The sequence below is a fragment of the Rattus norvegicus genome, chromosome 3 (genome assembly GCF_036323735.1).
Source record: "Rattus norvegicus strain BN/NHsdMcwi chromosome 3, GRCr8, whole genome shotgun sequence".
In the NCBI taxonomy this organism is placed as follows: domain Eukaryota; kingdom Metazoa; phylum Chordata; class Mammalia; order Rodentia; family Muridae; genus Rattus; species Rattus norvegicus.
The window spans coordinates 140,511,452-140,617,552 of NC_086021.1; the positions used below are offsets into that span (position 1 = coordinate 140,511,452).

At 43.7% G+C, this 106,101-nt stretch overlaps 4 protein-coding genes across 15 annotated transcripts; 2 read left to right on the forward strand and 2 right to left on the reverse strand.

Moving 5' to 3' along the window:
- Positions 1 to 16,333: 16,333 nt before the first annotated feature.
- On the reverse strand, positions 16,334 to 28,069 carry Trmt6 (tRNA methyltransferase 6 non-catalytic subunit). 4 transcript variants are annotated; one of them, XM_039105013.2, is made up of 12 exons: positions 27,807 to 28,068; positions 24,236 to 24,363; positions 23,163 to 23,272; positions 22,600 to 22,691; positions 22,389 to 22,472; positions 22,013 to 22,137; positions 21,013 to 21,362; positions 20,554 to 20,639; positions 19,272 to 19,374; positions 19,086 to 19,172; positions 17,601 to 17,834; positions 16,334 to 17,495 (listed from the first exon to the last, which is right to left on the reverse strand). In XM_039105013.2, the coding sequence occupies exons 1-11, from the start codon at positions 27,935 to 27,937 to the stop codon at positions 17,643 to 17,645; spliced, it is 1,488 nt and encodes a 495-aa protein (XP_038960941.1). In that variant the 5' UTR covers positions 27,938 to 28,068; the 3' UTR covers positions 16,334 to 17,495; positions 17,601 to 17,642. The 4 variants fall into 4 exon arrangements, 3 of the variants coding, with proteins under 3 accessions (XP_038960941.1, XP_063139854.1, NP_001101249.1); NM_001107779.1 differs by having other exon boundaries at positions 16,337 to 17,834; positions 27,807 to 28,058; XR_005501885.2 differs by lacking the exons at positions 16,334 to 17,495; positions 20,554 to 20,639 and having other exon boundaries at positions 17,783 to 17,834; positions 27,807 to 28,069.
- Positions 28,070 to 28,138: 69 nt separating this feature from the next.
- Positions 28,139 to 58,440, forward strand: Mcm8 (minichromosome maintenance 8 homologous recombination repair factor). 4 transcript variants are annotated; one of them, XM_039104589.2, is made up of 19 exons: positions 28,139 to 28,360; positions 29,024 to 29,186; positions 29,666 to 29,749; positions 31,417 to 31,499; positions 31,990 to 32,139; positions 33,360 to 33,463; positions 35,302 to 35,500; positions 36,826 to 36,911; positions 38,849 to 39,000; positions 39,270 to 39,417; positions 41,710 to 41,740; positions 42,687 to 42,827; positions 48,405 to 48,546; positions 51,476 to 51,671; positions 52,076 to 52,295; positions 52,817 to 53,026; positions 54,193 to 54,269; positions 57,039 to 57,228; positions 57,905 to 58,319. In XM_039104589.2, exons 2-19 carry the CDS (start codon positions 29,048 to 29,050, stop codon positions 57,995 to 57,997), a joined length of 2,445 nt encoding a protein of 814 aa, XP_038960517.1. In that variant the 5' UTR covers positions 28,139 to 28,360; positions 29,024 to 29,047; the 3' UTR covers positions 57,998 to 58,319. The 4 variants fall into 4 exon arrangements, with proteins under 4 accessions (XP_038960517.1, XP_006235136.1, NP_001099984.1 ...); XM_006235074.5 differs by having other exon boundaries at positions 28,141 to 28,360; positions 39,222 to 39,417; NM_001106514.1 differs by having other exon boundaries at positions 28,196 to 28,461; positions 39,222 to 39,417; positions 57,905 to 58,440.
- Positions 58,441 to 61,228: 2,788 nt separating this feature from the next.
- Crls1 (cardiolipin synthase 1) lies at positions 61,229 to 80,092 on the forward strand. Of its 6 annotated transcripts, none has more exons than NM_001014258.1 (7): positions 61,284 to 61,721; positions 64,466 to 64,603; positions 69,186 to 69,315; positions 74,594 to 74,679; positions 75,528 to 75,596; positions 77,320 to 77,411; positions 79,171 to 80,092. In NM_001014258.1, exons 1-7 carry the CDS (start codon positions 61,416 to 61,418, stop codon positions 79,256 to 79,258), a joined length of 909 nt encoding a protein of 302 aa, NP_001014280.1. In that variant the 5' UTR covers positions 61,284 to 61,415; the 3' UTR covers positions 79,259 to 80,092. The 6 variants fall into 6 exon arrangements, with proteins under 6 accessions (XP_063140355.1, NP_001014280.1, XP_006235142.1 ...); XM_006235080.5 differs by lacking the exon at positions 61,284 to 61,721 and adding an exon at positions 61,745 to 61,857; XM_006235078.5 differs by lacking the exon at positions 61,284 to 61,721 and adding an exon at positions 61,969 to 62,495.
- A 759-nt stretch (positions 80,093 to 80,851) lies between these two features.
- Lrrn4 (leucine rich repeat neuronal 4) lies at positions 80,852 to 92,535 on the reverse strand. Its single transcript, XM_230550.11, has 5 exons — positions 92,096 to 92,535; positions 90,425 to 91,105; positions 89,095 to 89,299; positions 83,929 to 84,066; positions 80,852 to 82,829 (listed from the first exon to the last, which is right to left on the reverse strand). The coding sequence occupies exons 2-5, from the start codon at positions 91,083 to 91,085 to the stop codon at positions 81,626 to 81,628; spliced, it is 2,208 nt and encodes a 735-aa protein (XP_230550.4). The 5' UTR covers positions 91,086 to 91,105; positions 92,096 to 92,535; the 3' UTR covers positions 80,852 to 81,625.
- Between the last annotated feature and the right edge of the window lie 13,566 nt (positions 92,536 to 106,101).

A 106,101-nucleotide genomic window follows, 5' to 3' on the forward strand; every position in this document is an offset into this window, starting at 1 on the left:
CTTCTCTGCAGACAGAGATCTGCCTCTGCTGAGTGTGAGCAGCTGTGCAGCTTGTGGCGAGTTCTAGTTCTCGGGTTCCATAAAAATAAAGGTATCCTTCTCACAAGGTTATTTCTAACAAGTTTGTGTGAAACAGTACTGTGCCACTTGGAAATCGATGATGTAGGTAATGTCACCTGCTGCTATTACCACCTTGCCAGCTTCTTGTTCCAAGACAATCAGACAAACCCTTTCTTCCTCAATTACCAATCATCTCGTTTCTGACCAGTAGCAGCTTCCAATGGGTTATTTTTACTGCTTTCTGTTCAGGTAAAAATCTGTTTTCTGGAAGGTGGTAAAAATGTCTGAGGGTCATAGGTGATCTTTACTAACACAGGAAGGCCAGAGGATCTCCTGCTTTGCTAAGTTGAGAAATGATGTACTAATTTATCCAGATTCTTTCCAAATTAACACTGAGCGAACCGAAATTTTATTGTATAGGGACCAAGTCAGCTGGTGCTGTGCAAATGGTTCTAAACACAGGCTCACGTTTCTAGAGGGCCTCTTGCTGTCTCTTTTCTGGGGTCTTGCTTCCTGGATGTGGGATCAGGACTAGCTGCATGAAAGGGCTAATGGAACCTGCACACTCCTCATGAGTACTGAAGGCCACCTTTCTTTCCCCTGCTGTCCTGCTAAGTCATGAGTCCTAAATCACAGTGTTGGCAGGGTCAGGCTTCTGCAGAGTGTCTGCAGAGTAGGCTCCTTCTTGCCTTTTTAGCTCTGGTGGCCTCTGACATTTCTTGGTTGTGGTATAGGTAACAGTGGGTAATGACAGGATCACACCAAACTGCTGCTCTTCCTCCACAAGTCACCCTTTCCTTGCAACTTTCCATCTCCCAACATAGCACTATTGACGTGAAGGACAGCAGTCATCATGTACTGAAGGTCTCTCTGACTCCAGTATGACCTCATCTTAACCAATTGCATCCACAATAACCCTCTGCCCAAATAACATCCCACTTGGAGGTCCTGGGGGGTTCAGACATCAGTGTATCTTTTTCCATGCAAACAATTCAAAGCAAAATAAGACAGGTCAGCTCTCACCTCCTCTGAGTATGTCATTCTGTGGCACATGCTATACTGCCTTCCGGAATGTCCCAGCATTCAGTGCTCGATAATGCACCCGTTGTTGGCTGCCTTTCCCACTTTAGTAAGTGCTTTACTGGTAAGTGTGGACGTAGTCCCATATAACTATATATCCTCACACTCTAATGCTAGAATCTGCTTCTAGTGGCTCATGACCTAAGAAACGATCCACGGTCAAGGCTCATGTTATTAAAAGTAATTTGTTATAGATCACACATGCCTTATACATCCCAGTGTAAGTCCCTGGGAGATGCTGAACACACAGGCTGAGCTGCTTGGTCCTTGTTGTCTACTGACTGGTTTTGATATGACTGGGTGAAGGTTTCATTGCTGTGAAAAGACACCATGGTCAAGGCAACTCTTTGGGGCTGGCTTATAGGTTCAGAGGTTCAGTCCATTATCATCAAGGGGGGAGCATGGCAGCATCCAGGCAGGCAGGGTGCTAAAGGAGCTGAGAGTTCTACATCTTCGTCCATAGGAACCAGGAGCAGACTACTATCTTCGAGGTAGTAGGAAGGTCTCTAGGCCCAACCCCACACTGACGCACTTCTTCCAAAAGGCCACACCTCCTAACGGTGCCACTCCCTGGACCAAGCATATTCAAACCACCACACTAGGAGTTTCTGGCATATCTCTGGGCAATCTGTTAATGTTTTCAGAGGACTAGCTGAGAGGGAAAAATAAACCTATCCTTAATTTAAGTGGCATGGTCCCTGACAGGCTGGGGATAGGGACTCACATGAGATAAATTGTGACCAAAGAAAAAAGCTGGCTCAGGGACAGCATTCCTTTCTTTGGCCGACTATGGTGTGACCATATTCTGTCTGGCTGTCTGTCTGTCTGTCTGTCTGTCTTTATCTTTCCTTTAAAGGAACACTTATTTTTCATTATGTATATCTGTGTTTGTCTTTGAGCATGTTTGTATATATAAGCATATATAAATGCAGGTGCCTCAGGAGGCCGGAAGAGGTCAGTTCTGCTGGAGCTGGTGTTACAGGTGGTCATGAGCAGCACTAAATGGATGCTGGAGTTGAACTTGGATCCTCTGGAAGAACAGTGTGTGTTTTTAACTGCTGAGCCTATCTGACTCTTTTTGAAATGGTCTTACTGTGTAGCCCAGACTGGTTTTTTTTTTTTTTTTTTTTTTTTTTTTTTTTTTTTTTTTTTTTTTTTTATTAACTTGAGTATTTCTTATATACATTTCGAGTGTTATTCCCTTTCCCGGTTTCCGGGCAAACATCCCCCTCCCCCCTCCCCTTCCTTATGGGTGTTCCCTTCCCAACCCTCCCCCCATTGCCGCCCTCCCCCCATAGACTAGTTCACTGGGGGTTCAGTCTTAGCAGGACCCAGGGCTTCCCCTTCCACTGGTGCTCTTACTAGGATATTCATTGCTACCTATGGGGTCAGAGTCCAGGGTCAGTCCATGTATAGTCTTTAGGTAGTGGCTTAGTCCCTGGAAGCTCTGGTTGCTTGGCATTGTTGTACTTTTGGGGTCTCGAGCCCCTTCAAGCTCTTCCAGTTCTTTCTCTGATTCCTTCAATAGGGGACCTATTCTCAGTTCAGTGGTTTGCTGCTGGCATTCGCCTCTGTATTTGCTGTATTCTGGCTGTGTCTCTCAGCAGAGATCTACATCCGGCTCCTGTTGGTCTGCACTTCTTTGCTTCATCCATCTTGTCTAATTGGGTGGCTGCATATGTATGGGCCACATGTGGGGCAGGCTCTGAATGGGTGTTCCTTCAGTCTCCGATTTAATCTTTGCCTCTCCCTTCCCTGCCAAGGGTATTCTTTTTCCTCATTTAAAGAAGGAGTGAAGCATTCACATTTTGATCATCCGTCTTGAGTTTCGTTTGTTCTAGGGATCTAGGGTAATTCAAGCATTTGGGCTAATAGCCACTTATCAATGAGTGCATACCATGTATGTCTTTCTGTGATTGGGTTAGCTCACTCAGGATGATATTTTCCAGTTCCAACCATTTGCCTACGAATTTCATAAACTCGTTGTTTTTGATAGCTGAGTAATATTCCATTGTGTAGATGTACCACCTTTTCTGTATCCATTCTTCTGTTGAAGGGCATCTGGGTTCTTTCCATTTTCTGGCTATTATAAATAAGGCTGCAATGAACATAGTGGAGCACGTGTCTCTTTTATATGTTGAGGCATCTTTTGGGTATATGCCCAAGAGAGGTATAGCTGGATCCTCAGGCAGTTCAATGTCCAATTTTCTGAGGAACCTCCAGACTGATTTCCAGAATGGTTTTACCAGTCTGCAATCCCACCAACAATGGAGGAGTGTTCCTCTTTCTCCACATCCTCGCCAGCATCTGCTGTCACCTGAGTTTTTGATCTTAGCCAATCGCACTGGTGTGAGGTGAAATCTCAGGGTTGTTTTGATTTGCATTTCCCTTATGACTAAAGATGTTGAACATTTCTTTAGGTGTTTCTCAGCCATTCGGCATTCCTCAGCTGTGAATTCTTTGTTTAGCTCTGAACCCCATTTTTTAATAGGGTTATTTGTTTCCCTGCGGTCTAACTTCTTGAGTTCTTTGTATATTTTGGATATAAGGCCTCTATCTGTTGTAGGATTGGTAAAGATCTTTTCCCAATCTGTTGGTTGCCGTTTTGTCCTAACCACAGTGTCCTTTGCCTTACAGAAGCTTTGCAGTTTTATGAGATCCCATTTGTCGATTCTTGATCTTAGAGCATAAGCCATTGCTGTTTTGTTCAGGAAATTTTTTCCAGTGCCCATGTGTTCCAGATGCTTCCCTAGTTTTTCTTCTATTAGTTTGAGTGTGTCTGGTTTGATGTGGAGGTCCTTGATCCACTTGGACTTAAGCTTTGTACAGGGTGATAGGCATGGATCGATCTGCATTCTTCTACATGTTGCCCTCCAGTTGAACCAGCACCATTTGCTGAAAATGCTATCTTTTTTCCATTGGATGGTTTTGGCTCCTTTGTCAAAAATCAAGTGACCATAGGTGTGTGGGTTCATTTCTGGGTCTTCAATTCTATTCCATTGGTCTATCTGTCTGTCTCTGTACCAATACCATGCAGTTTTTATCACTATTGCTCTGTAATACTGCTTGAGTTCAGGGATAGTGATTCCCCCTGAAGTCCTTTTATTGTTGAGGATAGCTTTAGCTATCCTGGGTTTTTTGTTATTCCAGATGAATTTGCAAATTGTTCTGTCTAACTCTTTGAAGAATTGGATTGGTATTTTGATGGGGATTGCATTGAATCTGTAGATTGCTTTTGGTAAAATGGCCATTTTTACTATATTAATCCTGCCAATCCATGAGCATGGGAGATCTTTCCATCTTCTGAGGTCTTCTTCAATTTCTTTCCTCAGTGTCTTGAAGTTCTTATTGTACAGATCTTTTACTTGCTTGGTTAAAGTCACACCGAGGTACTTTATATTATTTGGGTCTATTATGAAGGGTGTCGTTTCCCTAATTTCTTTCTCGGCTTGTTTCTCTTTTGTATAGAGGAAGGCAACTGATTTATTTGAGTTAATTTTATACCCAGCCACTTTGCTGAAGTTGTTTATCAGCTTTAGTAGTTCTCTGGTGGAACTTTTAGGATCACTTAAATATACTATCATGTCATCTGCAAATAGTGATATTTTGACCTCTTCTTTTCCAATCTGTATCCCTTTGATCTCCTTTTGTTGTCTGATTGCTCTGGCTAGAACTTCAAGAACTATATTGAATAAGTAGGGAGAGAGTGGGCAGCCTTGTCTAGTCCCTGATTTTAGTGGGATTGCTTCAAGTTTCTCTCCATTTAGTTTAATGTTAGCAACTGGTTTGCTGTATATGGCTTTTACTATGTTTAGGTATGGGCCTTGAATACCTATTCTTTCCAGGACTTTTATCATGAAGGGGTGTTGAATTTTGTCAAATGCTTTCTCAGCATCTAATGAAATGATCATGTGGTTCTGTTCTTTCAGTTTGTTTATATAATGGATCACGTTGATGGTTTTCCGTATATTAAACCATCCCTGCATGCCTGGGATGAAGCCTACTTGATCATGGTGGATGATTGTTTTGATGTGCTCTTGAATTCGGTTTGCCAGAATTTTATTGAGTATTTTTGCGTCGATATTCATAAGGGAAATTGGTCTGAAGTTCTCTTTCTTTGTTGTGTCTTTGTGTGGTTTAGGTATAAGAGTAATTGTGGCTTCGTAGAAGGAATTCGGTAGGGCTCCATCTGTTTCAATTTTGTGGAATAGTTTGGATAATATTGGTATGAGGTCTTCTATGAAGGTTTGATAGAATTCTGCACTAAACCCGTCTGGACCTGGGCTCTTTTTGGTTGGGAGACCTTTAATGACTGCTTCTATTTCCTTAGGAGTTATGGGGTTGTTTAACTGGTTTATCTGTTCCTGATTTAACTTCGATACCTGGTATCTGTCTAGGAAATTGTCCATTTCCTGAAGATTTTCAAATTTTGTTGAATATAGGTTTTTATAGTAAGATCTGATGATTTTTTGAATTTCCTCCGAATCTGTAGTTATGTCTCCCTTTTCATTTCTGATTTTGTTAATTTGGACACACTCTCTGTGTCCTCTCGTTAGTCTGGCTAAGGGTTTATCTATCTTGTTGATTTTCTCAAAGAACCAACTTTTGGTTCTGTTGATTCTTTCTATGGCCCTTTTTGTTTCTACTTGGTTGATTTCAGCTCTGAGTTTGATTATTTCCTGCCTTCTACTCCTCCTGGGTGTATTTGCTTCTTTTTGTTCTAGAGCTTTTAGGTGTGCTGTCAAGCTGCTGACATATGCTCTTTCCTGTTTCTTTCTGCAGGCACTCAGCGCTATGAGTTTTCCTCTTAGCACAGCTTTCATTGTGTCCCATAAGTTTGAGTATGTTGTATCTTCATTTTCATTAAATTCTAAAAAGTTTTTAATTTCTTTCTTTATTTCTTCCTTGACCAGGTTATCATTGAGTAGAGCATTGTTCAATTTCCACGTATATGTGGGCATTCTTCCCTTATTGTTATTGAAGACCAGTTTTAGGCCGTGGTGGTCCGATAGCACGCATGGGATTATTTCTATCTTTCTGTACCTGTTGAGGCCCGTTTTTTGACCAATTATATGGTCAATTTTGGAGAAAGTACCATGAGGAGCTGAGAAGAAGGTATATCCTTTTGCTTTAGGATAGAATGTTCTATAAATATCCGTTAAGTCCATTTGGCTCATGACTTCTCTTAGTCTGTCTACATCACTGTTTAATTTCTGTTTCCATGATCTGTCCATTGATGAGAGTGGGGTGTTGAAATCTCCCACTATTATTGTGTGAGGTGCAATGTGTGTTTTGAGCTTTAGTAAGGTTTCTTTTACGTATGTAGGTGCCCTTGTATTTGGGGCATAGATATTTAGGATTGAGAGTTCATCTTGGTTGATTTTTCCTTTGATGAATATGAAGTGTCCTTCCTTATCTTTTTTGATGACTTTTAGTTGGAAATTGATTTTATTTGATATTAGAATGGCTACTCCAGCTTGCTTCTTCTGACCATTTGCCTGGAAAGTTGTTTTCCAGCCTTTCACTCTGAGGTAGTGTCTGTCTTTGTCTCTGAGGTGTGTTTCCTGTAGGCAGCAGAAAGCAGGGTCCTCGTTGCGTATCCAGTTTGTTAATCTATGTCTTTTTATTGGGGAGTTGAGGCCATTGATATTGAGAGATATTAAGGAATAGTGATTATTGCTTCCCGTTATATTCATATTTGGATGTGAGGTTATGTTTGTGTGCTTTCATTCTCTTTGTTTTGTTGCCAAGACGATTAGTTTCTTGCTTCTTCTAGGGTATAGCTTGCCTCCTTATGTTGGGCTTTACCATTTATTATCCTTTGTAGTGCTGGATTTGTAGAAAGATATTGTGTAAATTTGGTTTTGTCATGGAATATCTTGGTTTCTCCATCAATGTTAATTGAGAGTTTTGCTGGATACAGTAACCTGGGCTGGTATTTGTGTTCTCTTAGGGTCTGTATAACATCAGTCCAGGATCTTCTGGCCTTCATAGTTTCTGGCGAGAAGTCTGGTGTGATTCTGATAGGTCTGCCTTTATATGTTACTTGACCTTTTTCCCTTACTGCTTTTAATATTCTTTCTTTATTTTGTGCATTTGGTGTTTTGACAATTATGTGACGGGAGGTATTTCTTTTCTGGTCCAATCTATTTGGAGTTCTGTAGGCTTCTTGTATGCCTATGGGTATCTCTTTTTTTAGGTTAGGGAAGTTTTCTTCTATGATTTTGTTGAAGATATTTACTGGTCCTTTGAGCTGGGAGTCTTCACTCTCTTCTATACCTATTATCCTTAGGTTTGATCTTCTCATTGAGTCCTGGATTTCCTGTATGTTTTGGACCAGTAGCTTTTTCTGCTTTACATTATCTTTGACAGTTGAGTCAATGATTTCTATGGAATCTTCTGCTCCTGAGATTCTCTCTTCCATCTCTTGTATTCTGTTGGTGAAGCTGGTATCTACAGCTCCTTGTCTCTTCTTTTGGTTTTCTATATCCAGGGTTGTTTCCATGTGTTCTTTCTTGATTACTTCTATTTCCATTTTTAATTCCTTCAACTGTTTGATTGTGTTTTCCTGGAATTCTTTCAGGGATTTTTGCGATTCCTCTCTGTAGGCTTTTACTTGTTTATTAATGTTTTCCTGTGCTTCCCTAAGTGTGTTCATGTCTTTCTTGAAGTCCTCCAGCATCATGATCAAATATGATTTTGAAACTAGATCTTGCTTTTCTGGTGTGTTTGGATATTCCATGTTTGTTTTGGTGGGAGAATTGGGCTCCGATGATGGCATGTAGTCTTGGTTTCTGTTGCTTGGGTTCCTGCGCTTGCCTCTCACCATCAGATTATCTCTAGTGTTACTTTGTTCTGCTATTTCTGACAGTGGCTAGACTGTCCTATAAGCCTGTGTGTCAGGAGTGCTGTAGACCTGTTTTCCTCTCTTTCAGTCAGTTATGGGGACAGAGTGTTCTGCTTTCGGGTGTGTAGTTTTTCCTCTCTACAGGTCTTCAGCTGTTCCTGTGGGCCTGTGTCTTGAGTTCACCAGGCAGCTTTCTTGCAGCAGAAAATTTGGTCTTACCTGTGGTCCCGAGGCTCAGGTTTGCTCGTGGGGTGCTGCCCAGGGGCTCTCTGCAGTGGCAGCAACCAGGAAGACCTGTGCCGCCCCTTCCGGGAGCTTCAGTGCACCAGGGTTCCAGATGGTCTTTGGCTTTTTCCTCTGGCGTCCGAGATGTGTGTGCAGGGAGCAGTCTCTTCTGGTTTCTCAGGCTTGTCTGCCTCTCTGAAGGTTTAGCTCTCCCTCCCGCGGGATTTGGGTGCAGAGAACTGTTTATCCGGTCTGTTTCTTTCAGGTTCCGGCGGTGTCTCTGGCAGGGGTCCTGCCGCTCCTGGGCCCTCCCCCACGGGAGCCCAGAGGCCTTATACAGTTTCCTCTTGGGCCAGGGATGTGGGCAGGGGTGAGCAGTGTTGGTGGTCTCTTCTGCTCTGCAGCCTCAGGAGTGCCCACCTGACCAGGCGGTTGGGTCTCTCTCTCACCGGGTCTGGGAGCAGAGAGCTGCTGCGGGCCGGGATCCGCGGGTGTGGGACTTCCGGTAAACACAGAACGTGCCCGGTCCTAGAGAAATTCTGCTTCCGTGTGTCCCAAGCTCACCAGGCAGCTTTCTTGCAGCAGAAAATTTGGTCTTACCTGTGGTCCCGAGGCTCAGGTTCACTCGTGGGGTGCTGCCCAGGGGCTCTCTGCAGCGGCAGCAACCAGGAAGACCTGTGCCGCCCCTTCCGGGAGCTTCAGTGCACCAGGGTTCCAGATGGTCTTTGGCTTTTTCCTCTGGCGTCCGAGATGTGTGTGCAGGGAGCAGTCTCTTCTGGTTTCCCAGGCTTGTCTGCCTCTCTGAAGGTTTAGCTCTCCCTCCCACGGGATTTGGGTGCAGAGAACTGTTTATCCGGTCTGTTTCCTTCAGGGTCTGGCGGTGTCTCTGGCAGGGGTCCTGCCACTCCTGGGCCCTCCCCCACGGGAGCCCAGAGGCCTTATACAGTTTCCTCTTGGGCCAGGGATGTGGGCAGGGGTGAGCAGTGTTGGTGGTCTCTTCTGCTCTGCAGCCTCAGGAGTGCCCACCTGACCAGGCAGTTGGGTCTCTCTCCCCAGACTGTTTTTTTTTCCCCAAGATTTATTTATTTTTATTTATATGAGTACACTGCAGCTGCCTTCAGACACACCAGAAGGATGCATGGGATCCTGTTACAGATGGTTGTGAGCCACCATGTGGTTGCTGGGAATTGAACTCAAGACCTCTGGAAGAGCAGTTAGTGCTCTTAATCGCCGAGCCATCTCTCCAGCCCCCCAGCCCCCAGACTGGTTTTAAATTCACTATCCTCCTGCCATAGCTTCCAGAATACCTGAATTACAGATATGTCCCACAAGGCTTAAAAGAAGAGGTGTTACATGGTGGTGTCTTGGGTGATAGCCTTACTAGCCAATACCTGTATCCAACTGTGGGTGTGAGTTTGCCCTAAGGACCTCACCTAAACTTAACTGCATTTTCCAGTTAGGTCCCATTCACAGGCTCTTTCAAGATTATTTGTTTCTACCATGAACATATACAGCTCTTAGGTGCTTAACAATATTGTTATCAACACAGACCATGTATATGACAGTGGTTCTATAGGTTACAATAGAGCTTAAAAAAATACTGTCACCAATGACATTATTGCTACTTTTGTTTGTCATGGGTTCTTTTTTGGGGGTAAGTAGATGTGTGTGTGTGTGTGTGTGTGTGTGTGTGTGTGTGTGTGTGTGTGTGTGTTTTACCTTCTCCTTCTAACCATTTATAAACATAAGAGCCATTTTTAGCCTGCAGGCTGCATTAGTTACTTTTTTATTGCTATGAAAAAACACCATGGTCAAGGTAACTTATAGAAGGTGTACTGGCTAGTTTTGTGTCTCAACTTGACACAAGCTATAGTTATTAGAGAGGAAGAAGCCTCAGTTGAGGAAATGCCTCCATAAGATCTGACTGTAAGGCATTTTCTCATTAGTGATCAATGGGGAGAGCCCAGTGCATTGCGGTGGTACCATCTCTGGGCTAGTGGCCTTGGGTTCTATAAGAAATCAGGCTGAGCAAGCCTGGTGAGCAAGCCAGTAGGCAGCATCCCTCCATGGTCTCCTGCCTCCAGGATCGTGCCCTGATTTGAGTTCCTGTCCTGACTTCCTTCAGGGATGTACAGCAATGTGGAAGTCCATGGTGTTTTGTCACAGCAATGATAACACTAACTAGGACAGAAGGTAAGGTTATTTGGATTTGTGGTTTGGTACAAAAGCCTATCACCATCACAGTGGGGGAGCCGAAACCACAAACAGCAAACAGTGAGGGCAAGCTGGGAATGTCTGAAGGCTTTTAAACCTCAAAGCCACCCCTAGTGACACACTTCCTCCAGCAAGGCTACACCTCCAGACCCTTCCTGAATAGTATCACTAACTGAGGACCAGGTATGCTAATGTGCATCACATCACCATATGAAAAGCAAGGAGTGGTCCACATTAGACTTGTGGGCTTTCATATTATATATAAGCATGTCTTACATTGTGTCACTCACCGGGGATAGAAAAGGACTCAAACCACTTTACTCTCTACCTTAGTTAGGGTTTCTATTATGATAAAACACCATGACCAAAAGCAACGTGGGGAGGGAAGGGTTTATTTCAGTTTACAGCTTTTAGTTTACCATCCAGGGACTCTCCAACATCTCCTGTTAATATCAACATTGCAATATAAAACATTCCAACATTGGAAAGACCCAGAGCATTTAAAATTCAAACGCCTTAAAAGTTCAGTCACTTAAAACATCCAAAGGCTCTCTAAAACTCTGAAGTCTCTCTAGAACTCTAAAGTCTCTCTTTAACCGTGGACTCCTGTATAACAAAAACGTTAAATATTTAAGGGAGGACAGTTAGGGCATTTCCCTATTTTAAGAGAGGACAGTCAGGGCAGTCACAACCAAATCTAAGCAAATCAAAACTCCAATAGTGTAAAGAGCGCAGTATTGGACACCTGGAATTCACTAACAATCTTCTTGGTTCCATTTCTCCAGTTCTGCCGTTGTTAGCACACACAGCTTGTCTCTTAGGTCCAGGCTGTGGTCCTTAGTGGTTGTCCCATGGTGCTGGCATCTCCAAAATGTTGGGGTCTTTGCAACTGGCTGCACCTTTACCAATACCCTCTTCTGGGTTCTCTTCAAGGACTCTGGCTACATCACAGGGTGCCAAGCTGCAACTTCTCTCATGACCACTTCAGTCCTAGGACTCTGACTGTACTTTCACCAGTGGCCTGTCCTGACACTTGTGCCATGCCATACAGTGCCAAGCTTTTGTCTCCATGACCCCTGCAAGCCCTCAAAACCAGCACCACCTGGCTGGCTTCTACACCTTACCAAGTTTGACTGTCAGCATAAGGTGCAGACTTGACCCTTGATGGACCACAGCTTCCATGTGCTGACCTAAGAAAACATTCCCAGAAGATGCTGGCCTCTTCTTAATCAGTGCAAATTTCTCAGTGGAGCTGAATGAAGCATTCTAGTGGGAGAATGGGATTCAAGACTATGGCAAGAAACATGGAAAGTGGAGGTTTAGCTTATGGGATTTCAGAGGGGAACAAGGAAACCAGGAATTGGGCTAGAGGCCATCTGTGTAATATTCTGGCACAGGACCTGGTTGTATCCTGAGAATTTGCATAAGACTGAATTAAGGGGCTGGGGATTTAGCTCAGTGGTAGAGCGCTTACCTAGGAAGCACAAGGCCCTGGGTTCGGTCCCCAGCTCCGAAAAAAAGAACCAAAAAAAAAAAAAAAAAAAAAAAGACTGAATTAAAACAAAATGAGTTGACTTCTTTGATGGAAGATGTTCCAAGACAGGTTATTCTTGTTGTGACGTTGTTATTAGTTACTACTATTTTCTGGCTCTACAGTGAAAAAGAACAAGGGGTGGAGCAGAAAGATACAAAATATGCCCAATCTGTCAAGGAAAACAGCTGGAACAAGTTCACAGCTGCACCCAAGGCAAGTACTTAAAAAAGTGGACCTACCTGGTAAAGAGGAATCTCTTTAATACTGGGGCAATTGGATGCTGCCATGAGGGCAAGACCCCACCCACTGGAAGCTCCATATCTTGAAAATGTAAATTTATATGAAAGGAGAGAGCCTGAACCTAGGATGCTGAGGATGTTCTCTGCTCCAGAACAGCGACTTCCTGGAAGAGCATCTTCCCAGGGTTAGCATACTCAGGTTGCTGTGCCTGTTACCATGCAGCCAGGCTCCATCCCATGTTGACAGCAGAATGGGCAACATTACCCATGGGACTGGTTTTGCAGGAACAAAGATGTGAGACTGAAGAGATCACGATGTCTTTCTCCTGTTTTAGAGAGCTGTTGAGGCCAGGTAATGTATGGCAGTTAGAGTATCAGGAAAGAGAGAAGAGGGCGCTGTGTGAAACTGTGAAGATCAAACCCAAGATTTAGTGGAGTCTCTAGGATGATAAAAATGCCAGAACCATGGGACATTATGTGACATTTGGGGAGCAAAGCTGTATACATGGAGTAGAGTTGGCTCGAGAGACTGTGAGTGCTCCAGGCAGAGTGTGTGTGTGTGTGTGTGTGTGTGTGTGTGTGTGTGTGTGTACCTAAGTCCTTTGTAGCCTAGAATTGGTGGATTTGGTGTTTGCTCAGTGTGGTCTCTTTTGTAATAGGGATATTTTACTCTGTGTCCTTGTATTAAAATTATGGATCTTGTTTTAGAGATTTTATTCTTTAAAAAAAAGATTTACTTTGTTTATATGAGTATATTGTAGTGTCTTCAGACACCAGAAGAGGGCATCGGATCCCATTACAGATGGTTGTGAGCCACCATGTGGTTGCTGGGAATTGAACTGAGGACCTCTGGAAGAGCAGTCAGTGCTCTTAACCGCTGAGCCACTTCTCCAAATTGCTTTTCTTTCTTTTCTTCCTTCCTTCTTTTCTTCCTTCCTTCCTTCCTCCCTCCCTCCCTCCCTTTCTTTTTTTGGAGACAGGCTAACCTAGACCTGAAACTCACAATATAGACCAGAACTCAGATTTACCTGCCTTTGACTCGGAGTGCTGGGGTTGAAGGCATATGCACTAGTTTCATAGGAGCTCATAGTTTAGTCTCAGTTGAGATGTAGACTTTGAAACAGTGTTGGAGAGCTAGAAAGAAGGTTCAGTAGGTAAAGGTTCTTGCTCTCAAGCCTGATGACCTGAGTTCAATTCTCACAATTTGCATGGTGGAAGGAGAGAACCGACTCCTGCAAACTGTCCTCTACATTCACATGGACAGCAACACTGACGCCTGTACAGAAACATGCACACACACATGCAATAAATAATGTAAAATTAAAGTTCTGGAAATGTGAAAGACTTCTGAAGTTGAACCGAATGTAGTTTTATATTATGAGATGGCCAAGAGCCCATGGGGACAAGGTTGTAGCTTAAAAGTGACAAGTTGGAGGCCCAGTGAGATGGCTCAGCAAACAGAGATGATAATCTGAGTTTGATCCCAAGAGCCCAGTAGGTAGGAGAGAACCAACTTCCTAGAACTATCCTCTGATTATATGTGCTTCAGTGTACATACACAACACACACACACACACACACACACACACACACACACACACACACACACACACACACACACACATTGTAGAAAGCACTCTGTTTGCTGAGCATAGTAGTGCTCCCCTTTAATTCAGGACTTGGAAGTCAGAGGCAGGTAGATCTCTATGAGTTCAAGGCCAGCCTGGTCTACATAGTGAGTTCCAGGCCAACTGGAGCAACATAGTGAGATCTGTATCAAAAAACAAACAACCCCCCATGAAAGCAAACAATCAAGCAAGCAAGCAAACAATGGCAAAGCATTCACAACAGAAAATTCCTACCAAACAAAAAGTGCTAAAATTCAGATGCAGCAGGTAGACTTGGTATGGACACTGTCAACAACAGGGGATCTACAATAACTAGAGACAAGCCTCTGGGTGAGTCTGCTGTGAGAGGTTATCTAGAGGTAGGAAGACCCACCCTAAATATGGGTGGTAACATCCCCAGGGCTGGATCCTTTTGGTAAAAAGAAAGCGACAGCATTTGCTGCTGCCTTCTTTAGTAGCGGCTGAACCAGTAACCTCACGCTTGTGTCTACTGTCTTCCTGCCATATTTGCCTGTCCTTTAAACTACAAGCCAAAACAAACTCTTAAGGGTTAAGGTATTTTGTCTCAGCAGTATTAGTAATCAATACACCAAAGAAACAAATTACACCACCGCCAACAGATAGCCTTTCCAGAGTCGAAGGATCAGGAGATATATTGGAGACCTAGACAATGTGACTGCAGGCAAAAATGGCATGGTCTATTAATTCTGAGTTTGTTCAAAGATGACCATTCAATGACTGGCTGCACCACAGTAATCTACGATAAACCAGGTGACTTAGGACGAGTACACAGGTGAATGCATACAAGCCTGTAGGGCACTTTCTTAATTAGCGATTGGTAGGGGAAGAGCCCAGTCCATTATGGGTAGTGGTCCTGGGTTCTATAAGCAAGCCGACCAAGCCATGAGACACAAAGCAGTAAGCAGTACCCGTCTATGGCCTCTCCATCAGCTCCTGCCTCCAGGTTTTTGTGTTCATGAACTCCTGTCCTGACTTACTTCAATGATTAGCACTGTGGAAGCTAAGCCGAAGAAACCCCTTCCTCCACAGCTTGCTTTGGGGGTGGTATTTTATCACAGCAATGTAACGGTGATTTTCAAAAGTCGTTACTGTGTGTATGATGTGAATGTGAATGTGAGTGTGCGTGTGCTATGGCCAACATGTACATGGCAGTGAGAGGGCCACTTCAGATGCTGCGCCTTCACTTTTGAGACAGGATCTCTATGTTGTTTGCCACTGTGTACTCTAGGATAGTTGAGCTTCTGAAGGATTCCTGTCTCTGACTCCCACTTTACTACTGGAACACTGGGATTACTGTGTTTGGCGTTACACTAGTTCTGGAACTTCAAGTGTCATCCATTGGTGGCAATCATTTTATCCACTAAGCCATCACCCTAGTACTTACTGTGATTACTTGCTGCATAAGACCTGCTCCACACAGAGGAAGAACTCTCTTGGGAGCTGTCCTTTAACCTTTACACGTACGCCAGGACATGTATATGCCATCACCGACTCACTAGATACACACACAATATAATGTTTGGAAACTGCTTGAAATACATAGATGAGAACATTGAGCTGTGAACTCTGGAGCTGGTGTAGCTCTATAAAACCCCAACTTGAAAACCTCAGATTTGGTTAAAATATTTATTCCAATGAAACACGGACAAAGGCTCAAAAAGCTGTGGGTTCCTTATAAATGCTAACAGGACAGCTAAGTTTGTTCCTTGTTAAGTAGTTGTCCAGGCTTACAATCTGACCTGTGCTCATAGTTGAGTCCAAGTAAAATTTGTAATTTAAGAAAAACTAACTTGTGTATGATGTGTGGGTGTGAGCACACAGGGGCCACAATGTGTGCTCAAAGGATGGCTTTGTGGAGTGGTTTTGTCCTTTCACTCAATCTGGGTTCTGGAGAACTCAAATCACAGGCTTAGGCAGCAAGCACCTTCACCCACTAAGCCATTCGGCTGGCCCATGCAATCTTTTATTTCCTTTAAGTAAAAATGAATATTATCCAGATGTTAGGTCCACTCTCCTTCCTGGCACTGCACACCATGCATCCCAGTGAAGGACCCGAACGCTGCAGATCTTAGATGTTTAGGATGGCGCCTCTAGCATTTGCGTTGTTGCAGTTCGCACAACCAATACTTTCAATAACACGCAAACTCTCTCCTATTTTCATGCGTTCACCCTATGACTCAACCCCAGCTCACTCCCTCCAATCCCCCTCCTCTCTCTTTTCTTTTTTGAGTGATTTGCTAGTGTTCTGCCAGTAGCTCAGACCTTAGACCCCAACCTTGGAGGGCAGACTAAGTGATTCAGAGAATGGAAGGAGTCCTGGACACCAGTGGAGATCATTTTTAACAGTGGCCAGCCCTACTGGACAGTCTCATCTGTCCAATCTTACATTCTTCTTCAGTGTGACTGGCATGTGCACTCCAGTGTGCTCTCTACCAGAGATGTGTCCCCATCCGCTCATGTAATAAATACAGCATCATATCATTAATGACTTATGGCTCAGAGGAGGAAAATTTTATTCTTTAAAAGCAATTGTTTAGAGAAAAAGGAATTAAAAACCAAAGTTTTTACTGCAGCCTTATCCAAACAGCACAAGCTATTAGGAGAGCAATTTTTTTTCCTTTCAAGATGCTTCACGCTGGCCAGGATTCTATGGTGACAGAAACACTGTGCATGTCCTAGTGAACAAGACTTGAGACTCTCAAGGAGACAAGTCTTCATAACTCTACACATTTCCTATTTCTTACAATGGAGATGGTAAAGGCATCCGACCATACTTCCCTCAGAGGAGATAAAGGACACCTACCTTATGCCAGCAGACCTTTACAGAGCAGGGCGTGAAATCCCCGGACACCCACCTCATCCCCAGACACCCACCTCATCCCCAGACACCCACCTCACACCAGCAGATGTTTACAGACCAGGGCGAGAAACCCCAGAAGGCACTTGAAACACACTTGACAAGGAATGACAGCAACACACCGATATCTGCTCTGTCCTGCACAAGTCTTTACCACAGCTCGAATAAAGGTGTATGCATTCTCCCTGTCCACCACAGACAGCACATTCCAGCCATGCTGACACATAGATACATCTGTGTATATGTATATATACCAATACTGACACACGTTTCTGTGTCTGTGTCTGGAGAGGGACAATCAATTGTTTAATAGAGCACAGACATTTTAATCACTTCCTCCAGAACAAAGGAGAAGCTTTCACAGCAAAGGAGCATCCACCAAACCTTTCTGTGCACCGAAAAGGGGAGAGGCAGGAAAAGAAATACCTGGATCTTCCTCAGGCCTCAACTATTAAAATAACAAAATCTAGTGTCTATAAAAGCTTATTCCATTGCAGGGCACAGGGTAGACATTTTTGGTACTGTAAATCTCATAGGCTCACACATCCATACTGGTCAGGTGGAAGAAAAGGGATGAGAGGAAATTCCCTTTCGTTGTTCACCATGTTTTAGCTAGTCCACAGTATTCATCTTTGCTTACAATATAAACAAAGACTTACACATCCACATTTTCAAGGTGTTGACATTTCCAAGGTATTTGCAGATACTTTAAGTACTGAGTCTTCTGTGATACACAACTGCTGTATCAATCCATTACTGCCCATCAGAGTTGCAGCCCTGACTAATCCTCCTGCATCAGAGGCAAACAAAAGGCTTACGTCTTCCCAGGAACAGGTGCACACATACTCTTAGGACAGGGAAAAAATTTTAGTGGTGACACTTAAAGTTTAATTACCAGCAGCAGAAGGCCTTGGAACAAACATTGATCTCCTAAGAGTTAAGAGGCAGATTCCATGCATTTCTGTTTCTTGGCTGCTGGCTCCTCAGTCTTGGGTGAGTCTAAAGCACTCGCACAGGACTTGAGACTGGGGTCTACTCGATGGCTGTCCGAGACAACAGTGAAGCCTGACAGAAGGTACCCTCCACCTCCACTCATCAACAATTTGGGATGACTCCGATCTGGCAGAACCTAACCAAGACAGAAAAAACAGACAATGTATTTCTGCATTCTAGCAAACTATGTCAACAACCTAAGAAAAAAATCAGAGTTTAAACGACAAGTCTCTTTCATGACTTAAAATGACTAAGTTTTGAGAAGACCACTTCTTCATTGGGTAATACAGAAGGAACATGGGGATTTATTCATTTTAAATAAAACATATGAAGCTCCGTTTTACTGAATGCTAGTTTGTGCGAGAGGGGAGCATGAATGGTTTCTGTAGCACTCTGGCCTATGCACTGATGTCTTCCTTCTGATTTCAGGAAGCTTAAATGGCCAACAATGGGTTGGGGTATACAGAGAAGCCACACTAGATAGCTACTTCCTTGCTCTGTTAATCTCAGCAAGGGCTCTTCTCTCTTGTCACCTTTGCCACATAAAAAGGTCGTGCTATGTTGGACTACTGTGGTAGGAAGAGACTTTGAGCATCAGGGTGGGGCATGAGGTAACCCAGAAGCGACCCCTCCGATCTCAAAGGAAGGCTGTGAAGCACTCAGGCAGCAAAGCCTCTCCAGCTGCTGTGACGTCGGGAACTGCTGCAGGGATCACATGGAGGGCAATCAAACTGAGCAGGAGCTAACAGTGGAGCGGTCTGCACTCACGAGAATTTCTCCAAGTACTGCTGTAGGCCGTTCTCTTTTGCCAGCACGCACCTAGCTAATACCGTTTCCTCTCTATTTTAAAGGCCCCTTTGCTCCAATGAACTGGCACAGATTTGAGGAGGTGGCTCAGTGGCAGAGTACTTGCCCAGCATACCTGGGATCTGGGCTCTGATATCTAACCCTGCCAGAGGGAGGGGAGGTGAGGAGAGAATGAGTGTGAATGCACCTGTCTGTGTGTTCTGGATTAGCACACACCCCACCAGTAAATCCCGAAACTGGCTAGGAAGATGTGGCAGCAGAGGACAGGGTCACTTCCTTTTCAGTGGCCACCTGTACAGATGGCAAGGTCTTGAGGCTAGTACAACTAGTTATTTGCATTTTAAATACCTCAGGACTAGATTTACAGAACGTGCACTCTGATATGAAAAGTGGGCCAGGAGGCCAGATAGCTAGGCTATTTTTTTCTGAGTGACAGCTGGACACTTCCACCACTGCCATAGTAAACAGTGGCTCTATTAACAACACACGGTAAAACAGTGGCTCTATTAACAACGCACGGCACTGCTGCAAGAAGCCAGCAGCCCCAGACCAACTCCAGGGTCTGGCAGAGAATGCTTACCTGGTAATTTCTGAGCCAGGTTTCAGACAGTCTCAAGTTAATGACTCCTCCTCTCTCCCGCAGTTTTGTGTAGCATTCCAACAAAGGCTAAGGGCAGACACAGAGTCCTGTTAGATAGACCCTAAGCTACAGTACGAAGACCAAAATCTACATGGAGGAGCTCTGTCCACTTCACCTCAGCATTACCTCTTTATACTGACAATAGACCACAAACGGCCTTGATGGGGCTACAAAGTCCAGCAAAGACAGCAGCAGGGGTGTGGGGTGGAAACGACTGGCCACAATCAAACTGCAAGGAAAACAGCGAAATCATTCTATACCCTCTGAGAGGAGCATGGGTTTTAAATGTATATAAAATGATCACATTTTAAGTCATGTGATTTAGGCATTGTTGTACATAGCTAAAACCCTAATACTCATGCTTAGACAGGAGGATTGCCTTGAGTTCCAGGTCAGCCGAAACCACACAGTGAATAGTAGGCCAGTGTGATTACAGGGCACTACACAACATTCTAGAAATTCAAAGCAGAATGAAATCATGAGCTATTTATTTCTAAAAAAAAACAGGGTTATAACTGTTTGTGCTGCCTGACAACTCTATGTAGGATATTCTTGTATTTTTTTTTTTAGGTCATTTGGAAGCATCATCATCATCATCATCATCATCATCATCATCATCATCATCATCATCATCACCACCACCATCACCATCAATGCATGTGTGTGTGTGTGTCTGTCTGTCTGTCTGTCTGTGAGGTCCCCTGAAACTAGAGTCATAGACAGTTGTGAGCTGTGATCTGGGTAAACAGCAGTTCTCTGTAAAAGCACCAAGCAATTTTAACCACTCAGTTACCTCTCTAGCCTCTGACAGAGGTTTTCATTAGCTCTTTGTTGGCCAGTGTTGCAGCCATTTTAATGGCCCTCCCAACCCCTGCACCTAGCAGGACGATACAGTCCTATCTGACAGTCATTACTGAAGGCTGAGATTTCTTCGACTCCTCTCTCTGCCAGGCCTGGACTTTCTTTAAAACCAACCAAATGCTTACTTTTACTAGGCTTAAAATAAAAGCATTGATGAATTAACTATCTTTTACAGTTATGAATGTGTATGCCTGCATGTAGGTATGTGTAGGAAGAGTGTGCAGGTTTCTAAGGAGGCCACAAGTGTTGGCTCTCCCCAAAACTGGAATTTCAGGTGGTTATGAGTCACTGGGCAGGGTGCTGGGAGCATATGCTGATCCTTTGCAAGAGCAGTGTGTGCTCTAAAACGCTAAACCATCTTTCTCGCCAAGATTCAACCTTTCTTAAAACAGAACAACCCCTCCCCCACTCCCTTCCCCAAAATGGGTTGAACAGCTCCGGGTGTTCTCATCCCACAAGGTTCAGGGCAGACAGTGGGAAGTGCTGCTGCATTCAGAGCAGACCGCAGCTGCACCAACAATCGCCCTGCAGCCTTTTAGCAACATACCCATCTGCATTTCTTTCTCCCAGCAGAGCAGCAGCCTCCATATGTCTTTTCCTCTGCTCTTCTTGTCTCCTCTGTTTTTCCTGAATCTTTAACAACAGCAAGAAACCAATGTACTGATGGCACTGAACCAGATTTACAAAAATGCCCTGATCTATCAGAGCAGAGCAGTGGTGTTCAGCAGACAACAGGAGGGGCTGGTCTATATGGAAGGTGAGGATACACGAGGAAGCTTGTTCTCAAATGGCAACCCTCATGCTACTGGAACACTGCTGAAGCAGCCACTAGAGTCACCCAGAGCTCTAAGTCGCACGGCCATGTACAAACACACCCATTTCCCCAAGTGTTTCTGAAAGTTAGCATCTGGGAACCTAAGGTTTCAAAGTCAACCCGGATCTCACAACTTAAAACTCTCGGAGGCTCTGAAGCTATTATAAGAATAATGACTCTTGACATGCTTACATAATCTCTTTTGCTTCCTTTTTCTTTAGGCTCCTTACTCTCTGGGTCCCCAGGAACAATGTCCACTGGATTCTGTTCTGCGTTGCTCTCTGGGCCGTCTGCAATGCTGTCCTTATCCGCTTGCTCAGCAATCTCTTTCTCAAGCTCACCATTACTTTCTTTAACTGGAGTGCTGTCTTTAGGCTCTGAGGATAGCATTTCAGCAGAAAATGTTCCATTGAGGAGACTTTTTACTTTGTTGAGGGGAAATTCATGAAGACCACTGAGGAAAGATTTGGGAAATCCAAAACAAGCTGTTGCTGCCCGAACAGGTCCATCTCCAGGGTACAGCTGAATAATGGAGCCAAAGCCTGAACAGACAAAACAAACAAACATCTGTACCGTGGAGGGAATCTAGACTTCGAAGCTTAAGTCTTCACATGATTCTTCTCCCATGTCTAAAGGGTGGAGAACACTAAAGCCCATGGTGGGAGGGTGGTCACTGAGGTCGAATGATATCCCATTCCCTACAGAGAGAATATATTTCCAGAGCAGAGTCTTAAAGAAGCTTATCTCCTCTGGACACTATGGAAGACCCAGTGATCTTGTTCAGAGGTCACATGATTTGGGTCTATGTGCTTTTTCCTTGTTCATCCCCAGATAGGGTGGATGGGAGCTCTTATCAGCTTGTGAATTCCAAGAGAGAATTCCTCTTGAGAAGTCTCCCCACTCATCCCCTTAGTTCCTGACAACACAGTGGTTAACTAAAATCATTAGCCAACTGTAGTACCAGAATCCTCCCCAGAGATACCTAACCAGAAAAAGGCCAACATCACGGAACACCAACACAGCCTCAGTGTGGAGAAACAGACCACACAGAAAGTTCTGGGACAGGAGCCATAGAGGTTATCTATTGAGGTCACTTCCTTATTCTTAAAGAAACTTAATCTGGTTCTCTAACTTCCAATTCTTGGACTTCTAACATCGAGGTAGCTTACTGCATTTGAAAATGTCGTCTTACCTCCCATTCGTTCCATCATGGCACCTAGCACCAAGCCTGAACACGTTTCCATGACAATCATTTTATTGCCAGCACGGATATTTCCCAAGGTCAACATCTGGGCTAGTGTATCATATCTCATGTGGCTGAGAAAAAAAGGAAGATTTGCTCACTTTTAGCTAAGAGAAGCCTAACATTAATAATAGCTTTTCAAGTTGTTTTGTAAGAATTATGTTGATAAGATTATGTTTGCCTGAGGCGACAGTAAAAGGACTTACAATTTATGAGGAAGGAGGACACTTTATGCAGGTGAGCAAGCTTTTCATTTTACTTAAAATCATGACTCTCTTAAAGATATATTTCCCCCAATTATATTTTGAAAGGAAACAAAGCGTACTTAATTTTTCCAGGTTCTCTTGCATAATACATAATTGAAAGAATACGGGTAGATGGCTTCAAAATAGTAATGATGGCTTCATATCTAGGGGAATTAAGAGCAGAATAGCAATATGAAACAAAGAGCTTTAAAACATCTCATTTTTAGTAATATTTACTTAGTAAATAGAAAATAAGTACAATTTTCAACTGTTTCAAGCAATGTGACTTACTTTTTCTTCTTCTTTTTAATATATTTATCTTGAGCAAATTCTGTCTTGTCTCGAAATGTTGTACTATTTTCAATTAGCTGCTGAACTATTTCCTGGAAGAAAAGGGGCAAGCAGATTTCCTGGAGCTTACTTCTTACCCCAGCACTCAGCCAAAGGTCTGATCTCAGTCCCTCTTCCACAGGAGTCCGAGTGATCAACTCTGAATTTCTACTCTCTACTTAGGATTTAGAACAAAGACATTACACCTCCATTCAGACTGCCCCCTGGTGTTGTGCATGAAACCCAGGGCCTTGCTCACGAACTTTCTTTAAACCAAGCTCAGGGAAGAGACTGCCAAGAAAGGGAAACTGCATATGAAGATCAGAAAATCAAACAATCAGGAGCTGTTTGGTTCTCTTCCACTAGTACTTAGTGTGGCCACTCAGTCTATTATTCTTGTTCCAAGAAACAAAATTCAATGTGTTCGACTGCACACACATTTGAACTGACATTTTATTTTACCTCAACATCGACATTATAGACGAATTTGTTACACACAAACGAAGGGAAAGAATCCGATTTACCTCTCCTTTAATGCCCTTGTCTTTCAGAGCCTTTATATCATCTTGAGTAAGTTTCTGGGACTTTCCATCATCAACTATATTTCGATTATCAGTGCCTGCTTCTTTGGTCTCTAAGGAAAGAAATTGCTCTATGATAATTTTTGGTATAAAATTATTATTAAAGATTACATTTTAAATGCATTTGTGTATGTTTAAGGGCTCGTACATGGCTTGGTGCACGTAAGGTCAGAGGACATGGTTCTTCTCTTCCACCATGTTTCAGGAATCAAAATGAACTCAGGTTGTCAGACTTGGTAACAGGTCCCTTTACTCACTGAACCATCTTGCTTGCCTTGATTTGAAATTACTTTGCAATGCTTCCTTGAAAAAAAATTTTTTTTAAAGAGCTAGACACAGTAGCAGAGATCTTTAATCTCAACAGTAGGATCTCTGTGAGTTAGAGGCCAGCTTGGTATACACTGGGAGTTCAGGGCTATGTAGAGATCCTTTCTTGAAAAGAAAAAAAGTGGAATATTTACTTTCATTTGTTTGAGTGTTTTGCCTGTATGCATGTATGTGTACCAGATGCATGCCTGGTGCCTGACCTCAGAAAAGGCATCAGATCCCTGGAACCAAAGTTATAGATGGTTGTGAGCCACCATGTGGGTGTTCAGAACTGAACCTGGATCTTCTAAAAGAACAACAGTACTTATGGCTGTTGGGCTACCTCTCTAGCATCATGAAAGATTCTTTTTGAAATAAGGTCTCACATAGTACAGGCTGGTCTCAAAGTCGATACATAATTAACCTGAATTCTGAGTCCCCTGCATTGTCTCTCGAGTACTTCAGGGACTTGTCCAGTTTTTGGAGTGCTGCAGATGAACTGGCGCCTCATGTACTTACACGCTTCTACTTACATGCCTGCACTGTAATCTTCTTTCCCTGGGTTCCTACCCAGCCCATCAGCCCCTCAGGTTAGGCCTTAGCTTCTTAGGACCACCCCTTATTTTAGCTAAGTTTCCTGGAGAGTATCCAAATTAAACGGAAGTCTGCCAAGCTAACTAGAGAGCATGACATCCATTCCAGTGGTATACCTGATGTGGGCTCTTCCAGCTTCTTCCTGAGCTGAAGGCTTCCTCCACTGCTCACTTCAAACGTTGACCCGTAACTATGGCCAATGGCGTTATCCAGGTAGAACCACTGTTTTTCAAAAGTTACTTTTCTGAGGAAGAAAAGGCAACCAATCAATTGATTTCTTTTGTATTCCTGCTATAAAAAGTGTTCTAATTTTAGTTTATTTCAAAAGCTCTCATGATAAACAGTTAACAGCATTACTTCTGTAAGTACAAACTGACAAATGAACCAGAGAAGCAGGTTGGGGACAGATATAAATTCCAATAAAGAAGCTAGGAAAGCACTGACTTTTAGAAGAAAAAAGGCATGCCTTTTGTGGGACACAGGTCTGACTGCATTTTACATTGTTACTCAGGATGCTTAAATTCACAGATTCTCAGATCCCAACACAGGTATGATTGACAAGATGCTCAGGCCATAAGTATGTATCATGATGCCCATGCAACTCCCACTACAAAATCCCGAACAAAATAATCACTGAGATGACAACAATTTTTAAAACTCCCTGGTCTCTGTCTAATTGGCTATTTTATCAGGAAAGAACAAATCCAAACAGCCTGTGTTAGAGTAAACATTACTGGCAATCTACACATTGGAAACAGACATAGCACTAAGGAAGTGCTGGCAAGGGCTGGGCATTAGGCTTCCTATCTGAGATCTGTCCCTTATAGCCATTCGAAGAAGCACAGGAAAGAAACCCTTTCCTTTCACAGAAAGCAAGCTAGCACCGGCAGTCTAACAACGGATGTCAGCAATGTGCACCCTTTCATTCTCACAGCAAACCTCAGGCGCCCAGGACAGAGCTCTGAGGCCCAGGGAAACATACTGGTCAAGAGTCAGTTACCTGGTGCGGGGTTCACACTACTCCCAACATGCAGGAGGCAGAGGTGGAAAGATGCCAAACTGCAGGCCAGATTGGCCTTAGGTACAGGTTTGTAGGATGCTACTCTGAATTACAACATTCCCTTCAAATTGAAATATTTCCTCTAGCAAGGAAGAAGTCACTCACCAGCCTCAGGGGACAAGCAAAGGGTCATAGAGAACAAAAACCTAGAAGATTCTTGAGGGTCCCCTATTTAACGAAAATAAAAATGTATAAACAGTTGCTGGGTGCTGTGTGTGTGTGTGTGTGTGTGTGTGTGTGTGTGTGTGTGTGTGTGTAGAAATGACAGTGATCAGTCAGGCTGCTGAGAGAAGTTCAGCTCAGGAGCTACTAGACAGTTTTGGGGTTGTAGATTTCTGGGAGGAGTTACCCATGTTGAATGGGCTTTCTAGTGATGCAGCTACCTATAAATAGCCCCGTGCCCATACTTCTGTTAGTAACTCCAACGAAAACCTCATTGGTTCACCAAACTGCACAGTGCTGCAGTCATTACTTTGGTCTGCTGTAGGTTCCATTTTTGAGGTGAACGTATGTGTGTGTGTAGCGACTCTGGAGAAAAAGTATGTCACGTAACACACAATGACAGCTGTATACATGTTTCTGTGAGGAGCTAAGCTACAGGATTCATACAGGTCTGCAGGTATTTTCTATACCACACAGCACAGTGACACAAAGCTTTGTACCTAGGGAAGTTTCAGAACCCAGCCTACATGTACAGAATTCTAGGACCTGTCCTGTCCTGTCCTGTCCTGTCCTGTCCTGTCCTGTCCTGTCCTGTCCTGGTGAGTTCTCTGTGCCCCGCCTCACTCTTCTCTTCTTCTCATCTTTCCCTTTTAGTTCTATATCCCACCATATCTTTGTATATCATATCCCTTAAAAAAATCATAACTACTTTTACCCTGTGTGTGTGTGATGGACGTGTACGTGTATTTGGGTTCCTCAGTGTGCATATGGAAGTAGGATGAAGTCAGGTACTGGCTCTTGACCTCCATCTTTCTTTGAGACGAGGTCTCGGTTGTTCGCTGCTGCATGTCAGGCTAGTGGCCTCTAACTTCCAGAGCTTCCCGTGTCTACCTCCATCTTGCTGTAGAAATGCTGGGATTACAGATATATACTACCACACCCCATGCTTACGTGGGTAAGAGCTTTACCCTCTGAAGCACCTCCCCTCATTCGTCAAATGTCACTTGAACCACAGGAATGAAGTTTCACGTCCTCCGGAGATGCTCCTGCCTCCCAATTCTTACTCTTTGCTGGATTTCCCAGTAACTAACAACTATTTGTACCCCTTATCCTCTTCCCTTAAGTGTGCTGGTGCTAATGAGACACTGAAGCTGGGTTGACCTATGCCTCTGCCAGCCTCTCTTATGTGCAGAGGTGTGTGTGTGTGTGTGTGTGTGTGTGTGTGTGCAGGGGGGATGCACTTAAGCTGACTGCCCAGAAGCTCAGGCAGGAAACTGTGGGAGGCAATCTGTTAAATAATGGGCTGCATGTTTCCTGGGAGGGAGTAAGAGTTGTAGAGAGCCACGATTGCTTTGGTGATAGGGAGTCTGGCTCGGGATGCAGCTGGGTTCAGCAGATCATTTCGAAATAAAACAAAAATGACTATCATGGCTTTCCTAAGAACAGGGGTAGTAAAAAGAGTTTCCAAATAACTTCTAAAGAGTACTTTTTAGGGAGCTGGAGAAATGATTCAGCACTTGAGAGCACTTACTGCTCTTCCAGAGGATCTGACTTTGGTTCCCAGCACGCCGTATGTTCCCCAATTGGTTTTAACTCTAATTCCAGGAAATACAAAACATTTGGCCTCTGAGGGCACCGGAATTCATGTACTTATGCATGCATGCACACAATTTAAAACAATACTAGTTTTTTTGTTTTTTGTGAATCAGGATTTCTCTGTGCAGTCAAACAAACCAAATAAAATATGTCTCATTGGTAATAAAAAGGATCATCTAATAAAGCACGTTATAAGGACATTCAAATAGCTGTATCAGGACATGAAGCAAGCTGGGGGTGGTGTCGTAGACCCGTAATCTCACCACTTGGGAGGCAGAGTGTTTGCCTTAGCTGACCATTAGCAAGCACGGATATGTACTCTGGGCTCCCGCTGGCCGTGCACACTGTAGAAAGTTCTCTTTCCTTACAGTAGACAGAAGATTGCCTACCTGCAAGCCAGACTAGGTGTAAGAAATCTTTCTCTCTCATCTCCTTTCTCTCTTACGGAGGAAGTTGAATTTATGGGGAAAATGGGGAGCTGGGAGGAGTCAGACATAATGAAGAGATCTGAATGTGAAAGGTTGGATAAGTTCCGAAAGAATAGTGAGGACTCCCAAAAACCTTCGGGAAAGCACCCTCCAAGGTGGGAGTATCAAGAATGGAATTCTTGGGAAGAGAATCTGGTGCAGAGGGTAGAAAGTTGGGGAATGAAAAGTAGAAGTGAGTGCCGTAGGATGAGAACGGTGCAAAGGAGATCCCATAGTCAAGGATGCGAAAGGATCCCAGTGGGAAGGCCTCTGTGATAGGGAGACCTGAGTGGTAGCAATAAAGGCTGGGGAGCGGGATTCAAAGAGTCAAGAATGGGACACCGGAGGGAGTGATTAGCTGGGTGGTGGTGCGCGCTGCCCAAGGCCAGCAACCAGACTCACTTTCTCCGCTGGACTTGCACTGCTTTGAACACATCTTCTCGTTTCAGTACCACGAAGTCGCCGTCATGGATGCAGTGGTCCCCGAGATGCGGGGGCTGTGGGCTCGGCTGCTCCGCTGCTGACAACTCCATGGACGCCAGGCAGTCTTCAACCTCCGTTCTTGCTACAGCCGCTAGGAGCCCAGCACAACCAGGAGGGACCTGCGTCTCCTCGGGAACCGCCTCCACGTGCTGCACGCCGCTTCCGCTTTCCGGTTCCGACCTCGGGACGGTTTCCGGGAGCCTGGCGACTTCCGTTTATCTGACTCTTTGATTGGCTACACTTTGTCCCGCCTCCCAGGCGCGTGGCTTCCTTAAACAGAAGCGCGTCATAGGCGCGCCAAAAAAGAACTTCGAGCGAGGTCGGAGTTTACCCTGTGGTGTTGTGCCGGGCCTTCGCCGCCCTGCGTCTCGCCTCGGGCGACTCCGAAGACGGAATGTCTGCGTAACCCTGCGTGGGACTGCGTACCGCCTATGGCTCTGTGGCTGGCTGGGAGACTCGGGGGACTCCTGAAAGTAGGACGCGAGAAAAACGCGGCGAGAATGAAGTCAGGGATTGCGGGGGGCTTTTCTCAGGCTGCTTCCCTATGTAGTTGTTGGAAGTGCCTCCGTTCTCAGTATGTTATCCTATTGGATCGATGTGGAACGTAGTGTTGCGATGGAATGTCTCATCCTGAAGACGTATCTCAGTGCTATTGCAAGCAACCTTAATTTTTATTAGCTTGCATACTTGCGGACCTTTTATTAATTGAATCATCGGAAGGTTAGAACAGGCTCTCCTAACGAATTGCACCAGTGTATGAATATCAGTAGTTTGTAACTATGGGATAGGAATTTCTAAGTGGAATTATTTTCTTTAGAACAGTTTTAGGACAGCTTGCCACAGAAAGTAATACAACGAAGATTGAGCTATGATGTTTCCCTAGTAACTCGTACTGCAAACAGGTTCAAGTTACCTTGATTACTTTCTTGGTGGTTCATTGAAAACTGGTGCTGAATAAACGTCTGTGGTGTACCTTAATTGCGATGGCATTTAAAAGAATTAAGAGCACAACACATAAGGTTTATACTGTAGTATGGAACTTTGCAGACTTATGTGCTAGTCTTAAGCACAGTACAGTAATTTCCCCCTCTTTACACTGTTAATACATTTTTTTTTGTTGTTAATACATTTCTTAGAAGTGCTGTTGACTCTCAGAAGACATGAGTGGTGCATACAGAGGCAGAGGTTTTGGACGAGGACGATTCCAAAACTGGAAAAGAGGAAGAGGTGGTGGGAACTTCTCAGGAAGGTGGAGAGACAGAACTGACCTGAGTAAAGCTGCAGGAAATCATGCTTCTGGTAAATGCAGTCAGGGATCAATTTGTTTTCTCTCAGGAAAGAAACTACTCAAGGGCCGTAGATGGCTGAGTAGGTAAGGGGAGGACCCTCTGTTAGGTCCCTAGAACCCATATGATGGAAGGGGAGAACTGAATCCACAAGCTGCCCTCTGTCTTCCACATAGGCACTATGGCATGTTTGGTCCCACAAGTGGGCACAGGCAACACAATGTAAAAAAATAAATAAATAAATAAAAATAAAACACACACACACACACACACACACACACACACACACACACATATCCCTACTACTAATCATGCCTAGTAGACAGCAGGACAGTTTAACTCAAACTTAAAGTTTGAAAGTTAACATTTATAATTCTTGTTGAAACATCTAACTTAGAGTCTATTAATAGACTCTTGTAAAAGGAGAAACTAGTTGTCGGGAAGACAGAATGATGCTTTGTCTTTTACTAACATCGTAGTTTACTTCCTCAGAACAAGCCTCACAACCTTTACTTCAACAGTCAACATTGGATCAGTTTATACCGTATAAGGGCTGGAAGCTTTACTTCTCTGAAGGTAAGAGTTAAAGAACCACGAGTTGTCTGTTCCTCTTTGGATACTACAATTCATGTTCCCTTGGTTCACTTGACTTTCTGCTACATGCCTTTCGCACTTCCAAACATTTGTTTGGATGTTGGTACTATATAATGTATCAGGAAAACAGGAACTGATGAATGTTATACAAGGAATTAGACATATATATGTGGAAGACTCAACATATATATGTGGAAGAGCAATCTGATTCCTGTGACTGAGGGAGAACAAATCATAAATGCCAAAGTTATCAGAAGTTGGGACCTCAAAAGCGGAGGTCCAGCAACAGTGTCATTTCATTGCTGGGTGCCTTCCAAAGCTGTGCTTTATCACTCTGAAGGCATCCTACTTTGTGGTGAGACCATGGATGAATGAAGCTGATTGACCCTAGTAACTGAGGATGGATCAGATGTTCTGGAGGCTAGAACTATAGCTGTTCTGTGCAGTAGCAGAGATGCTGCAGAACAAGGGGCCGGGGAAATGGCTCAGAAGTTAAGCATGCTTGCTGTTCTAGAGAGCCTGAGCTTGCTTCCAAAAGGAAGCTCACTGTGAAACTGGTTTTGACCTCTGTATGCATGGCCTCCTCCCACACCTCTCTCTCCATACACACTTAAAATTAAATTAAAAAAGAATGAAAATAAGGGTAGTTTCTTGCCACCTTCCAGACCTTCCAGTGTCTCCAATTGACTGAACCTACGAACTTGGACAAAGACAGCATTCAGACAGCAGGAAATAGAGTAATAGGCTTCTTACCAAGAATTAAAAGGCTCTTGATGTTTATAAAGTATGGAGATGTTGTCTTATGGTCTCTACATGTTTATCATATCTCTTATGAGGTGTGGTTTTGTTCTTGCTTTTATTTGTAGCTGTGGGTTTCTCTCCAGTATACTGCAGTGCTTGTAGTCAAGGGTCCTGTCTTGTGATAGACTTTCAGTGTTCATTCTGTGAATTAATTCTTTTCACTCACTATTAATTTGATAGCTGTGTTTCATAGAAGATCCTTTGTTCCTTTGGGATACATTAGCCACCAACATTTTCATCATCCCCTTTAGTAGCTAGCTCAGACCACTGTAAAGTGATTTTTTTAGATTACTAAAGGTGGAATTCAAGGGATACCTTGCTTAAAATTGACCCAGCTGCATTTCATTAGAGAGTTTCTATGAGAGAGAAATTTAAAGATACTATACAACTTTGTAAAAGTATTAAAAAGTAGCATTATAATTTTAAAATCACAGTTAAGCTTTGGCCTGTCTCCAGATCTTTGGAAGTAATTGCCCTAGTAGACTCTACTTTACAGAGATAGTGATTGTCTTTAGCTCCGTTCGTGTACGTGGCTTCACATTCCTTACACTTGAATAAGATATTTCAATTGCTATACCCTTTGAGGAGTCTGAGACTCAGAAGGTTTCTCAGATATTTGGACTTTTATATATCTTTAGGTTGTTCAGATACTAGGTTTTTTGTTTTTTGGTTTGTTTTTTTTTTTTTTTTTTAGAATCTCAAGTATTCTTACCGGTATTTATCCAAATGCAAGCACACTATGAAATAAGTAAGGAGGAAAAATTGATGGGGTCTCTAGGGCTCTGTCTCAGCAAATAAAATAGTTCCATCCATGATTCTTGGTGCTAATGCTCAGTTTGTTGGATTAGTTTACAGTAATAACTCTCCTCTTACTGAGAAGATCCAAGCATTTGAGAAATTTTTCACAAGGCATATCGACTTATATGATAAGGTAAGTGCTTTCTTTCTTTTTTTTTTTTTTTTAAAGATTTTATTTATTTATTATATATAAGTACACTGTAGCTGTCTTCAGATACACCAGAAGAGGGCATCAGATCTCTTTACAGATGGTTGTGAGCCACCATGTGGTTGCTGGGAATTGAACTCAGGACCTCTGGAAGAGCAGTTGGTGCTCTTAACCGCTGAGCCATCTCTCCAGCCCAGGTAAGTGCTTTCTATAATGACTGTGGCAGTCTGCCTGTATGTGACAGCTAACTGGGCAGTATGCTTGAGGAGCTAGTGAGCACGAGCACTGTAGTTGGGGAAGGGTTATAGATATCAACGTCAGAAGTTGGTTAACTGTGTGTAAAGATATTCATAATATTACAGCTATGTAATAAGACAGTTATTACCGTGTGACTAGTGCATATTTTCTGAAGTATATACTAATGATAGTTGACTCAAGAAAGCAGTTGTTATGTATTAATTTTAATCTTTTATAGGATGAAATAGAAAGAAAGGGAAGCATCTTGGTGGATTTTAAAGAACTGACAAAAGACAATGAAATAACTAACTTGATACCAGATATAGAAAATGCACTAAGAGATGCCCCTGAGAAAACACTGGCATGTATGGGACTGGCAATACATCAGGTAAATTTGGCCAAAGTGTTAAAAGGAGATATCATACTGTTTGTACTTCTTGGAAGGTACTTAGCCTTTGCTAACAGATGACGGTTAAGAGTTTAAGGTTGCATTTTCCCCTTAAGAGGTAGCAAGCTCAGTCTATGTACAATTTACCCCAATTAGTTTCATTTCATTAAAGATAGAGAAGTCATACTTCCTTTGAGGAGGTATCTGATTTCATAGAAAATATAAAACAGGCATGGAGTTAGGAACTTGGAGCAAAAGGACTTATGAGAGAGATAGTTTTTTGGGCATTGGGAAAATCACTTATTTCCCCCAGAGTCCCATATGTAAACTGGAAGTGACAGTATGTTCTGTGCTTTGTCAGTTGTTCTCAGGGATAAACGACACAGCTTGTGAAAGCACCCACATAAGTGCTTCAAGGTAAAGGGAAGCAGATCCTAGGGCAGGCACCTTGGCTGCTGCAGAGGCTGGGGCACAGTGGAAGGCCAGAGGAAGATGAGGCTTATGATAGGTCTTAAGGGGATATGTAGAATCTGGACACAGTGGGGAAGTTAGGATATCCAAGTGCGGCCAACAGATCATAACACAATTATGTGTACTGCTAGGAACCCTGAACTGACACTCTTGCTTCTTGTCTTCAGATTCATCCAGGCTATTATTTCTCTAGTCAGATAACCACATCATCTCTTTACTCTAACGTGCACAATTCCTTTCCATCCTTCCTGCCCGGGCTTAGGCTAAGATATGCCCTACAGAATTTTCCTAGTGGAATCCTGTGTGTAATGGCTTAGGGGGCTATTATTTTATGTGTATGAGTGTTTTGTTCATATGTATGTATGTGCCGTGTGTGACTAGAAAGGGTCATTAGTTCCTCTAGAACTGGACTTATGCATGGTTTTTGAGTCACCATGCTGGGAACTGAACCTTGGTCCTTTACAAGAACAGCAAGTATTCTTAACTGCTTAGTTGTCTCCCCAGTCCCTACTGTAAAGTTTTTTAATGCTAAGTTTATTTGGGACAAAAGTAGTAAGTAAGTGGGGATGCTGAAGTTTCTGGTACAGAAAACCCCAAGTAAAACAGTCTACTGCAAAATAAATAGTCATAATCAAAGATTAGCCTTTTAAATGACTATCAAGGTACTATTTATTTGTTTCTGGGCTGTTCATAAACTTTGGGTTCTATAAGAATTTTGCTTAAAGAATATTTTTCAATTTTCAACTAAGGTATTAACTAAGGACCTTGAAAGGCACGCAGCTGAATTACAAGCTCAAGAGGGGTTGTGTAATGGTGGAGGAACCATGGTAAATGTGCCACATATTTATGCGAGGTGAGAAATGCGGTACTAAGTTTTCTCAATAACCTTTTGATTATTGTGCAAACAAATGGACCTCATTGTGAAATTTATATATGTATATAAAATGTTACTTTGTTTTAATTTTCCTCAAATCCCACACTGGCTTTTCTTTCTTCCCTCTCAGCATTTGGGAGGACCCCTCCCTCCCCTTAGACAATCCCCACATCTCTTTTCATAGCACAGAGACTATTACCCTCTCTTGTTTTTTCTTTTATCTTCCTTGAGACTTGTCTGCAACTCTCAAGACTTTCTAAGTTCCTGTCCTCTGTGTCTCTGAATTTCATATCAGTGAGCAAGCATGCAGTGTGTGTATTTCTGTCTCACATATTTTGCTTAATGAAATGATCTCCAACTCTATCCATTTTCATGTGTCATAATTTTATTCTCGTTTACAGTTTGTTAAGATTCCATTATGTACCTTACCTGTTAGAGATATCTAGGCTAGTTCCTTACCTTGGCTGTTGTGAATAGTGTGCAATAAATGTAAGTGTACGAGTTTCTGGTGTACGCACTCAGAATCCGTCAGGTATCCTCAGTAGTGCTATAGCTGAGTCATTTGATAATTGGGATCTCCAGATTGATTACCAGTTCACAATCCTTCAGCAATGTATAAGGAATCCTGACAGATAATCGTTCAGACTGAGATGAAATCTCAAAGCAGTTTTAATTTGCATTTCTTTGATGTCGAATGACATCAAAATCTTTCCAAGTATCTTTTGGTCATTGTATCGCTTCCCTCGTGAACTATATTCACTGTGTTCGTTCTTGCTCGCATTATTTAGAGGAGTGGGAAGTGTTTAAGAACAAGAACCTAGGGTTACTGAGACATTCCATGGATGAGAGGTGCTGCCATTGAGCCTGATGATCTGGACTCAATCTCCAGAACCCATATAGTGGAGTTGTCTTCTGACCGCCACGTGTCTGCTGTGGTATACCCACAAAACAGTAAATGCCAAAACCACCACCACCAAAAAAAAAGCAAAGCCAGATTATATATATGAGGATGTCAGTTTATATATACAAGGAAGCCAGTGTTCCTTGCTGATTTGATACCATAATCAAATCAGCCTGCCTGGCATTATTCAAAGATATCATACAATTAACGTTTTTCTACTCAAGCTGATTTCCTGACCTGAAAACTTTTGTGAAGATTTGAACTTGTCAAGACTACTGTGTAGATGTAATAATTCATGGAGTGTGCCTTGTTAAATTCTTAGATTTACATTGACACAGAGAATAAATATTCTCCAGTTTATCTTTGTAGTATATTCAGTTTTTTAAAATACTTTAAACTTCAGAGTTTCATTTTTCTCTACCAACATTTTAGAAGATATTTTGTAACATTTTAGAAGATATTTAGAAGATATAATGCACACCATTAGTCCCAGAAAGCACAGATAGGTGGATTTCTGAGTTCAAAAATTGGAAACCCATAGCATTTTCCTTTTGGAATATTTTTTTATTTTTGGTTTTTGAGACGAGCTTCTCTGTAGGCCTGGCTGTCCTAGAACTTGCTCTGTAGACCAACCTGGCCTCAACCTCAGAAAACTGCCTGCCTCTTACTCCCATGTGTTGGGATTATAGGTGAGCACCACCACTCTTCCTTTTCTTTAAAGGGAAGTTCTCTCACGTTTCCCCTAGACAGCAATATATGGGAGTTACCATTTTTCATTTTTAATAAAATTTAACTTGTGAGGTTTCTGATATACAGAGGGATGAATTCCGTAGCTGTGCCTAAAAGGAACTTGTGAAAATATGACTCGCTGTACATTGTAGGCTTATGGAGAGACACATTCTTGTTTTATTTTTAGAGTGTACAACTATGAGCCCTTAACACACCTCAAGAACATCCGAGCAACTTGCTATGGGAAGTACATCTCTATAAGAGGGACAGTGGTTCGAGTCAGTAACATAAAGCCTCTGTGCACCAAAATGGCTTTTCAGTGTGCTGCATGTGGAGAGATTCAGAGCTTTCCTCTTCCGGATGGAAAATACAATCTTCCAACAAAGGTGATATGTTCTTTAATTGACCATATCTTTTGTCTTCTTTACCGAGAAGGCACATCAGCTTACAGAAAATTTACCAGTGCTTTTGAACAGAGCTGTAGCAGAGCAAACAGCCATACACATGAACTCAACACCACCAGACTTCATTATCTCTCATGATTACCTGGTATAGAAGGCTGGAAGAACCCTCACCCGGGTCATTCTTCCTCTGTGTCTCTGTGGAGTTACCATTACAAAATAGATCTGGTAGAGTGAGGTGTCCCACCTTTCTCATGTTTGGTTTTGGCTTTTCATACACATTATCAAAGTTCAGAGTTTATAGTCTATTCATGACTATTGACAACTGTTGTGGAAAGAGATCAGTTGGTAGGCAGAATGCTGTCTGTCAACTGACTCCTGCTCCTGATAGGGAGTTAGACTGTTGCATATATGATAACAGTACGTTAAGCTTATAAATGCATCTTGAGGTTCAAACACCAAAAACAAACAAACAAACAAAAAAACCAAAACACACAAAAAAACCAAACTGACATAGGAAAACTTGAATGTACATGGTGAGAGGTGAGAAGTACTTGTCAAGTGACTATACCACACAAACAGTGAAGGGGCGTGTATGTGTGTCTTAGTTAAGGTTTGTTGCTGTGAAGAGACACCACAACCATGGCAACTCTTATAAATGAAAACATTTAGTTGGGACTAGCTTACAGTTTGAGAGGTTTAGTCCATCATCATCATGGTGAGAAACACGGCATCCAGGCAGACACAGTGCTAGAGAAGCTGCTAAGAATTCTACGTCTTGATCTGTATGCAGCAGAAGGAAACCCGAGCCACACTGGGCATATCTTGAGTGTAAGAGACCTCAAAGCCCGCCTCCACAGTGACATTCTTCCTCCAACAAGGCTATACCTCCTAGTAGTGCCTCACTCCCTGGCCAAGCACTCAAACACGAATCTGGGGGATCTTCCTATTTATAACACCACAGGGAGCTAGAGGGGAGCTGAGGGTTAATGAAGATCCTTAGGGAAAGGCTTTTCAGAAGTAGAAGATTGGGTCAAAGCCTATGTCTGGAAGGAGGTGGTACAGTCAAGGAGCCAAGAACTGGGAGACTGCCTGGGACAGAGGAAGCAATGAGTGCATGATACGGAGGTAAGCGGGGATCTTTGGCTACTCATAGCAAGGGAAATACAGAGGATGAGAGGGGTCAGCTACAACAGGACCAAGAATGATAGCCAAAGAGTGTAGCAAGAAGTGGGAGAGGTTATAACTGAGTTTTCTTAACATATGATCATGGCTTGCCAGAAGCTGAACGTAAATGTCTTCTGTTGCAGTGTCCTGTGCCTGCGTGTCGAGGGAGGTCATTTACGCCATTGCGCAGTTCTCCTCTCACCGTCACAATGGACTGGCAGTTGATCAAGTAAGCACTCGGACTGAAATAAGAGAGAGGCTCTCATTCTGCTGAGTAAATCTGTGATGGCAGTGATTACTGATGAGTCTGTGCTTTCAAACGGTAATTGCCTCTTTGAAGTTGATTGGTTACTGGATTCTAGAAAGAGTGCTGCTATCCCCTCTCGTTGCTGCTGAGAAGTGTTCGTTTTCTATCTAAATGATGTCATTAGGTGCCCATCCCATGATGCACTGTAGTATTGAGGTTTTAGATAAAGGACCACTTAGAAGTGGACTATTTGATGATAGGCTCTCGTTTTCTGTCCAGCGTGTTACACCATTTATTGGCTTGTTTGACTTGTTTTAAAGGTCAGGTATTATTTTTGTATTTTTTAAAGATTTTTTTATGTATAGATGTCTATGTGAATGTATGCAGTCAGTGTGAGTGCCCATGGAGGTCAGAAGAGGGGCATCTAAGGGCAGAAGAAGCACATCAGCCTGGAGCTGTGTTACAGGCAGTTCACCAGTTCAGGGAAGCAAACTTGGGTCCTCTAGTAGAGCAGTGAGTGCTTTTAACCATTGAGGCCTCCAGCCTTATTTAGATTTTTTCATCCAGTAATTCTAGGTTTTCTTGATAATATGTCTATGTCCATAAACCATCCCTTTAAAAAAGAAAAAAAAAAAGACTTTTACAGCTCGCGAGTCAGGTTTGTGTCATTTCCCCTGCTCTTAGTCTTAGTGGGAGGTCTGATTTATTCTGTCGCTCATTCCTTTTATGGTGCTGGACGCTTCTGCCCCACCTTATAATCTCTTCATTTGTGCAGTTATGGAGTGGTGAAGGAGTACTGTTATCCTCATGGCCCACGGCACTTTCTGTCCGGAGTTGTCTTTAGCTGTCCTGTATACTGTCCACGATTCTCTTTAGCCTTCCTGTCAGATGCAGCCCCTAGATTACCCGTTGCCTTTTGTTTGCCATACTTTCATTTTTCTGCATGCTTTCTAAATTAGAGTGGCTTTTTGTTATGTCATTTCTACAGACACCTGCTTCGTGGTTACGGTATTGAGATAGTAATTTTGTAACAATGTATGTCTATGTGATCTTGTCCCAACTCTTCCTTAGCCTTTTCAAAATTGCTTCAAAAATGGGGTGAGTTGTTTGGAGAGGTGGGATCATCTCTGCTGCTCTCTGTGAGTTGGAAGTTCCCCTCCTCAGGCCTTCCTGAGTAGATGGCGAGTTCTGGTTATTCTGATTGTTCTTGAATTGGTTTGGGCTTCTCAAAGGCTGGAACGAGGCAGCTCTATTCTGGAGTTGAAATAGCCTCATGGATATTTTAGCTCTTCTCTCAGAAGGGATTTGTCCATTTCTATAGGACAGTGCTCTTACTGCCCGTTGGTAAATTTTATTCTTTCCCTACTGGACTGCCCACGTCAAAGAAATTCTAAACACTTATTTCTGTACTGTCCATTGCTTCCAGCCATCCCCATCCCCATCCTTCCCTAACACACACCCCCACCCCCCACCCCCATTTTTTGAGAGCCTCTTGAGACTCCGCTGAGAACCTGGGTTGCTACTTCTCTATGCCCTTTCTCAACGGCTGTCTCTCAACAGTGATGTGTTAGCTTTTTTCTCTGTGTAAGATATGTATTTATCTGAGTAATTAAAGAAATTGCTTGTGAGTTTTGTCTGCCCGCTCTGGACTTTATTTTGCTTTTCTTGCCACTATTTGTTTTTAGAAAGAGTGAGTCCTATTCGTTAGTTTTTGAGGAGTGCTGGGTAAATGAATACACACATTTATTCTGCCATCCTGAATTGGAAACTGCTAATGTGATTTTTTTATATTTTATATTTTATATTGAACTCCTTACAAACCCACCTGCCTTCATCTAGAACAGCATTATACAGATCCTGAGTTGAAGAAACAACTGTATGTAAGATATATTCTAACTGAAAACTTTGGTATGCCTTAGAATCCAGGAGCTGATGTCTGATGCACAGAGAGAAGCTGGTCGGATCCCTCGAACCATAGAATGTGAACTTGTTCATGATCTTGTAGATAGCTGTGTCCCAGGAGATACGGTGACTGTTACTGGAATTGTCAAAGTTTCAAATAGTGAAGAAGGTATGCTGTAACTCTTCTCATGCCCTTTCTCAACCGCTATCTCTCAACAGTGATGTGTTAGCTTTTTTCTGTGAATAAGATACTCCCGCATCTCAAATAATTTAGGAAATGCCTTGTTCCTTATGTATGATAAAGTATTTGGTGGCTCATGCTTGAAATTCCATTCCTAGTCAATTATTGTATGTGAAATGAAAACAATACTTAATCTTTTGAATTTACAGGTTCTCGATCTAAGAATGATAAGTGCATGTTCCTTTTGTACATTGAAGCAAACTCTGTTAGCAACAGCAAAGGACAGAAAGCCCAGACTGCAGAGGATGGTTGCAAGCATGGAACACTGATGGAGTTCTCCCTTAAAGACCTGTATGCCATCCAAGAGATCCAGGCTGAAGAGAACCTGCTCAAGCTCATTGTCAAGTATGTATTAGTCACCGGGAGCTTCCTAGGGATATGCTTGTCAGCTTGCCCTGTTACTGGTCAAAAAATCTAGACAGAATGGTTGGCTAACCAGTCTGTAAGCCAAATCTAGCTTGCTGTCTTGTTTTAGGACCTGTAAAAGTTTATGTTTATGAATGGTTAAAAAAAATGAAGAGTACTTCATAACATAAAATCATACAAAATGCTGTCATATGACATTTGGTGTCTGAGTAAGCTTTGAGGGACAGAACCACCTTCAGTCACTTACACTGTGGTGGCAGTGAGTAGCAACAACAGAACCATACACGTGGCAACGGGTATTTATACTGACGCCTTTTCAGAAAAAAGCGGTATCTGGTGTAAAAGAAGACAAGTTTGTCATAATATAGTATGCTTTGGTATCCTGACAGTTTGGGGATAATTTTGAAATAATGGGGAAAATCATGAGACTGAATTTAACACATCAGCAGCGGTGAAGAAAGAAGACTTGGAATGTGTTCTGTGGGGAAGTTGGTCTTGCCATGCTCCCTTTTTCCAAGGCCTTTGAGTTACTTGAGTTCTTGTCCTTAAACTCTTCAGACTTCCCCCCAAATAGCCATCCCGACTTACTCTGTGATAGCTAGTGCTGTGATCGGGTCAGCATATGTAAGCTACATAGGAATTGTCTGTTGTCTGAACGGGTGCCCAAGGAGCAGCCATGACACCTCGTCCTTCTTACTGCTTATAAGTGAAGTTACCTCTAGCAGCCCTTTGGCCCTGGTCACCAGTTTGCCTTTCTCCCTTCTGTCTTCTTGTTTGTGATTTCATCATCCAAAGTAGTTTTTCACGGTCCTTCACTTTATCTAGAAGATTGGCAAATGAGGCAGACTTTTTTTTAATGTTTGGTGAAACACCCACACCTGATTCGTTTGCCTGTTGTTAGTAGCTGCCCTCTACACTACAAGTTGATTACTTAAGCCTGAGTCTATATAGTCTACAAGGCTGAAATTATTTATATCCTGGACCTTTAAAAAAGTTCATTGACCAATACGAGATGAGAAAACAGAGAAGTATTAGAATTACCAATATATGACAAGTTTAGACATGTTATATGACATGTTTCAGTTTAGATTTGTTTAGAAGCAGTGAATTGATTCAGTGCCTTTTATTTGGGAGAAGAGCTTAGAAATAGCAGGAAGGCAGGAGTATTACAGAGAAGGGATAGCAGGCTGCAGTGCTCTAATGAGCAGGTGGTTACCATTAGCTGCCTCCTGGGCCTAGATTGGAGGACTAGCCCAGCACTTCTGCTTTGTCTACTGACGATGCTTTTGTAGCCATGAAAGAGTCTGTGATAGACTTTGAGGTGATTGGCAGGGTGTGACTGGCCATTAGCCTAGAACATTGTTAAGATGAGTTCCAAGGGGCACCAGTCTCTGTTTATATTTATTAAAAAGGGAGAAAGATTCATAGTTTATTCCTTGTTTCTACCCTATCCATTTTTTATTTGTTCCTTGTTTACAAAATGTATGTATTCATAAATCAAATTTGTGTGTACACACGTGTACGTGAAAATGTGTGCATGCATTATGTTGACAACCAAGTATGTTCCTTGTGATTCTGTTGGTTAGTATCTTATGTTTTGGGCCTGTCTCAGTGAACCTGGAGTGTAGAGGTTGACTGGGCCAGGCCATGAGCCCCAGGTCTCCTTCTGTCTTCACCTTCCAGTGTTAGAATTCCAGTTTACCACTCTCCCTGGCTTTTTACATGGGTGCTAGGAGTCTGAGATCCTTATGGTTTCAGAGCTAATACTCTGCAGGCCGAGCTGTCTCTCCAACCCTTGTAGATTTATTCACATTCTTAATGTGACTCTTGAACTGAACTGAAGTGGAATGAAATCGTATACCACCTTCAAATAACAATGTTTGTGATGAGCTCATGTATTAGTGTTCTCTTTCAGTGACTTTACTGTACAGCTCTCAAGATGTCTGTTCAAATAAAACACATAACTAAGAATGCAGAAGACCTGATGATGGTGCATTTTAATGTTAGTTCTGTCAGATCAGCTGTAGATTGAGTTACTTTAAGATGGTTTGAAAGCACTCCCTTGAAGCATGGATTTTAAAGCATTCTTCCCTTTATAGAATAAATAAGATTTTAAAGGATTTACTATAAAAATAAAATTATGGGGTTGAGGAGATAAAAATTTGCCTCCCTTTGATACTAAATAAAGGAAATTAAGCAAATTGTAAAGTAGTTCTTCCAATGGACCTATGTAATTTAAGTTATAATTTAAAGTTGTATTCTGTTTTTCAGCTCACTTTGTCCTGTCATTTTTGGTCATGAAGTAAGTATATTACTTCAGTTTCATTCAAAAAGTACATCGTTGTCAATATTAATACTTTAAAGTAGTGAGATTCTCTTACCAGTCATTAATATTTTAATATGAATCAGCATTCTATAACAGCAGTTTTCAACCTGTGGGTTGCAATTCATAACAGCAAAATTACAGTTGTGTAGTACTGTACACTGAAATCATTTTTTGGTGGGGTCACCACAACATGAGGAAGTGGATTAAAGGATCACAGTATTAGGGAGGTTGAGAAGCACTGATCTGTAAGTTAATGTAGAAGGCAAATAACATCCCTGAACCTGTCGACAGTTATGGGAAGGGACACTTTTCAAAGTGACGAGACACCAAGTCAGCACCAACAGGTGTTTGGCTTTGTCACTTGGGAGTGGATTGTTGTCTTACAAAGTTTTTCTTAGCAATTTCTAAGATCCTTTTGATTTAAATACTTCTAGCCTTACTATTTGTGTTATAGCAGGTTTTTTTTTTTTTTTTTTTTGGTTCTTTTTTTCGGAGCTGGGGACTGAACCCAGGGCCTTGCGCTTCCTAGGCAAGCGCTCTACCACTGAGCTAAATCCCCAGCCCCGCTTTTTTTCTTTTTAAGAACAGGTTTTCTTTTGTTGCCCCAGATAGCATTGAACCTCATACTCTTCCTGTGTCTGTATCTCAAGTGTTGGGATTGCAGACATGCTTAGCTTTGCTTCTCAAACATTATCAAACAGTAAAGTTATGGTAAAAATATCCTGGCTGGTGGTGTAGCTCAGGGCTGAGCACCTGACTAATCAGGCACTAAGCCTTGGGCTCCATCAGCACTGCAGAGGGGATAGTCTCCAGATAAACTAGTGCTGTAGTCATGAGGAGTGCCTCCTGCTGTAGATATGAGGAGTGTCTCCTGCTAATCATCTTTACATTTCTCTTTCTGTTCTCTCTTCCCACTCTTGAGCTTGTTAAAGCAGGACTGATGTTAGCGCTATTTGGCGGTAGCCAGAAGTACGCAGATGACAAAAACAGGATTCCTATTCGAGGAGACCCACACGTCCTGATTGTTGGAGATCCAGGCTTGGGGAAGAGTCAGATGCTGCAGGTAGAAAATCAGTTATTTGGCACTTTGCTTTTTGTTTACATAATCAGCAGGTGATGTTTCTCAAAGCATGACATGTTTGGGTTGTAGAGGATCTACTTTGTCTAGGGGTATCGAGGTACTGGGGTATCACATGAGTAATACAATGTATCTGGCCTTATTTTCACTTCAAGCTGGCCTCCTGCCACATAGACTACATAGGCATCTTGGTCTGTGGAGGTATTAACTATGATGAGACGCTGTTTTTCTGACAACACCATTATTACACCTAGTAGTGCTAGTCTATTGTGCTGTGACTACAATGACCAGATAGTAAAGGAAGTAAAGATAGATTATGCATTCTGTCCATATAAGTACATAAGCTTCTTACTACTCTTCAGAATATTCTGGTAAAGGTAGGGGAGCCATCTGTATACATCTCCACTGTGTCTCTGAATCCAAACCAATGCAGCTTCTCTGACCAGTCAGTTTTTAGCCACCAAAGAAGGTTTAGTCTCTGCCGGCCAGAGCCTGCTGCTGTTCCCCTCTTAGGTTCACAATGGCCTGTTTGTTGGAAAGCTTTCGGTTTTTTCAGAGTGAAAACTAGTAAGCGGCTGCAGTATCCTCTAGAAGGATGCTCCTCCCCCTTACAAAGGACTCCCTGGTGCTTTGGTGAGTTGAAGTCAGTCATCCAGCAGTTGAGCACTCTGGCTATGTCTCACAGTTATGTTTGAAACTATTTGACCATGGTATAGGCAGCCTGGAGCTATACTTGTATATTTGAAGTTCCCTGAAGGTGGTCCTGATATTTAGACAGGATGGCTGCGATCTTCCCATTGCATTGGCAGCCTGCCATTCTTCCTAACCATGTGTCTTCTTTAGACCCCTTGGCTAAATATTAAACCAGTCATTTTAATTAATATTGCATCCTGTTTGGGTCTCTTTACTCTGTTCCGAGCGCTTGGAACAGCCTGATAGCTGAGGCAGGGTTGCCTAGTTGTAAGTGAAACAAAGTTTATAATAAATCTGAAAGCAGAGGCTGAAGGGATGGCTCATTGGTTAAGAGAACTTGGATCAGGTTCCAGCATCTACATAGCAGATCACAACTATCTGTGTTTCTAGTTTTGGTGGATTTGATGCCCTCCTCTGGCCTCCATGGGCACTACACACATGTGCTGCACTTAGTAAATGCAGGCAAAATACTCATCGACATAGAAATAAATGAATAGCCAGAGCATTAGACAATAAAAAGAGGTCAAAGGGATACAAATTGGAAAGGAAGAAGTCAAAATATCACTATTTGCAGATGATATCAGAGTATACTTAAGTGACCTCAAGAATTCCACCAGAGAACTCCTACAGCTGATAAACAACTTCAGCAAAGTGGCTGGGTATAAAATTAACTCAAACAAATCAGTAGCCTTCCTCTCCTCAAAGGATAAACAGGCTGAGAAGGAAATTAGGGAAACAACACCCTTCACAATAGTCACAAACAATATAAAATACCTCGGTGTGACTCTAACCAAGCAAGTGAAAAATTTGTATGACAAGAACTTTAAGTCTCTGAAGAATGAAATCGAAAAAGATCTCAGAAGATGGAAAGACCTCCCATGCTCATGGATTGGCAGGATTAACATAGTAAAAATGGCCATTTTGCCAAAAGCAGTCTACAGATTCAATGCAGTCCCCATCAGCATTCCAACCCAATTCTTCAAAGAGTTAGAGCAACTTGCAAATTCATTTGGAATAACAAAAGTCCAGGATAGCGAAAACTGTTCTCAACAATAAAAGAACTTCTGGGGGATTCATCGTCTCTAACCTCAAGCAGTATTACAGAGCAATAGTGATAAAAACTGTATGGTATTGGTACAGAGGCAGGCAGGTAGATCAAAGGAATAGAATTGAAGACCCAGAAATGAACCCACACACCTATGGTCACTTGATCTTTGACAAAGGAGCTAAAACCATCCAGTGGAAAAAAGATAGCATTTTCAGCAAATGGTGCTGGTTTTACTGGCGGTCAGTATGTAGAAGAATGCAAGTCAATCTATTCTTATCACCCGGTATAAAGCTCAAGTTCAAGTGGATTAAGGACCTGCACATCAAATTCCCTATGCTGAATCTAATAGAAGACAAGGTGGGGAAGAGCCTCCAATACATAGGTATAGGGGAAAATTTCCTGAACAAAACACCAATGGCTTATGCTCTAAGATCAAGAATCAACAAATGGGATCTCATAAAACTGCAAAGCTTCTGTAAAGCAAAGGACATTGTCAATAGGACAAAACAGCAACCAACAGATTCGGAAAAGATCTTTATCAATCCTATATCCGATAGAAGGCTAATATCCATATATACAAATAGCTCAAGAAGTTAGACTCCAGAGAATCAAATAACCCTATTAAATGGGGGACAGAGCTAAACAAAGAATTCTCAACTGAAGAATATTAAATGGCCAAGAAACACCTAAAGAAATGTTCAACATCCTTAGTCATCAGGAAAATGTAAATCAAAACAACCCTGAGATTCCACCACACACCGGTCAGAATGGCTAAGATCAAAAACACAGGTGACAGCAGATGCTGGTGAGGATATGGAGAAATAGGAACACTCCTTCATTGTTGGTGGGATTGCAAGCTGGTACAACCACTCTGGAAATCAGTCTGGCAGTTCCTCAGAAAATTGGACATTGCACTACCTGAGGACCCAGTTATACCACTCCTGGGCATGTACCCAAAAGATGCTCCAACATATAACAAAGACACATGCTCCACTATGTTTATAGCAGCCTTATTTATAATAGCCAGAAGCTGGAAAGAACCCAGATGTCCTTCAACAGAGGAATGGATACAGAAATTGTGGTACATTTACATAATGGAGTACTACTCAGCTATTAAAAACAACGGCTTCATGAAATTCTTGGGCAAATGGATGTAACTAGAACATATCATCCTGAGTGAGGTAACCCAATCACAAAAGAGCACACATACATGTTATGAACTCACTGATAAGTGGATATTAGCCCAAGAGCTCAGAATACCCAAGATACAATCCACAAACCTCATGAAGCTCAATAAGTTGGAAGACCAAAGAGTGATGCTTCAGTCCTTCTTAGAAGGGAGAACAAAATACTCACAGGAGGAAATACAGAGACAAAGTGTGGAGCAGAGACGACCCTCCATGGGGATCCATCCCATATACATACAGCCACCAAACCCAGACAATATTGTGGGTGCCAAGAAGTGCATGCTGACTGGAGCCTGATAAATCTGTCTCCTGAGAGGCTCCGCCAGAGCCTGAGAAATACAGAGTCAGATGCTCTCAACCAACCATTGGACTGAAAATGGGGCCCCCAGTGGAGGAGTTAAAAAAAGGAACTGGAGTGGTTTTCAACCCCATAGGAAGAACAACAATATCAACCAATCAGACCCCCCAGAACTCCCAGGGACTAAACCACCAACCAAAGAGTACACATTGGAGGGACCCATGACTCCAGCCACGTATGTATGATGGCCCTATCGGACATCAGTGAGAGGAGAGGCCCTTGGCCCTGAGAAGGCTGAATGCCCCATGTAGGAGAATGCTAGGGTGGGGAGATGGGAGGGAGTTGGTAGGGAATTGGTGGGTGGGTGGGGGAACACTCTCATAGAAGCAATGGGAGGGGGATGGGATAGAGGGTTTCCAGAGGGGAAATCAGGAAAGGGGATAACATTTGAAATATAAGTAAAGAAAATATCCAATTTAAAAAAAGAAATAATAATAAATGTTTGTAAAGGTGAAATGGTTAGCCAGATTGAATAAATAAATATTTTTAAAGGGGAAATGGTTATGCAGGAAAAGGTGCATCCAGGGATCTGAGTTATTGAAGCTTTCTTCTATGGTTTGTGGAATTGTGTGTGTGATTTTTGAATCAGTGTTACACATGTGGAAGCCTGCATTTACTTTCACAGTAACTGATTGTAGCCTCGAATTTTATTTATATGTTTTGTTTATAGTGTGAAATATTTTTATTTTGGCACTTTTTTTTTTTAGTGTAGAAGTTCCTTTTGGTAAGTGAGTGGTTCCAGAATATATTTATTGGTCCTGAGAAAATGTTAATACCAAGAAAGGACATTGTTAATTTTATTTTAAACATTGAAAGTCTTGGTCAGGCTAGGGCATTGACTCTGGATAAGAGCAGCACCCATGTAAGTAGCTGGGCACGGCCGCACATGCCAGCATCCCCAGTGCTGCTGGGGTCAACCTCAGCAGCTTACTGATCCCAGCCTGGCTGACAGTGACAAACCTCTGGTTCAGTGCGCAGCACTGGCTCACAGCAGTAAAGTGGAGAGTGATGGAGGAAGGCGGCCATCAACTGTATATGCACACACGCGCACATACACACACACACACATACACACACACACACACACACACACACAAACACACACACACACACACACACACACACCAATACCACCAACAACAATAACAACAAAAGTGGAGAGTGATAGAGGAAGGCCATCATTGACTGCACAGGCACACATGCAGGCACACTCGCTTACAAAATCAAAAAACAATTTCAAAGAGCTGTAACATTAGAGGCCACATTTTTAAAGAAATAGAGCACTACTAACAGAACCACTTAACATTACATTCCTACTTTCTTCTGACTACTTAGGAAACCACCTCAGTATCAGCATTGTTAGGATTCTCTAAAAAGACCAAGAGAGAGCTGAGTATATGGCACAGTGGATAGAATGCTTGCCTGGCACACACAGAATGACTACTGTGGTGGTATACTCCACCTCAGTAAAACCAGCACTTCAAGGTCAGCCTCTGCATCACATAGTGAGTGTGAGGACAGTCTCAGCTACATGAGGCCGTCTCGGGGAATTAAAGTGGCCCAGCAATTAAGAGTATTGGCTGTTTTTCTGGAAGACCCAAGTTTAGTTCCCAGTACCCATGTCAGGTGACTCAGAATCACTTTAATTCCAGCCCCAGGAGAACCAGTGCCCTCTTCTGGCTTTTATGGGCATCAGCACATTTGTGATACACACATAAATGCACATCAAAACCTAAAAAGACTTAGCAAGGAAATGAGATGTAGGTTCAGGGATTGATCCATTGACTATGATGGTCAGTGATTCTTTACTGGTGTGGTGTGGTGTGGTGTGGTGTGGTGTGGTGTGGTGTGGTGTGGTGTGGTGTGGTGTGGTGTGTGTGTATGTGTGTGTGTGTGTGAGAGAGAGAGAGAGAGAGACAGAGACAGAGAGACAGAGAGAGACTGACTGACTGACTGACTGACTGTATGGAAGAAGTCACAATGTCAGGTTTCTTCCTCTGTGACTGCACCTTATTTTGTGAGAGGGGGCCTCTCACTAAACTTTGGAGCTCGTTGTTTTGGGTAAACTCTCTGGCAAGCAAGTCCTTGGGATCTGCTTGTTTCCATTCCTGAAGTACTGGGATTATGAACTTATGAACGTTACACTGCTGTGCCCAGCTTTTACAAGGGAGCTGGGGATCCAAACTCAGGTTATCATGCTGCATGGCAAAGACTTTGTCCCCTGAGCCATCTTTTCCAGCCCTCTGAATGATTTTTTAAACCTTTGTTTTAAATAGGCAGCATGCAACGTGGCGCCACGTGGTGTGTATGTTTGTGGAAATACGGCCACCAGCTCTGGTCTGACGGTTACTCTTTCAAAAGACAGTTCCTCAGGAGACTTCGCTTTGGAAGCTGGTGCCCTGGTACTTGGTGACCAAGGTGAGAGACCAAAGGGACTAAAGATTCTGAGGCTTACCATCTTTTTCTTCTTGAAACAGTTGTCTTGCTTTAAAGGTCAGATTGCCTCAGCAGCATCCTCCAGCCTCTGCCAGCTAAGTGCTGGAATTAGAGGCATGTGTCACCACCTCTTGGTCAGTCTCTTTATTTCAGTGAATTTACGTAAAGTTTGAGAGTCATCGCGACAGAACTGTCTCAACCAGTGAATTGACAATGAGTATCGTTTTCAGTAATAATTGAAAATACATCATTTTAAATATCATTTTATTTCTATTATACAGTTGAAACTGGTGTTATTTATTTTCAGAATCTTGTAGCAAATATGTCAGAATCCAATAATCAGATAAAATATGGATAGTTTCTACAACTCCAGCTCCATAACCTGTTACATTTGTGACTGTTTGCTTGGAGTTTTATGTAAGTCCGGGTGGAGTAGGATTGGACTGTCCTGTGGACTCTCGTGCCTCCTGCCTCCTGTATGTGTACAGTAAGTGCTCATTGAGAGCATTACTATGACTTAGCTCAAAATAATTCTAGTTACCTTGAAGCAGGAAAGAAGATGGATGCTGTCTTTCGTTCTAGAAGGATTGCCCCATGAGTTTACCTTCTCCTTACCTTGGCTACCTTTCTTTTCATAGCAAGTATCACCACGTTTCAATAGTCTGCCTCTTGTGGGACACATGTAATGTAAGCTTCACAAGGGCTAAAAAATTTTAATTTTTGGTGCTGTTCTGCATGCCTAGAATATAGCACTGGTGTACAAATAATAATCAGCAAATACCTCTTGAGGCAAACACTCATCTGGTGTTCCTCAGAAGCAGGAGTGCTTCTGCTGAGATGTCAGGTAGAGGCAATAGTGCTGATACGGATACCTCACTGTCGATCTGCCAGATTTTATTCATTACAAGTCAGATTTAAGATGTGAAATGTTAAGTCAGTGCCATGTCTCACATATATTTAAATAAACTAAACATTATAAGGCTAAACAACACTGTTAGACAAGTAGAAAAGGATTTTACAAGTATAAGAGAGAGATACAAAGGAAAGTCAACAGAATGAGTTCTAGAAGCAAGAGTACTGTCTACTCTTCCAAAGGACCTGGGTTCATGCTCAGCATCCACATGGCAGCCCATGCAAATCCAGTTCTAGGAGATCCAACACCCCTCAGACATACATGCAGGCAAAACATCAATGCATACAAAGTAAAATAAATAATTATTACTTTAAAAAATAGTATTTTCCTTTAGCATCTGATGAAATGATCAGAAAAAGTTTTAAGTGTTAAGTTTTATGACTTACATTTGTATTCAGACAGGCAACAGAGTTGAGGATTGTGGTGGTTGTTTGTGCTTTATATCCATGGGCCAGGTGCTGGAGAGATGGCTTAGCAGCCGAGAACACTTGCTGGTCTTTCAGATGACTCAGGTTCACTTCCCAGCACCCACATGGCAACTTAAACTATCTCTAACAGGCCCAGGAGGTCTGAGACTCTCTTCTGGCCTCAGTACCCACTGGTCACACGTCATTCATAAATATACATACAGGTAAAACACAAAATAAAAATCTTAAAAAAAAAGTGCAGTAGAAGTTTCCTGTCTAAGCAAACAACAAGAAATCCAACAAGAAATGAAGATTACCCAGGAAGTGTTGATGAGCACGTGAGTTTTATGAGATTAGAATGAGGTACGATGATCTCCAGGCAGTGGAGCAGTAACCTTTTATTGCAGCACATGGCCTGCTCTGCAGAACTAGTTCCAGGACCACCAGGGCTACACACAAACTGTTTTAAAAACACAAACAAAAATTGATTAATACACAAAACTGACCCTGCCAAACGAGAGGAGAGATATAGAGGAGAGGCTCACAGTAACTCCAGCGACTACAGAGAAAAAAACACAGTTGCAGAGGTAACAAAGGAAACAACACACTGGCTCCATGAAGTAGGAACCTCGAAGTAGCACCAGGATTAACCTCAAGGGCGTGAGAGAGCCCTGACTCTAAGATGCTTTGGGTTCAAGGCCAGCACCACAAAATAGATGTATAGATCTTGAAATGTAGACAAGCTAATGAGCAGTCACTTCTATGTGCTTAGCTGGCTAGGATTTGGTGGCCACAGAATACAGGTGAGTTAACCAGAGAGCCCCCAACTGGTGTGAAGAAATAGGAGAAAGCTTACAAGAGTGGTGAGGATCCCCAGGGACTTGTGCTTTGGAAGTCTCATCCCCGGTACTCAAAATCCTTCAACAGTGGTGCTGTTACGTGTTCCACATGTGCCATCAGTACCTCCTGTTACTGGGCCATGTTGAGTCTTCTGAGTGTGGAGCTCTGTGTGCTCTTCTGCCCAAACTGCTGCACACAGCCTACCTAAGACTCAGTTCAAGGAGCACCTTTTCCATGAGCCCTTTCATTCCCCTATTCTAACTGTATTCTGTTTCAGAAAGCTGCTACACAGTCCTGTGCACACACACACACACACACACACACACTCACACACACCCCACACCACACCCAGCTCCCCACACAGGGCTTCACTGTGTAGTGCTGACTGTCCTGGAACTCTCTGTAGTCCAGGCTGGCCTCAAACTCAAGAGGTTCATCTGCCTTTTCCCTACCTAGTTTGGAGAGTACATTTCTTAGATGTTTGTGTCTTACCTAACTGGTTCTCTTGATCCTTTTAAGACTTGTATATCTTCATGTTTGGGGCTGCCACATGTGCTACCCATGGAGGGTGGAGAACAAGTCATAGCACAAAGTTTAGTAATGAGACCGATGCATCATTTGCTGTAAAATATGGCAGTCATGAATGACATTTGATAATTTTAAATTCTAAAATTAAATGGAAAGAACTTCTTACAAATTTGGAAGCTGACCAGAGAAAGGTGTTTTGTCTGTTTTTCTACTGTGCTTGTAGGCATTTGTGGAATAGATGAATTTGATAAAATGGGGAATCAGCATCAAGCCTTGTTAGAAGCCATGGAACAGCAGAGCATTAGCCTTGCTAAGGCCGGTGTGGTTTGCAGCCTCCCTGCAAGAACCTCCATTATTGCTGCGGCAAATCCAGTCGGAGGACACTACAATAAAGCGAGGACAGTTTCTGAGAATTTAAAGTAAGTTTCTTCAAGTGTATATCTGTGAGTCAGTAAGGAAAGGATAATTGAGTATCAGTAGATAGCCCATAGAAGTCAGAGGTCTCCAGTAATGTACAGAAATGTGCTTAAATCCTGAAGACAGTGAGGTTGCCCTGATAGCCTACTCGGAACTGGCCAAGGTTTTAGATCAGTTGTCAGTGTTAAGGGAGTGGGAAAGAATCTACACATCAGCGTGTTGAAAACCACCATGAATTATTGTGTACGTGCTGTTTAGCCCCTTTGCTTAGGAAACCCTTGGTGTAGTCAACAACCCCATAGACATACTTGTGAATGTGTATTGCATTGCTTATCATCAAAACCAGAAATTGTTTTAAGCCTCAGTAAGGCTCATTGCAGATACTGCTTCTTTCCCTGCTTCCTAGGATGGGGAGTGCCCTGCTGTCCAGGTTCGATTTGGTCTTTATCTTGTTAGATACACCAAATGAACAGCACGACCACTTACTTTCTGAACATGTGATCGCAATAAGAGCTGGGAAGCAGAGAGCGGTTAGCAGTGCCACAGTCTCTCGTGTGCTCAGTCAAGACTCAAATACTTCTGTACTTGAAGTGGTTTCCGAGAAACCGTTATCAGAAAGACTAAAGGTATACATGTTTGCTCAATATTTCCTTTCATTCTAGCTTAAATGTGCAAATTCAGTGTGCGATGGGGCTGCAGGTATGTCTTAGTGGTATAGTGTGTTCATCACGCACAGGGCTCGCTCTGGATTTAGACCTCAGCATCTACCACCAACCAGTAGCACTCTCCTTTGTCCTTGTGCCTGGACATTTACAGCTTTGGGACCTTCTGAGGCAGCACTTCCCTCACCTGTGGGTCACAACCCCTTTGGGGAGACACACATTAGAGAGCCTGCATCTCAGATACGTACATTACAACTCACAGCAGTAGCAAAATTAAAGTTATGAAGTAACAGCAGAATTTATGGGGAAAGGGGTCACCACAACATGAGGAACTGTGTTAGCGGGTCATGGCATTAGTGAGGTTGAGAACCACTGATCTAACTATGGTGATTGGAGCTATAACCGTAGTGCTTGGTTTATTTGGAGAAGCTTTATTTACCTAAACAAGCTAGGATTTTCAGCCATTTTTTTTCATCATATCCTAGGTGGCTCCTGGAGAAAAGACAGATCCGATTCCACATCAGCTGCTGAGGAAGTACATAGGCTATGCACGGCAGTATGTCCATCCAAGGTTATCCACGGAAGCTGCTCAGGCTCTTCAGGATTTCTACCTGGAGCTGCGCAAGCAGAGCCAGCGCGTGGGCAGCTCGCCCATCACCACTCGGCAGCTGGAATCTTTGATCCGTCTGACGGAGGTTTGCGTATTTTGCATTCGTGCCTTTTGTGACTAGAGGAAAAGGGGAGGAGCTCAGCCTAACGACACAAACCTATAAGCTCCGTTGTTCAGGATTCTGACTTTGTATGAGACCTGTCTCAAAGTAAAAGGAGAGAAAAGATGTGGTGTCGTTCAGTGGTCTTGAGTGCTCGCTCAGCCCGTGCCAGGCCCTAGGTTCAGTCTCCAGCCCTGAAGGGAGACTGAGGGTGTGCACATGCGCGCGCGTGTGCGTGTGCGTGTGCGTGTGCGTGTGTGTGTGTGTGTGTCTGTCTGTGTGTTACATTATGATTTCTCCTTTGATTAGTTTTCTTCACTATTATCCTAGGAGACATCAAAAGTGGGTGAATAAAAAGTTCTTTTAGGGGGTTGGGGATTTAGCTCAGTGGTAGAGCGCTTGCCTAGCAACCGCAAGGCCCTGGGTTCGGTCCCCAGCTCCGGAAAAAAAGAAAAAAAAAAGTTCTTTTAGAAGATTGAGTCACTTTTGTAACATAGTAAAGCTACAGATTTCTTTCTAGGCAAAGGACCAGTTATTCCAAGCAGCGTTTATTTAATTTTTTTTAAATGGCACTGTAGATTTCTAAAGTGTCTGAAAAGTGGTGGGATTACCTAGAATCCTGGGCTCCCAGTTTGAGCATATGGGAATGTGGACTCTGCCGAGTGTCTTGACCATTTGCTTACGTGACAGGTCTGTAGGCGTGGGCAACCCTTCTAAGAGCAGGACTGTTGTCACATTGCAGGGTGCTCTGAGCACTGCTGCAGGTACAGCTAGCTGTGTCGGATGTTAAGGTTCTTTTGATCCTAAAATATGGCTGACGCCTCTGTTATTTTAGTTCATATAAACTGATTTCCTGATAGTAAAAGGCAAGAGAAAACACATTTTCGTAACAAAATCTCCTGAAATAAACACTCACAAAACATATTAGTAGGTGAAAGTAAATTTTGGCTATATTTTAAGCCATTTGTATACTTTTCTACTGTTTAAAAACTCTTTTTAGTCTTTGAACTGCCTGCATGCATACAGTGTATTTTAACATCTTCAGTACCTAGCCCTCCTTATGCAATGGCTGATTAAGCTTTGGTACAAGCCTCTGCGTAAATGGTGGAAGTCTTTGTCTTTCATTGTACAATAGTTGTTTCCTTTCACAGGCACGAGCAAGGTTAGAATTGAGAGAGGAAGCAACTAAAGAAGACGCTGAAGATATAATTGAAATTATGAAGCATAGGTAAGATCAGCACTAATGTTTTTATGTGGTGGGGGGCAGTGCATCTGCACGTGTGGACATCCAAGGACAACTTCTGGAAGTCAGTTCTTCCTTCCTCTACATGGGTCCCAGGGATTGAACTCACAGTCTTGGCAACACCTTTACCTGCGCAGTCATCTTGCTGCCCCTTGCTTAATTTTTTTAGGAATCTGTTTTTTCCCCTTCTCTTTTTCACCTCTCTTCCCAATCCTTTATCCTTCCTCCCCTCCCCTTCTCCTTTCTCTCTATCTCCTCTTTTCTCTGTCCTTTCTTCCTTCCGTTTGGTGTTTTTGTTAGGTAATACCTGTTTCTTCAAAGGCAGATGTATAGATACGAGTTTGCTTCATGTCAGAATCAGCGTGCTTTGCTAGTTCCTCTCTGCTCCTGAATAACAGTTTTATACAGTTGAATAACAAGGATTTTGCAGTCCAACTTGAGACCGCCATGGCAGGTTTTACCACGGGGGTCACAAGGTGGCTCAGCACAGTAACAGTGCCTGGCATACAAATCAGATGACTTGATGCCTGGAAACAAAGTAAATGTGGAAGGAGAGAAATAACTCCACAGAGCTGCTCTCCGATCTCACACTTGTGTTGGAGCATGTGTACACACAATTATAGTGTTCTCCAGTGCTAGTGCGGTGCATGCTAGTGGGCACTACTGTCTGCCAGATTTGACCCTGTGAAGGTGAGACTGCATAGGTCCTCCTTCTCCGACTCAAGGCCATAAACTGAGGTCAGATCAGAAGTTACAAAAAAGTCTTAGGGTCTGGCACTTATTGCTGTCCTGATCAGTAGGGGGTGGAGCTCATGATCATTTTCTCCCTTCCCCTGTAGGGAGACTTCACCTCACTTTGCTTGTGCTCACGCTTGTTCTGTGTCTGTGGCTCCTTTCCTCTGCTTATGGGCAGAAGGGCACCCTGCTGCCCCTAAGGCCTGAGCTACATCTGCTGCTTGTTTCCTGACTTCATAGGCAGTCTGTGGAAGGAGACTTTTCTCTTTAATTCAGTATGTCAGCAACAAGAGGAGAGAATTGTTTGATCTAAGTGCCTGGATTATCTGGCATTCTCAGAGATGGAGAGCCAGCTAAACACATCACATTGAGATTTGTTAGACTTACCATGCTTTCTCAGTCTATGAGAACGAGGACCTCCTCTTTTACCAGGGTCTTCCAGGGCCAGAATCATGGCTGGCACATGGTATTAAATGTCCTTCATTACTCAAAAATGTTTGCCCTTTTGCAGTTCCTATCTCTTCTGCTTCATTGAAACCATGGTTAATGTGTTATACCTATAAAATTACGTTTGCAACTGGGAAGCAGAAGACGGAGCAAGCAAAGTCTAAACCGTAACATAGTTCATCTGAGTTAGCAGAGTTAACATTTTTGGAAAGTAAACATTTTTATTTAGTAAATAGTTTCTGTTTACTAAATAACGTTTACAATCGTGAAAATATTGTAGGAAGAAGAATAGCGCTACTTCCTGAGATTAGGTTGCTGAGAGCTTTTCTACTTCGGGGAAGTCTGCCAGATAGTGTACAATTTGGTTTTCAAGTGGAAGCAAGGTAGCGTGGATTAAATTCCCAGGTGTCAGTTATTAGTGTAACATTTGGTCTTCATCGTACTTTATGCACATTTCTGTTTTAGAGTTTCTCATCTACTAAGGAACAGATCGTGACTATCAAGGTCATCCCTAAGGACTCCTTAAGCATAATGCTAGTCACTGTCAAGATCCTGAGGACTCCTTGAGGACAGTGCTGATCTGTCCTAGTGGGTGACCAGTACATATTTGATAGTTCCTGAGTAAACACTGCCTGCTAAGCTGCGAATGGGATCTTATGTCCCATTGTACAGATGGGAATCAGCAGTCGAGCTGGATTTACAGGGCAGGCAATGCCATCTGTAATGGGTATTGAAGTGTTTATTTTTGGCGTTGGGGATTTGGCTCAGTGGTAGAGCGCTTGCCTAGCAAGCACAAGGCCCTGGGTTGGTCCCCAGCTCCGAAAAAAAGATTTAAAAAAAAAAAAAGAAGTGTTTATTTTTAAGATTTCTTTATGGGTGTGGGCATTTTGCCTGCACAGTGCCCTCAAGAGGCCAGAATAGAGGATGAAATCCCATGGAGTTGTGGGTGCTTTTAAACCCCAGTCCTCTGCAAGAGCAGTCTGTGATCTAAACTATGGAGCTGTTTCTCCAGCCCTCCTAGTGTTTTAAACATCTTTTCTTTGTAGATGCTGTGGTAGGAAATAATAACACACCCTTACCTAGGAAACCTCAAAATATTGTGTTCAGAAATTTTAGTTTTATAAATCAGAAACGATGTTTTTGGTTAAGTTTAAGTTTTTGGTTAAATGTTTTTGGTTTCAACTCTACAGTTTACATTTCATATTTACAAATTTGTTTTGGTGTTTTGAGATAGGATCCCTCCCTCCACATCCCTAACTGGCCTGGTACTTGATGTATTTCGGCTATCTTTAAACTCAAGGGAGTTCTTACGCCTTAGCTCCTGAGTACTGAGATTACAGGCATTTACTCCTACTCCTGGCAAAAGTTTTTGGTTGTGGTTTTGTTCTTTTAAAAAAAATCAGTAATTGTGTTCAAACTACTTTCATGTCAATCTATATAATAATGGATTTAAAGTAGCCAAGTCTCACAGCCACTCCCAGACTTCTATTACGAATTGGAAACCCAGCCCAAAAATTTCTGTAGCCCTGCCATGTGAGATAATCAGCTAATCCTTTCTTTTCCATCTTTAAGCATGCTAGGAACTTACTCAGATGAATTTGGAAACCTGGACTTTGAGCGATCCCAGCATGGCTCTGGAATGAGCAACAGGTCAACAGCTAAAAGATTTATTTCTGCTCTCAACAGCATTGCTGAAAGAACGTATAACAACATATTTCAATTTCATCAACTTCGTCAGATTGCTAAAGAGCTAAACATTCAGGTAGGATGACCTAAATACTGAGGTCAGTGTCAGAGGGTTCTCCTTAATACAACAAAACTGCTTGTTTTGCTTTGTTTTGTTTTTCTAGCCATTTTCTCTGTGTAGCCCTGGCTGTCCTGGAACTCTGCATACCAGGCTGGCCTTGAACTCAGAGATCTGTCTGCCTCTGTCTCTTGAGCGCTAGGAATAAAGGCAAGCATATCCAGGCCTGAGAACAAAATCGCATTTTAGTTTTGAGATTTTGTTACCTCTTCCCAAAGGTTTTGGCATTTCAGTTGAGGACTTTTTTTAAAAGCAATACTGGTGCTCTGTCTATTCTGGAGCGTCCTGTGGCTGCTCATCGTGATGGCTCCTGTCTCATTTGGTGAATGGACGTGATCCCTGCTGCTCCTACTTTGGAGCTCTAGTGGAGCCACAGAGCTGCACGTTAATATGGCAAGTAGTTGAGGTGTAAGATCACGCACTTTCAGACGCTAGTCCAAAGCTAGTCTTAGCTGAGGTTGGGCTCTTAGTAAAGACAGAGGGTTCTTTATTTAATGGTGTGCTACACGAAGCACACGCTGTTTTTTGTTTATTTGCCCGAGAAGCTTGCTGGGTAACTGTCTCTGTAGAGACTGATGTGGAAGTCATATTTGGCATGTTACTGAGTGCGCTGACTCTTAACGTTTGCTTTTAGGTTGCTGACTTTGAAAACTTCATTGGATCACTGAATGACCAGGGTTATCTCCTGAAAAAAGGCCCAAAGATTTATCAACTTCAAACTATGTGAAAGACTTTCCTATGTCAGGGCCTCCTGTAGTTCAAAAAATTTCAGAATCATCTTAAATATAAAACTGAAAATAAAAGTTCTGAAAAATGACACAACTCATAACAGAAAAAAAGGTATATCCATAATTTACCAGAAGAATACGAAGAGTAAATTATTTCCACTATTTTATCTAAATAACATAAGCATTATTTATGCTTTTGGCTTATATTTTTATTAGTGCTTTTTAGTTTTGTATATCAGATGTCTAGCAGGCATTCAGATAATATATAAATTAGTATGTGTTTAAGTTTTATTTAAAACATTAAACTTTGAATCTCACAAATTGTTAAGGTCACAAAAACTCTTCATTTGTTTCTAACTTTATGGTTATGGGCAGTGGGTCTGACTTGGCTTCTTATTTGAAAGTGGTGGAAACTTATTGACTTAATTAGAAGTCTTTTCTGAGAAGTATTGTTTGCAGAATTGTTTGAATGCTGATGATTTAAAAAAAAAAACAAAAAAACCTTCCCGGGGTTGGGGATTTAGCTCAGTGGTGGGGGGGGGGGGGACAATGCCATTCCTGTAGCTGGAAGTCTCTGCAGAAGGTGAAGGAATGTCGCCTGCACCAGAGCAGCTGCAAGACGCACTCTTCATCCGGCCTCCTCATGCGGCCTCCTCATGCTGCAAGTTCAAAAGAGAAAGCACATGAAGAAGCATGGGTTTGAAACGCTGGATTACAGGCTGGGAAGTTTCCATGAAATCAGAATTCACCATATTTTTGTGAGTCTTCAAATGGAACTGGACCTCTTGCCAAAGCATTCCTTGTATATATAGCCAACAAACACTTTAGCATTTAAGATCCACGGATTGGAAATTAGTCACTTAACTTCCAAGAAACTGGTAGATGAAAAGCTAAAAAACAAAATACCCAAAAGCTGAGTTGGAGAGATGGCTCATTTGGTGAAGTCTGAGGATCTAAACTCAGATTCTCTTATAAAAAGCTAAGGATGCTTCATTTGTAATGGAATGCTGGGTGGGGGTAGGAGAAAGGCAGTTCCCTGAGGCTCACTGGCCAACCTGACTGAACTGGGGAAGTCACGCAGCATCAGCCTCTGCCCCCAACACTTACACACGTACAAAAGCAGTGTGCATTGAGTAACCAAAATTAAACAAATGCTAATTATTTTACGAATGTGTAACTGATATTCAGTCTGTCCCATCAGTCCATGATGAGAGAAAGATGGGCCTATCACACCACTGTATTAAAGGCTAAGACTACACACAAGGGAATCTAACCCTAATTATGAACAGAAACTGACTTTGTTTTTGTTTTTGAGAAGTTTCCCTCTATGTAGCTCTGGCTGTTGTGGAACTCAGAGATCCGTCTGCCTCTGCCTCCCAAGTGCTGGGATTAAAGCTGTGCACCACCAACTCCCGAATTTTCCTTTATTCCTTTTCTCTTTCTTTCATGCCATTGCCTGGATTTTTCTTTTTCTCTTTTTTCTTTTCTTTTTTTTAAATTGAAACAATCCCAGGCTGGCCTTAACTTCCCATATAGCCTAGCCCTCCGCCTCTGGATTTCCTGTATGCTAGAAAAGAACTCTGCCAGCTGAGCCATACCCCAGCTGAGTGTTCCCTTAGAGTCTGTATCTGTTTGCTTTGGTATCTGCTGTCGCAGGGCTAGACTGACAGCTGAAGCTGTTCCCTTTTCCTCAGAGCCAGCATTTTTAACTCCAAAAAATTACATACTCTCCAACTCAGACCTCGTCTGTGTCTCATCTGCTCAGCACACCAGCATCTCCCCATAAAGGCTCTGGCCTCTGGCTTGCTTTTTCTTCCTTTTTCCCACTTCTCACAGGATGATCCAAAGTTTGCCTATGTCTGAGAAACACATGAGTAGTTCGAATGGTTATTTTAAAATTTAAAAAAGTGTTTTACATTTTCTTTTAATGTATATAGATTTTTAAATTTTTTATTTTATTTTTTTGTTTTTGCAGACAGGGTTCTCCAGGCAGCCTTTGGTTGTCCTGGAACTCTCTGTAGACCAGGCTGGCTGGACTCAGACTCACAGAAATCCACTTGCTTTGGCCTCCTAAGTGCTGGGATTAAAAACATTTGTTACCACTCAAAAATTTTAATATATATGGATTTTTAAAATTTTCCTTATTTTTTAATGTTTTGCCTGAATGTGTATCTGTGTGCCACATGTGTGCCTGGTTCCCTCTCTGTGCCTGGAAGGCAGAAGAGGGCATCAGATTCCTAGGAACTGGTGTACAAGAAATTAAAGACAGTTGGACCTCCCAGCACTTGGGAGGCAGTTAGGCAGATCTCCCAATGCAACCCAACTTGCTGTACAAATCAAGGTCCAGGACAGTCAGAGCCACACAAAGATCCCCTCTCAAAAACAAAACAAAAACAAAGATGAACCTGATGAAATGCTCCTTAAATCTACAATCATCAAGTGTAGTTTGGGCTTTACGAACAACTTTCAGGTTTTTGTATGCCATCACAGACTGGGCTGAAGAATAGTGGAAAGACTGCAAGACCCTACATTGCCATGCGGTGTTCTTCCATGGGTATGGTTCTGGCCCAACCTGGGAAGGCGCTGGGTTCAAGCCCAGTGCTATAACAAATGGTAGGAACATTTGTAAGGTTAGGAAGACAACGCACCAGTAATGTGTAATTTATAATAACAGGTTCATTGTTAGAACAGTGAACGGATTTGTAACTAGTTCAGACTTAGAATAAGCAAGTTTCTTCTGTACACGGGTTTCACTACCTGTAAAAGTAAAGGCAAATACAGAACGTATGCTAGAGTTGTTGAGAGGATAAATAATGGTACTATAACGTATACAGTAAGCACGTTTCCCAAGTAAACAATTAGTGATTGCTATTATTGGCAGTTCCCTTTGCTACTTTGGACCTATTCTTATGCGGACCTATTCATATGCATCTAGTGCTCAAAAAGCAGAGTAGGTACTTACTACTTTGATGGCAAAACTAATGCTTTAAATCTCCTCCAGTGGTAATACAAAGCCGTGCACGCCAGCGGGCCACTTGGCATTAGGCAGGGACTGACAAAGTTGGCTTCCTTTGGCCACGTGGCACCCGCTCCTGGTTTTCCCTACCTTGTCATTTTTAGCCTGCAGGCACAAGAACTGCACTAGCTTCTTAGCCCGCTGGCCTTAGCTGCAAGTGCTCGCCGTTGCCCCTCGAGGGCGCGAGTGAGCCGAGCTGCTGGGTGTCGTGAAAACGTCGTGAAAACGGCCTTCCTTGGCGGTTCAGGCCACCTGTATAAGCGGAAAGTGCCAGTGTGTGGAAATTAGTATGGAGCTATCCGTACGGCCTTGGAACCGCTCGATTTCTATAGAGAAGCTGGCGGCTGGTGCCAGTGGCTTCTGAGTTCTCGATTCTTGGACTCCGAGAAGGCTGCAAGGCCATGCTGGCTTGGCGCGTGGCACGCGGCGCGTGGGGGTCCCTTCGCGTGGCCGTCCGGCCTCCAGGGGCGCGGCTCGGCAGGGGCGGCTCCCGCAGGGCCCTGCTACCACCCGCGGCCTGCTGCCTGGGCTGCCTGGCCGAGCGCTGGCGGCTGCGTCCGGCCGCGTTCGCCTTGCGGCTGCCAGGCACCAGCCCGCGGACCCACTGCTCCGGCGCCGGGAAGGCAGCCCCGGAGCCCGCAGCCGGAGGAGATGCCGCCGCGCAGGCCCCTAGTGCCCGGTGGGTCCGGGCGAGCGCAACCAGCTCGGTAAGTACGAGGGTCGGCGGAGCGCCCGGACGCAGGTGACGGGCTCGGCGCTCTGTCGCGACACTCAGCCCGTGTTCTGGGAAGTTACGAGCAGCCAGGGCGTTCGATCTCCGGTAAACTTCAGGGGCCCAGCCAGGTACAGTTTCTGGCCAAGTTAGAACCCACTGTAATCCCCTTCTGTCCATACCGGTTGCTGGGAGGTGTGTCTGCACGTTGCATTGGTAAAAACAAATCTCGCTCGTCTAGTTAAACATCTGTTTTTAATGTTTTGAAGTGAATCCTCAGTGTATAGGTTAAGTTCGGCGGAATCCTAAGAGCGACCCTTCTGTTCGTTTGTGCAGATTTACATCGTCTTTGGCCTTCAGTAATCTTATACAGTAGCACGGAGGATAATTATTTGGCTTGGGTTGTAATGAAAAGATCTTTCAACTTTGTATTATAGAAAACTTAAGACTATTCTTGACGTAACAGGATTTACCTGATAAGATAACTTCCCAGTCAGGTGACACCAGAGCATGAGTGTGGCACAGCTTTTGATGTCATGTTAGCAAGCTCATGCAATTATTACATCTTCAATTGTTCGGTCTTCAGGGGCCACTGTAACTGCTCCGCTTTCATCAGTTACACAGCATGGGCTGAGGTGGCCACACCCCGGTAGGGGTTACAACTTCAGGAATAGCTTTAAAACTCTTGGAGCTTGAACGCTGGATGCTTTGAAGTTGCCCTCAACCTGGCTGAAGCCTTTCCCAGCACAGTTGGCCGAGTATGCCACAGGTTATCTGGTTGGGTAATTTGAGATTAAGCTTTGTCGACTTTTACAAATGTACAAATGTAATGACTAGATGTTAATGAACTTTTTGTAGGTTTTTGTGTTTGTTTTTGTTTTGTTTTTTTTTCCGAGACAGCTCTTCTCAGTGTAACAGCCCCCGCTGTCCTGGAACTTGATCGGCTAGCCTCGAACTCATGAGCTCCACCTGCCCCAGCCTCCCGAGTGCTGAGTGTACCACCACTACACCCGGGAGGGTGAACATTTTTTTGTGGGGCACAGGCGCACTCACAGGCCAATAGCGTGTGCTGTGTCTTTACCAAGGAAGTGATGGGGCAGCTTGCAGTTTTTGGTTTAGTCTTGCTCATGGGTATGTTAGACCAACTGGTGCTCCTCCTTTTGCTTGTTTGTTTTAGTTTTGAGACAGGGTTTCTGTGTGTAACCCTGGCTGTCCTGGAACTCAGATCTGTAGACTAGGGTGGCCTCTAACTCAGAAATCCGCCTGCCTCTGCCTCTTGAACACGGAATTAAAAGGATGTGCCACCAGAGTCTGATGGATTTTGCTTTCTAGCACAACCCTGAGCTAGCTACCTTTCTGTCTTCCCAGCCTTTGTGAGTTACTGTGATACAGGATCGGTATTTGACTTTGACCCACAGTGTGATCATTAGCCTTGCTCTTTTCTTCATACATACAAAGGTCAGGGCAAATTCCTAGAGCTGCTCCGCTAGCTTGATACTTCTAAATTTCAGTAACATTCTAACCTTTGAGCCCGTGCAAGTGAACATGTTTTCATACAACCACTGTGTGGTCCTACTGGAACAGAAGATTTCCAGAGTAGACGGTTCTATTGCTTCTGATTTGGCCAGTGTCCCTGTCGAATTTGACGTTCTGTAATTTTCAGTGATAGTATTCTTCACCATACTGTCCCGCTACACCAATAGGCTTTCTGTTGGGTTATTATAAAATGCCTTTTCTTACGAGGTAGGCAGGTCATGAGATTTTAGAAGGTAATCTTGAGAAATGAGCACTGCCACCTTTTTCCTTTGGTTCATGCACACACACTTGCTACCAAACACACATAATGATCCCAGCAGCTTCCCCGGATTGTCTTTTCACTCTCCACGTGTTTTCTTGGGAACTGAGGTTGTCAGAGTGGGCAGCAAGAACCTACACCCAATGAGCTTACCAGTCTGTTCCTTTTTTTTTCCTAAAAAGGTTAAGGTTTAGACAAGTTGGTTATTGATTTACTGATTTAAAGGGATGTTAGAATGGTTCTTTGAAGACAGCATTCGGGGTGGTGGGATCAGCAGTCTTGACTAAGGGAGAAAAGACTTCTGGCTCCAGGGAAAGGCATTTTCTTATTTCTGTGCCATGCAGAGTATTTCAGCTTTGCTAGGCTGAAGAGTTTGAAAGTTGGAGTGCGCTCATGACTTTTCTCTTTGGCAAAGCAGTGCTGTCCTTCGGCGCAGGTGCCAAGGAGCCCTTTTGGCAGTGCCAGCTTCTAACAGCTTTGCTCCACATGAAGTTTCAGGGAATCAAAAACCCCAAATGGGAGCTGTGATTACCTTCAGGTTTTTACTTGAGGGAGGAGAAGGTGTCTGAACATCTCCATAGCTGCTTTTGACAGATTTATAGAACTCTCCATTTCCATGTATCTCTATCTTGGATTTAGCAGCTTTGATGAGAGTACCTGGAATTGCTCATTTGTGGGGGTTTTTCCTGACAGAATTCTAGTCTATTTGGCCACTTAGACGATCTTTCAGCTCTTCTGCTTTAATGAAGTCATTAAAAGCTAGTGTATATGGTGGATACGGCATGTTATTTTATATTAAAAATTTCTCTGTATATGTCTATACTTACAAATATTAAAGTGCTTACAAATATTAAAGTTTATCTTACTCTTGAGTTACTGAAGTATATATTTAAAAGTATGAATTTATAGTATTTTATTCAAATTGTGCTGTCTTTGTCTTTCAGTATGAAAATCCATGGACAATCCCAAATTTATTGTCAATGACAAGAATTGGCCTGGCCCCGGTGTTGGGCTATCTGATTCTTGAAGAAGATTTTAATGTTGCACTGGGTGTTTTTGCTTTAGCTGGGCTAACGGATTTGGTAAGCACTGAGTATATTTGCTTTTTACTCCCTTTCAAACTCCACACTGCCTGTAACTCCCATTGTAGCCTAGCCTTAGCTGCTTCTGGACAGATGTCCTCAGCATGAGTGTGATCGAGTGCTTTGTGTAAGGACTTGTCTTTAGCATCCGTGTGGGACTGATTTTAAAGGATTTAAGGGAGAGTGTAAAGGTCGGAGAGAGCTCTAGGAGGAGGTAATCGTTACCTTTGGTGTTTAACTTCTTCAGAAAAGAAATGTTCAAGGCTGAGCGCTTGCTGTAGAGTAAATACAGAGCAGAGCTGGAACGCCTTTGTGCGCTGTGAAAGAGGTAGCTTGGTGGGTACACAGTGGGTGCTCATTACTGTCCCAGGGAACCACTGCCCTGCAAGCTGGGGCAGGCCCGTGTGGAGGCCATCCTCCAGCTGCTCACCTGTGACTGCTGTGCAGCAAAGGCTTTGGTTTGAGATGCCACTGGACATGCTTTCTTCTACTTCTCATGTGCACGAGGAGAGGGGCTCTTTGATACCACTCTTGTCCATTGGAGAGTGTGATATCAAAATAGAACTAGGAAAATAATTTGTGATAGAAGGTTCTGTTACTTTTGCTGACTGACCACTACCATCATATATGGCTATATTATCATAAACGGTTTGAAATGATTTATAAAATCCCAAGCCTATGAACACATGTGGGAGAGGTGGAGAAGGACAGCTCTCTAGATCAGGGCACTGTGAGCTGTGGAAATGGAAACAGTATCTTCTCCTACAGGGGCACCTGGGTGGGGGACAGTTTATATGTCTTCAACCCTACTTTTTTTTTTTTTAACATTTTGCTCAGTATTTATTTATTTATTTATTTATTTAATGATACTGGAAAATTCATTTTCCAAAAGCAAAGGTTGTATAGCACTTTAAAAATGTTTGATTGATTCCCTTTTGTGGTTCATAGAGACAGTACTTGGCCTAGTAGCAGTAGCAATCAATGTAGAATTAACTGACGGTTTTGAAAGTGGACCGAGGTGAGCATTTGCAGTGTCTCATGGCATTTCCAAGTGTGCACCAGGTACAGCCTTTCACATGAGCTCTTGTCCTTTCCTGACAGATGTTAGTTTTCCTTTATCACCATCTGTCCCCTTCTCACCAACTCTCCCTGCTTCTTCAGTGCCTACTTTCCCACTGAAGCCTGAAGGTCTCAAGCCACTCATTATTGGTGTGGGCTGAAAGACTGTCCTAGAGTTTTAGACTGATAAAAATGTTTTAGGTTGTAAAGTTCTTTGTTTCTTGTTTTCAGATATTCGGTTTACTTTCTATGTTAATTGGTGAGGGGTTTGTGGGGTAGGGAATCAACTGCCACATGAAATGGCCTCATTGAATGAAGGAAGAGCCCCATTAGCAAGTATGACATGATGTGTGTGGAAACCAGAATTAACTGGCACCATATTGCGTGCTTTTCCTGTGGAGAATTTGATTCTTCTGCACTCACCAGCTGCAAACGGGAATGGCAGGATCTGACTGTGTAGCGAGTGGGCTAAGTGCTGATGTGTTGATATACAGGACGGGTGGGGGGAGTGAAACAGGGTACCAAGGTACATGGAACACTTTGGGGGGTGGGGGCAGGAGACAGGACAGTTTAGGGGAAAGCACCGTGCTTCTAATGCTGGTTGCTGGAACTGAGACAGTAATGTAGGGCAGAGGACATGCGATGGGAGCTGGCAGTGTCTGAGTGAGGTAAAGCGCAGTGAGGGAGAGGCGGCAGTAGGAAGGAGACAGAAGCCTGGCACAGCAGGGTATTAGGAGAGAGTGGAAAGGGAAGCTTGGGCAGGAAGATGACCCAGAGATGGTGACCAGAGTGCTGCTCTTGTACTGTGGTCACTTGATAGCACATGGGTGATCTGCAGGAGAATTTTCTAAAGGCATGAGGAAGATTGGCCTAAGCTGATAAGCAAATGAGAGGTGGTAATGACTGGCCCTGCTTTTAAGGAAAGTTTGCTCTGTAGGGGAATAGAGAAGGAGGGCCAAGGAAAGAAAGAGGGATGTGTATTAGGTGCAACATCGGGGAGAACTGGTTGTCTTTTACTGTTTTCTTCTAGGTGAGAACAGACATGGCCACGGGTTAGAATGAGAGCGTTTAGTAGGAATGGCCTAGGTCATGGGTAACCTACTATCTAAGCATGATAAGAAAAGATAGATGCTGACAGTAGATGTAGGATAGCCAGGAATTGAGTGTGCACAGGTTTCTGGTTATTAATTTGTGAGGTTGGCCCATTTATGTATTTTGCATGAGCAGTGTTTATCCATTTGCATACAGGCTTGAAGTGCATGGCAGTGGTGTTGTGGGAGGAGTGAGGTGCATTGAAGTCGTTGTACATGTTTGCAGAGGAACGATGAGAGTTAGAGGAGCAGTGAGTATGGAAGAGAATGTGGAAATTGGGCTGTGAGAACAAGCTACAGAAAGCCGGGTCTCGAAGGCCTTAGCTCCCCCATGCAGACATTGTATGTCTAATCCACTTAAGAAAATAGCTGAGCATGGTGCTGCAGGCCTGTGATCCCAACACCAAAGGCAGGCTAATAGTTGCAAGTTTTGAACCAGTGAAGTCTACATTAGTGTGTTCTGGGCTGCAGAGTAAGAGAACCTGTCTCAAAAAAACAAAACAAAACAGGTGCCTGGAGGGCAAGGGGATGGGGAAGGGGGCAGGGAAGAGGAAGAAAGCTGATAGATTGTTCTGATTGCAATTGGAGTAGTTAGTAACTGCCTATCTGAGAATTTGCTAAGAAACTGAACAAGTATTAATCATATTATTTGCTGAAGGTAGGCAAGGCTTGTGCAGATGGGTATTATCTGTTTTAAACAGGAGGAAAGCCAGGTCAGGGTCAATGCAAGAAGGGAATGCAAAACCAGGCCTTGAACCAGTTAGTTCTCTCTGCTGTTCTGTTTGTGTTGTTTCGGATGGGATTTCTTTTGCCATGCTAGGCTAGGGATCATCCAGACCTAGACCAGTTTCTGAACTCCTCCTGTACTCCTGTCTCCCTGAACTCACGGCAATACTCGTAATAAGGAGGACATACTGTCTTTGAAGGGTATTGTGCCTAATGGCAAACAAATCCGTTTTTATCGTTTTCGTAGGAATTTCAAACATTTTTTGAAGTATGAAGTTAAATAAATTGAGTACCATACATCAGAGCCTTGGCTAACCAGGACATTTCTGTCTGCGCCATGTAACTAGGCAATACCTGGTTTTGGTTCTTTTTGTGGCCCCAATGACCCAAGTCTGACCAAATTAGGCTGGTGATTTAGTTCTTATGGTAAAAAGCTTGTCAACCAAGTGTGATTGGTGCTTTAAATTATTGTTTTTAATCAAAATAAGTAATTTAAAAAGCAATTTGCCAGTAATTTGATGGTGATGTTTTTAATACCATCTCTTGGAAGACAGAAGCAGAATTTCTGGGAGTTCAAAGGCCACCCTGGTGTATTTAGTAGTGAAAGGAAGGAAGGAAGGAAGGAAGGAAGGAAGGAAGGAAGGAAGGAAGGAAGGAAGGAAGAAAAAGAGAAAAAAGCCAGGCAATGGTGGAACACACCTTTAATCACAGTACTTGGGAGGCAGAGGCAGGTGAACAAATTCCAGGACAGGCAGGACTACACAGAAAAACCCTATCTTAAAACACAAAACAAAACAGAGCAGCAAAAGATATTTAAGTATTAGCATTTTAACTAGGGTAGGTACACAGGATTAAGTTTTTCACTCAAATATAGGTAATACAAACATAATCAGAACATTGAATTAATAGTGGTACTAAAATTGTGTGTGTGTGTGTGTGTGTGTGTGTGTGTGTGTGTGTGTGTGTTTTGCAGGTTATCAAACCCAGAGCTAGTCAGCACTTTTCACTGAACTCTAGCCTAATCCTTTGAACACAGTAAAATTTAAAATTGAGAACTAATCGTACAATGAGTTAGATAAGAGAGATGGTTCTGGCAGGACCTGAACCAGTTCAGCGGACCTGAGAGTGAATTTCAGTACCACATCAGACAGCTGCCAGCTGCCTGTACCTTCTCTCATCCAGAGGATCTGACAGTCTCCTGTGGCCTCTGTGGACACCGCACACACATGGATGGCTTAGAGACACACACATACGTTGAAATAAAGAACCCACAAGAGTCAGATACTACAATAAAACGGATAGGGATGTGAGGGTTGAGTGTCACAATTAAGTAGTCCTGAAAGGTGTCCACTTTGGCTCAAAAGAGTAGGCTTCTAGTCCCTCTCTGTCAGTCTGCTTTCTGTGAGTTCTGTGGGGGTTCTTTATTTCTATATTTATGTTTGGGTTCATCCCACATGAGTACATTGTAAAAATAGTGAGAAGCCAGTAGGACACCATGAAGGAGAAAGAACAATAATATGAATGTGAAATTCATTATAGACAATTGCCATTTTAAAAACTAAAGGAGTAAGAGTGTTTGGGGATAATAAATGAGACTTTACTGACATTTTCTGAAAGTATAGTTGTTTTTCTGGTATCTCTTAAGCTTCAAATTATCTATTCTGTTTGAATTATGACATTTGTTTAAAAAACACTTCTATTTTCAGTTGGATGGATTTATTGCTCGAAACTGGGCCAATCAAAAATCAGCTTTGGGAAGTGCTCTTGATCCACTTGCTGATAAGGTTCTTATCAGCATCTTATATATTAGCCTGACCTATGCAGATCTTATTCCAGGTAAGAACCCTGTCCTGTGTGCCTTAAGTAACAAGGAAGGGCAATGGTAGTGAGCTCAGGTCTTTTCTTCCAAATGCTTTTCTTCCAAATATATTTTCAACTTTAAACTGTTGCCTTGATTTTAAGTAAACTGTTTTGCTTATCACAGCCACACTATTATAGAATTTGTGTCCTTGTTACACTAGATAACTTTGTTTAAAATTAATTGAGATAGTAGTTCACAGTTACATTGTGTTTTAGTGCCCAGATATTTGGAAGTGATTTAAAATCTTTGTAAGTCATTGACTCTTTTTTCAGTTTTTATTTAGTGTATATGGTATGTGTGAGTGCTTTGCATGAATGTCTGTGCCCACTTGATGTCTGGTGCTTATGGAAGGTAGAGGAGGGTATCCGATCCCCTCTTCTAGAGTAATTAGAGATAGAGACAGTTGTGAGCTGCCATGTGGGTCCTGAAATCAAACTCAGGGCCTCTGGAAGAGCAGCCAGTGTTCTTAACTACTGAGCCATCTCTCCAGCCCCCATCGTTATCTTTATTAAGTACAGTTTATGCATGATAGGTACTCTGATAGCACCAAGATATCTATAAAAATGTGTATTCTTATTGTGCAGTTTCAAATCATATACAGATTACATAATGCATTATCTGAGTACTCTGAACTTTATGGTCTCTTGCCCTGAGCATGCATTGTATATGCTTCTCTGGTTCTTCATTTTGAGCTTAGGCTGTATGTATTTCTCAAGCAGTTTTTCTTCCTCATACTCCCCCCTCCCCACCCCAAGAGTTAGAAGTGGGGTTTGAGAACAGAAGCTGGTCCATTGCTGGTGTCTGGTAGAAGTGTAATGGAGTTTTATTCTGGTCTTCTTTATTGTTGGTGTCTGGTAGGCAGAACATAATGATGTCACATTCTGGTTCTACACGTGGTCCTCAGTGTCCATCACTGAAGAGTGGTAGACAGCGTAGTGATTGATGCTCGCCCAGCTTGATGTTGTTTTCAGTCTTTGGTTTTCTAAGTGCTCCAGACGTATTGGCTAGATATTCCTATCTATTTCCAGTGTTATGGTATTCGAATTGGCCTTTTCCAAAATTATTTCCCAATGGTAAAGAAAAACCTATTGGGATTTTGATTGATTTGGTTACATGGAATTTATAGCTCTCTTTGGAATTTTTGACATTTTTTACAAGTATCTTCTGGGTCACAAATGCCATGTATCTACTGTATTTAGGCTTTCTTTGATGTCTTTCATAGTTTTATAATTTTCTCCAAGACAATAATACATTTTTGATAGATTTATTCTCAAGTATTTGATAGTTTTAATGTTCTTACCAGTGGAAGCTTTTAAGCTCTGCTGTGTGTTAGTGACTATATTGATGATCGGCTCTTTCCTAATGTGCAGTTTTCTCCCTCTGACTATGTTCAGTTCTTCTGCCTTGTCTCCAGCCCAGTATACACTGTCCATAGTTAAAGACTTTCTTTTATCTGTCTGACTTCCTCACTGCCCTGTGTTTCTCATGCTGACTCACCCCAGCTCAGACAAGGCTCACAGCCACTTTGTGGGGTGATTTCTGTAGGGATCAAGTCATAGAGATCCTCTTTTTCAAGCTTAATAGTTTTTCTTAGAAATTCCTGCCAAGTGTCTACTATGATAGGACACTGCCATCTCTTTCTTGGCATATTATTGGTCTAGCATCCCCCACACACATCCTTTAAGCTGCTATTGATGAGGTGAAATGCATGGCTGGTTTTTTGTTGTTGTTTGTTTTGTTTTTAGGGTTAAAACAACCTGTGTTCCTGGTGGAAATCTAGCTTGGTCAGGATGCATTCTGGAGATACTGGTGGATTTGGATGGATTGTATTTTGTTAAGATTTCTCATTGAATTCATGAGATTAGCCTGGCATGTTTTTTTGTGTGGGGAGGTGGTATTTGTGATTTTTGCCTCACCAGCAGCCTTGTACTTGTTCTGACACTAAGCTAAATCTCCAAATACTGCCTGAGATTTTTTTCTTAAAAAAATGTTTGTTGGTTTTTAAATTAATGTTTTAAGTTATAATGTAATGGGTTTCATCATGGCGTCTTCATTACACATTGTTCGCGGTCATTTCTGTCCTGTTGCCTCCCGTAAACCCTTTTCACTTTCAGGGTAGCCCCCCTCTACTCCTGTTACACCTGCATGCTATGACCTGCTCTGTGACCCACCTTGCTTAAGATCTTGTTCTTTCAGGGAGCCCCTTTCTAGCTTTATGACCCAGAAAACTGTAAATGTTCACAGACATGCAAAATCTTAAATTTAAGTTTGATGAAAGAGAAAAACCCATGTTTTGAGTTTGGCTATTTTTAGCCTAATCTGTTGCTGTAAATGTCAGAAGTTTTTGTTCGTTCATTCATGAGCATCTAGGCTGGTTCTGTTTTGTGAATAGTGGAGCAGTAAACATGCATGTCTGTGTGCTGGCTAGAGTCCTTCTGATGTGTAGTCAAGAGTGACATAGCTGGGTTATGCGGTCATTCTGTTCTCTCTTGAGGAAATTTCTATAGTGATTACATTCCCACCACCAGAATGTATTGAGATTTTTCTTGGTGATAGCTGTTCCTCTGGGTCCCTGTTTCTAGTAACTTCATCAAACAGGTTAATGACTTTTTCTTCGATTCTTGGATGGTGTTCATGTGACATTACAGTTTTTTATTTTGATGTTTGATAGAATTTGTTGAAGTCATTGAAGAGAGTTTTGAAATGTGATTATTTTTTCTTTAATTGTTCCAGAGTAATTTAGTTTAATAACTTATCCGGTGTATATTTTGCAAGTTACGAATCTTTTTTCCTAGGTACTTACCCATTTTATTTATATTATTAGGAAATATTATTTATATTATAAGAAGTTTATTTGTAGCAACTTTTTGTTGCTACCATAAGACATATGGTATGTAGTAGTGGCCTAATTTTCATCTTGAGTCCTATGTCCTTCTCTTTCTCTTGACTGGTTTTGCCACATTTGCCAGTTCTGTGACTTCTAATGACCAAATATGGGTTTGAGGCTGTCCCCACCCCCTTCATTCTCTGGGTTTTCCTTGTTTCCTTTTTTATATACCAGTTCAGCTGCTGTGGCACGGCCCCACCACACAAGCTTACACACAAAATAAAACTTTTAAATGTAATTAGAAAAGTTTAGAATGTGATTCTAGTATATAATTAACAAAAAATGGCCACATTGAAGTTTAAAACGTCACAGTTGATTTGCATGTACCATATCTTTCATTCTGACGAGCCACCTCTTAGGTTTTGACAGTACTCATGGCTGTGTGAATTGACAGCACAGCCTTATAGATGGGCCCCTGGCTGGTGGCTGTCTAGCTTTCCTGACGTTGGTTTGGGCTGCATTTCCGGCTGCCGTGTCATCATCCCCTATTGCGTGTGTTAGTTAGTGCTCTTGTCATTGTCCGTGCAGAATATCTTCCTGCTTTCATGACATGTTTTGTCTCTCTGGCTAATAATTGTTTCTTAGGTTGGGAATGTGGCTGAGCATCAGAACCCTAGCATGCACAAAGCTCTGTGGGTGGCTTTTGTTAATGATTTCAGGCTTACCTGTGTCGTCAGCGACTATTCTCTGTGACTGTAGTCTTCCAGCCTGTATGCAGTCAGGCTTTACAAACCTGTGCTTCAGTGAGTGGATCTTCTGCAGCACTGTGTTGCAGTACTCTGTGTAAGCTCAGTAAGTGTCCTTTTCAGTCTTGTCGAAATCTTTCATGTCTTGACATTTCCTCCCTTTTGGTCCACTTGTCAGTTACTGGGAGATTAGGCTGAAGTTTCCTTCTTTGTGTCATGTTTTACTCAATGCCACCCCCACCATTTCCACAATTCTAATTTTGCCTTGTTATTTTTTAAATCATGCTAGTAACAGCACATAAGTTGAAATCGAATATTTATGACAAATGGAGTATTTTATTTGGACACTGTTCACCAGATGGTTGCAGATAGTAAAATGACTCTAAAAGACACTGTCATATCTGTCCGAGTGCTGGGTTGACTGCAAGAGAACCTCACTGTCCACGTCTGCATTCCATAGACCACCATCCCTGCACAGCTTCCTGACAGTCACAGATTTTGATTTGCAGAGGTTGGCTGCATTTTAAATTGTGATTGTTGTTAATGTATCAGCCGGTGCTTACTGTAGAAATGTTTGTTTAATGATTTTTAAAAAGTGCATCTATAAATCATAGTTTACATGGTTTACAGTGGCCTGGCACATTTTCTCTTTGAAACGGCACTGTAATAGAGGATGAAGCTAGGGCGAATTCAGCTTGATGTGCAGGTGCGGGTGCAGAGCCAATAGAATGTCAGACTGGAGAGGGTCCTAAACACAGCCTTGGATTGATTACCTCTGAGCTGTTTGAAGATACCATGAAAGGGATATTTGTGAACTGTGATTTGAATTTTGATTTTTCCAATTAAATTTATTTTGAAAAGGATACAGGATTGTGGTTGTAACTTTGTATGGTACAGAAGGCTCTTAAGTAAGTATGTTCTCTGACCTCCCATCCAAAATACCCTCCCGTTGGGTATGGCTCTGGGACCATGGTGGGAAGTCTGAGGACTATGAGTTGAGTATCCCCAATGACAAACAGTTTCGGGTTTTGGATCGTTTGGGAATTAGTGGTGACAATATGCAAATATTCCAGAAGTCAAGAAACTGAAATCTGAAATGTCTCTTGTCCAAGCACATTGGATAAGGGAGCCTCAGCCTATGATGCAATTGATTGACAGGTTGGGCAGGAAAAGGAAGAACAGTTGTCTGGGTAGGGGCTATCTCAGCTGAAGTGCATTTCGGGAAACTGTATGTAAAACTCTAGAGAATAGGCTAAAATTCAGAGATAAGAAATCCTGACACTTGCAGGATATTTCAGCTTCTCTGACATGCCAACTGCCTTCCTGTTATTGTCATTGGATTTTAGTGAGCATGAGGTCTTTTCCCCAGAAACGCAAAGCTGAGAAGAGTGGGGAGGCTGGGTGTAGCTCACACTGTTACAGACAGACAGACTTGCAGTTTATAGACAGATGCACGAGAACACATGGTGAGCGGTAAGTTACAGCCAGAGTCTGCAGTTCCTTCTGATTGCAAGAAGGAAGGGCTTCACTGTAGGGGCCCGAATCATCAATAAATATTTATTATAAAATCTTACTTAAGGGAAACATCAAATAATGTGAGGTTGAATGAGTCTTTACTAAAGTCATAATATCTATTACTAATTTTAAATTCATTAAAATTATTTTATATTTGATTTTCAGTCCCACTCACTTACATGATAATTTCAAGAGATGTAATGTTGATCGCTGCTGTGTTTTATGTCAGATACCGAACTCTGCCAACACCGGTAAGGTTCAGGACACACTCCTTTAGCATGACTTCTAACATAAATATTGAATGCAGTTTCACTTTAGGATAGTTGTTATGGCAGTTATTAATTTATTTACCAGGAATTAGAAAAAAAATCGCCTTGCAATTTGAATGCATGACTAGTTCACTTTAAAAGCTGGATTTGTCACTGGGTGTGCTGACACATGCCCTTAATCTCAGCACTCCAGAGGCAGAAGCAGGTGGATAACTGAGTCTGAGACTACTCTAGGGGCTACAAGGCTACAGTGAGATCCTAATTAAACACAAACCAACAAAAGCCTAATTTCTATTTTAAGTCCAGCTCTTCAGTTGATGTTGTATGAAGCCCAGGGCAGCCAGCCAGGCCGCAGCAGACTGTTAAAGGTGTTTCCTGTCTCCAAGCTGTCTAATACTTCACTTATTCACCGTAGATGGTCTAGAAGTGGTTTTTAAAATCAATCATAGAAGAATGGAATAGCTTGCTTACATACTGTTCGTGGCTCTGTAAATATTTGAGCACATAAGTATAACATTACCTTTTTTGTTCTAAGGGAAAATAGAGATATATTTTTATTTATTTTGCTTTTTAACCTGTAAAAGATAGTAACGTAAGTTTCTTTAGTGACTTTGTGATGAAGCAAACTGTGGGAGTGACTGTACAATTTTGTATCACTTGCATTTTGAAAAATCTTACTTTTAATAGTCTCATTATAATGTAACAAAGTAATAGTGCTCAATTTACCCAATAAGCAAGATTGGTACACTGGGGCTGGGCATAGGGTAAGCACTAGTGACTTTTGTTAGAAACCTGAAGGATAAATTGTAACTTTTTTTTTCTTTTGCCAGCGAACACTAGCTAAGTACTTCAATCCTTGCTATGCCACTGCTAGGTTAAAACCAACATTCATCAGCAAGGTAAGACTCATAGCAGCCTTTTAAAGAGGTCAGTCCTTTGTGAACTTGACTAATAATGAAATGAATGTAAGCCAGGCAGGAGCAGCTTAATGAAAACATTCTTACACGTTTGTTTGTAAGTGTGCACTTGGGTGGGAAGCAGAGACTTCCATCTCGTGGGGGTTGGTTCTCTCTTCCATCTCGTGGGTCCTGGAAATTGAACTCAGGTTGTTAGGTTTGGCCACAGCACTTTTGATTGCTAAGCCATCTCACCAACTTGAGAATGAGATAAATTTAAATGCATTGATTAGAGGGGCTAGGAAATGGGTCATGTCTGTCTTCTGAATGTTTTTATCTTGTTAGTATGTGCAGTTTATCTTTGTTGATGGTCTTAAGAATTATACCTTGACTGAGATCATGGGGTAGGTTAAAAGTGAGGTGTAAGTACTCTTTAATTGAGATGCAAAATTATGAAGAGTTTCTTGTGCTTTTCCTATCATCCATTCATTCAATTGCAGATGCTTGAGTGTTGTATAGTATAGTGTGTGTGTGTGTGTGTGTGTGTGTGTGTGTGTGTGTGTGTGTGTGTGTGTGTGTAGGCTGATGTTTGTAATCTTCCTCTCGTTTTCCACAATTATTGATTGAGGCAAAGTCTCCTAGTTGAATCTTGAGCTTGCCTTAGCCTAGGGATTTCCTGTCTCTTTACCCTGCTGAGCCATATCTAGCCCCAACTCTTTCTATTTTTAAAGAGGGTTAGATGAAAAGAGAATAGACAATCCCACTCACTTACAGACAGTCTAGATTGTCTTTTTCAGGATCCTAAATGTCCATCAACCTTTGCATAGCAAAGATACCAATGCCCTGATAAGTTCACTGAAGCCATCCTCCCATTAACACTCTTTGGCAGAGGGGTAACAGATTAGGTCTATTTGAGACAGAGTGACCATTGTTTTTGTGTTAGGATCCCTGGCACAGAATGTTAGCACTATAAGAGGGAGCTTTGGCTGCTTGTGACTTTGTGTCAAGTGCAGCAATTCGAATGTAGTCTTCCATAGAAAGTCACTTGAAGTGCTGGGACAAATGCATCAGTAAGCACTTGTTCTGAAAACCCATTATTAGTTTTAAAGTCACAGTGTGGTGATGGTCACTGTCATGTGACTGCAGAATAAATAGGGAGTGTCCCTGCACACCTTCCTTAACTCCCTCATGCTCAGGTTGTTTCATAGAATGTCGTCTTCTGATGTTTCTGGTTCTGTTTTGTGCTGTTGAGGGTAAACAGTGCTCACTTCCCTAGAAGATTTCACGGCAATAAGTACATTTCAGTTTTCTGACTTCACAGGGTACGCAGGCAGCAAGTCAAGTGGTCTTGGAAGTCTGGGTTCTAGGTTTTACTCTAGTGCTTACTGTGTTTTTTCACCCAAGGAGAAGCCACTTCATTGTTTCATGTTTGCAGAACTGCATGAGGACAACTAGGGAAAAGAGCAAAGAATTGTATAGTATCATTGAATTGCTGTGGGATTTAAGGGGTGGTACTTTCTGATAGTTGTCGCTGCCCTTGTAATAAATGAAGGGCACCTATGTGGGCAGGTGATCTGTTAGTGACTGATCTGGCACTTATTCTCACCTGGGAATGCCAACTTGGCGTGGCTGATGCAGTTGTCCATATAGTGCCAGAATACCTTTGTCTCAAAAGCATAACCGGGTCCATTTAACACCGTTGCTCTATAATGCCTTTATTTTTAAGGTCAATACAGCAGTCCAGTTAATTTTGGTGGCAGCTTCTCTGGCAGCTCCAGTTTTCAATTATGCTGACAGCATTTATCTTCAGATACTATGGTAAGTTAAATTTAGAGTTACTCTGAGAATATTAGGACAGTGGCTTATTGTGATGTCTAGAATGACTTTGCTCTTGAAGTGTATAATGAACATGAGGTAGACAAGCTGTGGGCACCTTCTTTCCCTCTCTTCCTGTTCTCTCCTCCACTCCTTTTCCTGACTTTGTACACTGGAGCATGGGTAGCTTCAGGAGTCATAGCCCTAAAGCAAGTTTTCTCTCCCCCAGCAGCCATCAGCTGCTAACAGTTCCTCCGAAGGGAGTTGACCTTTATGAGTCCCTGCAGTATCCGGACAGAGGTTTTAGCTGGTCTGTGCATGCATACAGTCAGCTACTGTATAATTCCATGTGTGCAGTCTTTGTCATGTCCAATAAATACTGTTTGTGGCAAATGCCCACTGCCTCTAACTCTCAGCATTTTCCTCTGCTTCTTGCATGTTAATCCCTGAGCCTTGCAAGTAGGAAGTGTGATATGTGTGCATTCCATAGTGTCTCGTAAGCAACAGTTATCACCCAGCTGTAAACCCTGAGCTAGAATAGCAAGTGGAAGATGTACCCATGTTTGCAGTAGTGGCATAAATGTTATGGGGATAACCAACCACTTTCTGATTGCATTTAGAACCTATCCACAAAACGGACCTAAAACCAGGTTCCATTAACAGGACCCCCAAACCGTTGGCCCTAGGAGAGAACCTAACCTTCTGCTAAGTGGACGTAGTTCCTGTCTGTATACCCATACGTCAGTGCAGCTCCCAACACCCCTCAGAGCAGCTTCTTTTTACAGTAGATGGTGACCAACACAACTAACCAGCGTGCACTGTCAGCCTTAGTCTTACTGTAAGGCATGGGGCACAGAAGTTAGCAGTCACGACTTAGAGGGATGAGAAGGATTGCTAATGTGTGAGAGTTTTGGAGGAAGAGAAAGAAGATGGGTAACTGTGGGAAGGAAGTTTCATCTGAGCCATAATGATAGGTGACCTGGATGCCCAGCAGACCCAGCCTAGTAGAGGGGTGCAGTAGGAAAGGACACCCAGTGCAAGCACTTTGAATTTTGTTTTAGTGTGCTAATTCCTCAGTGTAAATATCTTGAAATGTGTCAGACTCAAACTTTCAAGTGTTCTAAATAGGCTGCCATGTTGACATTTATTACATTTAATTATAATTAAAACTTGCTTTAGAGCTCTAAACAAAGTTGATTGGTTAATCAAAGTGAATTATACTAAACACTTTTTTAAATGACAGCCTAAACTTTATTTTCTTACATAAAATAAAGGGTGTCCCCCCCCCCTTTTATATTTTGGGTTATCAATGGAGGATCTTTTTCTCGAAAACAAACTGCATCCAGATATAGCCTGGATATTTTACTTCAGGGTATTGAATGACTTTAGGTAGGCACCAAGCAGTCTTAAGTAGGAGCTGTCTAGTTTGAGCTATATCTCCAGTCTTTTACAGTTGTCTCCATTCATGTCTGTCTGAGTATGTTTTTGTGGGAGAAAAGTGAGGACATCAACACCTAGGGTTGTATGTAGGAAAGGACAGTTGCTGTACTACTAGTCTTTAGGCCTCAGTAATTAGATGGCTTTTATTTGGCATTGCCAGTTTAAATGCAGTCTCGAAGGAAGCCGTGACTTTAGATTTTGTAGTTAAATTTCATCACAGAGTCCTATTTTCTTAGCTCACTTTTACTTGTGTACTTCATGGTTCCTGCTGGTGGTGTTTTGGGATTGGAAGGCTGAAGCAGTGCGTTTCTCTCCTTTGAAGGTGTTGTACAGCATTCACTACAGCTGCGTCCGCATACAGTTATTATCACTATGGTCGGAAAACTGTTCAGGTGATAAAGGGCAAATGACAGGCACCCAGATCCAGCAGCAAGGGAGCGACTCGCGTCATCGGCAGCAGCGCCAGCGAAAGCCACAGGACTTTCCCGATCTTGGTGTTCAGCTTGCGAAAGGTCTTGTCAGACAAACCATGTCTTCAAAACCGAAGAAATGTACGTCCAAAATAAGCTCGATCATGGGCCTATACAGAATTTCCAGTGTATTTTTAAATACAAATAAAAATATAATGTAGAATTTTTAATCTTAGGTTTTTGATTAATTGGCGAGATTATTCTAGTTTTTTTTTTTAATGTTTTTAAAAAAACAGTTGGTAACATAGAAACAAAGGAAAGCAGGAGGGAATCCCCGAGATTAAATGCATACCACACACGGCATGGCTATATATTGTTATGCTTAAATTTTAAATCTATAAACACATAGCAGTTCATGTGACTAATGCTTGGTCATTTGAGAAGTGAGAGTAGACCTAGCTGTGGGAAGTGTAAAGGGATACAGAGCATTCAAATGCAGTAAGTTTTGAAAATAAAAAAGAGCAAACAAAATAGAAGGCATTGAAGTTTACCAGTAGTTCCAGCCTCTCAGTTACCAAACAGTTTCTGTATCAGGATAGCAGACAACACAGGAGTCAGAAGGGAGACCACGAGTATTAGGCATCGCATCTAAAAGGCAGAGAATTACATCATGCCTTCTCACTGTTTCTCATGGGACGTTTGTATGATACTGGAACCTGTACTCATATGTCATGTAAATAGTATGAAACTTTCTATTTTTCAAAGTTTTTTTTTTTTTAACTTTGGGGAATCTTCTATTGTTAACATGATAAGAAAATAAAAGAGCTGGAAAAATCTGCGTCTTCCCATCGGTGGTTGTGGTGTGTGTTTATGTGGCTGCATACGTTTCCTCATCTATGAAGTGCACTTAGATGCAGCACTTCCCCCTACATTGTAAAACTTACTGGTTCCAGACATGTGACCTTAAAGACCTGCTCTACCCTTGTGTTTAGAGTAGTGGGGTACAGGTAGGGTCAGGAGCCAGGGGGCTCCTCCACATACTAGAAACCCTTGGTTTCCCTTTCTCCTTCGCTTGACCTAAGTATAATGTGGATGTAAAAGTTCAGGGCTTTTCTGGGCCTGCCCTTGCTTTGAAATGATGACAAGGAGACCTGGTATATTTATTGATAAGCTTCTTGCACTACAGCTAGGTAGGGTTCTGATTTATTCTAGCCCTGCTGTGCTGCCTAGTACCCAGCCATGTGCCCCATTACCTGCCTTCCTAGTCTCTCCCTGGTTGTTCCTACCCATCTGTGTCCTCATGGCCACTCAACACTCTCCACCCAGGACCCCTCACTGGGATTAGAAGTCTAGCCTTAACTGTCCTCCCCGATATAGGCTGGTCAGCTCTAACCAATCAGACATAGAGGAGAACAACGTCTTACAAAATACTGAGTCAGAAAATGTTTTGTAATGATGGCCAGGGTCTGGACTGCACCCAGATGGTCTCCAGGTACAGAAATCAGCATTCCAATACACTGCGTAAAAACATTCCCCAACATGTGGAACTATGCAGGAAGGCCTTAGCCATTTGTTGAACTGTTGAAAGAGAAGTTAGAGACAGAAACATAGGCTTTATTGCATTGTGCAACTGTTGCTGGTCCTGTCTTTGCATCCCAGAACATCAGCTTAGCCACGGTGGTGGTTTGGATGAGAATGTCCCCAGTCTCAGGTGTTTTGAATTTTTGGTTTAGGAAAAAAGTGCGTCACTGGGGACAGGCTCTGAGCTTTCAAGGTCACATGCCATTCCCAGTTTGCCAAAAGCTTTTGCTTGTGATTCAAGATTTGAACTGTCAACTTTTAGCCCCAACTGCTGTTCCTACCTGCTGCCAGCTTCTTACCCTCTGGAACCACAAGTAAATAGCCCTTAAGTTGCTTTGGTCACGGTGTTTTGTCAGTAGAAAAGTAATGTAGCCACCCTGGCCTTGGAACGGGCAGGGTAGAAGTGGGGCCAGCAGCAGTGTGATCTCGGAGGCGGGAGCTAAGTCGGAGCACCTGGCAAGAAGACTAGGCAAGGAGCAAGCATGGTCTCTTAAAACTACATGCAACGGTGACACTCGTTCCTTCAAGAGGAGGAAGCAGTGTAGTTCCGTGTGGGCTTGAGATGTGGTGGCTTCAGAGAATGTGGAACTCATGTTATCCTTAGGCAACATAACATTCCTGCAAGCAGATGTGCTTTGAGTGAGAGACGCTGGGATAATTTAAGTTCTGGAGCCTCCACAGGTGGTCAAAGGCTGATGGTTTGTTTACTCTGATTGCTGGAAATAAACGCAAGGCCTCCAACGAATGCTGGAGATAAACCCAAGCCTTGTACAGGCCAGGAAGTCACTACCACTGAGTTACTTCTTCAGACCTGGCTGGGTTCTTGAAGGCCACCAGGTGTGTGTCATGGAACTGCCTGTGTGGCTTCCACCGCTGCCTCCAGAGACACACAGACAGCACCAGGGTGCTAACCAGTAACAGACCACTGGCAGTACACAGTCCCCAGAAGATGACCACGGAGCTGGGCTTGGTTGTGAAGGTGGCACATGACCTACCCCAGCCCGAGGTCTGTGGCTGGCTCAGGCCGGCCCTGTTGGCTGCCAGTACACACACATGGTAGGTGGTGCCTGGTGACAGCTTGTACAGGGGGTGCTGTCGGGCAGTAGCATAGATGTCCGTTACTGATCGGTTCCCAGACCCTCCTTCTGCCAAGTAATGGATCTGATACCAGAGCACCACTGAGTTGGGGGCACACCAGTGGATGAGCACTGACGTGTCAGTCATCTCCGACACCCCCTGCAGCTTGGGAGGGTCTGGAATGGTATCCTGTCCACTGAGACCAGGGCAGCGGCATCTGAGGCGCTTCTGCAGCTCTGCACATGGGGTCTGCAGATGCCTGCAGGGGTGGTAATCACAAGAGACGTCCTGACGAGGTGCTGCCACCTGGTCCTGAGTCGTCTCCTCCTCGCTGTCATCATCTAACAGCAAAACTGGAATCTCATCCTGTGGAGGATCTGTGTGGAAAGCCTTGGGGTTAGCTTGGGTCCTCTGGTTGATCTGAGATATGCTTCTGGGGTTCGGTGAAGTAGGCGAGGGTTCAAGGTATTTGCTGACCAATGGGGTAGAGGCAGATGAGATACTGGGCTCAAGGATATATGTGTCAGTCTGCTCTGCCCCTGAACTGGCAGTGCCAGGCAGAGCCCTGGAAGGACTGTAAACTATCTCAGAGTTAGTGGTAGACTGGGCGGTTTCCTCTGAAGTATCTCTGTAGGTCCGTGATCCTTGTGTGGGTGGAGCCATGGTGAGGGAGGGGACTTTGGTGATATTTTGTTGGCTTCCTTCAGGCTGAGCAGACAGGGCCCTGCTCTGTCCAATGGAAGGCTCCTGTGTCCATGGTGCAGAAACTGAGTGATGGTCGTGGGGTGGGTTTGAAGCCAGGAGGGTGGTGCTTTGGTCTGACCTGCACACATTAGACAGGTGGGAAAGGGGGAGAGGTCCTGAGAAGGGGCCCTTGGATCCTAAAGCAGGCTCACATGTGGTATCTGCTGCCCTGTAAGGGAAACCAATCATTAGGAGATACTTGGATTTCAAGGTTTTTTAATCCTCAATGTGGGGTGTCTCCTCTGCCAACATATCTCTATCAGACATCATCTAGTAACACCATTTTATTGGCTCAGGAAACTTTCGAAGGAAGTCCTGTCATCCCTTCTGGGCAGAGAAGGAAATAGGAGGTGCTAACTGCCCAAGATGCTATAGCAAGCAAATGGCAGAGCACAGATGTGTATCTACAGCGGGAAGTAGAATGACCCCAGACTTTCTGACTGTAGCCTGTACTCTCAACATCGTTTTTAACATCATGGTGTGCCTGACTGTTAAGGGATTTGGTGATAGCCACTGGAATCAAAGTAGGGAATGGAAGTGAGGAGCCGCACGCCACAGCTGGGCTTTTGAGGATCGTTGATTCCAAAATGGAGCAATTAGCTGGTGGGGTGGTCTAGGAGTGCTCACGATTGGGGACATCCCTAGATCCTTAGCACCCGTCTCCCTCGCCTGCTTGGGTATGGTTCCCCTGGTATGTCTTAGAGAAAAGCTCTTCTGAGCCAAGGGATACCATTAGAATTTGTACAGAGCCAGAAGAAAGCTCTGTAAGTATACTGGCCTTAGGCTGAATGGCCAAGAGAGCTAGGCCCTCTCTTGGGTGGCCAAAGGGCCTAGTGGTTAAGAGCACAGATGTAGACGAAGATGACTACTTCCTCCCACATCCAACAGCTCCATGAGCTGATATATCAAGTCCTTCACTTGTTTTGGTTCCATTCCCTTCTCTGTAAAATGGAAAACTGTACAACTGTTCTTGCTTTGACCACAGGGCTTGTAGACTACATTTCCCAGCCTCCTTTGCAGTTAGTTTAATTAGTAAACTGTTGGCCAATGAATGGTGAGCACCCTCTGGCAGCTCGTTCCTTTTACAAACTTCTAAGTCCATTTTCCCGTGTTCTTTGCCCTTTCTGGCTAGCTGCAATAGAAGCAGAGTCTCCATCTCCCCAGCGTGAGTGCTCGCACGGTCAGATGGATGAGACAGAAGCTGGGGCAGCCCCAGCCCTGGAAGGTTGATTCTCACCTCACAGCCATCTACTTGGTAAAGGTGTTACCTGTGTAAGACAGTTTTGCTTGCATCCAAGAGAAGCCAAGCCAGCTCACAGCTGCAAATGAGAGGGTTGCCAAAGAGGCTGACCAACAAGACCTGGGAGGAATTCACAGTCCAAGGACCAAAGGAGCTCAAGTTGCAACTGAAATGACACAAACAGATACACAGGTCAGTTAGGCCATGCTTTTAAGGTTCAATTTGAACAATTAGGTCCGCAACATTCCCATGAGAGCTGAAGAGGTGGCCCCGTGGTTGAGAGCACTGGCTGCTTTTCTAGAGGACCTGGGCTCAGTTCTCAGCATCTACATGGTGTCTAACAACCATCTGTAACTCCAGTTCCAGAGGATCTCACATCTTCTGGATTCTGTGGTGCACAGACATAAAAACAAAGAAATCTTTAAAGAATATATATTTACATATTTAATATATGTGAGTGCTATATTTGCACGCATGCCTGCATGAGAGAAGAGGACATTAGATCCCATTACAGATGGTTGTGAGCCACCATGTGGCTGCTGGGAATTGAACTTAGGACCTCTGAAGGGCAGTCAATGCTCTTAACCACTGAACCATCTCTCTAGCTCCCAAATAATTAAATCTTAAGAAAAAAAATGTTTCTAAGAGGCATTATGTATGTATTATGGAAGAAACAATTGTTAGTGATAGAACTTTGAACAGAACCCAAAATGACCTTAGGCCTCCTATATTGCCAACCAAACTTTGTCATCATTATTTCATATGGTATAAAGAAAATACCCCCATGCCAAGTGCTTTCTATCAAGGGTCTGTGATGATGAATGTGTGAGTAAGTAGAAATATCTACACAAAAAGCAGATAGTAGATACTATTGTTATAGACCAGTGCTGGAGAGTGAACCCGGAGCCCCACACATACTAGGGAAACATTACCACTGAGCTATGTACACCCTCAATCCAAAACTCTTAGTGAAAACACCACTGGATAAGCCATGAGAGCCAGAGAGGAGAGATAGAGTCGAGGACAAAGATTCCATTGGACTCCATGGAAGAAAGAGGAGAGCGCCTGAAGTGGGTCTGCCGTCGCTGGGTATGGTGGGCTGTTTGTAAAAATGGCCCTGGGTCCTCTTTCCTCTGTAAGCACACACCACTGCAGTGTGATGGCATCTCTCCACATCAAAAGCTAGCATGGATTTATAGACCCCTGGAAACGTGGTGACATACTCAGGCCAGTGGGGTATTGGCAAATGTGATGTAGACAGAAATGATAAGCAGTGGAGTTGGGCCGTAGTTGATGTCCCGGTGCCAGCACTTTTACAACGCCTTGATTAGTGTACGGCTACCTCCTGCTCCCTTATCTTCCCTGCCTTAGGCACGGGCGTCTGCTGCACCACACCAGTCCAGGCTTTCCCATGCACTGTAGGGAGACACAGCTGATGGATGTCAGCTCACTCACAGGAAACTGAGAAAGCTGAGAGCCAACAGGAAGCCACTCTGCCCACTGGCTATACAGCGAAGTGCCCTGCAGCCCTGTCGGCGTCAGGGGCCCAGCCTCTTTACTGTTAGCCCTCACAGACGGCACTGACACAATGTGAAGAGCAAAGAAGGACATCACAGATGGCAGCAGCATTCTTGAGTGTATCAAGAACAACTGAAACCATGGCCATCTCCACTGACTGATATGAGCTGCCATTCGGAACTCTAAAATACACAGCTCAATATCTGTCTGTCTGTCTGTCTGTCTGTCTATCTATCTATCTATCTATCTATCTATCTATCTATCTATCTATCTATTATCTATTTTGAGACAGGGTATTACTGTTGTAGCCCAGGCTGGCCTGAAGTTGCTATGTAATAGACCAGGCTGACCTTGAACTCACAAAGATATATCTGCCTCTGCTGGGATTAAAGGCATATTCCACTGTACCTGGCTTTAAATGTATTTTAAAAGGAACAAGTAAAGAATTGACAGGTAAGAGTCATCTGCAAAAGGCTCATCCAGGAAATCGTTTCTAAGTTGCAGTTAGCCCTTGTTAAGTAGAGGATGTCACCTAAATTTGGAAGCTTACACAATGCCCTTTTTTCATTCACATGATTCTTGGGGTGGCTTGGTAGTTCCTGTGGTCTGGGCAGCCTCATAGGAGGTGGATGATGTAGGGCTATAAGACTGTATTGGTTGGTTTTTTGTGTCAATTTGACACAAGCTAGAGAGTTATGAGAGAAGGAGTCTCAGTTGAAGAAATGCCTCCACGAGATCAGCTGTAAAGCATTTTCTCACTGATCAATGGGGGAGGGACCAACCCATGGAGGGTGGTGTCATCCCTGGTCACTTGGGATCTGGGTCGGATCTTCCATGCACCTCTTACCACCTGGGAGATCAGCCTAGACTATCACATGCTGGTCTGTGTACTGAACACTCTCTGTGGAGGTTTGCGGGGCTCTGGCCTGGGTGGAGTGACCAAGTAGTTGACCTTCTGAAGGGGAGAGGGGAATTGGATTAAGGCAGCCACTGTGGCTGTAGAGCAGTGAGGTGCTACATGGTGGATAGGGTGAGCAAGGAGGTGGGGGTCAGAGGTTGGATTGGGGTGAGCTGCCAGGTCTCTTCTGTGGCCACCATTGCTCTGGCATGGCGGGGCATTACATGGAGCTGGCTAGGAGCTGAGTTCAGGAAGTGAAATTCTAGCAGCTCCCAGCAGTGAAAGCTTCAGGAGAAAACTCTCTTCCCAAGAGTGTTACAGCTCTTATATGACAGATGCTCCCAGCCAATCCTTGGTGAAACAACTCTCAAGCCTTTATTCCTTGTTGACAGGGTCTTATGCATGTTTTGGGATGGGTTGGGATCTAAAACCAGATGCTTTCTATTGGCTTTGTCTGAGATGTTAGGGATGCCTCATCTGCATGTGGAGGGGTTTCAGGGTGCTGGCCTTACATGACTGATTGTCAAAGTCCTCTCCATGGGATGCCATGGTCATGTGACAGAAACCTGGTCAAGTCTGAGGGCCAGGGTTTCTGAACCCACGTAACCTTACCAAGTTTCCTGTCACAGTCTACTGCCCCGCAATCGCACGGCACTTGGGGTCCAGGATTAGGAGCAACAAACCCCTACTTTCTGTCTCAATCACAAGGAGGTGGCCAAGCCTACAGAAATCTGGGCATATTTACAGTTTCTCACGCCTAGCAATGCCAGATCCACTCCAGGCTTTCTTCTGTTCCTTCCCAGGAGTCTAACAGAAGTTGTGACCTGGGCTCCTCATACCCCCTGAGCTCCTTGACTCTCTTAGATTTTAATTCCCCGCCCTTCACATCCAGTTATAACTCATCATGGTCAACATGGACTGCAGAGAGCTATGGCTCTCACACATCTTTCTTACTCAGTCTGATGTTCCATTACCACCACCTGCTTTAAAATGTAGCACAGGTGTGGACCTCTCCTGGGGTTCTGATGGCTTGTGCTAGTTGGCAGACATCTGCTTTTTATACTAAACTGTGGTCTTCTTGGGAGTCAGAACCATATTATCATTTCTGTCATGGCCACCACTTTCACCACGACCACCACCACCGTTATCACCTCCACCAGTTAGTATTATCATTAGTGTGTATGTGGCAGGGGTCGGGGGTGGGGAGGGAGATAGGCATGCCAATGTATATGTGGGAATATGTATCCATGCATGTGCCTGTGGAGGTCAGAGGTTGACATCAGGATGTTCTCCTCTTCATCACCTTCCACTTATTTTTTGAAGCAGGGACTCTGCACTGCACTGGAAGCTCGGCATTTAGCCGAGGCTGGCTGGTCAGCAAATTCCAGGAATCTACCTGTCTCGGCATCCATCTGAGGGTGTTGTAGATGTGCACCACCATGCTTGCAGTGCCCAGAGACTGGAACTCAGGTCCTCATGCTTGCCCCTTTTTAAGCCTCTGCTCTAGTCCCACTTTTACCAATTCTATAAACACCCACTAACTTCAGAAACCGACTCAAGGATTCCCATTTGCTTTTCCCATGTGAAAAGCTCCAGAGAGAACACCACTGTTACATTTCTGTTTCGCTCTGTATCATTTTCCAATGTTTAATTCCTTTTCTTTTGAATCTTTGTATTTTTGTCAGGCTCAAAGGAGTCAGAGCCACAAAGTATTTTTCCTCCTACCATGTGTGCTCAGTAGATGGTTACTGGATGAGGGGTAACTGGTTACTGTTTAGGAAACAGAGTTCCATCTTTGGCACACGCATTGGGCAAAAGAGAGCTAAGAAGACCCACTCCTAGGCTTCTCTGGGATTTTTAGCCATGACACTACCCTTAGCCACAATATGGTAAGCCCTTTAGTGCCTCTGAGAGACCGTCTCACAGGACTCTGGGAGTCAGGCCTTCCACCCCTGAAAAGTACTAGGCCCAAGTGGGTCAGGGGACATAACACCTCACAGCAGAGGTAAGGTTCAGTGCCCCTGCTTTCAATCTTTACAAATGGTCAGTGACCCAGAGCAGATTGTTAAATAACTGGATAGTTCAAACAGCTGTTCTAGGCTTAAATTCAACAGAAACCATAAGGGCTGAGAGCATTGAGTAAACGGGCTGGCTGAGGTACTCAGATCCCAAAGAGAATTTCTCCACACACTGTTCAAGACAAGGGAAGACTGAGAGATGGGGTTTATTGACCAGTTACCCATCTATAAACTCAAAGTGGGGAGACAAGACTGGACAGTGGTTTGGAAGCTCCTCTAATTCCCATCCATACCAAAACACAAGGGAGAAAAGAGGATGCTTCTATGTCTAATGACAAGTCCCAGATGTAGGCCCCACTGACAGGAGGTAGCCTGGGGTCATCCTTAGTATCCTACCACTCTGAGAAGTCAGGCCAGAGGCTGCTACTAGAATAAAAGGGCCAACTCCAGATCCTACCGCATGGTAAAACTTCCTACCCCCTCTCCTTCCCTCCTAACCTTACTCTTACCCTGGGATGGACTGAAGAGGCATCATCTGGGGAAAGGAGGGGGGTCCAGTGGAGAGAAGGCCTGCCATCCTTGGCTCCTCATTGCTAGTTATTAGGCTGTGGAGACGGTCTGGGACCTTCGTAAGTCACCATGAGGAAGACGAGGGAGAACACAAACCCAAGAGGATTTGGAAGAGCAGTGGCAGAAAGAGTAAGGTCTAGTGTGTCATATAAAATTCAATATATAGTTTAATGGGCTCAAAATCACTTACTTCTGGAGCTGAAGGACCTGCAGGTTGGGTGTGTCTTGAAAGATCTCCGTGTGGACAGAAGTAAGCGCTGGGGATTCTTGACAATCCAGCAGCCGCAGGTTGGGAGTCATCTTGAAAATGTCTCCCTCCAGTGTCTTCAGCCTGGGCATCTTTCTCAGGTAGAGGGATTTGAGCTTTGGCAGGTTTCTGATCCACTCAGACTCAACTGAAGTCAAAGGGAATTATCCATTACAGCAAGGAACAAAACCCCAGGGGACCAGAACCAGCAATAAAGAAAGGAGTGACCCAGGGGACCAGAACCAGCAATAAAGAAAGGAGTGACCCAGGGAACCAGAACTAACAATAAAGAAACAAGTGGCTGTGCGAGGTCACTGGTACAGCATCAGGAAAGACTCGTTCTCAGCTATACCTAGTCCTCTCTACAGACCAAGCTGGTTAGGACCACAGAGAAGCAATGTACACCCCGCGGCCAAACAGGTGTGAGTATGTACCTATGATATTGTCTCCAAGCCTGCTGCTGTCCCAGCCTCTGGTTAAACTCCACATACAAAATACCCAGACTTAGCCCCGTTGCCTCCCAAGAGTGGAGAGCGTTCGAGGAATGTAAGAAAGGACAAGAGGGGGGGTTGGGGATTTAGCTCAGCGGTAGAGCGCTTGCCTAGGAAGCGCAAGGCCCTGGGTTCGGTCCCCAGCTCCGGGAAAAAAAAAAAAAAAAAAAAAAAAAGAAAGGACAAGAGGGCACACGGTTGGAAGAGGCTCCAGGAACTCAATTTTGCAATCTCCTAATTATGGAGAATATTCCCCTTTCCGATTTCCTTGTTCTCTCTAGCCTCCTGCTACCTTTCCTCACACGGCTGTGGGTGTGGTGAACAGTAGTTATAGAAACATGAAGTACCTTTGAAGAACAATACAATCATGCTCTAGACTCAAAGGCACCGCCCTCCTACATTCTGTTGAAAGGACCCAGCAGCCATAGAAACAATGGGGGAGGGGGCTATCAATGAATTTCCCATCAGCATGCTTGAGGCTAAGTTTATCTGTCATCGGCCTCAAACGATAACTTCACCCGGCCATTCCATAGCGTTCATCTAGCCAGAACGCAGTGGCTGCCTATGAAATGCTTCAGCTTGGATCTGGGGACTTTGGTAAAAGTCACACCACCATTCTGTGCCTTAGTTTCCTCATATGTAATCCGGAGACTGTCAGCAATTCTGTGATCATGGGGCAGTTTGGGCACACGAGGCTGGTTTCTGGGACCACCTCTGGAAGAACGCAACCCTAACCTTCAACCTCCCCACAGATATATGTGTAGCCCTTACACCACATTCACCTCTTTCCAGGTTCGTGCCACTCAGGTCCAAGAGCTCTAGCGCCTCCAGGGGCCCACCGTCCACCCCCGCGAACGCCTCCTGGGCGATGTGGCCCAGCTTGCTGCAGGAGAGGTTGAGAAACTGAAGCTCTGGGAAGCATGCGAAGGTCCGTGGCTGCAGCGCCTGCAGTGGGTTCCCGGCCAGCGACAGCAAGCTCAGGCTGCTCCTCGAAAGCCCGGAGCAGGGCGGCAGCTCGGCCAGCAGGTTGTGGCTGAGGTCGAGCTCATGCAGCCCGGTCGGTGTGCTGCCGTCCCAGTGCAGAACGGAGATGCGGTTGTGGTGCAGCGTGAGCACGCTCAGCTCGGGTAGGCGGCGGAGCACAGGTTCGCTAAGAGCGTGCAGCAGGTTGTGGCTACCGTCGAGGATGCGCAGCGTGCGCGGCAGGCAGCTAGGCAGGCGCTCCAGGCTGCGGTTCGCTAGGTTCAGGGTGGTGGCTCCCGCGGCCGGGAGCCCCTCGCAGGAAGAGTCGTTGGGGCGGCGGTCGTGGCTGTCCCAGACTCCCAGCTGAGTGAGTCGGAAGAGAGGGATCTGGTGCTGGGAAAGTCCCTCCAGGCTGTGACTCTGCACCATTTGCAGTTGAAGCAGGAGCTGCAGCAGTTGCAGCATCAGCGTCCACCACATCTTAAATCTCTAGGGAAAGACTACCGAGGGTCCACGATTTCAGAGAAAGCCCGGAACAAAAGGCAGGGGAACACAAAGTTCCTGCTGTGTGTGTGTGGGGGGGGGGTGTAGCACCCCCACCCTCACCCTCATCCCCACAAAGTTCCTGCTGTGTGTGTGTGTGTGTGTGTGTGTGTGTGTGTGTGTGTGTGTGTGTGGTGTGTAGCACCCCCACCCTCACCCTCATCCCCACCTCGTGCCTGTGAGCGAGCAGGTGGAGACTAGCTTTTTCCTCATCTCTGGTGCAGGATCCACCACACCTGCTTTTCTTTGCTTTTCTAGCAGGACCCTTCCCTCTCTTTTCCATGCCTGATCTGACTCTTCCAGGACCCCCGCCTTCATGCTCCCGGGTCCCCCTTTTATGAGTTTTTGAGAGAAGGTTGTTTGTTTTCTGTTCCTCTGTAAACCCCCCCCCCCCCCCCCCCCGCTTCCCCAACCCCGGGTTAAACAACTTAGTGAACACCTCCAGATTAAAAGCCCTAGAAGCACTCGCCTGGCTAACTTTTTCATAAGACAAGGGCCCTGCCACTTCCTAGTTTGCATAAAATAAGTTCTGGGGTCCCTTTCTTAAGAGGACGCTTAGGTTGCCTTAGCCCTAGACACTCACAAGACTTGGGATCCTCAAATCAAGCATTTCCTGGTCCCCTATAGGTTCTAACAGAAGCCAGCCTGGGTTTCAGTCCTCTGTAGGAGGGATTGGCCAGCCCTGTTAGCAGTGCTTCTGCAACAGTGAGGAGAGTAGCTCTCTCTGCTGGCTATGGACTGACTTGGGAATAGCAAAGTGGCTTCTAAGCAGGGCATGAAGAGCCCATGTTACTTTAGATTCTCGCCCTGCTCCTTACTGAACACCAATCTCTGAGCCACCATTAAGGCTCCTAGGGGAAGACTCCCCCTCCGGAGGGAGTTAAAGTGGTGAGAAAGTTGCTGGGAATTGGAGCCAGGCGCTAAGGTATCCTGTATGCCTTACTTACCTGGAAACTGTCCCACTGGGATGTAGCACCCCCTTAGGTCCTCAGTCTTTTGCAGGAACCAGTGACTTCCCAGGTCAGCTCTGAAGGTCAGAGGGAAGAAGCCTGGGTCCCGGCTGCCCCTCCTCCAGCTCCCTCCAGGAGGAGCTTGAGACACTTCAGCCCTGAAGCCCCTCCTTCTCCACCAAGACTTTTGTGGTTTTTCATCCCTCTCCTTCCCTCCCGCCTCAGGCCTTTCTTTCCTTAGACCTGGCATTCCCGGCCCTCGCCCCACCCCCACTCCTCGCCATACTCTTCTTTCCTTACTAAACTTTTCCCAAGCTGGAGAAAAGAAGCCAGCAGCGGGGGCTGGTGCCCAGTAAGGCAGCACGGTCACCTCACGGGAATCTTATTCTCTCTTCTAGGTGATTCCAATCATCCTTGGATGGCGGAGGTGATGAACTGGGAGAGAAAGAGCCTGCCTTTCCTGAGGGAGGGGTGGTTTCCCGGAGAGGCTTGCAGTGCTTGTGACCACACACCTACAGGGGAGTCTTCCAGCTGGGTCTAGCTCAAAACCCATGCAAGAGTCCCCAAGAAGAGTGATTGCTCTGAGACCCAGTTCAGTGACGACTCGGTGTTTGCTTCTGAAATGTGGTGAGAATAAAGAGACCAGGAATGCAGAAAGGACATTTCTGTCCGGAGGCTGAGAGGATGGGTCCCAATTATCAAAACCTGCAGGTCCCCTTGAGGACATGGCGACACAGCTTTGTCTGCAGCTTCTGTTTGGAGCAGACAATGCTTTTCTCCCTCAGAGCTCCTGGGCCCTATCCTGCTTCTTCTTCCAGGCCCACTGGGAAGACTGAGAGCAGGCTGGGCTATTAGCCCCAGGTCTTTGTTTATAGCCGGTGGGACCAGAGCCTCCTGTTTTCCCTCCTGTCAGCACTTATCTGGACATCTCTGAGAAGTCCCAGGACCTTGCACACTGGTCTGAGGAGATTACTAGTCCCTGGCGGCTTATTTTGAAGTCATCTTCATGCAATGTCTCAAAGATAAGTGTTTCAGTCTGGGCCTGCTGAGGCCTTGTTCAGAAGCATTCCGCCTTTGCTTGAGCTAGGTTAAGAGAAGTCTGCTCAGTGCTCAGGGTTTTCTTAGTCTGAGTCCTAGCCCTGGTGGTAGAAACACTACACCACTGGTTGATGGGGAGGGAGGGATGAGTGGACGGGAGTTGTAGAAGTCCAGGGAAAGAGGGGACAGGGAAGGGAACAGAGGTTGGCTCCTGTTGCCCAGCCATGAAATCCTTAATGCCTTGGACAAAGTTGCATACCCAAGAATTGAAGGCTCAGACTTCTCTCAATATCAAAGCCCCTCTCTCCACCCTGGTCAAGCCGTTACCTCCTCTGAAGCCAGCAGGATTGTGCTGAGTTCAGTTGGAGACAACAGGAAAGAAGGACCAGAACCCATTGAAATATAAATACCCAGTTCATATAGACACAAGGAGGAAAGACCTTCATAGATCTGGAAGATCTATAAAATAGGACCTTGAGGGGGGCTGGAGAGATGACTCAGTGGTTAAGAGCACTGACTGTTCTTCCAGAGGTCCTGAGTTCAATTCCCAGCAACCACATGGTGACTCACAACCATCTGTAGTGAGATCTGATGCCCTCTTCTGGTGTGTCTGAGATAGCTACAGTGTACTCATATACATTAAATAAATAAATCTTTAAAAAAAAAATAGGACCTTAAGAAACCATGTTGGGGAAACTCCTCTGTGTACTAGCAGGGAGTGGGTAGGGAGAGCCCCTGGCCCTGAGAGCATCACCTTGTACTCACCTGGAACTCAGACGCTATTAATCAGCTTCCTGTTGTGTTGCTTGCTGCCTGCTGTGTGGGTGCTAGCGAGAGCTGGCCCATCTATTCTATATGCTGTCTAAGCAGGGTCCTCTGGGTTGCTGTGCTGCTTCAACAGATAGATTCCTGGTGCGATCCAATTGGGCCCCTATGCTGGGGAAACGGATGTCAGTCCCTGTGTGGGTTCATTTAGGATTCATTTTTTAAGCTTTGGGTTAGCCTTGCATTTGTATAGTATTTTCTGCTGTCCATCACCTCCTCCCACTTTACAATTAAAGTACTTGCTGCTGCTAGATCCCAGGTTCGTGTGCGTTCTCTCACTGAGTCTTCTCAAGGTACTGCCTACTCTCCTGCAATAAGGAAACTCAAGTCCCCAAGGTTGACTGGGCTCTGGAGCAGATGATAGGTGAGCCATCTGGGTATTCTGAAAAATGTGTTCTGCCACCACCCTCTCCATTTTGGAGACAGAAAACTGAGTTCCAGAGAGGATCACGGTTTACCTGAAGTCACATAGTTGTGAGTTTCTAGCTAGTGAGGAAAAGGCTGACCTCACTCTCATAAATCTCCTTCCAGGTCATTTCTTTATAGCCCAGGTCTCTCCTGCCCTGGTGGAGGAGTGGGAGCCTGACCTACATGAATTGTTAAGTCACTCACTTCCTGAATGCTAAACATTGGTAAGAATTCTAGGACTTTTGACCTGTGCTATTCTGCCCTGCTCCGAGGACTGTCAGAACATTTATCCCAGATATTGGTTGCCCCAGAGATCTTCCAAGGGGGTCTTGTCTGGCTGTGTTTTCATAGCTGGCAGCCTGCAGTAGGGTGACAGGGGCTGGCCAGGTGACTGCCCAGCCAAGGTGTCATCAGCCTGGCCTTTCAGATGCCAGCTGCTTCTGGGAAAGGCTCCCCTCCAGTTACTGGAGTTGGAATGTGATGAGTAAAGCTTCATTCTTCTCTGACACTTGAGATAAGCTGGTGAAATGGGAGGGCGGTTGTGGGAGGATGTGGTGCCAGGCTGTAAAGTCTCCAAAAAGAACCTGCTCTCTGGACTGGTACGCGGCACAAAGGCTTCAAGAGCTCACTAACAGCCTGCCAGTGAGGAAGGGGTCTTAAGGAGTAAGATGGTGACAGCTGAGACCCAGGCTGTACCTCTCGGCGTCAGTAAGACTTCCACATAGGTATCTGTGGAATGTGTAACATAGGGACTTGTGGGGTGTTTAGAATGTAAGAGTGCACCATGTTAAAAATAAAACCAAATCCATCATTGAAAAGATTCAAACTGAACTGAGGGGCCAGGCACAAATTTGTCCCTTCCTTTTGCATGTAGATGTAGGGGGTGATATGAAGCTGGCACAGGCTGTGCTCACACACCGATTCTGGAGTTCTCCACAGCAAGGGAGGCCACCAGAGAGCAAAGAACCTTAGAGAGGGACACGGGATGTGGATTGTCATCTTAGAGCTGCTTTACCTTTCTGAGGACAATGGCTGTAAATCCTATCCAGTGCATATGGCACTTGTCAAGTCGATCAGTTGGATTAGCAACTCTGTACACATGCTGGCATATGTGTTGGGTGCTCACATTTAAAACAAAGACCCAAAGCAGAATAAGACTTGGACCCTGGCCTCCAGCAGAAGACACCACTCACATCACAGTGTGAGCGCACTACCAGATCACAAGGAGCTGAGCCAGGAGCTGTTTTCAGTGTATTCTTTGCTCATCCCTGTAGCTGGCAGTACTCCTCCATGATACATGTGTTGGGTGTTGGACACGAAATGGCCTCAAAGGCTCCCTAAATTCTTGGTTTCTTGTCCCTGGCATTGCTGGGAGGTATTTGGAAACTTTAAGAGGTAGAGATTACTGGTAGGAAGCTGTCTTATCAGAAATGTGCTCTTGAAGGAGCTCTTAAGATCCAGCTCCTCATCTTTCCTTCCTTCCTGCCCAGCAGGAAGTGAGCAGGGTTGTCCCACTACCTTCTACCGCCATATTGCATAGACCCCAAATAATGGGCACTCCACTATGGACTGAAACCTCTGAACCCGTGTTCTTTCCTCCTTGTAAGGTGGTTGACTACCTTGGTTTTACAGTAGCAGAAAACTAACAATGCACTTGTTTAATATTTGCTGGATGCACGTTAATTATTCTATTATGCTATTTCTGATTAGTTATGTTTATTTGGAATGTTTTGGACACGAACAATCAGGTTTAAGTGTATTTAGATTTCTAACGTGTTTAGGAAAATCCTTACAAAATAAAAATGCTCAAGTCCCACAACCCTAACAATGATTTGTAATCTTAAGAACCTTGGGTAGTATTTCTTACCATTTTTCTACAGCAACTTACATGTACAATGTGTATGTTAAACCGTGTTTTGTTGAAGAAGGGGCAGTAACCTGCGTGGTTTAAGAATTGGCCTAACTGGGGTGACAGGAAATGGAGGAGGGACATACATTCAGAAAAGCTGGGCTGGGCTGGGCTGTGTATCCTGATGAGGACGCTGCAGCTGGTCGTCTCTGCACACACTGGTTTCAGCTAAAGGTCAGTTAGTTTTCCTTAACATTTGCACTTGGATAGGAGAAGGCTTTGCCATCAGTGGGTCTTAGACATTAGGGTCCTTTACATGGCTGTACCCATGTCAACAATACACATTTACTCAGGACTTCATCTGCTCCTCACAATAAGGACATGTGTATTGTCCAGTAGGCAGGTAAGTATGTGCTGAAAATCGTTACTCACCATGGAAATACACATTTATGCCATGATGAGACACTCCTATGTACCATCGCAATGGCCAAAAATGGGCGGGAGTGTAAAGCAAAGGCCAGGGAAAACCAATGCCAAGTACTGCCAAGGATATGGGGCAAGAAGAATCCTTATGAACAGTTCATAGGAATGTCATAGGATATCATACATGTACCCTATTATCCAATACCCCAAGCTTATACTCAAGAGAAGGAATGTTGAAAACAACTCATGTATATATGCTTGCAACTGGAAACAACCCGGAAGATTTTTAAATAAGAAAATTAATTCATAAAATATCGTGTAGGCATACAATGAGCTACTGCACTGTCACAAAAGAGAAAAAAAATGCCACATCCAAAACCACAGCTGAGTCTCCATGGTTGTTTCGTTTGACAGAAGTCAGGCATGTGGAGTACATATTGTTCCCATTTATATGAAGTCCGGGTAAATGATAACTGTGCATAGTGGTTCATGCCTCCACTCCTAGCACTCAGAGACAAAGACAGGGGAATCTCAAAGTTCAGGGTCAGCCTGGCCTATAAAGTGAGCTTCAGACAAGCTAGGGTTACATAGTGAGACTCTAAATCAATTTTAAAAAAGTAATTGATGATTAGAGAGGTCGTTAGGTCTGGAGAGGCTCTGAGGTAGAGGATTCAGTATGTGCCGAAGTCTAGAGGTGGGAGGTGCAATTTTGCATTTCATACTCCCCCTTTTCTGGCTGTGTGGTAGGACAGTGCCTCCTAACCCACATATAGTTGGGTAAGGACATGCCTCCAAATTTTACTTCATCAATGATTATAGAAAGTGGCATGTGTCACTTCCAGGAATTATACTCAACTGTTGCTATGAGATCCTTGGGTGGGTGAGTGGGTGTCTTCTCTTTCACATATCTGTTGGTGTATGTATGTATGTATGTATGTATGTATGTATGTATGTATCTATCTATCTATCTATCTATCTATCTATCTATCTATCTATCTATCTCCTACCTATTTGTGATGATGGCTGCTCCATCTGCCTGGGTCTCTTGGAACTCTCTCTGTTCTGAACACTTGGATAAGAAGTATGAGACATAAATGACTTATCCCAAACCTGATATTTAGACAATTGCAGGCTTTGGGTATGGTGTTAGATTCATTCATTTAAGTCAGGGAATGACTATTCTATACTCAGCAGCTGTCCTAAATCTGGAGCCAACATAGTCTTTTCTCTCCTGACAGTAAGCAGATAAACGGTGCTTACCAATTGCTGTGAGCATTACGAAGGGATGAGGAAAGAGAGTAGAAATGGTCATCAGAAGGCATTGCTTCTTTGGAACCCTGCAGGAGGAAGAGCTGTGCCAAGTACAGGGTCGCAGGCAGTGTGTTTCATGGGCTGGTGTGAAAGATCCTTCTGTGTCTGAGTCACAGAAGCAGGTCTTTGTACGCAGCAGCTAGTGAGTGGGGAGGGAGGTAGGCAGCGGCGCTATCACGTGAGTGAGACGGACAGGACATGTATCAGGTGCCAGAGGTGAAAGGTTGCTGTGGTGGTTGAAGGAAAAAGCAGAACTTGAATTATTTTCCATTGAAGACAAGTTGTAGATGTCCCGGACAAAAGTGCTGTTGCTGGCCCAAGAGGAAGGGCAAAGACAAATACTCAATCTTCAAGAGGTTGGTAATTAGAAGTAACATAACTTATTAATAGGTCAGAAATGAATGTGGTAGGATGAATAATAGCCTGTAAGATGCTCGTTTAGTTTCCAGAGGGGGTAAATGTTACCTTGTTTAGCAAAGAGAACATGGCACCACCAGTCTAGGAGTGGCACCACCCTCAGTTAGCTGGGCCTACTCACACCAATTGCTACTCAAGACAGTGCCCTACTGGCCTACTAGGAGGTGTTATGGAGGCATTTTCTCAACTAAGACTCCTTCTTCCCAAATAACTCTAGATTGTGTTTAGCGGACATAAACAAACACCCAAAGGACTTTCATCAATTCCAACAAACTCTACCCATTAAATGACAGCTCCCTTGGCCTGCCTCCTTAGCTCCTGGTAATGTCTACTGTATTTTTTCCCCTTCATTTGTCTACTTAAAGTACTTCATGTAAATGGAATCAAATACATTCGTCCTTTGTTCCTGAGTTATTTCATTAAACATATTTTCAGGACCCACCTACATTATATTATGTATTAAATTTCATTCCCTTTTTGTGAGTGGATAGCATTGCTTGTTATTTTAAGCAACCAGATTTGTGTAATTTGTTAACAGTTGCCATGGGAAACTAATTTATGTGATGAGAGGGAAAGAGATGTCAAGGTGACTCCTAGGTGTTTGGCTGAGAGCTGGGTGGACCAAGACAGGAATCTACAAATGCAACCGATTAGGTGTAGGCTCTGTTCTGGGTCATGTTCAATTGGAGATGGCTCTTCTGCCTGCAGAGGACATGCTGAGGAGTGAATTGACTGTGTTTCTCTGGAATTCCCCCCAAGCGCTGGGGAGTAGCAACCTTTGGAAGGCATCTGCACATAGACGATCCCTAAGGGAAATTGATGGGTTGTACTCATCCAAGGAATGTGTGTACACCAAGGAAGACAAGGGCAGGTCAAACCAGCATTGAGAGGTGAAGCAGAGGAAGCCAGGGCAGCTGGGCAGGAACAGGCGGAGGGTTAAAGAAAACTCAGGGAAACTTGGCGCCGGAGATTGAGAATGGTTTTCCCTAGACAAGCACAGCCAGTCGGGTTCTGAGCAAACAGGCAAGGGAGAGCTACTTGTGATTTGAATAAGAGGGGTGTGCTATGTGGACATAAGCAAGAGAGGTGTGGGCCAAAAACAGGAGACAATGTGTGTTAGCTTTTTTAGTGCTTCTTCCGAGTGCCGGGGAGGTAAAACACTGGGACAAGTTTTAAATAGTTTCCAAATTGTATGTGTACATGTGTTTTGCCTACATGTATGTCTATGCACCACATGTGTGCCTAGTGTCCTCAGAGGTCAGAAGAGGCGTTGGTTATTTTGGGACTGGAGTAACCTATGGATGTTAGCTACATGTGAGTGCTGGACTCAAACCCAGGTCCTTTAGAAGAACAGTCAGTGTCCTTAATAAACCACTGAGCCAACTCCCCAGCCTCAGGGCAAGTTTTGCTGTTAGGTTCAAAAGAAAAGGGGACAACAGACCGTTTGGAACCATTTGAAATGAAAGATCCTATGGATAGTTCTAACAGAACCCAAGCCTTAGTGGCTTTAGCCAAGTCCCTGGAGTCTTTCCCGTGATTTTCTGGTTAGGAATTTGTTAGAGGTTGGCTTTGTGGCTCACTAACTTCCAGTAGCATTGGATGAAGTCATAGGTAAGAGTCAGCTTTGTTTGGGTTGGATTTGAGAACTTGGATGATTTCATTCAATGGCTGGTACTGTTCTGAGGATGGCTAGAAGGTCTGCTTTATTGGGACAGTTCAGTTGGCGAGGGCTCCTAAGGAGAATGATCGGCCGGTTAGACATGGCACACAGTTTGTCGTTACCTATGCCTGGAAGCTGCATAATGTCGCTTCTGCTGTGTTCTACAGTCGGGTCAACTGAGGCCACCCAGATCTAGTAGGAGACGGTCTAGATCCCACTGCTTCATTGCAGCACTGTTAAACAATGTATAGCCAGGATTGACACCCCTCCCAAGGCAGAATACATTTACAGGCTGGCTGGGAAGCTGGGAAATCAGTCATACTTAAGAGAGGAGCATCTGCAGGAGTGACGCCCTTCAGAAGCCTCCAGGGGACACGCAGAGGGCTGGAGGTGGGTACTCTTCTCATTGAGACGGGAGAGAAGGAAGTCACAGACCCAGTGGCAGGATGATGCCACAGCTCAACAATGCCCAAATGAACACACTGGCCAGGGTCAATGATGAGAGCTGAGAGGAAGGCAGCCATGACAGCCTCAGGACTGGGACACTAGGGGTCTTTTGTTTTGTTTTGCTTGCTTGTTTGCTTGCTTTAAAGCAGACTTTAATAGGAATGGCATTTGGCCATTATTGAAAATAACATTAATTAGAAATATGTGATTACTAATTCCCACTAATGTATTAGCAATCCTGTAACTTTACTGCTGATTATCAGTTTTCTGAAATTTTTATGGACTCTCTAAGGGAATAGTCCATAATTCAGGAGTTGCTGGCAAAGCTGGTTAGTTTTGTTAACTTGACACAATCTAGTAACAAACTAGGGAACCTCAACTGAGGAATGACTCCATTAGATTGGCATGTGGCACGCACGCGCGCGCACACACATACACACACATACACAGACAGACACAGACACACACACATACACACAGACACAGACACACACACACATACACACAGACACAGACACACACACACAACACACAGACACAGACACACACACATACAGACACACACACACACACACACACACACACACAGGCCATCATCATCATCATCATTGTTTCCTTTGCTGTCTTCTTCATTTTTGTCATAGTCATCATCATCATCGTCAGGCAGAGTTTTGTTTTTTAAAATCACTCACTAAAATTACTTTACCATACGTCCATCCCTGTGTACCCTTGGGATGATGGGTTAGTCCCTGGGAGCTCTGGCGGGGGGGGGGGGTCTGGTTGGTTGACATTGTTGTTCTTCTTATGGGGTTGCAAACCCCTTCAGCTCCTTCAGTCCTTTCTCCAACTCCTCCATTGTGGACCACGTTCTCAGTTCAATGGTTGGCTGCGAGCATCCGCCTCTGTATTTGTCAGGCTCTAGCAGAGCCTCTCAGGAGAAACAGCTGCATATGTAGCAGAGAATGACCTTGTCAGGCATCAATGGGAGAAATCCTTGGTCCCTTCAAGGCTTGATGCCCCAGTGTTGGGGAATGTCAGGGTGGGGAAGTGGGAGGGAGTGGGTGAATGGGGAAGCACCCTTATAGAAGCAGGGGAAGGGGGAATGAGATAGTGGGTTTCTGGAGGGGAAACCAGGAAAGGGAATAACATTTGAAATGCAAATAAAGAAATATCCAATAAAAGGGAAAAATTCTTTATCATAATCTCACCGTAGTCTTGGATATTTCCCACCGTGGGGATAATGCAGTTTTGTTGATGGTGAGGACATTCTAATGTAGCTGAGACCTTGCTGGGGATTTCCAAGGGGGGAATTACAAGAATGTTTTGGGCAACACCAGTATAAAAGTTGCAGGGTTCATAGAGTTACATCTGAAGTGGAAACTTAAGGGTTCTTTGGAAAGTCTGTTAGATGGTGTTTTTGCTGGAGCAAATACATGAAGGAACGTTTCACTGAAGCAGACACAGGAGAGAGGATGTTTTGTTAAAGCAAGCATGTGAAAGGACACGTGATGAAAGATTCTTTGCTAATGACACACATGTATTAGTTCTCCTTACATTGTGTAGTTGAGCTGCATTTGTTGGGAGGCTATGGAGAGAAATGTACCAAAAGCCTTCTGGTGGTGTGCTGCATTTTGTTGCTGCTTCCAAGGACATGGTCTGATTGGATGCATGTGCCGAGGTGAGAACCGTGCTGAGGCAAGGTGTGCATGTGGAAGACATGTGATGTTTGGAGGGTACCAATAGGAGTGGAAGAGACAGAGCGTGGCTTGCTGGTACAGCTAGCTGTGCAACACTTGTGGGCCTCAAGCCTTCTCTGATCTTGTTTCCCTGAGAGAAGCACAGCTGAGAACTTCTGGTGTTCCTGTTGGTCCCCCCTGCTGTCTCGAGCCGAGGCTGAGGGCTAGCTGTCTCTGCTAGGTCCTGTCGCCCCTGTTACTAACCAGACTCTACCGAACTGGAGTGCTGGTGTATCTGAAAGGTGTGTGTGAGTAGATCGAGCTGCCGCTGGCTATTAGCTTGTGAACTGAACTGTTGATTTCCAGACAACACAGACAACAGTTGCTCCAAAGAAGCTTTCTAAACAGGTCAATTCCCCTATATCTTTTCTTTCCCACTACCTCTGGTGGGCTACAAGGATGGTTAAAGTGTCATTAAAAGTCAGATTTGAAAAAATTAAAGTGACAGGTGGCTTAGGCATAACGGGTAACTGTTTCTAATGCAGAGGAAACAGCAGATTATGAGGGGTTAGCAATGTTGTTTAATGTACCTGCTGGTAGTTACCCTAGGAGTACCAAAAAGAATGACATCTGGCAGATAGATGTTTTCCATTTTACAAAATTTGGGAAGCAAAGGTATATACACCATACCATTGACACATTCTCAGGATTTCAATGGACAACTGCTTCAAATCCTAAAAGGCTGATTGTGTAATTACACATTTATTAGAAATGATGGCAACTATGGAGATATCCACACAGATTAAAGCTGACAATGCTCCCACATATATATCCAATAACATAAAACAATTCTTTACTTGTTACTGATAAATCCCACAAGACAAACAATTATAGAGAGGGTCAATTGTTCCTTTAAAATACTTATTAAACAAAACAGGAAAATGAAAACCCCCAGGGAAAGACTAAATAATACATTATTAGCTCTCAGTTTTCTTAATGTTGGTAAAAAAAGGAACAACAGCAGCTGAGAGACACTGGGTTATCAGAGAAACTGAGAAACTAGGTCAACCAATATACTATAAAGGTGTATTGACATTAGAATGAAAACCTATAATAGTTTTAAGATGGGTACATGGTTATGCTTATATATCAACAGGAAATGAAAAACATAGATACCAACAAAACTTATAAAGATTAGATCGGACCAACAAAACTCATAAAAATCAGATCTAACCAAGAAAAACCTTATCACTTGAGACATGGATGTTTTCACAAAGCAAATAGCCCAAATAATTCACAGTCTGTCTCAGTTACTGATTTCTTCAAAACACACACACACACACACACACACACACACACACACACACACACACACACCACACACATACACACACACATGCACTCTCACACACACAACACACACACACAACACACACATAACACACACAACACACACACAACACACACACATACACACACACACACACACACACACACACACACACACACACACACACACACAAATCAACCTCAAATGGGCTAGCCTAAGTGATTGACAAACAGACGGACAATACATAGACTAGACGACGATACAGAGACTGGGTAATAAATGCTACAGCTAGCTTTTTTCAGGCTAATCACTTTTCCCCCTTGGGACCCAAAGCAGAATCACCCTAATTCATCAAATAACAAATATATGTTATAGTTGTCATTATCTAGGGTTTTAGGTTGTTCTGATTAATTATTGTTTATTGATAAAAATTTAAGGTTTTGATTATTATATTAATTATTCTATATTAATAGATGTTTAATGTTTTCTTTAATTATTATATATTAATAGACATTTAAGTTTTTGTTTAATTATTATATATTAATAAAAGTATAAATTTTTTGTTTAAATTATTGTGTACTGACAGATATTTAGGGGTTTTGTTCATTATATATTGATAGAAATTTAAGGTTATTTGTTAGACTATTGTTTGACTGTATTATAATAAGCCAATTATTAAAATGTGATGATTCTTATAATCATTTATATATATGGATATATATATATATATATCCATATATATATAGTTAGTGTTTGAAAAAAAGGCAATTCTTAAACAGAAAGGGGAATATGAAGTAGAAACTTAAGGGTCTTTTGGAAAGTCGGTTGGGTAGGGTTTTGCTGGAACAAACACGTGAAGGAGTGCTTAGCTGAAGTGGACATGGGTGTGAAAGGCTAAGGCAGAGTCGTGAAGGACCATTTCACTGAAGCAGACACAGGAGAGAGGATGTTCTGCTAAAGCAAGCACACGAGAGGACATGTGACGAAGGATTCTTTGCTAACGACACACATGTATTGGTCCACCTTACATTGGGCTGTATTTGTAGGGATGCCATAAAGAGAAAAACACCCAAAAATCAATCAAACAAACAAAAACAAAACAAAACAATCTCTTCTGGTGGAGAGATGGCTCAGTGGTTAAGAGCCCCGACTGCTCTTCCAGAGGTCCCGAGTTCAAATCCCAGCAACCACATGATGGCTCACAACCGTCTGTAATGAGATCTGACGCCCTCTTCTGGTGTGTCTGAAGACAGCTACAGTGTACCTATACATAATAAATAAATAAATCTTTTTTAAAAATTAAGAAAAAAAAACCTTCTGGTGGTGCGCTGCAGTTTGTTGCTGCTTCCAAGGGCTTGGGCTGATTGGATGCTCATACTGAGGTAAGACACATGTCGACAAGAGCTGTGCTGAGGCAAGGCACATGGAGGACACATGATGTTTGGAGGGTATAAATAGGATTCCACAGAGTAACGAAGACAGAGCTTGGCTTGCTATACAAGCTGTGGGTCTCTTGTCTTCACTGATCTTCTTCACAGCTGAGAACTTTCCTGGCGTTCCTCTTGGTCCCTCCTGCTGACTCAAGCCTAGGCTAAGGCCTAGTTGTCTCTGCTAGGTCGCGTCACCGCTGTTGCAGAATTGGATAGCTGGTGTATCTGTGAGGTGTTTGCGAGTGGATCAAGCTGCCGCCGCGTGCTAACCTGTGAACTGAACTGCCGATTTCCAGACAACACAGACTGGAGTTGCTCCAAAGAATCTTTCTAAACAGGTCCATTTCCCCCGTATCCTTTCTTTCCCACTACTTCTGGTGGGCGGTGGGCTACAAGGAAGGTTAAAGCATTTAAGAACCATCATTAAAAATAGGATATGAAAAAATTAAAGTCAGAACATATTTAGCACGGCTAGTCTCTCCCCAGGTACATGTTGGAGCCCCCTGACGCTCCCCTCTATGCCCTTCTTACTGTATATGTCTACTTCATGACTCTATACTAGGCTGAGCTAGAGATTCTAGATTCTAGCTGGACTCCGTTCCCTTATTGTGCAAATTCATTTGTTCAGTGTTGGGACAACGAGGGATACGCTCAGCTGTAGGTTCTGGAAAACCCACTTAATAATGGTGTGTGTGCACTGATGCTCAGAGACACACCCAGAGACACCCTCTGTCCCTTGTCAGCCAAAACGGACAGAAATGAAAAGTACCACCAACGTACAAGCAGGTACAAGCTATCACTTGCCCTCCAGCTGGCCCATGTCGGCACGCCAGTGTTCTGTGCGAGAGGTGCGCTATCCCGGGGTGCTCCCGTTCTTGTGTGTGTTGCCTTCTGGCTGCAAGAGGATTGCAGTGCCTCCAAGTATTGCGTTCCCATTCAGGCACAGGGTGGACTAGAAAAGCGAAGTCTAAACAAACGGCATTGCCTTTTCGTCAAGATGACAGGTGGGCACAGGAATCTCCACAGCGTACCGCAGGCCCCGCTGGCCAGAACTAGGTCATATGTCCACTCTTACCCACAGAAGACGATGAAAGCTTGGGAAATAGGATTCTCATGATTGGGGTAGAACAGTAGGCACCCAGAACTGGGGCTAGACACACTGACCCCATCAAAAATTAAGTTCTGTTAT

Excerpts from the sequence above, each read along its gene's own strand:
- Trmt6 (XM_039105013.2), bottom strand. The coding sequence starts at position 27,937 with ATGGAGTTGTCAGCAGCGGAGCAGCCGAGCCCACAGCCCCCGCATCTC. Across the intron at positions 21,363-22,012 it reads CATGATGGAACGAATGGGAG|GCTTTGGCTCCATTATTCAG; the intron begins GTAAGACGACAT and ends TTGTCTGTTCAG. Across the intron at positions 17,835-19,085 it reads CCTGGCTCAGAAATTACCAG|GTTCTGCCAGATCGGAGTCA; the intron begins GTAAGCATTCTC and ends TGTCTTGGTTAG.
- Mcm8 (XM_006235074.5), top strand. The coding sequence starts at position 29,048 with ATGAGTGGTGCATACAGAGGCAGAGGTTTTGGACGAGGACGATTCCAA. Across the intron at positions 29,187-29,665 it reads TGCAGGAAATCATGCTTCTG|AACAAGCCTCACAACCTTTA; the intron begins GTAAATGCAGTC and ends TTACTTCCTCAG. Across the intron at positions 39,418-41,709 it reads CTGCTCAAGCTCATTGTCAA|CTCACTTTGTCCTGTCATTT; the intron begins GTATGTATTAGT and ends TCTGTTTTTCAG.
- Crls1 (NM_001014258.1), top strand. The coding sequence starts at position 61,416 with ATGCTGGCTTGGCGCGTGGCACGCGGCGCGTGGGGGTCCCTTCGCGTG. Across the intron at positions 64,604-69,185 it reads TAGCTGGGCTAACGGATTTG|TTGGATGGATTTATTGCTCG; the intron begins GTAAGCACTGAG and ends TTCTATTTTCAG. Across the intron at positions 74,680-75,527 it reads ACCGAACTCTGCCAACACCG|CGAACACTAGCTAAGTACTT; the intron begins GTAAGGTTCAGG and ends TTCTTTTGCCAG.
- Lrrn4 (XM_230550.11), bottom strand. The coding sequence starts at position 91,085 with ATGTGGTGGACGCTGATGCTGCAACTGCTGCAGCTCCTGCTTCAACTG. Across the intron at positions 89,300-90,424 it reads TGGCACGAACCTGGAAAGAG|TTGAGTCTGAGTGGATCAGA; the intron begins GTGAATGTGGTG and ends CTTTGACTTCAG. Across the intron at positions 82,830-83,928 it reads AGCAAAACTGTCTTACACAG|GGCAGCAGATACCACATGTG; the intron begins GTAACACCTTTA and ends TTTCCCTTACAG.